Below are 144,179 nucleotides of genomic sequence, written 5' to 3'. Positions count from 1 at the left end.
CTCCTCCGTCACTTCTTCCTCATCACGCAAGAGCAAGGGATCGCAGGTAAACGCCGCGCTAGCTCGCTACTATACCGCTAAACGCAAACGCACCCCATGAGCACAATGCTAAAGATCAGCATTTAAGTTAACCCATTTTAGGCGGGAACCCCTTTTGGTGTTAGCATTATGTTATGCTTTAGCTATTGAAAAATAGCAGATCTACAAGCTCATAGCGCGCCACCGAGTGGCGCGCTACGAGCTTGTAGGTCTGCTATTTTTGTAAAATCGAAGAACGACATAGCTTTTTCAGAAAACTCAGGATGTAGAAGACATTTTTAGAATCTGATCTCAGGTCAAAATGGGTTAAAGTCATCTTCATTGAGATACTTGAGAGAGTGAATGTTTTTTTTTTATCCAACCACCCACAGTTTATCAATGTTATTCTGCAACTTGGTGTTGGCATGTATCTTTACTTGACCACTTGGATCCTAGTGTCTACTGACCCTAGTGAAAGACAATGTCGAGCAGAAAACAAGATTGTCCCTATTATACTGTATAGCACTGGGGAACTCCAGTCAACAAAGTATGGCATTTTAAGTGGTTAAAATTGTTAGCATATACACTACAGCCAGATTGGAGTGTTTGTGAACAGAAAATCATTCTACTTTAGTCTGAAAGCAAGGACTGTCAGTCTTTAACCCATTCTGGGCGGGAACCCCTTTTGGTGTTTTAAGCATTGTTATACTTATAGCTATTGAAAAATAGCAGCGTTATACAAGCTTGTAGGTCTGCTATTTTTGTTTTAAAAAACATACTGTGTAGTGTGTAGTGTAGTGAAGGCCACTCCTTTGCAGCCTTCTGAGGGCCTATACTACTGATAAAAATAGCAACACATCCACATACTCTTATGCAATGCTCAACAGGCTGGTGTTGTTAGGAAGCCATGCCATCTGCCACGGTGGGATAGTGAGACTCACTCTCTGTACATATATGTGTTCATGTGTGTGGGTGTCATTCACCGTCTTTGTGTGAACCAAAGGTTTCCACAAGGATGGTAAGACCAGAAATAAAGACAGCAGGGGGATATTTTCCTGGCATCCATTAGGAAAAGGGTCGATTTCGCGGTTACGGTTAAGGTTCAGATTCGTTTTAGGGTTAAGGATAGGACTTTTGAGGATCGTAACAGCTGGTTTAAAAGCAGTTTTTGGCGTCCCTATAAATATAGCGAAACAAATGTGTATATTTGTGTGCATGTAGTGTAGAATTCTTCTTAAAGATTAGTAACAGTAACAGTAATATAAATCACCCTGACTTCCCTGTTCTGGACACTGTAGTGAATTCTTTTTCCATGTGTCATTTTTTTTTTTGGTAATTCAATGTTTAAATTTGCTGGTTATTATCAACCTAAGTCACAAAAAATGACTGAAGTGGTCAACAAAACCATTAGCTGTAATTGTATCATCAAAATTATCATCATGATTCTTAAAGGGGAAAACCACCCATTTTCAACATTTTACTATGTCATTAATGTACCTTAGAGCTGTTGTGTGGAAATAATAAAAAAGTCCCCCCATTCTGTGTTTCCTAGAACTGTAATTATGAAAAAAATCATTAACATGGTGAAACACATCTTGATGATGTCATCAAGATGTGTTTCACCGTGTTAATGATTCTTTTCAGACCTCTAGTTCTAGGAAACACAGAATGGGGGAACTTTTTTATTATTTCCACACAACAGCTCTAAGGTACATTAATGACATAGTAAAATGTTGAAAATGGGTGGAATGCCCCTTTAAGGCCTATTCATACTCCAGTTTCGGTGGTTAGTAAAAACAGAGAGATGTGTTTGGGTGAGCGGTAAGTTGCTTTACTACGTCATGTTGTAGTTTTGGGTGAGCGGTAAGTTGCTTTACTACGTCATGTTGTAGTTTTCCCAACCACCACGTTGGTCACCTTATCCTACGATAAATGTGCCACGTCTCTGTGTGTGTGTGTGTCTGTCTGCGTGTGTGTGTGTACGGTTTTAATGCACGTAACTCGAGAACCGTTTGCCCCACCGACTTCAAAGGGACACAGACAGATAGTTAAAACGGGTGCTATGACAAGTTGACAACGGGTATTATTATAGGTTCACGAATTGCATCGTTCCCAAGTAGGCCGGTGGCCAATGGGCATGTACAGGTCTAGTCACCTAAACCTGCAGAATGTATGAATAGGCGTTTATACTGTGCTCACCTCCCACCCCCATGCAGTCCCAGAGAGGCAGCAGGTCCAAGCATGCCCAGCAGGAGGTGAGCAGCAGCTGGGCGGGGGCCGAGGACCTGAAGAAGGTGGACGAGGAGTTGGACATCAGCATGGACCCCGGTGGTGGCAGCCCCTCCTCCCGCTGGAAGTCCTCCTCCTCCACGTCCTCCGCCTCCTCTCAGACCCTCCAGGGCCAATACGAAGACCCCGGGGGCCAGAAGACGGGGTCGGCAGCGCTGCAGGCTCAGATGTCCCAGACGGGCTCCTGGAGGAGGGGCATGACGGCCCAGGTGGGCATCACGCCGCCCAGGACCAAGGGCAGCTCTGCCTCGCACAAAACACCTGGTAGGTCAAAACAAAACACCTGGTAGGTTGGCGTTGATGTTAAGACGAGCTGCGAAACGTAAGGTCTGCACGGTGAAATCCAGTCTACGCTGTTGTCCCTTAAGGTCGTGTTAAATTAACGCTGATGTGGGGGCGGCGGGTGGCGGTGGCTTAGGGGTAGAGTGGCCGGATGGTAACCACAAGGTTGCCAGCTCGAAACCGGGCTCCCCCAGAGTTATTGTCGAAGTGTCCTTGAGCAAGACTCTGAACCCCTAATTGCTCCTGATGTGCAGGTTGGTGCCTTGCATGGTTTCCGCCACCATCGGTGTATGAATGTGTGGGTGAATGTAATGCAATGTAAAGCGCCTTGGATAAAGGCGCTATATAAATGCACCATTTCCCATTTACAAGATAGAATCTGGGATTATTTATTGATGATTTAATTATATCCAATTGAATTGAATTGAGATTATTTTGGCCACTAATGGTATCTACAGTATGCCTCTGTCCTTGAATGCCGTGTGTGTTTCACGTTCCTGTTGATGTTGAGACTTTGCAGTTGCTCTTTACGTTTTTGCCCACTCTGCAAGTTTCATTATGTTTGTCGAGGATAAGTATCGTTTTCCAATTCAGCTGAGCTGTGAGAAAACATTCTCCTGGCTCTGGCCCAGAGTTGACTTTCATTTGGCACTTCCTAGTGTGAGACGCTGCAGTCGATGTGAGCGAGTGCATTGTGCAGGGCACGCAGTTTGTGTATGCCGCGTGCTAATGAGCCTTCACCCCCCCCCCCCCCCCCCCGACAGGTAAAACAGACGATGCCAAGGCTTCCGAGAAGGGCAATAAGGCTCCATCCAAGAGCTCAGCGAGCATCCAGCGCTCACCCTCTGACGCCGGGAAGAGCAGCGGCGACGAGGGCAAGAAGCCCCCCTCGGGCATTGCTCGCCCACCCGCCACCGCCACCAGCTCATTCGGTTACAAGAAGATCCCCGGCCCCTGCACGGGAACGCTCATCACCTCCAGTGGCGCGACCCTGGCCAGTGGCTCTGCCACCCTGGGCAAGGTGCCAAAGTCCTCAGCTGCCCTGGGGAAAGGCAGCGGCATCGCCGGGGTCCGCAAAACCAGCCTGGATGGCTCGCAGCCGCAGGACGACGTCGGCGTCCTGCTGGGCTGCGGGCCGTCCAAAGTGCCCCATCAGTACCGCTCCCTGCCCAGGCCGGCCAAGTCCTCCAGCGGGGTGGTGGTGGGTCGCAGCGGCGGGCACCGCTCCAGCTCCAGCAGCATCGACTCCAACGTTAGCGGCAAGTCAGCCGGAGGCGCGGCCACGGCTCTCCCCGCCGGGGCCAAGCGCTGCAGGGAGGCTGGGAAGGTGAGCTCGGACCGCTCCAGCCCCGTCACCATCAACCAGACGGACAAGGAGAAGGTGGCGGTGTCGGATCAGGACCCGGCCACCTCCCCCAAGTCCAGCCCCACGTCCAGTTCAACCAACCAGTCTGGCCTCAGGCAGCCCGGATCCAAATACCCGGACATCGCTTCACCCACCTTCCGCAGGTCAGACACACAGAACACACACATGCTCTCCATTCTCTCTTTGTTCCTCATACATTTGATGTGAATCAAAGCATTTCATTACATGTTTTTTCTTAACCCACTGAACAGTTGAGCCTGATTTGCACACGGGTGTACACAAATAGCAGATCCGCTATTTCCGGGGGCACAAGTATAACTTAGTATATGTAGTGCAGCGCCTACATTGGTAGAGAAGTTTGAGCTGAATTCTAAAGGCTTCAAATTAGGTGAGCTGACGCTTTTGAAACCCATATTTCAGGTTTTTATAGCTCAGTTTGAGGCCACTTGGAAATGTTGGGTGTCAATCTCCATTTTGTTTTACTGAGACAGATTCTTTTCCACAGAGATAGAGAAGCGTATTGAAGAAGTTCAGCCCCGGGGGTAAAGTTTCATCAATGATATTCCATCATCTCTATCATTTTTAGATATGCTTGGATACACAGGCTGAACGTTAGACACTTAATAAATCATAGTTGGGCTCCGGGCAGAAGAGGAACATTGATCCCAGTTCACTCTAGTCTGCTGCAGAGCCTTCGGCTGCCATTCCCAGAGAACAGAATGTGCCACTGAATATGAAACGGGATGTTTACCCTGAGGATGGAGGTCTTATGGAGCTTTGTCATCCAGGTCTGCTGCTTCCTACTTACGCAGAGTTGATTGGAACAGACAGAAGAGGCAGACTAGACACGACGTGTTATTTAGAGTCATAGAGATGACATGAGAGATGGTTTGAAACGCCGCTGTGCAAATGTGACCACATTATGCGGATTACTGACCCGTCTGCGGCTGAAAGTGGAGGCTTGCTGCTGGGGTTAGATATTTATTTTATTATGCTGTCAGTCAGCCGTGGGACGTTGCTGAAATATTTACTGCCAGTGCTGATTAATGAGGATGAGGTGGCTCAGCTCAGCAGCCATTGATGCCGCTTGCTTATGCAATAACAATTCAATGCAATATCACTGTAATATTGCAGCACGTTCTCTATATTTCATTGGGATAAATATAATATACCTTTGGCATACGTTCTCAGATTAAGTCGACCTCAAAGTAAATTGAAAATGTTTCATGAATCTCTATCCAGTCGTCTCCATGCAGTACGCATGAATCTTTCCAGATGCTCACCGAGTGTCCAAACCCACCTCTCTGCCCCCCCCTCCCCTCCCCTCCCCCCCACCCAGATTGTTTGGCACCAAAGCTAGCAGCAAGGCCAGCACTCCGGGCACGCCTGACTCGGGCAAGTGCCCCTCGCTGCTGGGCAGTCCCCACGGTACGTTAGCGAGGCAGGCCAGCCTGGACTCTCCCTCGTCTGGCACGGGCAGCCTGGGCAGCGCCGGCGGGCAGAGTGGCTGCAGCAGCCCGTTGTATGGTAAAACCCCAGACCTGTGCACTGACTCGTCGGCATCCAGCCCTGCCTCCGGGCTCTCCCTGCCCTCCAACGCGCGGCCCTGGCCGGCCTGTAGCTCCTCCTCGGCGGGCAGCAAGGATACGCTGAGCTGCCAGAGCATGACCAGTCTACACACGAGCTCTGAGTCCATGGACCTGCCGCTGGGCCACCATGGGCCCAAGGTCACGCGAACTGGCTCCGTCAAATCCACCCTGTCAGAAGGGTGAGTACATGAGGGACACACAGTCAAAATCCACCCTGTCAGAAGGGTGAGTACATGAGGGACACACAGTCAAAATCCACCCTGTCAGAAGGGTGTGTACATGAGGGACACACAGTCAAATCCACCCTGTCAGAAGGGTGTGTACATGAGGGACTCACAGTCAAATCCACCCTGTCAGAAGGGTGAGTACAGAGGGACACACAGTCAAATCCTTTTGGTGAAAATAGCTGATCTACACAAGCTTATAGCATGTTGTAATGCACCACGTTGTGAGTTGAAGATTAGCTGTTTGTTTGGAGAGATTTGGTTTAGAGGGGGAAACAGAGCGCACTAAGAATAGAGCCCTTGGGGACCCCATTCAGTGAAGTATAGGGTTTTAGTGGTTCATGTGCGCCTCCCCTCCGCCTCCCCTCCCCTTTCCTCCCCTCCCCTCCCCAGTAGAACGCAGCGGAGAACACTGCTGTCACCAAATTTGGAGCGACGCCCCTCTGCACTGTTATTGGTTAGCGAAAATTCAGGGTTCACTCCCACTCCCACGGCACTTTTCCTGCTGGGCTCGCCCAGGCTTTTTTTTTTTTTTTTCCTTTGAAAACAAAACGCCTGCAGTCCCGAGGCTAGTAGCTTACTGACCAGCTGGTAGTTGAGTGGGTGAGACCGGTCCGCAGCTCGACCACCATATTGCATGTGCCATCTCTTCTCCTGGGGTCAAACGATAAAAGTAATTTCCACTCCCCTTTCCGGTGAGAACTAGTATGGTGTTTCCTGTCAGAACTAGAATCGCAACACCATTTTAGTGCCAGAAACATCACAGCCAAGCCATCATTGCAGATCCACCATTGTCACGGTCATTGACGTGGTATCGCCTTTGTTTTGTCCAGACTCTGTGCATGCGGTTCATCGTGCTGTTATTTTTATTTATTACAGTATCTTTACATGGATTATGCAGCTGTTTCTTAATCTCCATTTTGCAGCCGTAATTATTGTCACTTATATGTGGATTAATTTACCTTAAATTCTACCAGATGTAGCCTGTATTGTGTGGTTTCTGTTGTAGCGTTTCTATCATAATGGTCAAGCTGCAAAATCAGAAGAAATGTGTGTGTGTGTGTGTATTGTGTTGTTTTTGTCTTATGCCGTTCATCTAATTCACTCATCCTCTGTTTTAACAGCATGCCTCTTGACCGAAACACGCTCCCCAAAAAGGGCCTGAGGTACTATACTCATCAGCAACCATCATCTCTACTTTATTCACATTCATACAATCACATTTGCATGCGACTGATCGACCCCATACTGTACTGCAGTGGTTCTCAACGTGGGGTCTGTGAACCCCGGGGGGTCCATAGGGTTGAGTTAGGAACCAAATGGACCCCAAAACTCTGCAAAAAAGATGCGTCAAATGGGGGTCCGTGGCCTAGTGTATATCAAACTGGGGGTCCTTGTAATTGAAGAGGTTGAGAATCACTGCCGTATTTATCTATAATCCATGAAATATACAGGTATACTTAATCTGTCCAGCATGCTATATCAGAAATGTCAGCTATAGGCGCAGCTCAGAAATGGGATAATATTTTTTGGGGGTGGGTAGATCTTGTTGAGCTGGTCATTTTAAAAGTAGATCTCAAGTCCAAAATGTGTGGGCACCCCTGGTGTAAAGTAATGTATTTATCGCAGATTATACAAATATGAATGTGCATTGCGTGCGTGCGTGCGTGCGTGTTTAGTCACACTTTCTCGTCTCATTATCATCGTGTACATCCATCATGTCATACCAATATTTCCTCCACTACCAAAAATGGCCAAAACCTTAGCCAATAGGAAGGCGGGATGGATATTCCCCCTGCCTGCATGGTGATAGATACATTGTTATTCAGTCATCACAGTGGCACAGCTACAACTAAATATTATTCTGACTCACTGTTTCACTGCTGGTGAGAAGGGAGGTATAGTTGCACAGGGCTTTCTGCTTTCAAGCAGCAGTGTAGAATTCAAAATTGGGGTAGTCGATGTAGGGCTGGGCAATATACAGGATAGATATTCTCTGGGATTTGGGATATGTAGTAATATTGTGATATGTCTTTTCCTGGTTTTAATCACGTAATCAGTTTATGCTGTGTTCACAGTTCACACGGGCAGATGCAAAGATGCACAGCATATTTGTCGCTTTGTATCTTTGTATCTGATGAAGTTGAAGCCAGTTCATCTTATTTGTAGATTTGTATCTTTTGCAACAGCTACAAAAACTGGGATGCATCTTTGCAGCTTCACGTCTGGCTGGCTGGCTTACATTGACAAAACTATGGAATGCACTTCCCATTGCAATCAGAACTGCAGACTCAACTCCCAATCTTCCGCCGCAGTCTGAAAACCTGCACCTCTTCAGACTCCATCTTATAGCCCGAAGCACTTGCTCCTGACCTTGACGAGCTTACAGGCGTATGCAAAGGCTCAACTTCTTAGATAGCATTTTATGACGTAGACATAGCACTCTATAGTGTATCGCTTCATTATATAGATATGGATTTCCACCACTGCATAGGGCATTAAGCAACTAGTCGACTAGTTTATTAGTCGACTAATTATTAGTCGACTAGTTTATTAGTCGACTAGTCGACCTTGTTGGTACTAGTTGACTAGTTGATAAGAAAAACATTTATTTTTTATTTTTTTCCCGATTTTGTAGGCCTCAAGATCAGGTAGATTATAGTTATAGTCACCATGTACACAGTTTTTCAATGTACAAATATTTATTTCCCAAAAAAAAAATCGTTTATTTTTTATTTTATTTTTATTTTTTACATAATAGGTAGTTAAACAACTAGTCGACTAGTAAACTAGGCAACTAGTCAACTAGTAAAAATGACTAGAAGTGAATGCCCTCACTGCACTGTAGTAATTCCAACATGGAGAGACTTGCTGCACCTTCGTCATGTGCCTTCAATACACCATTAGATGCCCAGAACCCCCTCGTGGGGAGAGTGACTACAGACTGGCAGAGAGAGAGAGAGAGAGAGGGGGGCACTCGAGCGAGGTCATGTGTGACAGGCTTAGTAATGTGGGTGTCGGAGGAAAGTCTCCGCTAAAACAGGATGAGCGTAAACTCAATTATCGTCCCCGGGGGATTAAATATGGCTGCCTCTCGGGGCGCGATAAGGATGCCCTCCCGCTGCTTGGGCACTTCAGTGTGGCGGTTGGAGGCGAGCCAGTGGTCGTTTGAGTCTTTGGAACGGAGCAGCTTTTTATTTTACATCTACATGTATTTAAGTGTGCATATTATGAACTGCATCGTATCCTGTGTGTGTGTGTGTGTGTGTGTGCGTGCAGTGCAGTGCAGTGCAGTGCATGCCCATTCACATACTCATTTAGATGCATGCGTCCGTGCACAGATTTCACCACACGATCACCTTTCTGTTGCTCAAACATTGCAAACCACAGTGGTGGAAATAAGTACTCAATTGTTTTACTTAAGTAAAAGTACCAATACTGCAATAATTTAGAACTACTTCGTTACAAGTAAAAGTACGGAATTGAAAATGTACTTGAGTAAAAGTACCAAAGTATCGGCATCAAAATGTACAAAAAGTACTCATTGTGCAGAATGTGCCATTTCACAAGTTCAAAATGTGTACAAAATCTATTGAAAATAGCAGATCTACAAGCTCACATTGTGAGCTTGTAGATCGGCTATTTTCAAATGGCCGGAATGTATAGGGGTGAAGTGGTTAATCTAATCAAAATTAAAATCTCCAAAGTAACTAGTAACTAAAGTGTTCAAATAATTGTAGTGGAGTAAAAGTAAAAAATTTGGCTCTGAGATAGAGTAGAAGTAAGTAGTAGTATTGGAAATTGGAAATACTCAAGTAAAGTACAAATACTTCAAAATTGTACTTAAGTACAGTACTTAAGTAAAAGTACTTAGTTACTTTCCACCACTGGCAAACCGTCACGCCTCCCCCTGAGTCTGACTGTGTGTGTGTGTGTGTTGCGCTCCTTTCAGATACCCGCCGTCCTCCAGGCAGACGTCACACGAGGAGGGGAAGGAGTGGCTGCGCTCCCACTCCACGGGGGGGCTGCAGGACACAGGCAGCCAGTCTCCGCTCTCCCCTCCAGGCGCCGCTTGTACAACCACTGGCAAATACCACTACTCCAATCTGTGTAAGGCCTCACTCAGACCTTTAAAACATTGATGCATGCTTGTTGTTTGAATGTTGTGAGTGTCATGGCCGCCCCAATGCATTTCCAATGGAAGTCACATGGTTTGTAGTCCACATTTTGGACTACAAGCTGTTGTATAGCTTTCGACTGCGCCCCTCCCCCTCATACAACACAAATGTTGTGTCAAACCATGTGACTCCCATTGGAAATGCATTGGGGCAAGCTGTGTCACACCCTTTGTATACAACAAGCATACAGCAATCTGTTGCGACAAACACAACCAAGTCGCCGCAAGCGAAAAGTCTTCACTAAATGTCTTCATCGTTATGCTAACATGCTGTCTTCATCAGTGTAGTATGTCAAACCCAACCCACAGATGTTATAGTTCATTTACAAAGTGATCAAATTATTTTGTGCAATTAAATGGTCAGCTAGATAATGATAAAAAAGGTGAGTACAGTATGTGAATACCAATGACAGTAAAATATTAGATATTTCAGGATATTGTTTACTAATTAATTACTGATTAATTAAATGGCCGATCTACAAGCTCACAACGGCAATTTTCAGCAAATGTAAAATCAGCCATTATGACGGCATCAAGGCCCGCCAAAATACATTTTAGTCGACTAAATCAACTGTAGATTTAGTCGACTAAAACTAGACTAACACTAATACATTCCAGGTGACTAAAATGTGACTGAAACTAAATGAAAACTATTCAAGAGACTATGACTAAAACTAAAATAGAAATTTGCTGCCAAAAACAACACTGCTTGACACTGTTCTTCTGATCTTCCCCCCCCCCCGCAGTGAGTCCCACTAACATGGGCCAGTACAACCTGCCCCCGGGAAGCACCAGCATGAGCCGATCCAACAGCATCGCCCAGGACTCCTTCGACCTGTACGGGGAGGGACACCCACTAGGGGGCAGCGCAACCTCGCTGGAGGAACGCCCCAGGGGCATGAGCCGTTCGGGTTCCTTTAGAGACAGTACCGATGAAGGTGCATCTGACACACACACACACACACACGCGCACATCACGCATTAAGGAAGTATTTAGACAGTTACATCACATGGGTGTCTTGGTGGTGTAGTGAATCTTGCAGACCAGGCCCATTGCAAGATGCTGTACTCAACCCTAAGCCATTCCAACCTATCAAATCGATAGCCTTTTGCTGAACATCGCTTGCTTTAGAGTGTCACTCATTCTTCTATATCGCTTGTTCTTTCATCTTCAGTCCATGGCTCCTCGTTGTCGCTGGTCTCCAGTACCTCTTCACTCTACTCTGCGGTAAGTTGCTTCTCTTTCAAGCCTCATAGAGAAATCCATATATAGTATGGTATAGCTCACGTCACAATGTGATGCGTTGTGAGCTTGTGGAGTGGCTATTTTCACTGCTTTTGAAATATTTTGAAATATTTTGCCTGTAAAGACACTATCCAAAATAGCGGTGCCAGGTTTAAATGTATTTCTAGTTGATGCCCTCTCCACTCTATCCTGCACAGGACAAAGACAAGTAACCTCTGCATCCTGTAATTTAGCACACTTGGAAGGAGTTGGTCATGTGCAGGGTTTGCTAAAGAACAGCTTGTGTTCCACTGGTCGCATTCACTGAAGCAATAGATTTGTTTTAGGGGCAATAATTGATTTATTGCGCATTGTTATTTTATTTTTTTAATTTTGTGTTGCAGTTGAAAGTTTTGGAAGAAAAGCTCTGATTAAACCATAGTTTGAACAGAGTGTCATTTGAGACTTTTTTCCCTGTGGGCAAAACTTTTTAATTTGTGTCGATTATTAATTTACTATGTTTGTGTTTTGTCTGTCTGCGATTGTATCCTTGATTTTGCTTTAATCTCATTTTAGTTATGACTTGTTTGTTTATGCACTTTTTCTGTTTGCCATTTCATCATTTCTTCTCATCTTTGGCTTTTAAACCTACTTTATCAAACGGTCACCAAATCCACAGTAATTGAAACATTTTGACAAAGAAGAGGCCATTGTCTTTATTCAGACCGGCAGCCATCTTGCCAGCAAGGTGCTACCTAGGTGCTACTTCCCATAGACAGCCCATTCATCCAAACAGAAAGGTCCTATCTAATTATATTAAACAACGTCAAACTCACCAACATTGCAGGTGTAGGGAAAGCTTGAATTATCGTCTTACTATCTGTAAAGTGTTTGTTTCATATGGAAGCGCTCGTTATCAGTAAAGCAACCTCCTGCTGCATGTGAAAATTCAAAACAGGTGGTACGCATGGGCGGTTGAGTGATATTCAACGAGCGCTTCCAAACTCCAATCACATGCAAGGAATTTCTTGACAGCGAAGTAGCTCATGACATGTCTACGGTGGATTTTTATGAAACAAACACTTTGCAGATAGAAAGAGAATAATTGAAGCTTTCCCTACAGCTGCAATGTTGGTGATTTTGATGTCGTTTCATATAATTAGAGGGGACTTTTCTGTCTGGCAAGATGGCTGCGTCTGAATCAAGACAATTAGATGATGACAAATGAGATTAATTGGCACAACGTAAAAGTTGTATCCCTGTGTTTAGGGGACAATGCAACTTGTTCCATTGTTTGAACCAACCATTCTTTCACTTCCAGGTTCTATACTATCTGGACAAGGTAAAGACTGTCACCACATCTCACCACACAGACAAGTATTCCTATTTGTACCCAGTGTTGTTTTTGGCAGCAAATTATTTTGATTTTAGTTTTAGTCATAGTCTCTTGAATATAGTTTTCATTTAGTTTCAGTCACATTTTAGTCACCTGGAATGCTTTAACGTCAGTCTAGTTTTAGTCGACTAAATATCATACGATTTTAGTTGACTAAAATGTATTTTGGTGGGCGTTGATGCCGTCGTAATGACGTCGTAATACACTTGCTGAAAATAGCCGATCTACAAGCTCACAATGTGTCGCTCTGCATCGCGTTGTGAGCTTGTAGATCGGCTATTTTCAGCATGCAACCAAATGTAAAATTACTTATACTGGACCACTAGTCCCTTCCTAACATTTTAGTCTAGTTTTTATTTGTTGATGACATTGTCAGTATATTTAGTCATCCTAGCTTAGTTTCATGTAGTTTCCGTTTAGTTTTCGACAGTGGAAAAAGGTAGTAGACGGACATTTCTCGTCTTAGTTTTAGTCGACTAAATCAACACCGTTTGTACCACATGTAAAAGAAACACAACACTGGGGCCAAGGAGTCATTCACATTTCCTTTCGTTTCCAAATGCATGTATTGTTTTTGTGTTGTTTTTTTGTTTGTTTTTCTCTTATTTTCACAACCCACAGGGAAATTGAACGTGCATTGTGGTTGCTCATAGGCTCCCTGATATTGACTGATATATATATTGATACTGATATTGGCATTACAAGTTCACCATCATATTAAAGTCCCCTTAAAAGTCAACACAGCTGACGTTATACTGTATCTAATCACTAATGTTCCTTTCTCTTAAAAAACAACTATGTTCCTCCCATACAGACAGAAGAGAAGGCCCATTCTGAGGTAAGCATCCGTTCCACGCCGAGGCCAAGTCACGGGTGTTTGCTTTGTTTGCCAGTGTACAGAAAGGATGTACAATTGTACACATTACAGGATGTGTCGGAAATGGTTTATATTAACCCATTTTGACCTCGGATCAGATTCTAAAAATGTCTTCTACATCCTGACAGTTTTCTGAAAAAGCTATGTTTCTATGTCAGTCGTTCTTTGATTTTTCAAAAATAGCAGACCTACAAGCTCGTAGCGCGCCACTCGGTGGCGCGCTACGAGCTTGTAGATCTGCTATTTCTCAATAGCTAAAGCATAACATAATGCTAACACCAAAAGGGGTTAAGTCCAACATAAACATAATACTACATAATGCATTATCATTCCCGAGTGGGACTGCACAGACACACTAAGCACTGCTCCCTCCATCAGCACCACCTGATCTAATCCATGTGCGCTTTTGTGCCATGGTCTCTCGAGACTGACGGCCACTACTGCTTATATAACACTGTATAATTATAGCTATAGGCACTCTTAATCCATTTAGAACTGAGGACGATTCTACAAATGTCTTGACAGTTTTCAGAAAAACCCATGTTTCTATATCATTTTCATGTCAAGGACCCCCAAAAATTATATGTAATTGGCCTCCGAACCCCCATCTCAAAATATGTTGTTCCATGCAGAATTTTTAATCGCCAAAGTAACTAGTAACTAAAGTTTTCAAATAATTGTAGTGGAGTAAAAGTAAAAAATTTGGCTCTGAGATGTAGTGGAGTAGAAGTACAAGTACTGGAAATTGGAAATACTCAAGTAAAGTACAAATAACTCAAAATTGTACTTAAGTACAGTACTTAAGTAAAAGTACTTAGTTACTTTCCACCACTGGATCCCATCAGATCCCAAGCAGTGATATTAATTTGGTTTAATGCAAAACCAATGGATGTTGCCGTTATTGGCCAACCGGTCAACGGTGCATACATTTAACCCTATGTTGCATTGCTTTTTAATTCATGACTACATTCTGCTTTCATTTATATTATGTCATGAATAACGACATACTGTAGGCTACTGGTTCATCTTCAGCACTTTCTAACTTGAATTCTTGAATCCCTGAACCCCACATACATGTCATATCAGTCTGGCAATTCTGTCAGGGAGATGGCTCTGTGCTGTTAATAGCAAGTTAAAACATTCCTGAAATAAATTCCTTAGATTTCATGACAGCTGAGAACCTGTGTTCTGTTCTGTCACCTGTTCAGGTTAACCCCAGGGCCCCCTAGTGGACATTTTAAGTAGTGTATTGTTTTAGTTTCACTTTCCTTAAGTTTAATTTCCCAGAATCCATTTCCAATTAGAGCAGCAGCTACTACAGAAAGCACTATGAGAAAGCATGATGCAAAAATGATCTCCAGTCTGTTAAAAATTGGAGATGATACTAGGCCCGTGTCTATGTTTGTAAGTTAAAATGCAAAATACTGTTGGAAAGAGAATTCTCATGCAGAGGTTGTTCTATGGAAGGAAAATGTAACATGAATGTTGTTTAAATTAATGTAATAATTTGCTACACCTGTGATGAGGTCCTGCCCTGTGCTAAGCTAATATGCTAACTGTGCAATTCCTATGACCCATGTACAGTACTACAATACCATGCTGGATATTTCTGTTAGTTTGAAATACTTACTGTTACATACCCTATATGTGATGAGAAGGGCTTACAATTCATAGGCATTGAAGAAATAGGCCAATTTAGTATTTTATTTTATGTTGCTAAAAAGTGTTTTGGTACATATGTTTTGGATGTCATGTACAGTAAATTGCTGCATGCTTTGTAATGTACTGTATTTTCAGTTTAACTCATTCTGGACGGGAACCCCTTTTGGTGTTTTAACTAAGCATTATGCCGCGCTATGAGCTTGTAGATCTGCTATTTTTGAAAAATCGTGAAAATGCGGCACACATATTTGAATATATATTTCAGAGCGAACATTTTTAACTAAAATATTGGCTTCTAGGGGGTCCCTGGAACTACATATTTTGAGATGGGGATCCGTGGCCCAATAGAGATAATTCTGGGGGTCCTTGACATGAAAAAGGTTGAGCACCACTGACATAGAAACATGGTTTTTCAGGATTATTCTTTTTTAAGGCTCAGTCCAAAATAGGTTAACGGAAATGGACATTAGTCCATTTTTTTTTTATTAGCCATTGTTTGGAAGGACAAGGACAGTTTGCAATGACATTCAGAGCATGTTGAAGAGTTTTACATAGGCAGAGTTGTCGTGGTGTTGCAAGACATGTGCTTTTGAGGAAATTATATTCAGAAGTTATGATTTCATGATTATCAAAATGTTCTCACAGTGAGTGAGAATGAAGGATTCAGGTATTCAGGTTGAAAGTCACACTTTAATTTGAGCCAAGATTTGCACCAAACCAGACCAGGGTTAACCCATTTTGACCTGACCTTTACATTCTAAAAATGTCTTCTACATCCTGACAGTTTTCTGAAAAAGCTATGTTTCTATGTCAGTCGTTCTTCGATTTTTCAAAAATAGCAGACCTACAAGCTCGTAGCGCGCCACTCGGTGGCGCGCTATGAGCTTGTAGATCTGCTATTTTTCAATAGCTAAAGCATAACCTAATGCTAACACCAAAAGGGGTTCCCGCCCAAAATGGGTTTGGATCAGATCAGATGGAACAGAATATTTATTTTAACCTGCTTTATGGTTGGGGTTTAGAACATCACACACTGTAGTGTGTAGATATTGTATCAGGCTGCTATAAGCTGAAAATGTCACAACAGTAAATTAAATTCACTCTTAAGTTCTCATTGCTCATTGTTGTAAAGTAGGCTATATTACTATTTAACCCAGGTCTGGGGTGTATAGGCTGTCATGGTAATATATTCAGGGCTTAAAGTTCTCAGTCCTGGGGACTGATTTCAGTCCTGAGGATCTCATAGGGGTCATTTAATGAGATCAGTGCAGATTAGCAAAACAACATTTTCAGTCTTGGGATTGTTTTTGGCTTTAAGCCCTGAATATATTGCTGTTTGTTTGTTTGCGTGTTAAGCTAGCATGTTATAACCAATTTTACTCCAGCCACACTCATGCTGTTTGATGGAAACATGCAACATAGAGTTAATCTTTACTTTTCTCTTTCCAATCAAGGGCCAAACAGTCCAAAATTCCACGGTAATTCCCCCATTTATGATTCTGTTCACATTTCATCACAGTGTTTTTTCCCCATATGTTACACAGTAAAATGTGCAGTGTTTATTTATCCATTTAAATTTGTTTCTAATTTTGTTCCGTGTATACAGACCTTTACAGGTCCATTTGGTTACATTTTCTACACTCTTTGAGTTACAAATGGATAGATTAACACTGAGGTTTTACGTGAAACAGAAAGGCTGTTCACATCAGTGTTTATAAAAACAATGACTCTAATCTTCATGCCCTTTGTAATGTAATGTTTACCGTCTCCCCTCCAGCAAATCAGAAAGCTGCGGCGGGAGCTGGACGCGTCTCAGGAGAAGGTGGCAACCCTGACGTCTCAGCTGTCTGCCAACGTGAGTGTGTTTCTCCTTCCAACAGTCAGAAACAAAACAGACGGCGCATTTACATGATAACCTGCAGGCAGAGAAGCTTTAATTGAAAGCCTAGTATAGCCTCTGGAAGCCCTTGAAATCCAAGTCTTTTAAGGAGACTGCTAATTCAATTTCTTTCAGACATGCGGTATTTGACGCTGCACTGTGTGTGTGTGCGTGCGTGCGTGCGTGCGTGCGTGCGTGCGTGCGTGCGTGCGTGCGTGCGTGCGTGCGTGCGTGCGTGGGTGCGTGCGTGTGTGTGTGCCTGTGTGTGCGTGTGCTTGTTTACCATACACCAAGGATTGTCTCTGTCTCTGGAACAGCGCATCTCACTGATTCAGCAGAGCAGAACAGAGAGAGAGAGAGAGAGAGAGAGAGAGAGAGAGAGAGCACGCACAGTAAGAGAGGAAGAGAATGCAAAACGGGAGCAAGAAAGGGCGGAAGAGAGAGATGGAAGGACAGAAAGGGAAATACAGAGAGGGACGAGAATAAGTGGTACCCAAGACACAAGGGCGTGGGTGGGTGAGAGAGAGAGAATTCTTAATCCCCACGGGATTCTGTCTGTCTTTGCGGTGAGATGTGAAGTGATACAGTAGTCTATGGTGTCCCACGTCGTATACACTATTTGGCCCTACTGTGTGAAGTGAAGTGTCTGATCAAGCATGAAGCAGATGGGCTTCTCTCTCTCTCTGTGGCTTTGATCGCTGAAGTTGTGCCGTGTGGGAGCCCGGCGGGTGGGAGGCTGAACTTCAGACAAAACTTTACAGATGGAAGAGGCAGTAATGTCATGATCTATATATCCCAGTCCCAACGTCAAACTTCATTCTCGTGGTTTTTGCTCATATTCGTATATATATGAGATGGCTTTTACTGCACAGAGCATTGTCTACCATGTACAGTAGAGTACACATATGCTCCATTCTATACGAGTATGGGGGCTTCTAAGCGTCAATATACGGTAGATGCATGCCAGGATTGAAAGCACATGCATGAACTTTTTTTTAATTTGTGAGAAGGGGGCATTTTAAACAATGTTTGCATCACTTTTGCTTTAACAACATCGATTGAATGATTGTGGTCATTTTCACCTTTGTGCTTCTAAATTGTTATCAGACAATTTGATCCCCTTTTTATTTGGTGCCGTATAAAATTATTATTTTCAGAGAATCCACTGGGTCAGGTCTATTGTGCTTTGAATACTCTTTATAATGATCTTTGGAAGTGTCTGAACCGTCAAATTTGTTTAGGTTAATTCAATTAATTTGAATGAATCCTTCAGTATACTCAGTCTCTGCTTTCTATACTGTAATGTATTGCTTTTGATCTTTTTTGATCAGAACTGCACAGAATTAGCTAACCATTTTTTCCAGGAAAAGGATTAAGAAGCACAAAGTCTTCTAAACTGCTGCAGTATAGTGCAGCTCTGTTGTCTCTGTCTGAGGGGGATTATATTCCATTCTATGCCTTTGTTCACGTTAAATCGGGTTTAGGAGTTAATTTGTACGAACACACAGCAAAACGGTGCTAATTTAATTTAACTTGTATACGTCAATTTAGTTATGTATACACTAAGGCTTTTTCCACCATCTCCACCGTCCTCTTCATCGATACTGCCCCTCGTCCGTGTGCTGGAAATAGCCGATCTACAAGCTCTCAACGCCTTGCATTGGGGGCTATTTTCGGTGTGCAGTATACTGTAGATCAGGCGTTATATTTTTGGTCTTCTAATTCACGTTCTTTCCGTTCCTTCTTCATGGAAGCGTGTTGGGGTCAAGGCGTCAGAGATTATAACAGCAGTGGCGTCTGTTAGTTTCTGAGTTTCTGAGGTGTCAATGTGCCCGCGTGGCCCCAAGTGAGAAGGAAGGATCTTTTCCCACGCCAGGTCTCTGGTGGTCTGGCCGGTGGTCAACCTCTACCCCGGACCACTCCTGCCTCTCTGCAGAGACCACCAGGAGGGGGATAAGAAGAAGGCCAGGGGTCAAACCCAGCCGCTGGGGGTTGGAGTCGGTGCGGCGGCACAGTACAGATGGTTCAGCAGATATACGGGACACAAGCTCGCGCCCAAATTGCACCACCCGCGGGGTGGACAGGTGGACAGTGGGACAGGGTGTAGCGTTGCGCGCTGTGCTGGCAGGTGGAGTTGGATGGAGGAGGATGTGTTGGAACGGTTGACATTTCCAAAGGTTAAGACCTCTGCTGAGTCATCCAGGGATGCAGGGAGGAGGCGGCGAGGCCAGGATAAGATCCTGGTATTTTCATGTGTGCATACAGTATGTAACGTATTGATGGCATTGGTGTGCATTCATTGCGGTTGTGGTCGTGCACATCTGAAACTGTGTGCAACTGTGCGTGCGTGCGTGCGTGCGTGTGTGCGTGCGTGCGTGTGTGCGTGCGTGCGTGCGTGCGTGCGTGCGTGCGTGCGTGCGTGTTCACTACTCTCTGTGCCAGCAGAGCTGATATTCTTTGATCTGCCCGGGCGGGCGCACTGCCCAACTCTGTGCAACGCAGCGGTCCTGACAGGCGTCTCCGCCTCTTTGGCTTAGGACGGGTGGATGCGTTGGCAGCGCAAGAAAGAACACACACAGCACACATGCAAATCCAACACACGTGCACACACACAGGGCGCACAACAGGCAGACAACATGCAGCATATAGCGCATGTTCGCATTGTTGGACATAACACCATAACCTGGTGTTATGTCCAACAATGCGAACATGCGTAGAGCTAGACTGTTCTGGTTCTCCAGACAACGCAGAGCAGATGGTGTGACGCTGTCCTTCTCCGTGTCACAGCCCGGCTTCTTCAGATGGAAAATGAAGCGCGCGGCTAATCTCTCATAAGCCCCATTTTTCAATATGTTCCCAGATTGTTCCGTTTCCTTTCAAAACAAATTTCCATAATGGTTGATCTTAGGTCATGCAGGGTCCATTGTGGTTTGCATTCATGTATTTCTCTGTGCGTTTACAGGCTCACCTGGTGGCTGCCTTTGAGAAGAGTCTGGGGAACATGACCGGTCGCCTCCAGAGCCTCACCATGACAGCGGAACAAAAGGTACAGCAGGAGGTACACTCTCAGGAGGTTTTTTAAAGAAGAATCATTTTAAAGAAGAATAGTTTTAAAGAATAAATCACTGTGGAATTCCAAATTAGCGTCTAGTTTCCGTGTTAAACTCCATTTATGAGTCAAGGATGTTTCATAAGCCTAGGGTTCAAAGCAACCATTAAAAGCCTTTGATTTATAAAGAAGAACAAACAAAGTGCTCTTGTGAACATTTCAGTTTTTCAATATGCTTTTCATCTGTTCAGTAAAACAGAAGAGCTTATATTACCCTGATCTGACCTGATACCAGCAATATGTGAAATATATCTATATCATCTCTCTCTCTCTCTGTCTCTCTCTCACACACACACACACACACACACACACACACACACACACACACACACACACACACACACACACACACACACACACACACACACACACACACACACACACACACCACTGAGGAGTCCTATAGTACAGCTTGTAATCCTCTACAAATTAAAACAGACGGGGATGTGGTGCGATGTCGTTGTCAATCAAGCCCCAACTGCACCCTTCCCATGCCAACCTTTTAATTAAAACAGAAACCCTATCTTCAGACCACAGTGGTTTGGGGGGGGGGGGGGGGGGGGGGGGACCACTATTCCCTCTATCTTGACGTTGATTCAGCAGAGTGGAGTTTTTAATTTTTTATTTCTCATGCTAAGCAGGTGGGGCAGTGCAGTGGAGTTAAGCTAATCCTCATCACAATAACTTCTTATCTGTGCTTTTCTTGTGGGAGGAATTATCTGGGGCCTTTACCTCCCTACTTTTGTCATTTAGTTTTGGATTGAACTGATGGCCTCTTGCCAGCCACACAGATGGAAGGGCAGACGGAATTCAACATTTTCTTTGTGAGATTATTGCTGTTCGTGGTGTTCAGCTCCTCCGTATTATTCTTTTAGTTTTTTATATATTTATATTTCTCATCCCCTAGGAGTCTGAGCTGGCTGAGTTGAGAGAGACCATCGAGTGTCTGAAAACCCAAAACACAGATGCCCAGACAGCCATCCAGGTGGCGCTCAACGGCCCTGATCACCTGCACAAAGGTAACACACACACACACACACACACACACACACACACACACACACACACACACACACACACACACACACACACACACACACACACACACACACACACACACACACACACACACACACACAAATGTATAACATTTTATTGTATTTTCTTATGAGAAGTGTGTGTGTGTAGTATATTAGTGTCTTTGTCGTAAAAAAAATCATTATTATACAGTATATTTATTTCATATAACATATGAAATAAAAAAGCCAGATAGGGAAAACTTCCACACTATTCTTCATAAGAAATATGGAAATTGTGTTTTTCAAGACAATACAAAAAAAAGGAAAAATAATAATCGCAGCCTGTCAGGAATCAGACGCGAATCCAAGGCTGGTCTAACCCAGTCACTTCTTAAACAAACGAACCAGAGACAGACAACACGCATAACAGAAAGGCGAGGCACGCAAGGGAAATACACAGTCCAGTTTATAGTCATAGTTCAAAAAGTCACAGTAAACTAATGAATAGAAGACGAGCCAAAACAACAGACACACAGCAACAACGTCTAGGATGTGGCAGAGGACTGTTAACAGTCAGATGTGTTGAATAGTAGGGCTGGCCCAGTGAATGTGTTTTATTAATTCTTTATTTTACACCCTGCGGGAATTGAATGACGAGAGAACGAGAGAGACAGACAGAGGTAGAAAGAGACGGACCATACACTGACACCACGGCGCGTAAACAGCGCCTCAAACTGTGACTCCGCCCACAAACGGGGGAAGTTGTGATTTTCGCTCGTTCACTGCAATGCAATTTGCGGCATTTTCAAAACAATATTGAGCAGAGTAGCGATTATCAAACGTATTTGCAATGCCATACGTTGAAAGATCTGTTGCCCGTGGACAAGGCACGCTACCTCCGCAAGTTAGATAGCATCGGCATAGATGTTTGTCCGTATGTGATTCAGGATTGGACCAAGTTGCATTGGCAGCCATAGAAAATTCCGGGGTAAATTCTTACCCCGGATGTGACGTTTTTGGGCGTTCCTGTCTAGCGTGGTGTCAGTGTATGACACACACACACAGTCAGTTTATCCATTTGTAACTCTGACGACCTCTGGTTTCCAGATCTGCGGATAAGACGACAGCACTCCTCGGAAAGCATGTCCAGCATCAACAGTGCGGCCAGCCATTCCAGCATGAGCAGCCTGGGAAAAGATGCCGAGGACAAGAAGAAGAAGAAGAAGAGCTGGGTAAGTCCATGCAGGGCAGCACTGAGGACGGACGTCCTCCGGTGACTCCGGTGACGTTCAGGACTAGGCCAGATCACAGCCCATATGGGGATGATCTTTACGTTCAGGTCTAGGCCAGATCACAGCCCATATGGGGATGATCTTTACGTTCAGGTCTAGGCCAGATCACAGCCCATATGGGGATGATCTTTACGTTCAGGACTAGGCCAGATCACAGCCCATATGGGGATGATCTTTACGTTCAGGACTAGGCCAGATCACAGCCCATATGGGGATGATCTTTACGTCTTCACCAGTTGAAATAATATAGCTTATTCTGGGCCAGATCTGACCAGTTATGATATGACGTTAAGTTGATCTGGCCTCGATCTGACGCTCTCTGATTAATCCAGGGACATCCGTCTTATTGGGCAGAATGTATGTTGGTTGAAATCAGGTGATATTCTCTTGGTTCGACTTGATCTGGCCCCAATCAAGACGTCACTAATTTGTCCAGGTCCTGACCGTGCTTGCTGGGACAGGTTGCATTGCCAGAGAACGCTTCAGATTATGCATTATTCTTTTCAGAAAACGACACCTTTCAAACGACAAAGTATATAAGCTGTACTTCTCTGACTGCTTTGTACTAAAACTCTAATAATTATAATGTCCAACAGCCTTTGGAAATAATGCACACGTACGATCCACTGCTGGGTGCAACTAAGGAATAATCCAAAGCCTTATCTCTCTCCCTCTTTCCCTCTCTTGCTAACCTTTGGTTCAACTGCACAAGTGGAATTTAAATATCCTGTCTTTTTTCCTTTGAGCCAAGCATAATAGCATATCAGCTGTTCCATTCCACACTCAAAGGGAACATAGGTTTCCAGGCTCTGGTAGACAGGGACGTGCACACATAGACATTAAAGGGGGCTTCAGCCCCTGCCCTTTTACCCATCTGTAAAACAACTGCCTTTGTATGGTGCCCTTTACTATGGTGGAAGAAATGCAAATGCCACTCCTCCTTTCCATGCCATGCCGGAAGGCAGCATTGAGGAGAATTGCTTTTTTTCCCGAAGTCTCCTGAACTTGAACACAGTATTTTGCGTTGAACAAATTTGTTTTGAAATCCATGTCGTTACACACCGCATCTCCACTAGCTAAACAGTGCTGGGTTGCGCCCACGAAAATAGCTGATCTACAAGCTCTCAACGCGTCGCAGTGCGACGCGTTGTGAGCTTGTAGATCTGCTATTTTTGTCCAAAAGTGCCCTCTTAGGGGATTTCAGCCCCTGCCCCTCTAACACTCTCTGCACGTCTCTGGCAGTAGGGCTGCAGTATGCCCCCCCCCTCAAAGTTTCATCTTTCGTGCTGCTGGTATGAAATGCTTGCCTTAGCTGCAGCTTTCATTACACAGTAGCTGGAGTTGGTTGGGCTTGGCGCGCCGGGACAGCTGTACACGACCCAAAACCTGTCTGGTCTCACGTGGTATGAGACTGTAATCCATTGCCTGGAGGACAATAGGTTAGGGGAAGGGGACTAACAAACCGACTCCAAACACCGGAAGCCAGAAATGGTGGAAGGTTGGGCTTTGGGCTAGCAACCCGAACCTGTAAAAAAAACCTCGCTACAGAAACATTGATGATAAACTTCAAACCCCAACGTCTTGGAAAGGAAGCATCTTCAGTGCCCTACACTGAAGATAAAATGACGACGTACATGGAAAACCGCAAGGAGACAGTGCGTTCGAAGCTTCTGACCCCTAGACGACCCACCAACATTGCTACATGGAACGTGAGAACTATGTATGCAGCCGGAAAGACGGCAATAATAGCGGAGGAGATGAGGAGGTACAGACTTTCTCTCCTTGGGCTGTGCGAAACCAGATGGCTCCAGTCAGGGCAGGTCAGGTTGGCAAGCGGAGAATCCATACTGTACTCTGGACACCCAGAAGACTCGGCAACACATACAGAGGGTGTTGCATTCATGCTTTCCACAGAAGCTCAGAGGGCCCTCATCAGCTGGGAACCCGTCAACTCACGGATTATAACAGCCAAATTCCAAACTACACATAAGAAAATAAACCTCCAGGTAGTACAATGCTACGCTCCCACAAACGATGCAGATGATGAAATCAAGGAACACTTTTACAACCAACTATATCACATACTTGAGACCAAAAAAGGAAAAGACATCATGATTCTGATGGGAGACATGAATGCAAAGATAGGAGGAAACAACATTGGCTATGAACAAAACATGGGAAGACAAGGACTAGGAACCATGAATGAAAACGGAGAACGATTTGCAGCAGCCTGTGCAGACAACAGCTTAGTCATTGGGGGGTCAATTTTCCAACACAAGGATGTTCATAAAGCAACCTGGGTGTCTGCTGACCATGTAACAGAAAACCAGATTGACCACATCTGCATTAGCCACAAGTTTAGGCGCTCTTTGTTGGATGTCAGAGTTAAAAGGGGAGCTGACGCTGGATCTGACCATCACCTAGTTACAGCAAAAATCCAGTTGAAATTAAAACGCACAACACATAGTGAAGGAAGAGCCAAATTCAACATACAGCAATTTCAGGATATAGGCACAACAGAACTCTACAAAGTCACACTACACAACCGGTTCCAAGCACTACAAGATCTGCAAAACCAGGAAACCCCTACATCAGTGGAGGATAAATGGACTAGTTTGAAAACCATATGGAAAGAGACATGTGAGGAAGTGGTAGGGAAAAGGAAGGCAAAGAACAAACCGTGGCTTTCTATGGACACATACAAAAAAGTGGGGGAGAGAAGGGAAAGGAAGGAGGTATTAAACAGGAGTAAAACCAGAGCAACAAAGGCCCAAGCACAGAAAGAATATGAAGCAGTAAACAAAGAAGTGAAGAAAAGTGTCAGAAGGGACAAAAAGAAGTATATTGAGGATCTGGCACAACAGGCAGAGGAGGCAGCAGGTAAAAACAACCTCAAAGAACTTTACATGACCACAAAAAAACTCATAGGCAAGTTTCAACAGTCACAAACACACATTAAAAACACACAAGGTACACTACTCACAACTAAAGAAGACCAACTGAAGAGGTGGACAGAACACTTTAGAACACTGCTCAACAGACCACCCCCCCAACAGACAGCAGATATCCCACCAGCCACAAACCTGTTGGAGATAAACTGCAACCCCCCCACCAAGACAGAAATTAAGAAGGCCATCAAGGCCCTGAAAGGAGGTAAGGCAGAGGGGCCAGACGAGATTCCCGCTGAAGCCCTCAAGACAGACATTGAAACTTCCACCAACATGCTTTACCATCTCATGCAAACCATCTGGGAGGAAGAAAATGTCCCATCAGATTGGAGAGATGGCATCATTGTTAAGATTCCCAAAAAAGGAGACCTCAGGGAGTGTAAAAACTACAGAGGCATAATGCTGCTTTCAACTCCAGGGAAGGTGCTCAACCGTATCCTACTGGAGAGACTTCAAAAGACAGTTGATGGTAAACTGAGGGAAAACCAGGCTGGCTTCAGGAATAACAGATCCTGTGCAGACCAAATAGCCACACTCAGGGTAATCATTGAACAGTCTATAGAATGGAACTCTCCTGTCTATGTAAATTTCATAGATTTTGAAAAAGCTTTTGACAGCGTGGATCGGGAGATGCTGTGGAGACTGATGGCACACTATGGCATTCCCCCAAAACTGATTAACATCATCAAGAACACCTACCGGGGGATGCAATGTCGTGTCCTCCATGAAGGGTGCCTATCAGAGGCCTTTGAGGTCCTGACTGGGGTTCGGCAGGGATGCATGCTCTCGCCCTTTCTGTTCATCCTCTGTATTGACTGGATCATGACGCAAACAACTAGCAATAGCAGAACCGGTATACAGTGGAGCCTGACCGAACAGCTGGAAGACCTGGATTTTGCTGATGATCTAGCACTCCTATCACACACGCACCAACATATGCAGGAAAAGTCATTCAAGCTTGAGAAAGCAGCTGCTTCGCTTGGGCTCAAAATCAACGCATCAAAAACAAAAGTAATGAGAATCAACAATAAAAACAACTCCCCAATAACGATGGACCAAAATCAACTAGAAGAGGTAGACAGCTTTACGTATCTAGGAAGCATAATTGCTGTGGACGGAGGAACGGAGGAGGATGTCCGTGCCAGAATCGGAAAAGCAAGGATCACATTCAACATCTTAAATAAAATCTGGAAAGCAAAAAACATATCACACAAGACCAAACTGCAAATCTTCAACTCAAACGTCAAATCCACCCTACTATACAGTTCTGAAACCTGGAAGATAACTACCAACATACTCAACAAAATACAGACATTCTTCAACCGCTGCCTCCGACGCCTCCTAGGAGTCTACTGGCCCAACACCATTTCCAATGCCAACCTGTGGGACCTCACTTCACAAGACACAATTGAAACACAAATCAGGAGGAGGAAATGGACATGGATAGGACACACACTGCGTAGACACAACAGATCAATCACAAAACATGCATTAACATGGAACCCGCAAGGCAAGAGGAAGAGAGGAAGGCCTAGAGCCACCTGGAGAAGAACCACAGAGCAGGAGATGAAGGCGCAACTAGGGCTGTCATGGCAACAACTGGAGCGGAGGGCACAAGACCGAAGGGGATGGAGGAAAATCATCAATGGCCTATGTTCCTCAGGGAATTTAAAGGCCTAAGTAAGTAAGTCAAAGTTTCATCGACGGTGCAAAGTGTTATTGGATTCAGCCAAATCCAGGCATGCCAAGTGAGTCAAAGAAGCTTATAAACCCAGGCTCATAAATACACATTAGGCCCATATATTTAAGTGGCTGTTTAATTATTCATCTGCATAAATAAATTCTGCTGTTGTTCCCACGTGGGATGAGACTCTGGGAAGAGTTGTTGCGACGACGCAGGGAACGGGACTGGCTGTGGTCAGTCGCGTCCACATCTGTCTTAACCCATTTTGGGCGGGAACCCCTTTTGGTGTTAGCATTATGTTATGCTTTAGCTATTGGAAAATAGCAGATCTACAAGCTCATAGCGCGCCACCGAGTGGCGCGCTATGAGCTTGTAGGTCTGCTATTTTTGAAAAATCAAAGAACGACTGACATAGAAACATAGCTTTTTCAGAAAACTGTCAGGATGTAGAAGACATTTTTAGAATCTGATCTCAGGTCAAAATGGGTTAAGGACAGACAGACAGACAGACAGACAGACAGACAGACAGACAGACAGACAGACAGACAGACAGACAGACAGACAGACAGACAGACAGACAGACAGACAGACAGACAGACAGACAGACAGACAGACAGACAGACAGACACCATGCATAACAGAGACGTGTAGCTGCAAATCGACATGAAAACTAATTAATTAATAAATAAGAATAGACTAAATCGATTACTCTGATTAAGCATTTTTAATTCCTGGCATGTGGTGCAAAAAGAAATGTGAACGAGGATTTAAAACTAGAAGTGCAGCCAGGGGTCGACTGACTTCCAGACTTGGACAAACCACAGATGGGTGCCATCATGCATCCACATGATGCCAATCAATCAATCAATGCATTGCTGCTGAAATAAAGCATACCGTAGCGTGGACAGATGGGGTAAAGCAGGGGTGCCCACACTTTTTTGACTTGAGAGCTACTTTCAAAATGATCAGCTCAACAAGATCTACCCACAGAAAAAACAAATATTACATCATTACATTAAATACAAAAGAATCCTACCTATTCCATTTCTCCAGCTCTATTTCCCATTCCAAGTGCATTTGTCTTATATGTAATGCCATCGCCGCTATTCCAAAGCCCCCTCGGGTACATATTTAAACTATTTTCAGTTTTTGTGCACATCTTGAAAACAAAACATTGCATTTTGGGTTTGAGCTGACAGGCCCTTTTGATGTCAATCAATCAAGTTACCTTAATTCAAGTGGCAGATGCCAAAAATAGTTTTTTTTAATATTTAAATAAAATATTCTTTAGGGACATGTCATGTGATCTACCTGCACAGCCTTTGTGATCTTGAGAAGGTGCCTGCATGCATTTGTGTGGTCTTCTGTTTGGGTGTGCTTCGTGGTGGGCATACGGTATGTGTGCTTCTGTTTGGGTGTGCTTCGTGGTGGTCGTACGGTACGTGTGCTTTAACACTGGGTGTGTTCTGTACCTTCAGGTGGCTGATTCCATACCGGCACAGGTCAGTGGGTTCCCAAACTACCATGTGTGGCTGTGGTTACTCATCCTCTCCTCTCCTCTCTCCCTTTCTCTTCTTCCCTTCAGCGCAACCCCTCCTCCTCCTCCCACCCCTTCCTGGAACTGTCGGCATGGAAACAACTACCCCCCCCCCCCCTCCTCTCTCTTCTCCTCCTCCTCCATCTTGACTGCCTGTTTTGTTCTTAGTTTCCTGCAGGCCCTTAATAAAAAAAAAATACAGTGGCGTATCTACAATAAGGCGAGGACAGGCGTCCGCCTGTCCAAATCCATTTCTGCCTGGCTAAAATCCATACAATGATTTCTCATTTCTCAAAAGAGAGGACAAAAACAAGACCTGAGAACTATTAATGGACAGCTGATTGGCCGTTGCGGTAGAGCGCGACCCTCAATCACCCATTGGAATGTAAATGCATGCCTTTCAGCCTTTGTATTCTACTCGTCTGGCAGGTATATCTCTTTGAGAACCTTTAGTGCTACGATTGTGCGCCTGGAGACGACAATTAACACATCTTGCCTGCCCAAAATGTAATTCCTGGAAACGCCACTGGGCTTCACCTTCACGTGCATTCTTCATTTTCTACGCTTATGGCCGCCGTCAGAATTGACCCTTCCTCCTTCCCCTTTTAATGTCTTGTTTCTACTGACCTTAGACATCCACCGTTACTTGGAAACAGCATGGAGTGAACCTCCTGCCTCACTGGCAGGATGTGTGGTGGTCATGGGGAAAATGATGACGTCTCGGGAAAGTGACCTCCCATCCTATAGTTGCGTTTAGCGGCGAGGCGGGGTGGGGACGGGGGTGGCGATATTAACATCAGCTCTTGTATATCTGTTCGTTGCAGCTCCGCAGCTCCTTTAAGCAGGCTTTCAGCAAAAAGAAGACCAAGTCCCAGTCGTCGCACGACGAGATGGAGGAGATGAGCGACTCGCTGCCGTCCTCGCCCAAGCTTCAGCACGCCAGCAGGCAGGGCAGCGTCCCCATGCTGAGGTCGTCCCCCTCCGCCACAGAGTGAGTTGGATCAAACACTTCATCTGCCCACAGATACACATACTGCAGTGATGTAAATAGGTTTTCAATGTAATGAGTCCCAGGATGCAGGGATGGTCTTTTAGAGATGAGTCCCAGGGACATTTTATGAGTCCCACTTCAACGACGTTAGGAGTCATATTTTGCCATCTTTTACAAATTGCAGCATTTAACTCCCATTTCATTTTATATGGTTATAATGTGGTTATATTCATGTAGAAAACAGAAGAAGAAATGATTATTATAACTAAAGCTAGCAAAATAAACTAAAATAAAAAACAGTACAGTAGTGCATCCCGTGGATGCAGAGGTTGTTGTTTTATTGTGTCCCTTAACTACATATAAACTGCGTTTTGGGATGCAAAATGCACCCTATTTTAATCTCTGATACTGTACATACTGTACATATGCAGGCAGTACTGTATGTAGCACTGGTTCTCAAAGTGGGGTCCAGGGACAGCCAGAGGTCCTTGTGGATGTTCCAAGGGGGTCCCCCAGCCAAATTACGAAACGGTTTAAACACTTAAGTCCTATGTTATTTATCGGCTTGTTGTTTATCTGCTATTTTCTAAACAAGTCTCCTTATGGCGCAAAATCTTTTCAAATTGTGGTCCACCAAATATATCGATTTGGGGGACATGAACATGTTTGAGAACCACTGGTACAGCACACAAGCATTCATCGGTAATGACTCTCTCAGAGTCACCACAGAAGCAGCAACCCCCAAGTCACACTCATACCTTTCATCACTTTTTTTTATTTTTAACTTTTTTTGATTGTAGCACAAATTGTCACCTCACCTTTTATTTATTTTATTTCTCTTCTCCCACTTGTGTTCGTCGACCCCATACACGTCTCCCCTCCTGCCCCCGCTGTAGAAAGTGCGTTTGCGATAGCAAGTCCTCCCCCATTTGGATGCCAAAGAAAAGGCAAAACGGTCATGTGGTCTACATACACAGATCTCGGTAACGGGCAGTGTGTGTGTGTGTGTGTGGTGGTAACTGGCATGCTTCAGGAAAGTGTGTGCGTCATGCAGTGTGGAGTGTTTGTGTGACTTTGATGTGATTTGGGCCGTGCAGTGTGGGCACGCGGGTGAAATCACCCCTCAACGGCTTCTGACAGACATACTAGGGGTTTGAACATGTATCCAGCAAGCCCAACCCAGTAGTCACTTTGAGTGGCACCACACAAAGCCACAAACAGACCCCTCACCAACCTTAATCCGGTCGTTTTAACGGACCCCTCATCAACCTTAATCCGGTCGTTTTAACGGACCCCTCACCTACCTTAATCCGGTCGTTTTAACGGACCCCTCACCAACCTTAATCCGGTCGTTTTAACGTACCCCTCACCTACCTTAATCCGGTCGTTTTAACGTACCCCTCACCAACCTTAATCCGGTTGTTTTAACGTACCCCTCACCAACCTTAATCCGGTCGTTTTAACGCACCCCTCACCAACCTTAATCCGGTCGTTTTAACGCACCCCTCACCTACCTTAATCCGGTCGTTTTAACGCACCCCTCACCTACCTTAATCCGGTCGTTTTAACGCACCCCTCACCTACCTTAATCCGGTCGTTTTAACGCACCCCTCACCTACCTTAATCCGGTCGTTTTAACGGACCCCTCACCAACCTTAATCCGGTCGTTTTAACGGACCCCTCACCAACCTTAATCCGGTCGTTTTAACGGACCCCTCACCAACCTTAATCCGGTCGTTTTAACGGACCCCTCACCAACCTTAATCCGGTCGTTTTAACGGACCCCTCACCAACCTTAATCCGGTCGTTTTAACGGACCCCTCACCAACCTTAATCCGGTCGTTTTAACGGACCCCTCACCAACCTTAATCCGGTCGTTTTAACGGACCCCTCACCAACCTTAATCCGGTCGTTTTAACGGACCCCTCACCAACCTTAATCCGGTCGTTTTCCCACTATTACTATCCCTATGAGCCATGCTACGAGCTGGCTGCTGGAGTCTATACTTCATTATAACACGCCCAAGTCATGTAAAAGAAAAGGAAAAACCCCACCCAGTAAGGAAAAACCCCACCCAGTATGTCTGTCAGAAGCCGTTGAGGGTTGGTTTCACCCAACACCGCAGTGCGGTGTGTTTCTGTGACTTTGATGTGATTTGGGCCAGTTTGGTGGCCAGTTTGGGATTTATTTTCACCGCCAGGTCAGAAGTATCAGATCTCTGGAGCACAAAGCATGATGGGGAATCTATGTTTACAGAAAGTAGTGGTCAGCTGAAACAGTTGCTCTTTCCTCACACAACGCTCATTTACTTGAGAACTGTACTTAATTCTATTTTACTATCTGTAAATATTAACTTAATTTAAAAAAAGAAAAAAAGCTTTCACTCCACTAATATTTCAATGACAGATATTGTATTATGTATTTTACATTGTACTAGGAAGGGGAACCCCAAATTGCAAAAAATACATTATGATCTTTGGGGGGTGATTTCTAAATTGCAACACAGAAATGCATAATTATAGTAACAGAAGAACATTGGCATTTGTACTTTTGAATTATTCAATATTTTTCAAAGCATGCACTTTTGAATACTTAAGTGTTTCTAAAAAGCAAGTATTCCAGTTCTTTAACTCAAGTACAAATGTGACCAGGTCTAGCAAAAATGGTCCTCATCTCGCCTATAATGAAAAGGCAGAAAATCTAAAATAAACTTTTTTTGTGATTTTCGTTTTTTTCATATTAACACAGTTTGAATGTTGAAGAAGGTTTTCATTCCAACAGATTATTGATTTGGGCAAATGAAATGTATACATTTATAAGTCAAAGTAGGCTAGCCAGCTCTAGGTGTTGAAATGTTGTGAACATTCAAAGGGGATTTTCTCAGCTTTGGGTAAAACGGCACAATCATTTTAAAATGGTCATATCTTCTTCAAATATTTTCCAATTTCATTGAATGATACATCATATGAAAGCTTACATTCTGTACTTTAATAATCTGTAAAAAACTGAAAAATTACTCTGGTCGAGATGAGGTCCTATTTGCCAGACCCGGTCACATATTCTTACACTCAAGCACTGAGGTCGGACAATTTTCTTTCCTTTTCTCTCCGCTGATGGAGACCCCATCTGCCATCTGGTTCTATTCTCATCTGCTGCTGTGTTGTGTGCCCGCTGGAGAGCTGATTTGGCCTCCTCTGTATCTTTGGAGGACGGATGACAGGACATTCTTTAATCCATTTAGACCTGACACAAGATTCTACAAATACCTTCTAAACCCTGACAGTTTTCTGGAAAAAACCCTATGTTTCTAATGTCAGTGGTTCTCAAACTATTTAATGTCAAAGAGCCCCAGAATTATCTGTATTTGGCCGCCGACCCCCATCTGAAAATATGTTGTTCCAGGGACACCCCCCAGAAGCAAAGATTTGAGTTAAGAATGCTCGCTCTGAAAGAATATATATTCAACGATGTGAGGCACATTTTCACGATTAAAAAAAATAGCAGATCTACAAGCTCATACCGCGGCACTCGGTGCCGCGCTATGAGCTTGTAGATCTGATATTTTTCAATAGCTAAAGTATAACATAATGCTTAAAACACTAACAGGGGTTCCCGCCCAGAATGGGTTAAGGGGCAGTGTGCGGGGATGTGCGAGGTCAGGTTCTCAGTTTCTGGTCAGAAATAGAACTGTGAATTGCCTGAGTTTGACAGCTGTCAGTTATGTTCTGAATAATCAAAGTAAGCACAGCATGTCTAATTTGGATCCAAGGAAAATGTTGCAGTGCGTTAGGTGTGGAATGGATGCTTTCAGATGGATTTTAAATTGATTACAGAACCATATAATAGTACTTTAATTAGCTCAAATACCTCAACATTATCCCCACGAAAAGATGCACTCTATCTAATCTTCCTGTGAAGACCTTTGTATGCCAGATGAACTCTAAATCTCTAAATATATATATATATATCGCCTTTTTCAATGTCCCTGCTCCAATATCCTCGTGTGACAAACTGTCCCACCTCCATGTTTTACAGTGGTAACAGTTTTCCACCAGTCAGTTTTATTTTGACTTCCCAAATTAACATTAGTGGTCTCCACCAGGCCGAAGGCATGGGGAGAGAGTATGTTTTGCACTCAGTGTGTGTGTGTGTGTCCGTCCGTCCGTGTGTGTGTCCGTCCGTCTGTGTACAGCTAATCTCCGGCACCGTTAACCCGGTCGATGCCACATTTTGCACACACACTCCCTGGATGCCAACGATGAACCTCTGCCAGAACGGCCTGTTATAGCGCCACCAGGAGGCCGACTTTTGAAAAACATTTTTTGATATTACTCCTACAGATTCTGTACAAAACTCCCGCAAATCGTTACACATATCTCTATGGTCATGTGTTCAAGCCGGATCTGTCCGATATTTCATATTCCATCCTAATTGGCTAACATTGGCTTTCAAAGTTTGCAGGATTGGCCTGTTTTGAACAAAAAGACTCAAATCATGAACGGAGCATGCAATTCACGTGAAATCTTTCACGGACTTTCCTACTAGGCTGAGGAATATATCCCACCCTTTTCACATTGGCCTGTTATAGCGCCACCAACAGGTGGATTTTTGCAAAACAAAATGCCTCTAATCATCCAATTTCCATCAAAAGCGTAAGAAGAAATGCCACCCTTTTCACATTGGCCTACTATAGCGCCACCAGGAGGCCACAACCTGACCTGCCCTGGTGGAGACCTGTGCCCCGAGGGGCACTGTTCCTAGTTTATCATGTAGTTAGAAGAACACATCTGACCATTTAACGGAGCAGCCGAACGGCTGACATGTTAACTGGTCAGCATTTTGCAGAGCATGTTTATTGTAACGATCAATCGATTGATTGTGTTCCGGCTTGGATCAATGGCACTAACATGGTGTACTTCAAGTTCCTATTTATTGGTATAATGAAAACCGCATTTTTCAAGGTTGTAAAGGAAAAATACCATGACATTAAAAAAAAAAAGTATTATCAATATAATCTTCGTGTTTTGCATTTATTATTTGGGTTGCCACTTGTAATATCCTCGCCACCCACAGGTTGGGAATTGCCGATTTACAATATGGCTCTCTCCAAATTGTATGTGTGTGTGTGTGTACTTGACGAGCCTGTGAAGTGACCCCCTCTCCCTGGTTGCAGTCTCTGCGAGTGCACGGAGGCCGAGGCGGAGACCATCCTACAGCTGAAGAACGAACTGCGGGAAAAGGAGCTCAAGTTGACGGACATTCGGCTGGAGGCGCTGAGCTCTGCACACCATCTGGACCAGATCCGAGAGGCCATGAACCGAATGCAGGTCAGGGGACACATCATACTACAGTGTTTGTTGTTAGACCACCTGGTTCCAACGATGACACCAGTATATAGTCTCTGCTGAGCCTTTTTCCTCACATGCAGTGAAATACATTTGGTAGAATCTAGTGTCGGGTCTAAATGGGTTAATGTGAAAACTGAAAATAAACCTTGTTTAATGTGAAAACTGAAAATAAACCTTGTTTTAAAAAAGAAAAAGGGGGAAAAAAAGGAATGCATTCCCTCCCGGCTAACTTGCTTCTTTTGAAACTCCTGACAGAACGAGATCGAGATGCTGAAGGCGGAGAACGACCAACTCAAGTCCAGCGGCAACGCCACGCCCATGACCACGCCCGTCAAGACGGCGCGGCCGCCGTCCGAGACCTCCAGCACGTCCTCGTCATCCTCGCGCCAGTCCCTGGGTCTGTCGCTCAACAACCTCAACATCACAGACACCATCATGTCAGGTCAGTCCCTGGGCAGTGTTGTTTTCGTCGACTAAAAAATGTTCGACGACTACCTTTTTTCACTGACGAAAACTAAATGGAAACTAAATAAAAACTAAGCTGTGATGACTACAACTAAGACTAAATATACTGACAATTTCGTCAACAAATAAAAACTAGACTAAAATGTTAGGAAGGGACTAGTGGACAAGAGATCCAGTATAAGTCATTTTACAATATTGTTTGTATGCTGAAAATAGCTGATCTACAAGCTCACAACGCGTGTAAAAAAAAGTGTAAAATCAGTCATTACGATGGCATCAAGGCCCGCCAAAATACATTTTAGTCGACTACTGTAAATCACCTGTAGATTTAGTCGACTAAGATCTTATGATATTTAGTCGACTAAAACTAGACTAAAACTAAGACATTCCAGGCGACTAAAATGTGACTAAAACTATACGAAAACTATTCAAAAGACTATGACTAAAACTAAAATCAAAATTTTGCTGCCAAAAACAACACTGGTCAGTAGTCCCTGGGTCTGTCGCTCAACATCACAGACACCATCACGTCAGGTGTAAAATCAGCCATTACGATACTTCATCAAAATGAACAATGGTTAATAAAACTTCTGTAATTATTACACTGCAGCATTTGTTTTGGATCTAGTTTGGATTTACAGACTAGAACCGTATAATTGTTCCCAGAGATATGGAGAATTAATTCCAGGGGAGCTGCTTAAAATGATGAAATAGCTTCTCATTCTGTTGCGAGTGCTTGCAGCACAGCACGAAACTATAGAACACAGGCACGCACGCACGCACGCACGCACGCACGCACGCACGCACGCACGCACGCACGCACGCACGCACGCACGCACGCACGCACACGCACACGCACACGCACACGCACACGCACACGCACACACACACACAGGCCTGCTCTGTTTGAGAAGACTAAGTTTGGACCTCATATTTACATACTGTAAGTGTAATTAACATAGAAAGTCCAAATCTCTCCAAGGACTTAATGCTGCCGTTAATTGATGCAAGGCGGTGTGGGAAGAGGAGAGGGCTGTGGAGCTGTTATCACTGTAGTGCAGAGCTCTGAACAAAGCCAAACCATCTGAGTCAAGTGTTGCTGCACGTCCAACATGCAAAGGAAAGGAGGGATACAGATTAAAATGGAGAGGGAGCGACATGCCCACCAAGTTCCTGCCCACCCTCGTGGAGACTAGGGTTCAAATCCTCCATGCTGCCTCCAGCTTGGCCGAGCACTCCCAACAAACAAACCCGTGTTCGTGGGTGGAAAGCCGGTTTGGGAGCTACTGTAGAGGCATCTTTGTCGCTACATTAGTGACTTTTACAAGTTGATTGGCGCCTGTTCACCAGGGAGCGGAACTTGTTAGCATAGTGTGTTTCTCCGCATCAGTATAGAGTATCATCATCATCACAATCATATTACAATTCAAGAAAACCAGTCTGTCTGTAAACACTTCCTTAGCATGGAGCAAGACTGCTGCTCGCTTAGGGGCCCATCTCACAACGCCACGGCGTACGGACCTGTGCTCCCACCTCAATGTGTGCTGCTTACAAGCACCAAACATTTGCTTGCACTACCTTCATTTACTACATTTTCGCCAAAATCAACTCCTAGCATCGAACGTCACTCAATATAACTTTTAACTAAACGCGGATGAAACAGCGAAGACATCCCTGGCTAAAAGCCAACGATCTGCCCCCAACACCACAACATTAGCCGCGCAATGTACATAATTTGGTGTTCATGATATATTCGAACGGGTAAGGACTAGTATAATCAGACCATGTTTTCCTGTTATATCAATGTCTCATGACAATGCCTGAATTATTGTTCATTCAGTCTTGCTCAATTAATGTTTATGTTAGCATAACAGCAAGGAGTCAGTTTTTAATAAGTCAATGCTCTTGTTAATGTTTTGTTTGCAGATATTCTCCTTGATGACGGCTATGAGGGCAATCTGCGCAAAGAGGGTAGAAGTGTACGATTAGTGGTCACCATCAACAGTGGCTTCAATAAGACCAAGGTAAGTGGTAGAGAGATCTGAGGGGTCCGGGGACCCCCAGGGGTCCTTGAGGGAGTTCCAGGGGGTCCCCAGCTAAATGATAGTTTGGAACCAAATGGACCCTTATGAGTCTGTAACTCAGAGAGTGTACAAATGTTGTACATTCTCAGAGTCAAATTAACATTGATTTTACAATATAAATTGCCATTAATTGGGGGGTCCGTAGACTAATGCAGGTCAAACTGGGGGTCCTTGAAATTAAACGGGTTGAGAAGTAATAATAATACAGCATCATACTTTAGCCTTGATGAAGTATTGTTTAATATTATTGTTTGCTTTATTTATCCACAATTTGACAATTAAATCGAATTTGCAGACAGAGTAACATTCACACAAAGACACACGCACGCACGCACACAAACACACGCGCACGCGCACACGCACGCACGCACGCACGCACGCACGTGCACGCAAACACGCACGCACGCACAGCCTCGGTACAATAACTTCACATCACTTGACCAAAGGCACTGATGGAAAACCTTTACAGCACAACACCCAACTGTCAACAGAAAACTCATTATAATGATGAACAATGTTTTTGTTCCCAGGGTTTGCAAAAACAACAGTACCTGATTGGTTCCATTGGTGTGAGTGGAAAAACCAAATGGGATGTCCTGGACGGGGTCATTCGTCGCCTCTTCAAGGTACATTTATACTTTGAATATGCCTCTCTGACACATGTTAGTAGTTCTAATCTATAAAACGTATACTAAGCACACAAACACTAAATTGTGTATAATTATCATTGACAATTGGACTCACACTGAATACTAGAGGAGTAACGATACATTGTAACAGCGATACGATACATATCACGATACATGGTTGACGATACGATACATGGACGATATTGGTTCATTATGGCGATACAATACGATATGATTCAATGATTTGAAATCGATACAGTAACTATTTAAAATACATTGACATTTTTTTTAATTAAGTAATTAAAACCCTCTTTTTCATTTTTCTTCTAAAAATGGCTAAATACCATGCACAAAAATGTAGTATTGATACAATCGATTAATTGCATAGCAAAAGGATTCGATACCGATTATTTCCATTGCAAAACGATAAGGTACGATACGATACGTTTTCATTTCGATATACTTCAATTCTTGAAATTAAAATCGATTTTTCGATGCAGTTACTATATCGTTACACCCCTGCTGATTGCGGTCATTTAGCTGTATAATTACAGCGTGTCCAGCAGACTGACGTTGTCGTTTCCATACTTAATGCCATGCTGACCCCAACAGTGAACTGACCACCTGTCACGGCCGGGCTCCACCGGGCGCGTCAGCGTCGCGTCTCCGTCACCGTCAGGGAATGTTCCCTTTTTAATCAATGAAGGGTGGCTCCACTGCCCGCGTTGACGGAGACGCGACGCGTGCATTAAAATTGAACCGGTGCGTTTTTTGACGCGACGCAGACGCAACGCAACGCGTCCGGTGGAGCCCTGGCGTCAGTCATCATTAAAGCTGTGATCTGGAACTTGCTTTAACCCGTTCAGGACGGGAACCCCTTTTGGTGTTTTAATCATTATGTTAAACTTTCTGCTGTTGAAAAATAGCAGATCTACAAGCTCATAGCGCGGCACTCGGGGCCGCGCTATGAGCTTGTAGATCAACTTTTTTAACTCAAATCTTTGCTTCTGGGGGGTCACTGGAACAACATATTTTCAGATGGGGGTCGGCGGGCCAATTACATATAATTCTTGGTGGTCCTTGACATGAAAAACTTTGAGAAACCATTGACATAGAATAAACATAGGGTTTTTCCTGAAAACTGTCATGATTTAGGAGACATTTTTGTAGAATCAGTTCTCGGGTCTAAATGGGTTTTGCTTTTTTTCCCCTGTCCAGGAGTATGTGTACCGCGTGGATCCGCTGACCAGTCTGGGCCTGGGCTCCGACAGCATCGTGTGTTACAGGATGGGGGATGTGGTGCGCACCCACGCCTCTGAGCTCCCCGAGCTGCTGCCCTGTGGCTACCTGGTGGGCGACAGCAACATCATCAACATCAACCTCAAAGGTACACAACAGAATAATGTGCACTTCTGTCTGTGCTCTCAATCTGATGTAACATCGGTGGTTTACTGGAGAGAAAGAATACACACTAAAAGTGTTAAATTATCCATTTGCCCCCCTGTATTTCCCTGAGTCACGTCTGAGTCAAATGTAAAAGTCCATTTTGTTTACATTTGTACATTCTTGGGTGTACAGCTTGTTAACACTTTGTCGGCCTTGAATTGTTTAATCCAACGATCAGCTCTGCTTAATACGCTAAACCCGCTATTTGTTTAATGCGGTTAATTCGGCGTTTTAAAATAATTAAAAAGAAAGAGCGGATTTGTCGCGGACCTGGTGACGAGGCCGTCGCGTTATGATGACGAAACCGGAAATCAAACTTCCGGGGCCAGTGGTGGTCGGGCCAAGGAAATGAGCTCAATGCAAGTGAACGGGGGGCTTGTTTGGACTACAACACGCTGTGGAGACTTCTTGTCTCGCATTGTCATGGCGCCTGGTTTTTCTCATCAACAACAAACTATCGGACTATATTTCAAAGCGGCAAATACTTCGGCGTATGCTCCAAAGGTAATAAGACAATCTAGGCAGCGTAGAATATTGGATTAAATAGCGGGGAACAAGATTATGCAGTAGACCCTTACAAGTGTTAACACTGAGACAGTATCTGTTTTCAAAGATACAATCTGGACATTTTGGGAGGCGCTGTGGGCAAATTGCAGACAGCAATGAATTCTCAAAACTCTGAAAGTTGTGAGACACTTGATGCTCAAGGCATACATTTGCCTTGTGTAGCGCGCAGGAGGAGATGAATGGAGCCCACCTCTCATCCATCATCACCCCTAAACAAAGGGAAAACAGCGCCCTCTGTCGAGAGACTACCCCTAATAAACCTCCCTTTCCTCCCTCCTTCCTTGCACCCTTCTCCCCTCCCTAGGGGTGAAGGAGAGCAGCATCGATGAGCTGGTGTTCGACACGCTCATCCCCAAGCCCATCCTCCAGCGACACCTCAACCTGCTAATGCTAATAAACCTCCCCTTTCCTCCCTCCCTCCCTCCCCTCCTTCCTTGCACCCTTCTCCCCTCCCCAGGGGTGAAGGAGAGCAGCATCGATGAGCTGGTGTTCGACACGCTCATCCCCAAGCCCATCCTCCAGCGACACCTCAACCTGCTGATGGAGCACCGGCGAATCATCCTGTCGGGACCCAGCGGCACTGGGAAGTCCTTCCTGGCCTCCAGGCTGGCCGAGCACATCATCCTCAAGTCGGGTCGCGAGGTCACCGAACACAACGTGGCCAGCTTCAACGTGGACCAGAAGTCCAGCAAGGTTGGGATGAATGGATTGTTTGTTTGTTTATTATTGTTTATTTGTCAAGGGAATTACAAATAGACATTATTTACAGTATAAAAGCATAAAACTCGTTAACTGCATACTATGTTTCTAACCAAATCTAAATGGCTTTTGAGTTTTAACACGCAGCTCGCCAGAACCGTAGAAAACGGTGTTAAATTAATCGTCTAGCCTGCCAGACACGTAGCTATGTTATCCAGGGGTTTATATTCTTTAATCCATGTTTTGATCCGATCGTATCGTTAGCCACCGTTCGTTAGCACAACAGTCCAAGTGGGACAGTGGCCGCGGCCATTTTGAAGATGCGCACATTCACTTGCATTCAATGGTCCGCATTCAAATGCCTGTATGTCCAAATCGGCGCAATGAATGTCGTTTCTGGTCAAAACAAGGTTTTTCAACTGGCCACAGCCGGCGCTGTGATACTCGCTCGGTCACCGAGCGAGAGAACAACAACCGGTCAAGACACCACACACACCATTATGTCATTGTAACATGCGGTTACGGATATTTGGCTCTTCAAAATAAGTGTTGCGTGCGATAAAACATTGGCAATGCACGATTTAATGCTGGCGACAAGATATGGTCATTAAAAAGCATAAAATAACATGTACGTAATGCCCGTTTTATACTTGGTTGCGCACTAGTGTTGTGCACCGAATACAGCTTATTATATCCACAAGCTCAGATCAGAGCACATACACACTGAAAGTAGATAAAGGTCAAGGTCAAGCTGTGACTGACTTGTAGATCCTCACTCAGATTAACAATGTACACAAAGTGCTGCTAGTGGTCTGTGAAGTTAACTATGTTTCAGCACCGGTAGCTGACTGCATGGATACCGCGTTGACCCCACAATTCTTTCATTTCCGCACAGGCTCTGACACACATGCACTACTCAACAAATACAGATACTCAACTGTGTGTGTGTGTGTGTGTGTGTGTGTGTGTGTGTGTGTGTGTGTGCGTGTGCGTGTGTGCGCGTGTGCGCGTGACCAGGACCTGCGCCAGTACCTGTGCCACCTGGCTGAACAGTGCAACTCTGAGGACAGTGAGACAGAGCTTCCCACTGTGGTGATCTTGGACAACCTTCATCACATCGGTTCCCTCAGTGACATATTCAACGGTTTCCTCAACTGCAAATACCACAAATGGTGGGTAGCTTTTAAGAGCATTACCAACACAGGCTTCTTTACTGCAACGTACACAACAATAGACGGTCTTAATTATCCACAGCGAAAATTGAAAGATGTACTACTGTATGTATATTTGAGACTTACCACACTGTATAATAATTATTCTGTCTGTTTATTGGCCAGGTATGGTCACTTAAAAGGAATTTGAGACTCACGGTGTAATAATTGAAAATTTCTATGTCATATTTGCAACTTGCTCTGTATTTCGTGAGAATTGCTGTATTATACTTGAGACTTGTTATGTAATTTAGTAGTTGCTTAATTTACAAAAAAAATAAAAATAAATGTAGACATACAGTACAGTACGTACAAGGTTTCTGGCCAGCAGCAAGCAACATTATGCTTTCAAACTGATGATCACTTGTTGACATCTCTGTCGGGCAGGAACCCCTTTTGGTGTTTTTAAGCATTCTTTTTACTTTAGCTGTTGAAAAATAGCAGATCTACAAGCTTGTATCGCGGCACTCGGTGCCGCGCTATGAGCTTGTAGATTTGAAAAGAACGACTGACATAGAAAAATAGGTTTTTCAGAAAACTTTAGAAGGCATTTGTAGAATCGTCCTCAGGTCTAAATGGGTTAATAAAACGGTTGCTTCTCTGACGTTAACCACACTCTTGTGTTGCTGTACTGTGTCTTCGTCCAGTCCGTACGTTATAGGAACCATGAACCAGGGAGTGTCTTCTTCTCCTAACCTGGAGCTCCATCACAACTTCAGGTTGGTAACACAAACACATACATTCCTTTAACAAACCAAAACATAAATGAAATATAATATATATGTTTTTTTTTTTTTACTTAATTATTTAAACGTTTTCATTCTGTAGTGAATCATTCTGAAGGGTTAGAAGTAGGGATATTTTTTGATCCAATTCCGATTATTTGAAAATGACGTGATCGGCCCCGATCACTAACCTAATAGGCCTATCTCACAGAATTTCCCCGCCCCCTTAATACGCCCCCTTTCGGGGCTAGTGGTGATAGCGTGACGTCACTCCATAGACGCTACATGTTAACAGAGGCAATTTAAGAAGTCTACAACTTTTGTTTTCTCAAGGTAAGGTTTGTTCTATCTGTTCGAGCTGATTTACCATCTTGTTTGCTTCATAATAATATTGGTCTGTCACATTTTTACATTAGGAAATGTACTTAGATTCTCCAGAGAAAAAAACATGTAAATGCTAATGTTAAATGACACCACTATCTACCGGAAGGGGGCGTGGAAAGGGGGCTGTGAGATAGGATTATTCTAACGATGCAACATTTTAACTGCAGTGCCTTTGAATCCATGGGCTCATAGATTAGAAGCTAAAGGGTTTTCCTCCCCAAGGATGGTTCTAATTTATTCACTTGGATAATTAGCTTTTGTACACACAACACACACTCAAGGTTTTTGCTTAGAATATTTGACAAGTTAATGGCATGACAAATCAGTTGACATTGGGGAAAACCTATCCCTGGCTAGATGAGTACCTGACATTTAAATTTAGCTGACTTTAATTTATGATGATTTCTATGGGGCTATTTAATTAGCCCCATTGTTTCTTGAAAGGCAGCATAAACTATTAGGGCTGGGTAAATATCACATAAGTGGTGCACTCGTAGCGTTTCCTTTTTTTTATCATTATTTTAAAAAGTGCCCATTATAAAAGTGCACTGAATACAGCTTATCTACAAGCTCAGATCAGAGCAAATACACTGGAAGTAGAAAGGTCTTCAAGTCAAGATGTGACTGACTTGTAGATCCTCACTCAGATTAACAATGCACACAAAGTGCTGCTCGTGATCTGTGATTGCTTACAGTTTTACCGCCCGACAAAGGCGACAGGCATATGTGCCCGTAACAACAGAGGGTGCTGTAGGTGCAGGGTGCTGATTGGTTGTGTTTCATTAGGTGGGTGCTGCAGGGTGCTGATTGGTTGTGTTTCATTAGGTGGGTGCTGCAGGGTGCTGATTGGTTGTGTTTAATTAGGTGGGTGCTGTAGTAGGGTGCTGATTGGTTGTGTTTCATTAGGTGGGTGCTGTAGGGTGCTGATTGGTTGTGTTTCATTAGGTGGGTGCTGTAGTAGGGTGCTGATTGGTTGTGTTTCATTAGGTGGGTGCTGTAGTAGGGTGCTGATTGGTTGTGTTTCATTAGGTGGGTGCTGTAGTAGGGTGCTGATTGGTTGTGTTTCATTAGGTGGGTGCTGTAGTAGGGTGCTGATTGGTTGTGTTTCATTAGGTGGGTGCTGTAGTAGGGTGCTGATTGGTTGTGTTTCATTAGGTGGGTGCTGTAGTAGGGTGCTGATTGGTTGTGTTTCATTAGGTGGGTGCTGCAGGGTGCTGATTGGTTGTGTTTCATTAGGTGGGTGCTGTAGTAGGGTGCTGATTGGTTGTGTTTCATTAGGTGGGTGCTGTGTGCCAACCACACGGAGCCGGTGAAAGGCTTTCTTGGCCGTTTCCTGAGGCGGAAGCTGATTGAAACGGAGATCGACAGGAACATGCGCAGCAACGATCTGATCAAGATCATCGACTGGATCCCCAAGACCTGGCAACACATCAACGGTTTCCTGGAGGCGCACAGTTCCTCTGATGTCACCATAGGTTGGTCCTCGCATACGGTGCACGCACGCACGCACGCACGCACGCACGCACGCACGCACGCACGCACGCACGCACGCACGCACGCACGCACGCACGCACGCACGCACGCACGCACGCACGCACGCACGCACATACAGAATACACTGTCATGTCCATTGTCCAGTTCATGTCTGGTGCCTCAAATTCATTAGCATCCAAACAAATGTATTTCCTTTTGTCATGGATCCATCCAGGTCCGCGTCTCTTCCTGTCGTGTCCCATGGACGCAGAAGGCTCCCGGGTGTGGTTTACTGACCTGTGGAACTACTCGCTGGTGCCATACCTGCTGGAGGCGGTCAGGGAAGGCCTTCAGGTCAGTGCGTGCTCACACTCACGCCTGGAACAACATATTTTCAGATTGGGGTCGGCGGCCAAATACATATAATTTTGGAGCTCCTTGACATGAAATAGTATGAGCACCATTGACATAAAAACAGGTTTTTTAGAATACTGATATAGGATTTAGAAGACATTTGTAGAATCGACCTCAGGTCTAAACGTGTTAAATTCACTGTATGTGCCATAGCAGAGTTCTTGTTTAGCGGCGGGTATCAGTACTAGGCAGAGCATCATTTCTCATTGCCTCGTCCTCCTTCGTCCGTTCCACAGCTCTACGGCAAGAGGGCGGCGTGGGAGGACCCCTCCAAATGGGTGACGGACACGTACCCCTGGAGCCCCGCCTCCCGGCAGCAGGACGGCCAGTCGCTGCTGGAGCTGCGGCCCGAGGACGTGGGCTACGAGGGCTACAGCTCGTCCAAAGAGGGGGCGTCGTCCAAGCAGGTCTCTCAGAGCGACACCGAGGGAGACCCGTTGGTAAGGACCTAACCTCGCGTCACCAGGCTTTCCACCTCGGAGGAAAGCCTGGTCTGTGTTACAAAGGTGCCGTGTGAGCCGGTCTGGAGCGGATGATATCGTTACGTCATGTTGTAGTATTGTTTTGTAGTCATCAGGATGATATCGTTACGTCATGTTGTAGTATTGTTTTGTAGTCATCAGGCAGGAACAATCATCTGGAACTTCCCTTTTACCTTAATCCGGAAGAATAACAATAAAATCGGTTTAGGGGAAAGGAAGTTCCGGGAAGATTGATGACTACAAATTACAAAACAATACTACAACATGACGTAGCGATATCATCCGCTCCCGACCGGATCATAAACAGGATGTTTATGTTTATTTATTTGATATGGAACATCACAATCACATTGCACGGTTGTACAATTTGTAGATGCATCGTTTACAGTGTGTTAGCGTGCTAGTTTTCACCAACTGTCCACAGGAGACTTTTCAAAAAAAAATACAGTAACAAAAAAATAATACAAAATTACAATACCCATGATTACATTAACCTACAAATCAAAGTAAACATAATCACTCAAGTAACCAGTCAGAAGCTATACATGTGAGCACAGTTTATTAGATTTCAACCATAGTTTGAGTCCTCTGTAGAACACGTTACCGCCCGTCTCTAGTTTTTGAGCCGTAGCCAAGGAGTTCCAAAGGTTTGCCTCCCTTTACTGAGAACACAGTTGTTACACCTGGGAACAATAGAGCGCCGAAGTCCTGACGTAACTCGCTCATCCCCTCGATTCCCCTGGTTCACGGACGTCATTTCTCTATGGAGAATAACATGGGGTGATCTTAATATCGTCTACTATAAGCATTGTGGTCCAAAAATAAACAAGCTGTCTCTGTATCGTCAAACAGCAGCAGTAGTAACATTAGCGTTTTCTCTCAGTCAGTTGATTATATATATATCCATATGAGTGAAGCGGCCGGCTGACATTTTTATTTTTCAAACACAGTACTTATATTATGAGGCGATCTAAAATCCCCCTATAAATAAAAAGCACATGAATCCGTGGATTTGCGCTCTCTACCGATATTGACGTCAGACTTCGGTGCTCTATACAGTTACCACTTGTTGAGGCTCGTGTAGTTGCTCTACCAGAGCTCGGAAGTCTATCAACCAGTCCATGGAGCATTGGGGTTTGGAGGCGCTCGTTGGAAATCACTCAGTGGTTCCACCTGTTTCTAAACTGCGCATAATGCAGGAGGCAGCAGGGCGTCGCGTTATTGCACAATGAGGAATTTCTTGACAGAAAGTAGTTCTGGTGGATTTTTAAACAAAGCAAATAGAAAGAGGATAATTCAAGCTTTCCGTACAGCTGCGATGTTGGTGAGTTTAATGTCGTTTAATACAATCACTTTGGACTTTTCTGTTTGGATGTACTGTATGGGCTGTCTGTCACGACCAGGATGTACTGTATGGGCTGTCTGTCACGACCAGAAAGTAGTTTTCGGGTCCCATGGGTCTTCAAAATAAAACACTAAATAAAACACTGAAAAACACTGGTAGTGACGGAATAATTATTTAATTAATTAATACCTGGCAGTTAATGTAATTGATGTAATCTAATGTGCCAACTATAGACTATTAGCTATCATGTATGATACACTGTTCTTTCATTACTGAGGTCGACATTATATTTTCACATTTAAATACTAAACTTTTTTTTATATATATATTTTTTACTTTGCAGTATTCCTTTTTGGTTTCGTAATACTTAATACAGAGGCCTGTTTATTAAAGTGTGTGTGTGTGTGTGTGCGCGCTTGTGTGCGTGTGTGTGTGTGTGTGTGCGCGTGTGTGCGTGCGTGTGTTTCCAGATGAACATGCTCATGCGGCTCCAGGAAGCAGCCAACTACTCCAGCACACAGAGCTGTGACAGCGACAGCACCGGCGGTCACCATGACGACCAGCTGGATTCCTCACTGGAGTCGGCACTCTGAAGCCCCCGTTTCGTTTGTCGCACGCCGGTACTCGCGAGCACCGAAAAGTTGCGAACCTACGAGCTAGATGCGACGCGACGCGTGGTGAGCTCGTCGTAAGGTCTGATACGTTCGCCGCGACACCACCGTGAGAGCATAAATTAGGCGGGAAACGCCTGCACGACTCCAGGCGGGAACGCCTTTGTAAACCCCGCCAACTCCCCACCACCGACACACCAGTATCTGCCACCACCAGGAGGCGCCACTCCCCACCACCGACACCCCAGTCTCTGCCACCAGGAGGCGCCGTTCCGTCTAGAGTGCGAGTGTCCCACTCTGAAGCAACGCCAGAGTGAATCGTCAGACAATAACGAGACTGGGTGTATTCTCTAATAATCACAGTTATATTATCGTAAGATGTTTACAGTGGGGTGCGAATTCAATTTTTGTTTAGGTTTTTTTTTGTTTTTGTTTACAGAGGTGCTGCGCACGCGCACACACACACACACACACACACACACACACACACACACACACACACACACACACACACACACACACACACACACACACACACACACACACACACACACAAATTACCCACACATACTGTATACGGTCGGTGTGCATACACACGCCAGGCATACATGCATCCTTCCTGCCCTCAACTCAGACCTCAGTTCAGCCATCATGTGATGCTGGTTCTGTGCCCTAAACCTCCTCAGTTGTTCAGGCACTGCCAAGACCCCTCCCCTCTCTGCCCCCACATGACCCCTCTCAGCCCCCCCCCCCTCCCCCCACATGCCAGCAACAAGCACAACAACAGCGCATTGCTTGTGTCATCCGGCCAAACCACTACTGTGAAGTAAAATGGACAAGTGCCAATGTTTTATCGTTTGATTTACTGCCAAACATACACACACAAAACTGTCACGCACGCACGCGTGTATTTTATTCTATTATTTAATTCTATTAACAACACAGCTGACCAAGATTGGGAACTTTGGTTTTTGGTTTTCACACTGCTCAGTGCTCAGCGTCACTTCTCTGTACGCAATGCACTAAGAGACCAACAGGAGGCGCCTGTGGATCATAAATGTCTGGGTCAAGTGTTCGTTGCAAAAAAAAGAAAAACAATCTTCAGTCCTAGTTTTAAATTGAACCTACCTTGAGTCCCAGATGGTCGGTGTATGTGTGTGCCCCATGAGGAGAATTCAGAACATGTCCAGTGAGCTGTAAATCAGAGAACAAACTATATTATATTGGCTAATATCTGATCCACTTTTTTGTTGGTGGACCCCATCCATCTGGCACCCAGCCAGTTAAAAGATGAAAAAAAGATGAAAAAAAAGATTATTTGCAAATACTCTCTTACCCAGATCTGATCATTGATTGCTAGTTAAGACCGAGGGCCATGTTAAGAAGGGAACAAAAATGAGCGTGCGCTCTCACTGCCTTAAATGTGCAAACGTTTGTGGAGACGTCCTTGCCTCCAGTTGGCTGTGGTTGGGAGGATGTGATGTCACTGGCAGGACATGTGCTTCCTGCTGTGTGCGTTGAATCAAAATGTAGGTTCATGTTTGTCTCTCAATGGGTGCTTATTCCTCTAGTGTTCTACAGTACACTATAGTTCCCTAGACTACACACCTGAGTGTGACTTTACTCGGAGAGTAGAAATGTAACTAAATGTGACCCTATAGGGTCTGTTTGGTTGTATTTGTACACATTTTTTTATTACAGTGTACAGTACGTGTACTCTGAAAAGCAGCCTAATTTATTTTATAAGTCCTTGTCGCTCCATACCACCCATTCTTGTTTCTGACCAGTAAGAGTCTAACAAGCAGATAGGGATAGTTCTGTATTTGAAATCCAAGCTGACCAATATTGTACAAACATTTAAAAGGGGGTGGGATATTTTTTAGTTCTTGTTTTCGCCCAGTTGAGCTGGGTTCACTTGAACTGACATGAGCACAACCCAAAACCAGTTTGGTTTTCTATCCCGAAGAGCATGTTTTGAGCTTTGTAAAAGGAGATATGCTGAACAGAAACTTTTACTTTTATGTATGCGTGTATTGGACGTAAGCCATTTTGAATTTTGATTGTCCTTGCTTTGTTTAAAAGGAGTGGGTTGGTTTTGCACAGTTGAGAAGGGGTGGGTTGTAAATATACAAGTCTTGCACAGTGAATCAAAGATGCATTCTGCCCTGTTTGATGTTACATTACGCTTAACCCGCTGACAAAAAAATATATAGTGTACTTTGAAAACAAGATACAAAAGTCATGCAAAAAACTCAACACACTGTCAGAAACAGGTGTATGTCTTGTGAGTGGTTGTTTGCCTAATGCAGGAGGCATATGATGTGTACAGTGTGAAACTTTTTTCTTTTCTTCTCAGCAACATTACTTAGCTGTGTTTCAACTTAATCACCGACCAAGACAACAGAAATAGGCACTTTTACAGTATTCTCTAATCATCCAGTAATATTTTCTATGCCGTTAGGAATGCTTACAATTCCTATAAGCTCTTCATCTGTCGTTTGAACACAAGGTTCCATTGCTGTCTGAGGTGAAGAGGCTAAGCTGCTGCCGTACTGTATTATTCCGTAACAACCAACAAGAGGTAAAGGGGCTAAGCTGCTGCCGTACTGTATTATTCTGTAACAACCAACAGGTGCTACTGTTCAAGTAAAACACCTACCAGAGACCAAGACGTCAGCTGATGACATTGTCACAACCTCAGGACAATCTTATACTGTACAATCCTACCTACGTTCAGCTTTACAGGTGTCTCTACACTACACAGCCAAGTCTCTCACATGTTGGCACACATTGCTGGTTAACATTGGCAGCCGCACCTTTGCAAGGAAGGATGTGTTGTTACATACCATGGGTGTGTTAACCCTTGATGACGGAATTAGAACTAGGTACCTAATAGGTACCTAGTTGGTACCTATTAGGTATGTTTGAAAAAAAAATGTAACGCGTTTGTCCCACCATACCTTCTGTTGCAGACAGTATACCATCGGCTCGGTTTTACACTGTAATGGTGTATGCCATTTTACGACCAGCTGGCACATTTTACACTTGCAATTACATCTCAAATGAAACCATAGCATTTACTCCGGTTTGAGAGATTTTTTTTTCTTTTGTTATTTTTTTGAGTGAAACATTTGTCCGTAAATGTTTTATATTTTGTACATTTGTATGTAACATATCATGTAAATAGACAGAGACAGTGATTTAAATCATCTGGAGGATTTTGTAGTCTTTGTAAAGCCTAATAAATGGTATTTGGTGTCACACATGCAAACAGCAACGCTTGAGTCTGTTCATTTTGATCATATGATTGTCTATAAAGCCTCTACTGGTTGTCAAGTGGTGAAGCTAAACATTCTATTTCACCCCTGAGTAAATAGGCTTTTGATTGATTGATTGAATACTTTAACAGTTTGCAGAAAAAAACACAGGAAAATACAGTGATCTAAAATAAAAGTGGTAACTACAATGTATATATTTTAATGTAGGATGTGAAAACTGGGAGACATTTACGTGCGACCCTTAGGATTGGCGCATTCCCACAGTTTGGGAATCAGTGCTGTAGACCAGCGGTGCCCAAAAGGTAGATTGTGATCTACTAGTAGATCACAAAGTTCAGGTATCACATGACATGGCCCTAAAGAAGATTTAATTTAAAATATAAAAACTATTTTTGGCATCTGCCACTTGAATTAAGTTGACTTGATTGATTGACATTAAAAAGGGGCCTGTCAGCTCAAACCCATAAATGCAATACTTTGTTTTCAAGAGTGTTTCTGCGCATAAATGTCGGTAGAATTACAAATTAAATACAAAATCTCTTACCTATTCCATTTCTCCACCTCTATTTCCCTTTCCAATTGTATTTGTCTTCTCTGTAATGCCAGCGCCGCTATTCCAAAGCCATTGTTTTCGGTGGGTAGATCTTGTTGAGCTGCATGCATGGGCATTTTGAAAGTAGCTCTCAAGTAAAAAAATCACACCCGTGTGAACTGAGTGGTGTAAGGTCTTATATAGACTGATCAGCTGTGGTCTGACGTAATGTCTGACGTAATGAAATCACACCCGTGTGAACTGAGTGGTGTAAGGTCTTATATAGACTGAGATCAGCTGTGGTCTGACGTAATGAAATCACACCCGTGTGAACTGAGTGGTGTAAGGTCTTATATAGACTGATCAGCTGTGGTCTGACGTAATGTCTGACGTAATGAAATCACACCCGTGTGAACTGAGTGGTGTAAGGTCTTATATAGACTGATCAGCTGTGGTCTGACGTAATGAAATCACACCCGTGTGAACTGAGTGGTGTAAGGTCTTATATAGACTGATCAGCTGTGGTCTGACGTAATGTCTGACGTAATGAAATCACACCCGTGTGAACTGAGTGGTGTAAGGTCTTATATAGACTGATCAGCTGTGGTCTGACGTAATGTCTGTGTGAACTGGGTGACCATAGCAACCATGCTCATTTCTTTGGTACGGACAGACACGTAAACTAACAAAGCCAGTTGTAGGAGTGGTTTACACCACTCAAAATGTGTGTGCACCCCTGCTGTAGACTATACAGGTTTGAACATTTTGATTAGATCTTATCAGTTTACCTGCATGTCCTTGATGCTGCTAATATATATATATATATATATATATATTATATATATATATGTCTTTTATTCACGTTTATATGGTTATTGTAATTACATTGGCACAGCTCTTTCTCAATAATTAAAAAAAACAAGAATTTGGGCTGGTGTTTAAAACTGTGTGACTGACTAGAAAACCGTACTTTGGACGCCATCTAGTGTTCATCAGCAGACACTACATCTGTCTGAGGACATTATGGATGCGAGTCTATGTTGTTGTGATTGATTGATTGATTGATTTATTAACAGTTTACAGAATTTCAGTACATTTCAAGTACAACTCAATACAAAAACTGGGAAAAGAAACATATTAGACTGGGTCCGTTTCCCAAAAATATGAACCCTGAAGGCAAATTGTGTTAATTTATTACATACATGTTTTCTAGGGGTATTAAGGTCTGCTGAATCCAAATCTGCTGTATGTATAACTAAAAAATGGCCGCTAAACCCTCAAAATGAACCATTTAAAGATGGCGGCCACCACTGTGCTGAAACATAATAAAACTATATATATTTTTGAGTGGTGTAAACCACTCCTACAACTGGCTTTTGTGTGCATAAAAAATGAGCATGGTTGCTATGTTCAAAATAATTTCTGACGTAATTAAATCACACCCGGGTGAACTGGATGACCGTAGCAACCGTGGTCATTTTTTCTGCACAAAAAAAGCCAGTTGTGAAATCACATCCGGGTGTGATTTCATTACGTCAGATCAGAGCTGATCAGGCTATATAATACCTTACCTTATATAATACCTCACATCGGACAAAAACTCCAGCTGAATCAACCTTACACCACTCAGTTCACACGGGTGTGATTTTTTACTAAATAAGGTCGAAAATAGACTGAAATGTCATTTTTCAGTTTTCATATATATCCTTTCCTGCAGTCGCAGCGTTGATTGAGACACCCCTTTGTGCAACTGCATTACGTGATCTCCCTGCATGCTTTTGGCATTGGTGGCAGGGAAAGCAGCCATGGCACCTGCAACTGACCATTCAGGACTCAGTTAAAGATCTATAAGGGTCCATTTGGTTACTCTCTATCATTTAGCTGGGGACCACCTGGAACCCCCTCAAGGACCACTGGCTGAAAACTATCGCTATAGTGTATCCTGAAGTACTAGAATAGGCTGAGACCAAGTCTCACACAGGAAGAGGTTGAGTTAATTGTTTTTTAATGCAGTATCAAAAAATGTGTCTGACAGAGTGGTAACAATTCGGTCCGTGTGTGTGTGTGTGTGTAATGCACAATCTCTGTAAAGGCGCTATATAAATGCACCATTTACCATTTCAACAACGAGTCAATTCAAAGTTCTTTACATTAACACATTAAGCATGAACACATTGAGAGGCAGAACACTAGCACATTATAAAAGGACATTTTAGTACTGTTTAAAACATAAGAAAAGAAAAAAACATTAAAAGACAAAATATGGGGGAATACAATTACAGTGCAGAAGAATACATTCCAATAAAACTCAATAAAGGTTAACGGCAGACAGAAAGGTCTTCAGCAGCATTGCTGTGTCTACCTGTTATTACTTCATAAAAGATAACAAACCCTTTAAGTTTCATGATGAGGTGTCCTGAGTCTCCTGATCTCCCACCTCTCTCTGTATCACTCTGAACTGATAGCAGGGTGAAACCTTATCTATATATTGTTTTATCATTTTAATCACATGAATGAAAAGCAGTTTTATTAGTTTCATTTTTACACAGTAAGTATAAGGTAAATAAGGTCAAAGTAGATCCCAATGTCCCTTTGTAAGTTATCTAGAGTGATAAGGTGTGTGTGTGTGTGTGTGTGTGTGTGTGTGTGTGTGTGTGTGTGTGTGTGTGTGTGTGTGTGTGTGTGTGTGTGTGTGTGTGTGTGTGTGTGTGTGTGTGTGTGTGTGTGTGTGTGAATGTAATGCACAATCTCTGTAAAGCGCCTTGGATAAAGGCGCTATATAAATGCACCATTTACCATTTCAACAACGAGTCAATTCAAAGTTCTTTACATTAAGCATGAACACATTGAGAGGCAGAACACTAGACACATTATAAAAGGACATTTTAGTACTGTTTAAAACATAAGAAAAGAAAAAAACATATATTAAAAGACAAAATAAGGGGGAATACAATTACAGTGCAGATTAAATTCCAATAAAACTCAATAAAGGTTAACGGCAGACAGAAAGGTCTTCAGCAGCATTGCTGAAATGAAATGAAATGAAATGAAATGAAATTAAATGATTACTATATTTACCCAGGGTATCTGGGCTAAGCTCAAGAACTTGTTTCCAGCCAGGCCCTGCTCATAGAACATTTCATCGTAGTGGTTCAATGCCTTGTTCAAGGGCACTTCAGCGGTGGTAATTTGAACGTGTCGGACCGCTGATTCGAACTGGCGACCTTCCGGTATCAAGACCCGTGTCTACCTGTTATTACTTCATAAAAGATAACAAACCCTTTCAGTTTCATGATGAGGTGTCCTGGGTCTCCTGACCTCCCACCTCTCTCTGTATCACTCTGAACTGATAGCAGGGTGAAACCTTATCTATATATTGTTTTATCATTTTAATCACATTAATGAAAAGCAGTTTTATTAGTTTCATTTTTACACAGTAAGCTGCGACCCAAGAAAAAGTGCCTAGAAAATGATTTTCGTTCCCGCGTCTTTGGCACTACGATTTCAATGCATATTTCCATAGACAATACCCTTCTGGACTTTGGGTTAAAAGTTCTCCGCATAATATCCTGCAGTATTTTGTCACAAGCCAGAAATGTATATACAAGTGTATAACCAAAAAACGAAAATCTTGTGCTGCTGTTTTTGCTTGTAAAATGTGTTATATTGATTGTGGCAACACAAACTATTTCTCAAATGTCATAATTACATATACCTAACATCTGAAACAAGTATTGGTGCCTTAGTTTAATCATGTGAATTTAGATCATGAAATGTAGCAAATTTGTTAAAGAAAACTCTTCAACTTAAGTGATGGCACCTAGCTCAATGAAACATACACAATAGTTAATTTAGCCAAAAGCTTATGTTTCATACATAAAGAATTTCACAATCTACTGTGTAATGAAAGGTAGAAAAGAAAAGCAGCCCACCTTGGCCCAAAATGGCTGAAAATCTATCAAAATGTTACCACGCCCCCTAAATTGGAATAATGCAAAAAATTGGACAAGACAAAAAATAAATGCACTAAAGGTCAGAATTATTACAACATATGGTATGAAACATTTATTCAAGTATCACAAAGTGTCACAGAATCTGGATTTAGCTAGGGCGCCCAAGCTGGCAACCTTTGGGGTCGCCATAGCGGCCAAATCCATGGCTGCTATACCTAAAATGGTTTTGGCTGTAATATTTGAACCAGATGAGCTACAAATGCAAACATTGTGTCTATGTCATGTTTTTTGACCATTACAAACACATTGGAATGCTTATAATTATGATTGAGTGTGTCTGGAACCTTAATTTGCATATTTACAAGATGGCACTAAGTGAAAACGAGTGAACTTTTGACATTTTTGACAAACTTAAAAAGCATTAGAACACATTGAAATGCTCCGATGTATGAGTACATCTATCCAGAAAATTCTATGTTTTTATATATAGTCACTATACCCAAAAAACTTATTCAACATTTTCACCCAGAACACCTTTAGGAACAGCCTAAAAAAGCAACCTTTGTATGTTACACATTTAATTTATTTAAAAAATACAAAATGAAAGTAATGGAGTTCAGTACATTCCTATTGATAGAGTATGAGTAGGAGTATGACCAACTAACTTCACACTCGGCATGCACGTTGCTGCTGACCCCAGCACAGGGACATTTATATGTCCGGTGTCGAGTTGATTGGATAGGCGGTTGTCCAGAACTACAGTATATATGCCCATGCATGGGTATGGGCGTATCAGTATAGTGTAGTGTAGTGTGTAGTGCAGTGTTAGTGTAGTCATATATGGAGATCCGGTTGTCCAGAACCGCTGATTCAAACTACCTACAGTATATACACCCATACATAGATATTGGCATATCAGTATAGTATAGTATAGTATAGTATAGTATAGTATAGTATAGTATAGTATAGTATAGTATAGTATAGTGTATATAGTATAGCATAGCCATAGGCTATAGCATAGTACCAGTAAGTCTGAGGGCGAGAAGCGACCTCACCCTAACGGGCTGCATTAATAACTTTGGGGCAGGCCCATCTAGAGTTTACACGGACAGATATCAGTCAAAAGGGAGACATCGAAGAGGAAGGATGGATGGGGTAGGATCAACATATGGAATGTCAGAACAGGTTCTGACATACAGTATATCCATATGGAGATCTAAGGGTTGGGGTCAGTTGTAGAGTTGCTGGCCAATATTGATGACATCAGGGATCTCCATCCCTGATGATTTCACGTTATGTCACTCACAAGACCTGGGCAATATGGGGGCTTTCCCCATGTATGGGGATTTTGAGTGATTCACTGACTGACTGACGGAAAATGCGCAATTTCATAGTAAATGCGACCTGTGGTCGCAATAATATAGTATAGGCATATATGGAGATCAGGTTGTCCAGAACTGCTGATCCAAACGATATGCCCCTCCCTGATGACAGGGAGGAACTGTGGAAATCTTGCTGCATTGTGACCGACTACGTCGGCCCCCTTCAGTTTTTACATACCAGGTGGACATTGGGTTTGATGATGTCATCATCTACATGCTAAACAGGGCATTCACACACCTTGGCACCATGGGCAACGCAGTTAGAATCATGCTTTTTGACTTCTCCAGAGTCTTCTATCCAGTCACAACTGCTTACAGAAGCTTGATGGGGGTGGACCATGGTTTGGTGGCATGGATCTCAGACTATCTCTCGGGCAGACCGCAGTATGTGAGACTGCAGGGTTGTCTGTTCGGAGGTGCTGGTGAACATCACAGGCGCTCCCCAGGGCACAGTGCTGTCACCTGTTCACCCTATAAACATCTGACTTCAACTACAAGACATGTCAGTTGTCACCTGCATCTCAGGTAACAACACTGTTGAGCACGCATGGTTACGGAAGTTGTGCACTGGAGCAAGGCAAATAGCCTCTGGCTCAATGCTAGCAAGACCAAGAAGATGGTGGTGGACTATGGCACGACCAAGAGTGTACCTCCGGTTCCCAGCAACATATTAAGGTAGTGGAGAATGTAGACAACTACAAGTTTCTAGGAGTGCACCTGAACAGGTCGTTGGACTGGTCTGACTACTCTGGTCTTCTGTTCTTCTCAAGAAGGCTCAGATCTTTTAGTGTGTGCAACAGGATGCTGCAAATGGCTGGTGAGGAAGGCGTTTTATGTGGCGGCCATATTGGATTTGGCCGCCATGGCGACCCCGAAGGTAACTGGCTCAGGTTCCCTAGCTAAATCATTAGAACAGGACTACATCTGGGCCAAATTTAGTCCTTTTAATATTGATTGGCGCAGAAAAATCCATAAGGCCCGTGACTATTGCTGAAATCTTGTCCATATACAGTAGGTGATTATGGTCATTAAAGCTAATTATAATTGTTCAACATATGCAAGTTAGCATCCGGCGGTTTCTACATGCTGGGGACCCATACATACTCAACATTTGTACTATAAAACTTTGGTGTACTCAACATGTCTGGGTTCACAATGGGACTCTATGGGCTGGCAAATAGACTGACTAACTGCACTTGAGCTGGGGGGGTGATGTGCAAATGTCAGATGCTGTGACACTTTGTGGTACTTGTATAAATGTTTCATACCATATGTTGTAATAATTCTGACCTTTAGTGCATTTATTTTTAGTCTTGTCCATTTTTTTCATTATTCCAATTTAGGGGGCGTGGTAACATTTTGATAGATTTTCAGCCATTTTGGGCCAAGGTGGGCTGCTTTTCTTTTCTACCTTTCATTACCCAGTAGGTTGTGACATTTTTTATGTATGAAACATAAGCTTTTGGCTACATTTTCTATGTGTATGTTTCATTGTGCTAGGTGCCAATCACTTAAGTTGAAGCGTTCTCTTTAACAAATTTGCTACATTTCATGATCTAGATTCACATATGAGTAAACTAAGGCACCAATACTTGTTTCAGATGTTAGGTATATGTATTTATGACATTTGAGAAAGATTTGGTGTTGCCAAAATCAATATAACACATTTTACAAGCAAAAACAGCAGCACAAGATTTTCGTTTTTTGGTTATACACTTGTATATACATTTCTGGCTTGTGACAAAATACTGCAGGATATTATGCGGAGAACTTTTAACCCAGAGTCCAGAAGGGTATTGTCTATGGAAATATGCATTGAAATCGTAGTGCCAAAGACGCGGGAACGAAACCGAACAAAAAGGGACCTCGCAGCACGGCCTATAAGGTAAATAATGTCAAAGTTGATCCAAATGTCAATGCCTTTGTAAGTTATCTAGAGTGATAAGCTGTGTGTGTGTGTGTGTGTGTGTGTGTGTGTGTGACTGTGTGTGTGTGTGTGTGTGTGTGTGTGTGTGTGTGTGTGTGTGTGTAATTGTATTGTTTCTCTTTTCTGCAGCTGAGCAGCCTTTCTGTGAGGTTCAGCTCCTTCTGAGAGAAGCAGCAAGGTGTTAAGGTCTCCACACACTGGGCACGAATTCTGATTTTTAAGCAGCGTTTCTCCATCGGTTTTCCGGAAAACGCGGCCGGTGTGCAACCACCTTTAGTGGCTGATATTTGAGTGTAACGCAGCGACTGACACCAACCTAGAGCTCCACCCAAGGGAGGTGGAAAGGGTGTTCAAGAGAACAAACCCTCATAATGCCCCGGGCCCTGACAACATTAGTGGGCGCATGCTGAAGGTCTGTCATGAACAACTGGCTGAGGTCTTCTGCAATCTCTTTAACCTCTCCTTGTCTGAACACTCCATACCAACCATATGGAAGTCCTCCATCATCTGCCCAGTCCCTAAGAAAAGTAACCCCACCTGCAATAATGACTATACCGACTATACTGTAGCTTTAACATCTATGGGGATGAAGAGCTTTGAGAGGCTCATTCTACCCCAACTACAGAGGGAGGTTAGTGGGTTCACAGACCCACTCCAGTTTGCATACAAGCAGCAGAGAGGTACGGATGATGCAGTGATAACCCTGCTGCATCACACCTACGCACAGCTGGAGAAGCCCAAGTCCTTTGTCAGGATGGTATTTGTGGACTTCTCAAGTGCATTTAACACGGTGCAGAAACTCCGGATGAATGTCAACCCCCAACTCATACTGCTCATTCTGTCTTTCCTCACAGACAGACACCAGACCGTTAGATTCAATGGCAACTACAGCTCTAACAGGACTGTGTCCACCGGGGCACCACAAGGATCTGTCATCTCACCAGTCCTGTTCACCCTGTATACCGATGACTGCAGCAGCCCAGACCCTGGGCTCACATTCAAGACCAACGCGGAGAACATTCACTCCAAGTGTCAACAAAGGCTGTTCTTCCTCAGGAAGATGAGGAAGCTTCAGGTCCGACCATCGATCCTGCAGGCCTTCTACAAGTCTTTTGTAGAATCAATAATGACCTTCAACATCACATCATGGTTTGGTGTGATGCGTGCCATCAACCGGAACCCTCTCGATAGGGTGGTTAGGATCAGTGGCAAGATCATTGGGAGGGACCAGGAGTCACTCAGCAGCATCCATAAAAACAGACAACAAGGAAGGCCTCACAAATAGTTGAGGACAACACACACAACCTCCATAACTACTACGAACTAATGCCCTCAGGCCAGCGATACAGAGCGTCAAAACTCACTAAAAGGGGCTCAGCTAGCTTTGTGCACCTCCATCAGACTCTTGAACCCACCTCGTTGGAATCTCTAACAAACAACCCCCCCCTTTCCACCTGATGGACTATAGTGAATGCATAGGTTTCATACAGTATTAGATTATTAACTATTAGTACTTATAGAACATATTTTTTTATATATTATGCTTTTAAGTTTTTTCTTAAAAACTCGTTTTTATGATCTTTTATATAGTAACTGTGTATGCGTGTACTGTGGTTTCTTGTTGTCTTTACCACTGCACAAAATAAGTTTCCGAAAGGAAGAATAAAATTTGTTGAAGTTGAAGTATGTGTAGACCAGACTCATTGCAAGTTGCTGTACTTTGTCCTCTACCCTGAGCCTTCCTCCAATCGCACACACCTGCACACACACAGAGGTGTGGTCACATTACATTATTAACAGAGTGACAGATTGTTCAGGCTCCATTTGCTCGACTTTGGAAACAGAAGAACTTCATGTCTGGTAAGAGTTTTATGCATTTATGTAACAAAGTTTAAAAAAAACTGTTTGTTATGGGGGGGGGGGGGGGATTTTTTTTTTTTATTATTTTTTTTACGAATTTGAAATGGTGAGCTCACATTGCGTCGATATTGTACGATATTGTACAAGACCCTGTGAAAGACCCGGCCGTAACTTGCTCCTCCAAGGGAGCTTGCTCGAGATTCTGGGTATATTGGAATTTGGCTTTGGTGTGGCTTGTTGCCTGCTCTGCTGAGTTGGAGCCTTGGAGGTGGTCTTGGTGTGGCTTGTTGCCTGCTCTGCTCTGTTCTAACTCAGCAGAGCAGGGCAGGGAGGACACTCTAACCACAAAGCCACAGAGCTGGTTTGAGCTCTGCTGCTTTGTGGTTAGAGTGTTCGTCCTGAAACTGGGAGGTCAGGGTTCGATCCCCGGATCGGGGGATTGGGGGGTCAGTCCCTGCTTGGCACTCAGCATCAAGGGTTGGATTGGGGCGGGGGTCAGTCCCTGCTTGGCACTCAGCATCAAGTGTTGGTTTTTTGGCAGACAGTATGTGACAAATAATAAATCTTTAACCCATAAAGAGTGTCAAGTACAGTCAGTAGAGAAGTGCTGATTGATGAGGTGACAGGGGTTTAAGTTCATAGATACTCAGATTACAGTTGGTGAAGAGAAAAGACTCTTTGAAACCAGACTACATGTTAATGATTGACAGATCTATGGTTTAAAATGATAACGTGTTTATTATGTGCGTGTGTGCGTGCGTGCGTGCCATAAACAAAGCCATAAGTCAGGATTCAGGAACAAAGTCCACATACGCACGTACGCGAACAGACTCCATTTTCAAACCAGACTATGTTAATGATTGACAGATCTTTGTAAGTTATCTAGAGTGATAAGCTGTGTGTGTGTGTGTGTGTGTGTGTGTGTGTGTGTGTGTGTGTGTGTGTGTGTGTGTGTGTGTGTGTGTGTGTTCCGTGCGTGCTGCACATTCAGTATTTCCTGTAATTGACTGTAACCGTTGCCTCGGAGACCACATGTATTTTCCCGACAGGTGTAATAAAGAAGTAAAGATTATTTCATTGACTGTAACCCTGACAGGTGTAATAAAGAGCTAAAGATGATGTGTTTCATTGACAGGTGAAATAGAGACTAAAGATGATGTGTTTCATTGACAGGTGAAATAGAGACTAAAGATGATGTGTTTCATTGACAGGTGAAATAGAGACTAAAAATGATGTGTTTCATTGACAGGTGAAATAGAGACTAAAGATGATGTGTTTCATTGACAGGTGAAATAGAGACTAAAGATGATGTGTTTCATTGACAGGTGAAATAGAGACTAAAGATGATGTGTTTCATTGACAGGTGAAATAGAGACTAAAAATTATGTGTTTCATTGACAGGTGAAATAGAGACTAAAGATGATGTGTTTCATTGACAGGTGAAATAGAGACTAAAGATGATGTGTTTCATTGACAGGTGTCATAGAGACTAAAGATGAGTGATTCTGGGGAGAGGGAGGAGGATGAAGCTGACAAACATCACATCCACAGAGCAGAGTCTCCAACTCCCAGCCTTCTGTCTGTGAAGAGTGACCGGTCTAAAGGAAGACCCCTTAATTTCACTAATGAACCTGGACCTCCTGATACACAGTATGTCAATCCTCCTGTACACTATAAACTATTATTACTGTAGGCCTATACTGTTTCATTTGTGACAAAGTCAATGTTTTCATGTTTTATTTGTGTTATAGGGTGCATTCAGTTATGCGCACCGGGAATGTTTTCTTAATGTATAATATCTTAGTTTTGTGGCTATATCTTTTTGGAGTGAATGCATAATGAGTCTACTTGCCAGCCCATAGAGCCCCATTGTGAACCCGACATGTTGAGTACACCAACATTTTATGTTAGAAATGTTGACTATCTGCTGACTGTTAAAAGTTCAGTGTTTTGGGTGCAATTGAGCTCAGAAAACGTAACAAAATTAAATATATATATTTTTTAAATGTCACAATGCCTTTAAATCAGACCGGTTGTTAATTGGCCTACGGCCCAGTTGCATCCAAGTTACAAGAATATAGAATACAATACAACAAACAATACAAACCCAATAGAGGTTTACAATAAACCAAGCCCTCAGGCGACAAGCAACCCAGAAGAGAGAACTCCTTGTGCCGTGTGGTTGCTCTCACACGGCGGTCGTAAATGGGAGTGTGTGGACTTAAGGCACGTCAGACATCTATCTATATATATATATATATATCTATATATACAAGTGAGAAGTTGTACCCAACCCAGGCAAAGGGACCCAAAGTCACACACTGCATACATCACTGACACGTCACTGACACACTGCAACACACTACACTCACACGGCAGGACGGCAGGACGTCACACACTTACCCTCCGCGTCGTTCGGCCGCTATCTCCTCATATCGCGCCGAACGCGCACCCTCAACACCACCCGCGGAACATTACTCATTGCACTGACACCAATGTTGCCTCCCTTCCACACCCACGCCGGCATTGTATCTCTTCACAACAAACAATATCTCCCCAAGCACCCACACCCCCGCACGCACACACTCACATGTTGCCAGGTCTATGAAAACAAGCCCACAAAAAATGCCATTCAACACGCTACTTACAACTCGCTTACAATTCGCGGACCTGGCAACACTGCATCCCGTGATTCCCCTCTTTTCATTGGCTGCGCTATATCTATGGGCTGCGCCGCCAACATTGTTGCCACGTCTATGTAAACAAGGCCGCAAACCCTGACTTCCTACAGCCTGCCCTACAGCCTATACTTACACACACTACCACTCGCTTACAATACGTGGACCTGGCAACACTACATCACCCCTTCCCAATGGCTCTAAACCCCACCACGTCACCCACGTGGTGGAAACACTACCGGAAGTTACACAGTACACACGCGCGCGCGCGCGCACACACACAGTGGCGGCCGGTCCATAGGGGGCGCTGGTGCGCCGCACCACCATGCACAACCCCTGAATAAAACGTGAATAAGAATGACTGAGAAAAGTGAGAAACGACATCTGCAGCCTGTAATTTATTTACAATTAGCAATCCAGAAACGTAAATATTATATAATAGAAGGAACCACTAACCAAAGGCAGTGATTAAAAGTTGTATTATGCTGCCACGTTGTATTATGCTGCCATGAAATGTCAAATGTTGTTTACGTTGTGTGACGTTTCTGATTGGGTACTGAGTGTCACATGTTGGTGCGCGTTCATCTGTAGCCCTTGACTCTCAGCACTGAAGAGTAATGCATTGCGCTCCACATGTCTTCAGGAAGCCACTGGGTCGCAAAATGTGTGCGATCAATGTTATTCACACCACAAACCACTTGGGGGCAGCATAAACATCACAACACAGTTTGACATATAGTTTAACACACAGTCACCATAGACACTAGAACAACATGAATGATGAGCCACATGGAGCCAGGTAAAGACAATAATTCATTTTCATAATGGAACAACAACACAAGAAAACTGTAGCCTCAATCTACATGCACTTAGCCATGTTTGGCAATGCCATGTTTATTTTTAATTTTTAAAAGCCTTCCATTGAATGTGATGATACCTATAGTGCATGTTTTATATCAACAGCACAGAGAACAGTACAGTACATCAGAATATTAATCCATGTAATAATAATAATAATAATAATAATAATAATCATAATAAATAAGAACACAACACTAATAACAGTACAGATAACAGTACAGTACAGTACACATGAGTACAGTACAGTACAGTACAAAGACTTACAGTACAGTATACTGTTCCTGCGCCTTGCCATGCTCTCTTTCAATAATAATAATAAAAAAAAACACTACACTAGTAACAACAATAATATCAACAGTACAGAGAACAGTACAGTACACATAAGTACAGTACAGTACAGAACGAAAGCTCACATCACAATATTAATCCATGTAATAATAATAATAATAATAAACAATAAGAACACAACACTAATAACAACTATAATATCAACAGTACAGACAACAGTACAGTACAGTACATCAGAATATTAATCCATGTAATAATAATAATAATAAAAAATAAGAACACAACACTAATAACAACAGTACAGAGAACAGTACAGTACAGTACACATGAGTACAGTACAGTACAAAGACTTACAGTACAGCACAGTACAGTACAGTATACTGTTCCTGCGCCTTGCCATGCTCGCTTTCATACGCAAATACACAAAACCAAACAGGGCCACTCAGCCAGCTTGCCAACTTTGCGCTTTCCAAGCAAATGCATAAATGAAAACATCATGGGTTGCCATTGCCTTCTTCCCATTTGCGACGCATCGCATGGCGCTGGGATGAGCGGGCCGAAGGCCCGCGAAATTCTAGTATAATACAGGAGATGTTCTATTCCAAGGGTAAACCCCAGCAAAGCAGCAGATGTGGTGCTGGCCCTGAAAGCACAAACGGCCATAGTAAAATACTACTTAACTACTACAATTGGCTGAGGCAAGAACAGAGAGAGACACAATGAAACGAATACCAAACGACTCGCCCCTTTACCAACTCGCCCCCGCAAAATGTTTTAATGTAGTTAACAGTTCATTTAGTATTTCCCTCCCTCTGAAATTATCTTGTACACAGATTTATTTGATTGCATAGTAGTCGATCTCTATACTCTGTCAAATTAAGAAAGAATAACATGAGACAGAGACGGTGACTGCTTAATTATGGTAATTTAGGACCTTCTAGCAGTTAATTTAGTTTTATTAAACACATTTCTTCCATGCAGCCCATGTTTTGTAATGGCATCATCATGCTATTATGCCCGTGGATATACAGAGTGAACTTAACAATGATAAATTAATATGATAATACCTTTTAAATAATCACCAACATGACTGCTTGTCTATACGACAGAAAACAGGTGTAGGACAAAGCCTTCGACAGCTCCCGACCTGACTTTATATTTGGCGTGGCGTACGCCAAAGTTCAAAGACATGCCGGAATGATACATGCCGAACATTTTGGTGATTTCGGTGTACTCCCATTTTTTGGTTGTAAATCGGATTGATAAATATGAGGTTGTTTTTTTGGGTCAAGTAGCCGAAACCCTAGATGTTGTGTTCTCTTCCACTTATATAATGATGAGTACTATAATATAATGAGTGACTACTTGTATAACGACACATGATAAATAATGTTTAACAAAGTGACTTTTTCATTCATAATTATGATAATTGTATAATCTTGTTATGATTCCAGAAGTGTTGACCACAGAGCAGAGTCTCCAACTCCCAGCCTTCTGTCTGTGAAGAGTGACCGGTCTAAAGGAAGACCACTTAACTTCAGTAATGAACCTGAACCTCCACACTCACAGTATGTCAATCCTTCTATAAATATGCACTATAACAGCTAATTGATCTCAGGCTAAGTTACATGTTTAAATGACTAAAAAAACAACAGTCCAGGGCTCGTCTCCATGCTGGCTTTGTGGTGGACATTTCTGTCAAAATTCCATTTTTTTCCACTGACATAGGCTACATTACCAGAAACACATAAAGAGCTAGCCCTGAATGACCATAACCGGTCTGTAACTAACTCTGAGAGTGTTCAACCCTCACAGGTCCATTTGGTTCCATTTGTACACTTTCAGCACATTTGTACACTTTCAACATTATAATGGTGTGTAAAAAAATAAAAACAGAAAATCGCCACAGAAACTAGATCTAAGTATAAGTATGGTATGTGCGTAACTGTCTGTGTGTTGCTGTTTATGTTGTTGCTGCAGTGTTCAGTAGCTGAAACCCAAGATGTTGTGTTCTCTCTACTTGTATAACGAGACATGATGATTAAGAACATTTAATGATGGAGTGCCACAATTTTTGTGTGCAATGGTGTATTAACTGTGTATTTAGGGTTTCTTCCTGGAGGCCTTGACAGTCAAACGGGCCAATGAAATAAACATATACAGTGACATCACACTATCAGCCCCTCCCCTAACCCATCCCCCTTTATCATACAACTACAGCTGTGGGTGCGGCTTCAGTTCAGGTGGATCACCACCCATCACCACCCACCAGGCAAACCAGGCATACTTAATGAACTGGTGGGCGTGTCCACATAAAAGCATGATTTTAACAAATACTGTTCACTTTTTGGAAAAAAGTTCTTCCTCCTTATATTATAATAATACCTGATGATCATGTTTTAGGGTGATACAAAATCGTGGCACTCCATCTTTAATAAAGTGACTTTTTCATTCATAATTATGATAATTGTATAATCTTGTTATGATTCCAGAAGTGTTGACCACAGAGCAGAGTCTCCAACTCCCAGCCTTCTGTCTGTGAAGAGTGACCGGTCTAAAGGAAGACCACTTAACTTCAGTAATGAACCTGGACCTCCACACACACAGTATGTCAATCCTTCTATAAATATACACACTATAACAGCTAATTGATCTCAGGCTAAGTTACATGTTTCATGTCCAGGGCTCGTCTCCATGCTGGCTTTGTGGTGGACATTTCTGTCAAAATTCCAATTTTTTTCCACTGACATACATTACCAGAAACACATAAAGAGCTAGCCCTGAATGACCATAACCGGTCTGTAACTAACTCTGAGAGTGTTCAACCCTCACGGGTCCATTTGGTTCCATTTGTACACAAGTAAGGGTGTCCCTGCAATTAACTTCAGTAATGAACCTGGACCTCCTGACTCACAGTATGTCAATCCTACTATGAGTATAATACAATAAATGTATATATAACAGGGCGGCGAATCCTAGTTACGGTGCCATGCAATGGGCAGAAGGAAATTGCGGGATTTGGCAGCCTCCACTTCATGTTTCAGCTGTGTTTTTAAACCCAGTATTGTGCACTTCACATATACTGGTAACGGATGGCTACACATCGTAGACACACACACACACACCCAGGGTAAATAGTGCGACCACGACCAGGCAACAATTGAATGTAGGTACCAAGACCTTGTATAGGCTAACCCACTTTATAATAAAGTCTGCTATAACATATCTTTTTCACCCAAGGTTCAGGGCTTAATGTGTAATTGTGTATTCATAATAAACGAAAAACAGCTTTGCCTATTTTCGTTTAAAATGTAGCCCTATTAGGTGCAGTGGCCAGTATTTTTTTTTTGTTGTTTTTTACATTGTGGACCAAAGAACCATACCTGCTGGAGTCAGGAGCCGAAGCTTTCATTGGCGAGGGTCTGGGAACACTCAGTTCTGGATCAAATAATTACCCGTTTGGAATAGTTGATCAGAAGGGGAGTCTGGCGAGCCATGATGTTGTAATGACATCACGCTGTTTGTAGGTTTAGGTATTAAATAATCATTTGTTTCCCCACAAGGCACATTTAAACAGAATTAACATTACACCTATAACACGTATTTAGTATAGTATTAACACATTTGTCTAGAAATATATACTGTATGTAGGGAGTTAAAAAGTATGAAACTAATTAGCTGATTATGCTATAATAGGTAGCCTATACTCGAGTCAAAATTTGTTAAAACGTACATTCACACATATACAAAAGTCAAAGTGGCCTAAATAAGACGAAAGACGCACACAAATAGGAGTGGAGCAGTGGACCTCAAAATGTATTTACAAAATATAAATAACCTGAATGAAAAAATAAAGACCGTACTGCCTAAGTATACTGCCTATGCACGTAGGCTACTTTTCTTCACATCACACAGACAATGGACCATTGTTATGTATCAATTATTAAGCCATGGCTTAATCATTGATAGTACATATCAATGGCCCATTGTTTGTGTGATGACCTACTGGTCACTCATATACATGTTAATGGTTAACCCACTGTTTACACAGGGCGTCGGTAGCTTTTGATAGCGAGGTGCGAAAACTGTAAATGGTCTGTGCAAAATATAAGGAACACAATATAGGAACACACGATGGCAATTCAGTATGACATAAATCATCATAAATCAATCAAAAATCATCCAGATGAATTCCTCTTGCTTGATGACAGCTCAGCACAGGATGAACTCCTTGGGTACCTTCAATAAAAGTAAAATAACGTTACTTAAAGTGATAGTTCAGATTTTTTTAACTTAAGCTGTATGAAATACTTTCCATTTAATATAGTGGTTGCAACTGTATTAATTGATTGCCAGAGTCCTGTGGTCGGAGATCTGCTCTGGTTTTGGTGAAATATTAAGTAGTTCTGGTCATTTTGTGGGGGGCACTGGGGCCACGCAGTAAACCACTATATTAATGGTGGTTGTATTTCATACAACTTAAGTAAAAAAATCTGAACTATCCCTTTAATATTTTCAGCCTCATGGTGGCGCTATAACTGTCCGATTTGTGTTTTTACCTATAACTCTAGTTTAAAGTAAATAAAGTTGTACGTTTAATAGTTTACGATATTGTTTAAGGCCTTGTGAAAGACCCGGCCGTAACTGGCTCTCTTGGTGTGGCTTGTTGCCTGATCTGCTCTGCTCTTTTTGTCTTTTCCTTTATTTACCCAGGGTAGTAGCTGCAGCACAAGTGCTCATTTTCAGCAACGCTCTGCACATAGAGACACACAGACACACACACACATTAAAACCTGGGAGCTGACCAGTAGGCCTACTACTACCATTATTTCACTGGCTGGAACGCTGACAGGTTAAATAAAGACTAAAGATGATGTGTTTGACAGGTGTCATAGAGAATAAAGATGATGTGTTTGAGTGACAGGTGTCAGAGACTAAAGATGATGTGTTTGATTGACAGGTGTCATAGAGACTAAAGATGATGTGTTTGATTGACAGGTGTCAGAGACTAAAGATGAGTGATTCTGGGGAGAGAGAGGAGGATGGAGCTGACAAACATCACATCCACAGAGCAGAGTCTCCAACTCCCAGCCTTCTGTCTGTGAAGAGTGACCGGTCTAAAGGAAGACCACTTAACTTCAGTAATGAACCTGAACCTCCACACTCACAGTATGTCAATCCTTCTATAAATATGCACTATAACAGCTAATTGATCTCAGGCTAAGTTACATGTTTAAATTACTAAAAAAACAACAGTCCAGGGCTCGTCTCCATGCTGGCTTTGTGGTGGACATTTCTGTCAAAATTCCATTTTTTTCCACTGACATACATTACCAGAAACACATAAAGAGCTAGCCCTGAATGACCATAACCGGTCTGTAACTAACTCTGAGAGTGTTCAACCCTCACGGGTCCATTTGGTTCCATTTGTACACTTTCAGCACATTTGTACACTTTCAACATTATAATGGTGTGTAAAAAAATAAAAACAGAAAATCGCCACAGACAAGACCAGCTTTGCCACGTACACATCTATGAAACTTTGCTGTCTGTCTGTCTGTCTGTCTGTCTGTCTGTCTGTCTGTCTGTCTGTCTGTCTGTCTGTCTGTCTGTCTGTCTGTCTGTCTGTCTGTCTGTCTGTCTGTCTGTCTGTCTGTCTGTCTGTCTGTCTGTCTGTCTGTCTGTCTGTCTGTCCGTCCGTCCGTCCGTCCGTCCGTCCGTCCGTCCGTCCGTCCGTCCGTCCGTCCGTCCGTCCGTCCGTCCGTCCGTCCGTCCGTCCGTCCGTCCGTCCGTCCGTCCGTCCGTCCGTCCGTCCGTCCGTCCGTCCGTCCGTCCGTCCGTCCGTCCGTGCGTGCGTGCAACAAACTAGATCTATGTATAAGTATGGTATGTGCGTAACTGTCTATGTGTTGCTGTTTCTGTTGTTGCTGCAGTGTTCAGTAGCTGAAACCCAAGATGTTGTGTTCTCTCTACTTGTATAACGAGACATGATGATTAAGAACGTTTAAAGATGGAGTGCCACAATTTTTGTGTGCAATGGTGTATTAACTGTGTATTTAGGGTTTCTTCCTGGAGGCCTTGACAGTCAAACAGGCCAATGAAATAAACATATACAGTGACATCACACTATCAGCCCCTCCCCTAACCCATCCCCCTTTATCATACAACTACAGCTGTGGGTGCGGCTTCAGTTCAGGTGGATCACCACCCATCACCACCCACCAGGCAAACCAGGCATACTTAATGAACTGGTGGGCGTGTCCACATAAAAGCATGATTTTAACAAATACTGTACACTTTTTGGAAAAAAGTTCTTCCTCCTTATGTTATAATAATACCTGATGATCATGTTTTAGGGTGATACAAAATCGTGGCACTCCATCTTTAATAATGTGACTTTTTCATTCATAATTATGATAATTGTATAATCTTGTTATGATTCCAGAAGTGTTGACCACAGAGCAGAGTCTCCAACTCCCAGCCTTCTGTCTGTGAAGAGTGACCGGTCTAAAGGAAGACCACTTAACTTCAGTAATGAACCTGGACCTCCACACACACAGTATGTCAATCCTTCTATAAATATACACACTATAACAGCTAATTGATCTCAGGCTAAGTTACATGTTTCATGTCCAGGGCTCGTCTCCATGCTGGCTTTGTGGTGGACATTTCTGTCAAAATTCCAATTTCGGTGTACTCCCATTTTTTGGTTGTAAATCGGATTGATAAATATGAGGTTGTTTTTTTGGGTCAAGTAGCCGAAACCCTAGATGTTGTGTTCTCTTCCACTTATATAATGATGAGTACTATAATATAATGAGTGACTACTTGTATAACGAGACATGATAAATAATGTTTAACAAAGTGACTTTTTCATTCATAATTATGATAATTGTATAATCTTGTTATGATTCCAGAAGTGTTGACCACAGAGCAGAGTCTCCAACTCCCAGCCTTCTGTCTGTGAAGAGTGACTGGTCTAAAGGAAGACCACTTAACTTCAGTAATGAACCTGGACCTCCTGACTCACAGTATGTCAATCCTTCTATAAATATACACACTATAACACTAAGTTACATGTTTAAATGAACAACACATATAGTCCAGGGCTCGAGGGCTCGTCCAGGGCTCGTCTCCATGCTGGCTTGTGGTGGACATTTCTATCAAAATTCCAATTTTTTCCACTGACATACATTACCAGAAACACAGAAAGAGCTAGCCCTGAATGACCATAACCGGTCTGTAACTAACTCTGAGAGTGTTCAACCCTCACGGTCCATTTGGTTCCATTTGTACACTTTCAGCACATTTGTACACTTTCAACATTCAACGTCTGTCTGTCTGTCTGTCTGTCCGTCCGTCCGTCCGTCCGTCCGTGCAACAAACTAGATCTATGTATAAGTATGGTATGTGCGTAACTGTCTGTGTTGCTGTTTCTGTTGTTGCTGCAGTGTTCAGTAGCTGAACCCAAGATGTTGGGGCGTGGCGTACGCCAAAGTTCAAAGTCACGCTGGAATGATACATGCCGAAAATTGTGGTGATTTCGGTGTACGCCCATTTTTTGGGTGTAAATCGGATTGATAAATATGAGGTTGTTTTTTTGGGTCAAGTAGCCGAAACCCTAGATGTTGTGTTCTCTTCCACTTATATAATGAGTACTATAATATAATGAGTGACTACTTGTATAACAAGACATAATGATAAATAATGTTTAACAAATTGACTTTTTCATTCATAATTATGATAATTGTATAATCTTGTTATGATTCCAGAAGTGTTGACCACAGAGCAGAGTCTCCAACTCCCAGCCTTCTGTCTGTGAAGAGTGACTGGTCTAAAGGAAGACCACTTAACTTCAGTAATGAACCTGGACCTCCACACACGTATGTCAATCCTTCTATAAATATACACACTATAACACTAAGTTACATGTTTAAATGAACAACACATATAGTCCAGGGCTCGAGGGCTCGTCCAGGGCTCGTCTCCATGCTGGCTTGTGGTGGACATTTCTATCAAAATTCAATTTATTTTCCACTGACATATATTACCAGAAACACATAAAGAGCTAGCCCTGAATGACCATAACAGGTCTGTAACTCTGAGAGTGTTCAACCCTCACGGGTCTTTGTTTTTTGTTTGTTTTTGTATTGTTCTGTTTTATGTATATGGGTATTTTTATTTTCTAAAGTACCCACTTATAGCCATATTACCCTGACGTGTTATCGCTACTGTCTGTCATGCATGTGTGTATGTATGTACGTACGTATGTGTAAAAAATAAAAAATGGGTATGTTTATGCAACAGCTGTACCATGAACCGCTCACTACCTTAAAACCCTTGGACTGCCCCTCCCAATAGCAGCTTTTCAGTGACATATATTCATATTTTTAATTCATAATTTTAATGCCAATAGAAACATCCGTGATATACACACTATATTCTGACACGGCAATCCTATAGTATTATACCCAGTCCTGATGGTGGCGGTAACGTCACCATTATGCTGATTTTGACCAAATAGAGCGAATCTGGTGATGTCACTTCCGGTTTAAGGAACAACAACATCCGGAACTAGCTTTGGACTGTGCAAAGTGTGCAGCACTATCAGATGTCCGGAATGCTAAGCGATCATTGTTTATTTTAATAACTAAGTCAAATTAAGCTCTAATCAAGCCCAAAGTATCGCATTTTACGCAGCGATGCATGCGCGATCACGCGCGTGCGTGATCGACCGTGCACGCGCGGATTTCGAAAAAACTAGCCAAAAGTTGCTACATTTTGCTACATTAAACCCCCGATTATAGGGAATTAAACCAGCCCGTCAATTCCGTCAATGGTAGGTTTGGATTAATTAATTCAATCCATCAATTCCGTCAACAGTAGGCTAAGGGTTAAAAAGATATATATATATATTTAATAATATATATATATTGTATAACAAGACATAATGATAAATAATGTTTAACAAAGTGACTTTTTCATTAATAATTATGATAATTGTATAATCTTGTTATGATTCCAGAAGTGTTGACCACAGAGCAGAGTCTCCAACTCCCAGCCTTCTGTCTGTGAAGAGTGACCGGTCTAAAGGAAGACCACTTAACTTCAGTAATGAACCTGGACCTCCACACACACAGTATGTCAATCCTTCTATAAATATACTCACTATAACAGCTAATTGATCTCAGGCTAAGTTAAAGAGCTAGCCCTGAATGACCATAACAGGTCTGTAACTTTGAGAGTGTTCAACCCTTACGGGTCCATTTGGTTCCATTTATACACTTTCAGAGTTAAGTAAGGGTGTCCCTGCAAATAATAAAACATAATAAACATTTGAGAACCACTAGTACTGGTTGGACTCCTAATATGCCATAATGATGCAGTAAATCAGTGTCATACATATCGTGAAGAAAACCTGGAGACTGACATTCAGTAATTGGGTCTTATGATCAAAATAAGAACATTATAATGGTGTGTAAAAAAAGAGAAAATCGACCAACTTTGCCACGTACACATCTAGGAAACTTTGCACTTTGTCTGTCTGTCTGTCTGTCTGTCTGTCTGTCTGTCTGTCTGTCTGTCTGTCTGTCTGTCTGTCTGTCTAGAAAACTATGCTATCATCTCAGATTATCTATCTATCTATCTATCTATATCTTCTCCTTCTTTGACCAACAGTAACCCAATTTCCATCCACACCCTGTTGGCAGTGGTGTGCACAGACATTTAGAGGGGCAGGTGCTCGAGTGAAGGGAAAAAAGGGCACCTTGTGCGGCGCGTGGAACCGGCCGGTTGCCTTAATAGTGTGTGAGATTTATAGATTTTGGGGCATAAATAATATATTAGAAGCTTTTAATCCAAAATTAAATCAAATCCAAAAAAAGAAGAAAAAGTTAAGAATACACTGTGTATGAATTGTATTGTGAGTCTGTCCAGTGCCTCAGTGCCTCAGTGAGGTGCATAAAGTTAATGCGAGGCCAAAAACAAATTTTAACGTTGAATATCAGCGGTCAAAGGGCTTTTATTGCAGATGATTAAAGTACAGTGTCCTTTGTCCTTTTGATAATTATGCTTTTTTATTGTTTATGCAGTATATATTAATCTGTCCGACAGCAACACAGTTCCCTAACAGATGATGGTCCGTGCCAACTTCATTCCATTCACTGCAATAAAAGTCTTGCCTCACTGCCGTCCTTTGACCATGCACTGATACTCACAGTTTGACGTAGGACAGTTAATACAATTAACAATTACTTCATTACAGTAGTTTGGCCATATATATATATATATATACACACACACACACACACACACTCCATAACCTTTGATTGGGTGGGCAGGACGCACGTTTGGGTGGGCCCTGGACATGATAACGTTTAAACCCAAGATGTTGTGTTCTCTCTACTTGTATAACGAGACATAATGATTAAGAACGTTTAATAAATGTGACTTTTTCATTCATAATTATGATAATTGTATAATCTTGTTATGATTCCAGAAGTGTTGACCACAGAGCAGAGTCTCCAACTCCCAGCCTTCTGTCTGTGAAGAGTGACTGGTCTAAAGGAAGACCACTTAACTTCAGTAATGAAGTGAACTTAACTCCTGACTCACAGTATGTCAATCCTTCTATATCTTATACAATTGATTGATTGATTGATTGAAGAATTTATTAACAGTTTGCAGAATTACAGTACATTTCAAGCACAAACTCAATACAAAGGCTGTTAACTGTGAGTGGACGACCCAATTAAGCATTACACTTGTTTCCAATAGGGTCCACCATGTTCAAATCATCAAAACATTTAGAGACGTACAAATAGACACTTCTATAGACAGAACAGGAATTCATCATAAAGGAGGTAAAAAGGGAAAAGAAATATATACAGTGAGGGGAAAAAAGGGGGGGGGCGGTGGGGGGGGATTCAGATTTTACGGGGGCCAGTTTCGAATTGCAGCCATCCGTAGGTGCCCTTTGAGAGCGGTTTTGAAGGAGTCAAGGGATTCGCATGTCTTAATGACAGTTGGTAGGGTGTTCCACATTTTGGTGGCATAGGAGCGAAAATAATTTAGTCCCTTGTTTGTGCCGAATCTGGGTTGTACATGGTTCGTTGCACTCCCTCTGGTGTTGTGGGTGTGGACTTCGTTAACATTAAGGAAGTATCTAGACAGGTACATGGGTATCTTGGTGGTGTATCGAATCTTGTGGACCAGACCCATTGCAAGATGCTGTACTCTGTCGTCGACCCTAAGCCATTCCAGCCTGTCGAAGTGGGCAGGGGTGAGGTGGGTTCGGGGGGCTAGATCAAGTAGGAGCCTGACCAGTTTGTTTTGGGAAGTCTGGAGCCTGGTTTTAAGGGCCTTTGAGGTGCTGTGGTACCAGGAGGTGCATGCATAGTCAAAGAAACCCTGTACAAGGGCTCCTGTTAAGGTCTTCAAGGTGTTTTTGTTGACCAGTGAGGAGATCCTGTAGAGGAATCTTGTTCTATGGTTGACTTTTTTGATTACATTGGTGGCCATTTTATCACCGGAAAGATTAGCCTCCAGGATGGAACCTAGGTAGGTAATTTCATCTTTACGTGTGATAACATTGTCACCCACTCTAACCAAGAAGCCATTTGCCTTGCTGAGATTACTAATAGAGCCAAAGAGAATGGATTCAGTTTTTCCCAGGTGTAAAGATAGTTTGTTATCAGCGAGCCAGGTGCAGATTCTACCGAGTTCAGAGCTGAGGGCATTTTCAACCTGCAGTTTGTCCCTGTCCGAGACCAGCAGTGCTGAGTCATCTGCGAACAGGAACAAGTTGCAGTCACAAGCTGAAGTCATGTCGTTTACATATATTAGGAACAGTAGAGGCCCTAGTATGCTTCCTTGTGGAACGCCACAGCTCACTGGGAGGGGGGGGGGACAGTGTTCCGTTCACTTCCACCATCTGTTCTCTCCCCTCCAGGTAGGATTGCATCCAGCTCACTGATGTGCTATCGAAACCAATTGCTTTTAGCTTGTTAACCAGTATGGAGTGGTTCACGGTGTCAAAAGCCTTTTGGAGGTCCAGCATGACCATGCCGCAGTATTTGCCAGCGTCCACCTCTTGTTTGATGTGGTCGCAATAAACTACAACACTGTACAATATACACACTATGACATATACTAGCTGTCTGTCTAACAAACTAGATCTACATGGTATCTATGTAACCTGTTACTGTATTATTTCCATTGTTAACATTCTGTGGGACTCATTTATCAATGTAAATTCTACCTTAAATTCGAGCGTGGGTTTTGGTGTAAAACAACACGGGATACAGTGTTGCCAGGTCCGTGTATTGTAAGCGAGTTGTAGTGTGTGTAAGTAGCGTGTAGAAAGTCTGTTTCTTTGGGCCAAAGAACCATACCTGCTGGAGTCAGGAGCCGAAGCTTTCATTGGCGAGGGTCTGGGAGCACTCCGTTCTGGATCAAATAATTACCCGTTTGGAATAAGGGGAGTCTGGCGAGGCATGATGTTGTAATGACATCACTCTGTTTGTAGGTTTAGGTATTAAATAATCATTTGTTTCCCCACAAGGCACATTTAAACAGAATAAACATTACACCTATAACACGTATTTAGTATAATAGTATTAACACATTTGTCTAGAATATATACTGTATGTAGGGAGTTAAAAAGTATAAAACGAATTAGCTGATTAGGCTATAATAGGTATACTCGAGTCTACACACATCAAAATTAGTTAAAACTTACATTCACACATATACAAAAGTCAAAGTGGCCTACATAAGACACAGTCGCACACAAATAGGAGTGGAGCAGTGGATCTCAAAATGTATTTCAAAATATAAATAACCTGAATGAAAAAATAAAGACCTAAGTATACTGCCTATGCACGTAGGCTACTTTTCTTCACATCACACAGACAATGGACCATTGTTATGTATCAATTATTAAGCCATGGCTTAATTATTGATACATATCAATGGTCCATTGTTTGTGTGATGACCTACAGGTCACTCATATGTATGTTAATGGTTAACCCACTGTTTACACAGGGCGTCGGTAGCTTTTGATAGCGAGGTGCGAAAACTGTAAATGGTCTGTGCAAAATATAAATAGGCCTAACCGGAATTATATTGACGGGTATTAAAAAAAAAGTAGAGGAACACACGATGGCAATTCAGTATGACATAAATCATCATAAATCAATCATAAATCATCCAGATGAATTCCTCTTGCTTGATGACAGCTCAGCACAGGATGAACTCCTTGGGTACCTTCAATAAAAGTAAAATAACGTTACTCAAAGTGATAGTTCAGATTTTTTTAATTTAAGCTGTATGAAATACTTTCCATTTAATATAGTGGTTGCAACTGTATTAATTGATTGCCAGAGTCCTGTGGTCGGAGATCTGCTCTGGTTTTGGTGAAATATTAAGTAGTTCTGGTCATTTTGTGGGGGGCACTGGGGCCACGCAGTAAACCACTATATTAATGGCAAGTATTTCATACAACTTAAGTTAAAAAATCTGAACTATCCCTTTAATATTTTCAAATCAGCCTCATGGTGGCGCTATAACTGTCCGATTTGTGTTTTTACCTATAACTCTAGTTTAAAGTAAATAAAGTTGTACGTTTAATAGTTTTTAGTTTCTATTATTAACATATTTCTATATGATCACAATTTGCGCCCTCACTTTTCCGTCTTCACCTTTCTGCTCTCACTTTTATCTTCAATATGTGGCCTACTTTGCTCAGCCAATCAAATCATCGCTATGGGGTGATCAGCCAATCACAGGCCAATGTTTGTGTTTACACGAACCCGGAAAGCTGTGCGCTAGCAGCAGCAACAACAACAACAACAACAACAACAACATTGTCCTTTAACTTTAAGATGTTGTCTCTTCTACTTTACTGTATGAGACATAATGATAAAGAATGTTTTATAATAAAGTAGGATTGTTAATAAACTATCCATTTTCTATATTCTATTGTCTTCACAGAGAGACATTCAGAAACACACCTGGACAGAAGACATTCAGTCAAACCACACCTGGACAGAAGACATTCAGTCAAACCACACCTGGACAGAAGACATTCAGTCAAACTACACCTGGACACAGTAAGACTGGAAACATTTTACACTCATTAAATGTCAAAAGACATTAAATGTCCATGTTGTATTCCTGTATCAATGTCCAAATACTGTAACACAGACTAAAACAAATGATCCAATGTAATTTATTTTAGCCCTTTTCTTTTCTTTTCTTTTCTTTTCTTTTCTTTTCTTTTATTTTCTTTTCTTTTACAAATTTAGATTTTCTAGAGGATATTTAATATGTTTTAATTACATGGTATGTTCAATGTAAAGTTATGAATGAAGGAGAATGTTTAACATGTATTAATCTTCTCATATCAGGTGTCAGTCTGCAGGAGGATTTAAAGGTCTATAAGGTCACTTTGGACGGTCTTGAGCATGTGGCATACGTCACTGAACTGCCCTCCTCCCTCTCCAACATCTACACAGACCTCCACCTATCAGCGGGAGGGAGTGAAGGGGTTAATCAGCAACATGAGGTGTGGCAGCTTGAGACCGCCTCCAACATGAAGACCCTCCATGACGTCCTAATCAAGTGCCGTGCCATCTTTAAGACCCTCCTCCCTGGCAGAGACACACCCAGCAGCAGAGTTCTGACCAATGGCATCGCTGGCATCGGAAAGACATTCTCTGTGCGTAAGTTCGCTCTGGACTGGGCAAGAGGTTTGGAGAACCAAGACATCATTCTCCTGGTTCCCTTCTCATTCCGGGAGCTGAACTTGGTCCGAGATGAGCAGCACAGTCTTCTCTCACTGATCCAGGTTTTCCATCCAACGTTAAAGAAGGTCACAGCAGAGCAGCTCGCTGCCTGGAAAGTTGGCTTCATCTTCGATGGTCTCGATGAAAGCAGGTTTCCGCTGAAATTCGAGAACATTGATGTCGATTCTGACGTCTTCGACAACAATGACGTCGTCTCTGATGTCACGGTGACATCATCGGTGGGCGTGCTGCTGACGAACCTCATCAAGGGGAATCTGCTCCCCTCGGCTCTCCTCTGGATAACCACCAGACCTGCAGCAGCCAATCAGATCCCTCCTGCATGCGTTGACATGGTGACAGAAATACGAGGGTTCACAGACCCCCAGAAGGAGGAGTTCTTCAGGAAGATGTTCAGTGATGACGAGGAGCTGGCCAGCACCATCATCTCACACGTGAAGACATCAAAGAGCATCCACATCATGTGTCACATCCCAGTCTTCTGTTGGATGACCGCTACCGTTGTGGAGGACCTGGTGAAGACAGACGAGACAGGACAGCTGCCCAAGAACCTGACCGGGATGTTCAGCCACTTCATCTCGCTCCAGATAAAAAGGATGAAGACAAAGTATGATGAGGTGACTGACGGGGATGTTCTCCTGAAGCTGTGCATGCTGGCGTTTGAACATCTGGAGAAAGGCAGCGTCATGTTCTACCAAGAAGACCTGGAAGAGTGCGGTCTCGATGTGAACGACGCCGCGCTGTACTCGGGAGTGTGCACAGAGATCTTCAAACAAGAGACCGTTCAATCTCAGAGAAAGGTCTACAGCTTTGTTCATCTGAGCATCCAGGAGTTCCTGGCTGCAGTCTACCTGATGCACTGTTTCACACAGAGGAGCATGAAGACGAAGAAGGTCCTGAAGACATTCCTGGGAGGAGGAGAAGAAGAAGAAGAAGAAGAAGAAGAAGAAGAAGAAGAAGAAGAAGAAGAAGAAGAAGTCCTGCAGAGAGCCATTAAAGAATCCCTGAAGAGTATGGAAGGAGGAGGAGAAGGAGAAGAAGAAGTCCTGCAGAGAGCCATTGAAGAATCCCTGAAGAGTATGGAAGGAAGAGGAGGAGGAGGAGGAGGAGAAGAAGAAGACGGTGATGATGATGATGATGAAGACAACAAAGGAGAAGAAAAGGAAATGACTCTGGAGGACTTCCTGCAGAGAGCCATCAAAAAAGCCCTGAAGAGTATTAACGGCCACCTGGACCTCTTTGTCCGCTTCCTTCACGGCCTCTCACTGGAGTCCAACCAGAGTCTGTTAGGAGGCCTGCTGGGTCACACAGAGAACAGTCCAGAGAGCATCCAGAGAGTCATCAACAACCTGAAGGAGATGGAAAATGAGGATGGGAGTCTCTCTCCTGACAGATTCATCAACATCTTCCACTGTCTGATGGAGATGAACGACCACTCAGTACATCAGGAGATCCAACAGTACCTGAAGTCAGCGGACAGATCAAAGACAAAGCTGTCCGAGAGCCAGTGTTCAGCTCTGGCCTTCATGCTGCTGACGTCAGAGGAGGTTCTGGAGGAGTTGGACCTGCACCAATACGACACACCACCATGGGGGAAAAACAGACTACTCCCAGCTGTGAGGAACTGCAGAAAGGCTCGGTTAGTACTAGTCATGTGAATAGAAAACCTATTGGAATAGAATCAATCTACCATCACACCTAATTACTATAATAATAATCAGGTCTCAAAGTGTGTGTGTGTGTGTGTGTGTGTGTGTGTGTGTGTGTGTGTGTGTGTGTGTGTGTGTGTGTGTGTGTGTGTGTGTGTGTGTGTGTGTGTGTGTGTGTGTGTGTGTGTGTGTGTGTGTGTGTGTGTGTGTGTGTGTGTGTGTGTGTGTGTGTGTGTGTGTGTGTGTGTGTGTGTAATATTTATACAGCATTTTTGCCTAAATGGAACTGACTGACACGCACAGAACAAAGTAAAAATAATAAATAAGATAACATTCATAGATCCATACAAGTTACACACTGTAGTATTAATACATATATTTATACATATTAATCCATTTTGGGCGGGAACGCCTTTTGGTGTTTTAACTAAGCATTATGATCTGCTATTGAAAAATAGCAGAGGTCTGCTATTTTTTTTAAATCGTAAAAATGCGGCACAGATCTTTGAATATATATTCTTTCAGAGCGAACGTTTTTTCAGGCCTAAATGGGTTAATATATTAATACATATTATTACTGTACTATTAATGCAGATTATCTGTCTTTCACTTTGATGTTTTCTGGTTCTCTGTTTTTATCTGACCTGTCAATATCTGACCAACTAGACTGTTCTTATCTGACCTGTCAATATCTGACCAACTAGACTGTTCTTATATGACCTGTCAATATCTGACCAACTAGACTGTTCTTATCTGACCTGTCAATATCTGACCAACTAGACTGTTCTTATATGACCTGCCAATATCTGACCAACTAGACTGTTCTTATATGACCTGTCAATATCTGACCAACTAGACTGTTCTTATATGACCTGTCAATATCTGACCAACTAGACTGTTCTTATATGACCTGCCAATATCTGACCAACTAGACTGTTCTTATATGACCTGCCAATATCTGACCAACTAGACTGTTCTTATATGACCTGTCAATATCTGACCAACTAGACTGTTCTTATATGACCTGCCAATATCTGACCAACTAGACTGTTCTTATATGACCTGTCAATATCTGACCAACTAAACTGTTCTTATATGACCTGTCAATATCTGACCAACTAGACTGTTCTTATATGACCTGTCAATATCTGACCAACTAGACTGTTCTTATATGACCTGTCAATATCTGACCAACTAGTCTGATCTTATCTGACCTGTCAATATCTGACCAACTAGACTGTTCTTATCTGACCTGTCAATATCTGACCAACTAGACTGTTCTTATATGACCTGTCAATATCTGACCAACTAGACTGTTCTTATATGACCTGTCAATATCTGACCAACTAGACTGTTCTTATCTGACCTGTCAATATCTGACCAACTAGACTGTTCTTATATGACCTGTCAATATCTGACCAACTAAGACTGTACATTTACATTACACTTTATAGTTAGTTTCCTTGAACATGAACTTGATCTAATCTGTGTTGATAATCACTGATTTTACATCATCTACATTTTCAGACTTGTTGGCTGTTACCTCCAAAAGCCAGAATATGAGATCGTGTGTTCAGCTCTCAGCTCTAATCCTTCACATCTGAGAGAATTGGACATCAGTTATAATGACATAACGGATCCATCCATGGACCTGCTCTCTGCTGCATTGAAGAGTCCAAACTGTCAACTGGAGATACTGAGGTCAGATTATTATTTAGATTAGTTCTGTTTTATTAGTTATAGTTTGATTCTAACAATAAGAGTGTGAATAAAGTTGACATCATGGTATCCCACACTGATTAGAATAATATTATGGTCAGAGTTTGTGTTGTCTAGTTCACTCTCTCACATCACAATGCTACAGTACAGTAACTACAATATGTGACCGAGCCTGGCAAAATGGTCCTCATCTCGCCAATAATGAAAAGGCGCTAAATAAACTAGATTTATTTTTGTGTGATTTTCGTTTTTTTCATATTAACATAGTTTGAATGTTGAAGAAGGTTTTCATTCCAACAGATTATTGATTTGGGTAATTTAATTGTATACATTTATAAGTCCAAAGTATGCTTGTTTTTTCGGTAACTTGAGCAGTTCCGAGATTTGCATGTAGCTTTCGATTGGCCTTTGGAATGTCTTTGTCCTCAGGTTTCAGGCTCTCAGCTCATTAGCGTGCTTGTGTGTTTGTAAACACAGAATTGTTTAACATGGCTATAGTGCGAGGGGTTATACTTTACAGAAAATACTTACTTAATACTAGTACGCATGCATGGCACATGATGCGCTGTGTGTGTGTGTGTGTGTGTGTTGCCCACTGCGCAGTGAACACAGGCTCGGCGCGCGGCTCAGCTCCAACACGAGCCATATCGGTCCCAGGCAATGGTTTCCCCCGCCGTCAGACTCCCCAGTCCCGACATATTATATTATATTTCATTATATAGTGCTGTGATCTGTATTACCAGCGGACAATGATCTGTAGGCTGCCGCTACTGTACCCGGGGAGGAGGCGCCGCGTCGGGGTGGACTGACTGGAGCGCTCTGGGTTAGATTTTGACGGAGTGGAAAAATTATATAAAAGACACCGTTGAAATGACACTTTAACACTGTAGTAGTAGGCTCGCTAAAAACCATAACTCTATATGGACATAATAATAACATGCAGCGGGATGTAATCAGCCCTCAACAGCTTCACAGTGTGGTGGTGGTGGTGGTATGTTCAAACGGGATACAAATCCAAAGAGTTTCAGTTGAATCAGTTGTAATTAAATCTGCGATTAATTTCAGCTGTGACCAATAGATAGAGATGCCTTGCAATGCGCGGTGTCGCACATTGCAAAGTGAAACAGTATGAAACTCATCAGCTCCGTAACGTTGTGCTAGAAAGGTGTGTGTGTGTGTGTGTGTGTGTGTGTGTGTGTGTGTGTGTGTGACAACTTAGTGTTAAAGTGCTAGTGTTTTCCTTCTTTCTTTTTAATCAATATCATTTTGTAGTCTACAGTGCCCTACAGCATGACTTTGGCGAATACAAGACAACTCACCCCGGTGCTTGCCCGTTTTTCCTCCCGGAATTTTCCCCAGTGAGGGGGATAACTTTGTAATATGCTATTGGCTGTTTGTATTCTTTTTGGACAAATATAAAAAGATACTCCTGTGGAAAGGCTATATTATTTTACTTATATTGACCCTATAAACAATTTAGTATTATTTAGTATATGTAAGATTTTCCCACTCAAATGGTACCTCGTCAGATAATCCCCACATAGCCTACAACAACTTCTGTGAACAGACTTCACTGTAGTAGCTTTTCATAAATTATATTTGTACTTAGGCTGTCTGCTGCCGTGAAAGTTTATAGTTAGATAAATTCAAAGTCCAGCCGTCTGCTGTCCAGCCTCTCCCACCCCTCACTGGGGAAAATTCCGGGAGGAAAACAGAAAAGGGGTGAGTTGTCTTGTTACCACTTTGGCTAGGGCCTATATTCTTTATATTTGTATATATTATTATGATTTGGAATGAATAAGCCTTTTGTGTGAACACGTGCCTTGCCTAGCCGAATAGGACTGTATTTTAACATGAATCATAATAAGGTTGGAACTTGAGAGCCAAATATTTAGGAGGTTCTGCTTGTTGTAAAAAGGTTGAGAACCACTGATTTAACCATATTTCTGTTGTCCTTTTCTTAATTGCATAGGCTCAAACATTCTTGTCTGGTTATCAATGGTAAAACATGTTTTATCTAATTAAATAGAGTTTTGCTTAAAAGTAATCCAAAAGTAACTGAAAGTAACCCCCTACTTTTTAAATTGTGGTACTCGGATTACGTTACTGACTACAACTTTTTTTTTTTGAGACTACAAGATTTGAGTTAAAATGTTCACTCTGTAAGTCTGTAATAATATATATTCAAAGATTTGAGGCACATTTTCACGATTTCTCAAAAATAGCAGACCTACAAGCTCATAGCGCGGCACTCTCTGCTGCGCTATGAGCTTGTAGATCTGCTATTTTTCAATAGTTAAAACACCAAAAGGGGTTCCCGCCCAAAATGGGATAGACCGTACGGTTTAAAGTTGCTTTCTTTTCCATAACATGAATTTATTATATATATTATATACATACCACCATGCAACCACCATTCAGAGAAAGAGAGAGTGTGCGTGCGTGCGTGCGTGCGTGCGTGCGTGCGTGCGTGCGTGCTGCATGCACATGGTGTGGAATGTTAATGTTATGTCCAGCTAAACATTGATGCGGTTTATCGTGTGACGGAAGCAGTGAGTTGAGTGACTGGACTTTATAGATGTTTGTAGGGATTATAAATTCAGTCACACTGTTCTCATGTGATGTAGCATGAGGAGGATTATACCATCGTTTAACACAGGGCAGGGCAACTTTGATGATGGAGAGGAGCCACTATAGTTCCACACTCACTCCAGAGGGCCACTATAGTTCCACACTCACTCCAGAGGGCCACTATAGTTCCACACTCACTCCAGAGGGCCACTATAGTTCCACACTCACTCCAGAGGGTCACTATAGTTCCACACTCACTCCAGAGGGCCACTATAGTTCCACACTCACTCCAGAGGACCACTATAGTTCCACACTCACTCCAGAGGAGCCACTATAGTTCCACACTCACTCCAGAGGAGCCACTATAGTTCCACACTCACTCCAGAGGAGCCACTATAGTTCCACACTCACTCCAGAGGGCCACTATAGTTCCACACTCACTCCAGAGGGCCACTATAGTTCCACACTCACTCCAGAGGGCCACTATAGTTCCACACTCACTCCAGAGGGCCACTATAGTTCCACACTCACTCCAGAGGACCACTATAGTTCCACACTCACTCCAGAGGAGCCACTATAGTTCCACACTCACTCCAGAGGAGCCACTATAGTTCCACACTCACTCCAGAGGGCCACTATAGTTCCACACTCACTCCAGAGGGCCACTATAGTTCCACACTCACTCCAGAGGGCCACTATAGTTCCACACTCACTCCAGAGGGCCATGCAGATTGCATATTACTGTCGTAGCAAAATAATAGCCGATCTACAAGCTCATTGCTCATTGCTATTTTTTCATTTAAATCCTGAATATGTTTCTGCTATATTTGAATTGGAATACTAATATAGACTAATTAAAGTAATTAAAATAATTAAAGCGTGTCATGTTTGCATGTTTGGAAATGCAAGAAATCAATAACATAGTTCAGTATTCAGAATTTCAGATATAACCTGTGGGCCGCATTAAGTGAAGGTGGGGGCCCGCATTTGGCCCCCGGGCCGCCAGTTGCCCATGTATGATTCTGCAAAATATGCAAAATAATGTCTTCTAAATCAATCATTTCAGTTTTCTGGAAAAACCCCATGTTTCTATGTCAGTGGTTTCTCAAACTATTTCATGTCAAGGACCCCCAGAATTATCTGTAATTGGCCGCCGACCCCCATCTGAAAATATGTTGTTCCAGGGACCCCCCCAGAAGCAAAGATATGAGTTAAAAACGTTCGCTCTGAAAGAAAAATAAAAATAGCAGATCTACAAGCTCGTAGCGCGGCACTCGGTGCCGCGCTACGAGCTTGTAGATCTGCTATTTTTATAGTATAACGTAATGCATAAAACACCAAAAGGCGTTCCCGCCCTGAACGGGGCACTCACATGATTTACTGAAGTACAAGTATTCATAAGTACCTATTGTAGTAGTACAGTAAAGTACAGGAACGGTGTTCAGAATTCACTTGAGTAAAAGTTTCAAAAGTATTGGCACTAAAATACGATTTATTATTATTTGAAGCAAATGTGCTAATTTGGGCAGAAAGATGCCATTCAAACGTCCTTTGAAAATAGCAGATCTACAAGCTCGGTCACAAGGCGTGTGTAGTAATAATCAAAATCTACAAAGTACGTTTTCAAATGAATTGTAGTGGAGTAATAAAAGTATTAGCCTATACAATATTTGCCTTTGAGATGCAAAGTAGAAGTAAAAATATTGGAACATTTCAAGTATCCTATGTATATAGTATAGGCAGGTCCTTTTCATGTCAAGGACCCCCAAATTGACACTAATTAGCCCTGCGGACCCCCGTTAGAAAAGATACGCCAGGGACCCCCCATGGGCTCTAGCAATGATTCTCAACCCGTTTCATTTCAAGGACCCCCAGGTTGACATGCATGCATTAGTCTACGGACCCCCCATTTAATGGCTTTTCTATCTCTGGGACCCCCCAATTTATATTGTAAAAATCAATGTTAATTTAACTCTCAGAGTGTACAAATGGAACCAAATTGGTTCCATTTGTACCTTCTCAGAGTTATAGACCCATGTACTGTGACATTACCCCTCCATGAGGTTCTATAGCAGGGTTCCCCAATAGGCGGCCCGCGGGCCATTTGCGGCCCTTGTGGCCCCTGGAAGAATTTAAAAAAAAATGTTTTTGTTTTGTTTTGGGGGGGTGTCCCAGATATAAATGGCATTAAATGGGGGTCAGTAGCCTATGCATGTCAAACTGGGCACCCCCTCAAGGACCACTGTTGGTCCCCGGACCACTGGTTGAGAACCATTTTAAATTAATTAATGAAAAAAAAAAACCCAATTTTTCGCGCATGCGGACTCGGTCCCCAGCCTGGTTCCCTAGTCAAAATATGGCCCTTGAGGAACATTAATTGGGGAACCCTGGTCTATAGATCCAATCTCATGTGACATTCATGCTTATCAGACCGTAATTAAAATGCTGCTATACAAATGTGTGTCTTTCTAAACCAAGGCTCTGTGATTGGTTGATTGGTTGATTGATTGATTGATTGATTGATTGATTAAGTATTTATTAACAGTTTGCAGAATTACAGTACATTTCAAGCACAACTCAAATATAAAAAGACTGTTAACTGTGAGTGGACGACACCACAAGCATTACACTTGTTTACAAGAGGGTCCACCTTGTTCAATTCATCGGAACATTTAGAGATGTACAACATATGCACTTGTATATAACCATAAACAGGAGATCATCATAAAAGGAGGTGTAAGTATAGTATACATGTCTTTAAACCAAGGCTGTGATATAGCAAATATGCTAGACTATGATTTATATGAATGGATGATCCAACCACATTATGCAGGTCAGTTATTCAATCACAATTATGTGATCCATCATGCCTGCTATAGGGGATTATCATTATCAATGCTACGGTACAGTAACTACAATATGTGATCCATCATGGCTGCTATAGGGGATTATCATTATCAATGCTACGGTACAGTAACTACAATATGTGATCCATCATGGCTGCTAGGGGATTATCATTATCAATGCTACGGTACAGTAACTACAATATGTGATCCATCATGGCTGCTAGGGGATTATCATTATCAATGCTACGGTACAGTAACTAATATATGTGATCCATCATGGCTGCTAGGGGATTATCATTATCAATGCTACGGTACAGTAACTACAATATGTGATCCATCATGGCTGCTAGGGGATTATCATTATCAATGCTACGGTACAGTAACTACAATATGTGAACTAATGAGGCACAGTGATTACAGTATGTAGAGCGATGTTGACACGCACACACACGCACAGATTTTATTTCCATCTCTTGGGGTCTTTACTCCAAAACTGTTATTCAGTCCAGATATTTCATGTGTAATTACAGACTTGCTGGCTGTACCTTCACACAGACAGGATTTGAAGTTCTGCTCTCAGCTCTCAGCTCTAATCTTCTCCATCTGAGAGAATTGGACCTCAGTTTCATCTGCCTGCAGGAATCACAACTGCTCCAGCTCTCTGCGTTACTGAAGAGTCCACAGTGTGGACTGCAGATCCTGGGGTAAATAATGTGTGTTCTCTCTGTGTGGATCTCTACTCGAACATCAACAGCACTTTGTTAAATGTGTATTTCTCTGCAGGTTGTCAGGCTGTGGAGTCACAGAGGAAGGCTGTTCTTCTCTGGCTTCAGCTGTGACCTCCAACCCCTCCTCCCAGCTGAAACAGCTGGACTTGAACTTCAGCCACTTAGGAGACTCTGCTCTGAAGGAGCTGTCTGCTGCCCTGGAGACTGTCAAGTGAGTCGACTATAGGACTGTGTCCATGTTGGTCAGTAGACTATAGGACTGTGTCCATGTTGGTCAGTAGACTATAGGACTGTGTCCATGTTGGTCAGTAGACTATAGGACTGTGTCCATGTTGGTCAGTAGACTATAGACTGTGTCCATGTTGGTCAGTAGACTATAGGACTGTGTCCATGTTGGTCAGTAGACTATAGGACTGTGTCCATGTTGGTCAGTAGACTATAGGACTGTGTCCATGTTGGTCAGTAGACTATAGGACTGTGTCCATGTTGGTCAGTAGACTATAGGACTGTGTCCATGTTGGTCAGTAGACTATAGGACTGTGTCCATGTTGGTCAGTAGACTATAGGACTGTGTCCATGTTGGTCAGTAGACTATAGGACTGTGTCCATGTTGGTCAGTAGACTATAGGACTGTGTCCATGTTGGTCAGTAGACTATAGGACTGTGTCCATGGTGGTCAGTAGACTATAGGACTGTGTCCATGTTGGTCAGTAGACTATAGGACTGTGTCCATGTTGGTCAGTAGACTATAGGACTGTGTCCATGTTGGTCAGTAGACTATAGGACTGTGTCCATGTTGGTCAGTAGACTATAGGACTGTGTCCATGTTGGTCAGTAGACTATAGGACTGTGTCCATGTTGGTCAGTAGACTATAGGACTGTGTCCATGTTGGTCAGTACAGTGTAGAATGTTTAACTGGCCAGGCGGACCCATAAAGTGCAGATAGAAGTATCAGTGTTCTTATAAATGACATCATAATCTATAATCTAACACACAGAGAAAGACAGGGGTGGCAGTGGATCAGCGGTAGAGTGGCCGGATGGGAACCGTGAGGTTCCCGGTTCGATCCGTGTGTGTGTGTGTGTGTGTGTGTGTGTGTGTGTGTGTGTGTGTGTGTGTGTGTGTGTGTGTGTGTGTGTGTGTGTGTGTGTGTGTGTGTGTGTGTGTGTGTGTGTGTGTGTGTGTGTGTGTGTGTGTGTGTGTGTGTGTGTGTGTGTGTGTGATCTATGTAAAGGTGTGTGAATGGGTGAATGTAATGCACAATCTATGTAAAGGTGTGTGAATGTGTGTGTATGGATATGTGTGTATGAATATGTGTGTGTATGAATATGTGTGTGAATGTAATGCACAATCTGTGTAAAGCTATATGTAATATGTATAAATAAATCATTTATACATACGCCAGGACGGGCAGCTTATTGTGGGCCAGCAATGTTTCACAGGCAATCGTTCATGATTTGAAACATTTTGTTGAAATCTAATCCAAATCTGAGAGATGTGTCTTAATCACATGACCATAGAGATATGGTACCAATGTGTGTGATGTTTGGACAGAGTCTTAATCACATGACCATAGAGATATGGTACCAATGTGTGTGATGTTTGGACAGAGTCTGTGGGAGAATGATGACAAAATGTGTTTAGTAAATATTTGGTGCGACTAAAATAGGCCGATGTGAGACATTAAGCAGCAGAGGTTTTGACTTGATTCATTGTTGTTCTACTTCCTACAGTGTGAATCATGGAGGAGAACACTGGACTAAACCTCAACGCTGTGAGTCTGTCTGTCTGTCTGTCTGTCTGTCTGTCTGTCTGTCTGTCTGTCTGTCTGTCTGTCTGTCTGTCTGTCTGTCTGTCTGTCTGTCTCACTGGGGTCCCTCAGGGATCTATCCTCGGACCCTCCTTTTCTCTCTACACCAAATCTGCTGAAAATATCAGATCTTCAAGCTCACAACGTGTTGCGTTGCAACATGTTTCCCTCTACACCGCACACACACACACACACACACACACACACACACAAACTTTCTATATCAGATGTACAGTGATGTGCTGTGAGCTTGTAGATCTGCTATTTTTAAATAGCCAACGTATATACTGTAGTCCATGGACTGTAGTGTGTGTGTGTGTGTGTGTGTGTGTGTGTGTGTGTGTGTGTGTGTGTGTGTGTGTGTGTGTGTGTGTGTGTGTGTGTGTGTGTGTGTGTGTGTGTGTGTGTGTGTGTGTGTGTGTGTGTGTGTGTGTGTGTGTGTGTGTGTGTGTATTTAATGTGTACTGTGTTGTTTTCTCATCAGATTTCCAGCGTCTCACTCTGGACACAAACACAGCAAACAGTGACCTCTCTCTGTCTGAGAACAACAGGAAGGTGACAAACGATGATCAGGATCATTCATATCCTGATCATCCTGACAGGTTTAAGTTCTATCCTCAGGTTCTGAGTTCAGATAGTCTAGATGAACGCTGCTACAGTGAGATGGAGTTCAGTGGAGAGGTTGGGATAGGAGTGACTGACAGAGACATCAGTAGGAAAGGAAAGGAAAGGGACTGTTGGCTTGGATGGTATAAACAGTCCTGGGGTCTGTCCTGTAGAGAGGGTCACCATGGTAACGATTACTCTGTCACACACAATAGTAAGGTGACTGTCCTTCCTATCCGTCCCTCTGGCTCCACCAGAGTAGCAGTGTATCTGGACCGTCCCGCTGGGACTCTGTCCTTCTACAGAGTGTTAGAGGACACTCTGACACACCTGTACACCTTCCAGGCCACGTTCACTGGACCTCTATACGCTGGGTTCTGTGTTAGTCCTGACTCCTCTGTGTCTCTGTGTGAGGACAGACAGTCTGTGAGGACAGACAGACAGGCTGTGAGGACAGACAGACAGACAGACATGCTGTGAGGACAGACAGGCTGTGAGGACAGACAGGCTGTGAGGACAGACAGACAGGCTGTGAGGACAGACAGACAGGCTGTGAGGACAGACAGACAGACAGTGTGTTATATTATAATGTAATAATCAGGAACAGGTGTGGTGGGGGGGGCGGGTGCTTACAGAGGGGGGTCATCTGGGGTCACCGTTAGGGTCATTTGGGGTCACTGTTAGGGTTATTTGGGGTCACTGTTAGGGTCATCTGGGGGTCGTTGACATGTAAAAGTAGCACAGTGGTAGCACAGTGGTTCCCAACCAGCTTTTAAAGACCTCAAAGAAAGAGGCAAATATTGTGAAAAATGCAGATCTACAAGCTCACAATGCCATAACCGCTCATCACTCCACTGGCTCCCTGCCTGAGAGCCCCACAGAGGGTTGAACTGTGGAACCCCCTCCCCGCCCAATGAGAGCCTCACAGAGGGTTGAACTGTGGAACCCCCTCCCCGCCCAATGAGAGCCTCACAGAGGGTTGAACTGTGGAACCCCCTCCCCGCCCAATGAGAGCCTCACAGAGGGTTGAACTGTGGAACCCCCTCCCCGCCCAATGAGAGCCCCACAGAGGGTTGAACTGTGGAACCCCCTCCCCGCCCAATGAGAGCCCCACAGAGGGTTGAACTGTGGAACCCCCTCCCCGCCCAATGAGAGCCTCACAGAGGGTTGAACTGTGGAACCCCCTCCCCGCCCAATGAGAGCCCCACAGAGGGTTGAACTGTGGAACCCCCTCCCCGCCCAATGAGAGCCTCACAGAGGGTTGAACTGTGGAACCCCCTCCCCGCCCAATGAGAGCCCCACAGAGGGTTGAACTGTGGGACCCCCTCCCCGCCCAATGAGAGCCCCACAGAGGGTTGAACTGTGGGACCCCCTCCCCGCCCAATGAGAGCCCCACAGAGGGTTGACTCATTTAAGAGAGGACTTAAGACTTTCCTTTTTAACAAAGCGTTTTTATATCTTGCCCTTTTTGTTTTAAATTGATGTGTTCCCTTTTCTTAGATGGTTTTAATGCTTCTTATGTTTTTATTTGTATTCTTTTGCATTTGCTCACTGTAGCACTTTGAGATTATAAATAAAATCCATTATTATTATTATTATTAAAACCGAGTCAAAGTAAATGTAACTCAATTCCAAGTTTCTGTCAGGATGTAGAGAACATTTAAACATGGATATTGTAGTTTTATTGATAATGGATGAGAGAACATTTAAACATGAAAATTGTAGTTTTATTCATAATGGATGAGATAACATTTAAACATGGATATAGTTTTATTGATAATGGACAAATTGAACATTTACTCAAATTTAGGGGTTTTGTAAATCATTGTATTTTAACTATAAAATGTAATTTCACTATACAATTTCACCACTTTTGTAATTTCGTTATGTTGAACCTTTCATGTTTATTATTTACTCATATCTTCAATAACATGTAACCAGTGCTTGTTGTGTTTACATTGTGCACAAAATGCTTTAATTAAAACCTTATCATGTAAATCCACTTTAAAACGGTGTAATCTGTGATAAAGTATTCCACAGCGGCGGTCTAACGACAACAGACCGGGCAGCGCGCGGCTTGTTCCTCCGGCAGATTCGCCACATTGTAAACAATAGGGACTCAATTTCCCATAAGCCTTTGCACGACGCCGGCGCGATGCAATGACGTCATCAAAACGCGCCTCGGATCCCATTCTGTCCGGTGGATTGCCCGTATGACTTAAAGGACCACTTCACCACTTTTCAACATCTCTTCATAAAATTGGTCCTCACTAATGTTCATGATAAAACACCACCATTTTCTCCTACTCAGTCCGTGTCTCATAGGAGGGCTTTGGGCAGTTCGGACACCCGTCCACCAGTGACATCATCATTAGGCAGATTTTTTTTTTAAACAAGATTTGTTTTAAAATATATTTAGATTATTATTATCGTGAGAACGATGGCTTCAACTTTTGCATTGCAACTTTTCACCATCGATGATGTCACTGGTGGACAGGTTTCTGAACTGCCCACAGCCTTCCTATGAGACACAGACTGAGTAGGAAAAAATTGTGGTATTTTATCATGAACATTAGTTAGGACCAATTATAGGAAGAGAAGTTGAAAAGTGGTGAAGTGGTCCTTTAACACTAGCATGACTGAAGTAAAATGAGACACAAATATAGCATGTGATATATATATATATATATATTAACTCGCAGGGAAGCTGTTCTACAATTAATTAACTCGGGGGAACTCGTAGCGTGGCACTCTGTGGTGCGCTATGAGCTTGTAGATCTGCTATTTTTCAATAGCTAAAGTATAACAATGCTTAGTTAAAACACCAAAAGGGGTTCCCGTCCAGAATGGGTTAATACAATACTGTCAAAAAACACTGTCTGAGATCTCAGTACAGAAAGTGAACTGCACACATTTACCTCCAAAATGTTTTTCTTTCACGCACTGTGACACGCACGCCGCACGCACTGACACGCACGCCGCACGCACTGTGACACGCACGCCGCACGCACTGTGACACGCACTGTGACACGCACGCCGCACGCACTGTGACACGCACGCCGCACGCACTGACACGCACGCCGCACGCACTGTGACACGCACTGTGACACGCACGCCGCACGCACTGTGACACGCACGCCGCACGCACTGTGACACGCACGCCGCACGCACTGTGACACGCACTGTGACACGCACTGTGACACGCACTGTGACACGCACTGTGACACGCACTGTGACACGCACTGACACGCACGCCGCACGCACTGTGACACGCACGCCGCACGCACTGTGACACGCACGCCGCACGCACTGTGACACGCACGCCGCACGCACTGTGACACGCACACCGCACGCACTGTGACACGCACGCCGCACGCACTGTGACACGCATGCTGCACGCACTGTGACACGCACGCCGCACGCACTGTGACACGCACTGACACGCACTGTGACACGCACTGTGACACGCACTGTGACACGCACTGTGACACGCACGCCGCACGCACTGTGACACGCACGCACTGTGACACGCACTGACACGCACTGTGACACGCACGCAAGCACACACGCACGCACTGTGACACGCACGCCGCACGCACTGTGACACGCACGCACGCACGCCGCACGCACTGTGGCACGCACTGTGACACGCACGCCACACGCACTGTGACACGCACGCCGCACGCACTGTGACACGCACGCCGCACGCACTGTGACACGCACGCACGCCGCACGCACTGTGGCACGCACGCACGCACGCACTGTGACACGCACGCCGCACGCACTGTGACACGCACGCACGCCGCACGCACTGTGGCACGCACTGTGACACTGTGACAATAACATGTAACCAGTGCTTGTTGTGTTTACATTGTGCACAAAATGCTTTAATTAAAACCTTATCATGTAAATCCACTTTAAAACGGTGTAATCTGTGATAAAGTATTCCACAGCGGCGGTCTAACGACAACAGACCGGGCAGCGCGCGGCTTGTTCCTCCGGCAGATTCGCCACATTGTAAACAATAGGGACTCAATTTCCCATAAGCCTTTGCACGACGCCGGCGCGATGCAATGACGTCATCAAAACGCGCCTCGGATCCCATTCTGTCCGGTGGATTGCCCGTATGACTTAAAGGACCACTTCACCACTTTTCAACATCTCTTCATAAAATTGGTCCTCACTAATGTTCATGATAAAACACCACCATTTTCTCCTACTCAGTCCGTGTCTCATAGGAGGGCTTTGGGCAGTTCGGACACCCGTCCACCAGTGACATCATCATTAGGCAGATTTTTTTTTAAACAAGATTTGTTTTAAAATATATTTAGATTATTATTATCATGAGAACGATGGCTTCAACTTTTGCATTGCAACTTTTCACCATCGATGATGTCACTGGTGGACAGGTTTCTGAACTGCCCACAGCCTTCCTATGAGACACAGACTGAGTAGGAAAAAATTGTGGTATTTTATCATGAACATTAGTTAGGACCAATTATAGGAAGAGAAGTTGAAAAGTGGTGAAGTGGTCCTTTAACACTAGCATGACTGAAGTAAAATGAGACACAAATATAGCATGTGATATATATATATATATATATATTAACTCGCAGGGAAGCTGTTCTACAATTAATTAACTCGGGGGAACTCGTAGCGTGGCACTCTGTGGCGCGCTATGAGCTTGTAGATCTGCTATTTTTCAATAGCTAAAGTATAACATAATGCTTAGTTAAAACACCAAAAGGGGTTCCCGTCCAGAATGGGTTAATACAATACTGTCAAAAAACACTGTCTGAGATCTCAGTACAGAAAGTGAACTGCACACATTTACCTCCAAAATGTTTTTCTTTCACGCACTGTGACACGCACTGTGACACGCACGCCGCACGCACTGACACGCACGCCGCACGCACTGTGACACGCACGCCGCACGCACTGTGACACGCACTGTGACACGCACGCCGCACGCACTGTGACACGCACGCCGCACGCACTGTGACACGCACGCCGCACGCACTGACACGCACGCCGCACGCACTGTGACACGCACTGTGACACGCACGCCGCACGCACTGTGACACGCACTGTGACACGCACTGTGACACGCACGCCGCACGCACTGACACGCACGCCGCACGCACTGTGACACGCACGCCGCACGCACTGTGACACGCACGCCGCACGCACTGTGACACGCACGCCGCACGCACTGACACGCACGCCGCACGCACTGTGACACGCACGCCGCACGCACTGTGACACGCATGCCGCACGCACTGTGACACGCACGCCGCACGCACTGTGACACGCACTGTGACACGCACTGTGACACGCACTGTGACACGCACGCACTGTGACACGCACTGACACGCACTGTGACACGCACTGTGACACGCACGCAAGCACACACGCACGCACTGTGACACGCACGCCGCACGCACTGTGACACGCACGCACGCACGCCGCACGCACTGTGGCACGCACTGTGACACGCACGCCACACGCACTGTGACACGCACGCCGCACGCACTGTGACACGCACGCCGCACGCACTGTGACACGCACGCACGCCGCACGCACTGTGGCACGCACGCACGCACGCACTGTGACACGCACGCCGCACGCACTGTGACACGCACGCACGCCGCACGCACTGTGGCACGCACTGTGACACTGTGACAATAACATGTAACCAGTGCTTGTTGTGTTTACATTGTGCACAAAATGCTTTAATTAAAACCTTATCATGTAAATCCACTTTAAAACGGTGTAATCTGTGATAAAGTATTCCACAGCGGCGGTCTAACGACAACAGACCGGGCAGCGCGCGGCTTGTTCCTCCGGCAGATTCGCCACATTGTAAACAATAGGGACTCAATTTCCCATAAGCCTTTGCACGACGCCGGTGCGATGCAATGACGTCATCAAAACGCGCCTCGGATCCCATTCTGTCCGGTGGATTGCCCGTATGACTTAAAGGACCACTTCACCACTTTTCAACATCTCTTCATAAAATTGGTCCTCACTAATGTTCATGATAAAACACCACCATTTTCTCCTACTCAGTCCGTGTCTCATAGGAGGGCTTTGGGCAGTTCGGACACCCGTCCACCAGTGACATCATCATTAGGCAGATTTTTTTTTTAAACAAGATTTGTTTTAAAATATATTTAGATTATTATTATCGTGAGAACGATGGCTTCAACTTTTGCATTGCAACTTTTCACCATCGATGATGTCACTGATGGACAGGTTTCTGAACTGCCCACAGCCTTCCTATGAGACACAGACTGAGTAGGAAAAAATGGTGGTATTTTATCATGAACATTAGTTAGGACCAATTATAGGAAGAGAAGTTGAAAAGTGGTGAAGTGGTCCTTTAACACTAGCATGACTGAAGTAAAATGAGACACAAATATAGCATGTGATATATATATATATATATATATATATATATATATATATTAACTCGCAGGGAAGCTGTTCTACAATTAATTAACTCGGGGGAACTCGTAGCGTGGCACTCTGTGGCGCGCTATGAGCTTGTAGATCTGCTATTTTTCAATAGCTAAAGTATAACATAATGCTTAGTTAAAACACCAAAAGGGGTTCCCGTCCAGAATGGGTTAATACAATACTGTCAAAAAACACTGTCTGAGATCTCAGTACAGAAAGTGAACTGCACACATTTACCTCCAAAATGTTTTTCTTTCACGCACTGTGACACGCACGCCGCACGCACTGACACGCACGCACGCCGCACGCACTGTGACACGCACGCACGCACGCCGCACGCACTGTGACACGCACGCACGCACGCACTGTGACACGCACGCCGCACGCACTGACATGCACGCCGCACGCACTGTGACACGCACGCCGCACGCACTGTGACACGCACGCCGCACGCACTGTGACACGCACGCCGCACGCACTGTGACACGCACTGTGACACGCACGCCGCACGCACTGTGACACGCACGCCGCACGCCGCACGCACTGTGACACGCACTGTGACACGCACGTCGCACGCACTGACACGCACGCCGCACGCACTGTGACACGCACTGTGACATGCACTGTGACATGCACGCCGCACGCACTGTGACACGCACGCCAATTAATTAACTCGGGGGAAGTCGTGTTAAGAAGTCAAAGTGTTTAACTGACGTCTGAAAAGCGTGGCACTCTGTGGCGCGATATGAGCTTGTAGATCTGCTATTTTTCAATAGCTAAAGTATAACATAATGCTTAGTTAAAACACCAAAAGGGGTTCCCGTCCAGAATGGGTTAATACAATACTGTCAAAAAACACTGTCTGAGATCTCAGTACAGAAAGTGAACTGCACACATTTACCTCCAAAATGTTTTTCTTTCACGCACTGTGACACGCACTGTGACACGCACTGTGACACGCACGCCGCACGCACTGTGACACGCACTGTGACACGCACGCCGCACACACTGTGACACGCACGCCACACGCACTGTGACACGCACTGTGACACGCATGCCGCACGCACTGTGACACGCACGCCGCACGCACTGTGACACGCACGCCGCACGCCCTGTGAAACGTCAAACCTTTTCTTCTGTAGAAAATAGCAGATCTACAAGTTCACCGCACGGCACTCGGTGCCGCGCTGTGAGCTGAAAATCAGGCCTTCCGGTCTGATCTTCGGATATGTTATAGAGCTTCTCTAGACGCACGCGTGGAACTGTAGTACGTCCCCGGGCGACCTTTCTAGTCGACGTAGGCGCGAACGTCAAACCTTTTCTTCTGTAGAAAATAGCAGATCTACAAGTTCACCGCACGGCACTCAGTGCCGCGCGGCACGGAGTGACTAAAATCACTCCGAGACCATGGGCTATAGTCCATTGTCTTGAGTGATTTTCGTCTTTTTTTCAAATCCTCAAAAATGATGAAAAACGGCATGCTATAGTATGCCGTCTGAGATGGGCTACAGCCCATGGTCAAAAATGATGAAAAACGAGGATTTGAAAAAAAGACTAAAATCACTCCGAGACCATGGGCTTATTGGCTGGAAATCAGATACATTAAGGGGGTAGAAAATTTCTCTTGTCCCATCTTCTGCTCCTCCTTTTTCTGTCTGCTCCTGCCTCCTGCTCCTCTCCTCTTAGATGCTCCAGGAATCCATGGTTAATCTTGGTTGCTGAGGGGGGAAGCGGTTGTGCTGGTTGTGGACAGGATTGGTTGGAACGAAAGTAGTTTGGAGGCAAGTTGGATTTAAATTCACTTTCAAATTTTCATTATATGTTTTTCTTGATTGATTTGATTCAATTTGTTGTTAAGTTAAGGTTTAGACCAACTCGGTCCCTTATGGTCCCTCATTTTGAAGGGGGAGGGTGTCACGGCCCCTTGGCCTGGCCTACAGGGCCTATGCTGTGTATATGGTACTGCCCTGTGTGTGTTTCTCCCACAGATCATGTGGGTGTCGGCCCACTTGCAGACTCCTCATTAGGTGCATTAGGAGCACCTGGCCAGTGCTCCTGGAACCTCTATAAAAGAGGGCTTGCCAGCCATTATCGGTTCCCTCTCCAGATGACAGCACCCTTCTGTTTCTTTCCCTTACCTGTTTGATTTGCACACCACAACACCCATTCACCATACTATCCACACTGACACCACTGATCTCACTGACTTCCACATCTCATACATTCTGTAAGCATTCTTTGATCTTTATATTATTAGTTACCCTTTTGTGAATAAATTATTGTTATTTGAACACTGTTACTGCGTCCTCCATTTGTCATGGCCCAACGGGCCGGGTTATGACAACATAATGCAGGAGGCAGCAGGAGGTTTCATTACTAAAAATGAGTGCTTCCAAACTCCAATACTTAGGGAAAAAATCACCTGCAATGAATGTCTTGACTTGCTTATAACAACTCTACAGTGGACTTTTATGAAACAAACACTTTGCATATAGAGGATAATTCAAGCTTTTCGTAGGCCCTACAGCTGCAATGTTTGACGTTGGTTAATACAATCAGATTTTTCTGTTTGGATGAATGGGCTGTCAATGGGAAGTTGCAGGTAGCACCTTGCTTGCTGGCAAGATGGCCGTGGACTGAAAGTCAATATTGTTCACCGTCCACCTGCATGTGTAGGCCACACATTCATCAAAGGCATAAGGCACTCACACAATGCTCTCACAACACCACCACCATTCTCCTGGCTGAACTGTAAGTTTGCCCTTTGACTCACAATAGAAGACATTTTTTGGACAATATGGTATCAGGCCTGCAACGGGGGGGTTTGAGTACCCATTTTATTTTTGTTTTATTTTGATATGCCGACTTAGATAGGATTCTAAGGTTCAAAGTGTCAATCATTTTGTATTTACATTGCATTGGGGAAGTGTAAAAGTGAACATAGTGCATTTACCTGTTAAACTGAACTGTATTGAGTTACAAGACACAATTGACAACTTTTGATAACTCTTATTTCATTTTATCTAATATGTCTAAGTAAAATTATAAAAGACTTGTGTGGGTTGTTTCTTCTATTTGCTTAGATAAGGATTTCATCATAAAAAAAGGTTTAAAATGGTTTAAGCTTAAAAGGTTAAAAACAAGTGATTTCATGGTAATTAGTTAAGGGAACTCAAGTTTATATTAAGTTTTAAAAAGCTAGGTACTTTTAAGTTAAAAGAACTTAGGGGCCCTGCCCGTAATTCATAAGGGGTAAAAGGGGCTACATACAGGCACATGAAGACACTGTATCCACCACACCTATTATACCTATTATCTATTTTACAGGCATATAAAGAAATTAAAGGTACGTATAGATTTTCCATCCAACCATGTTCATGTGGTATGGAGCTCAGACTTTTATGTAGACATTAGACAGTATAGAGCATGTTCACATGGTATGTACACATTTGTATATAGACATTGTTGGAATAGGTGAGAAGATACCAAATTGTTAAATAAATTATAATTAGCCTAATTAATAATGCTAATAAGAAAGGACTGTAAATTGAACTACTTCGATAGCAGAGCAAGAAACTCCGGAAATGTAAAAATACTTTTGAAAGCAATCAGAATAGAAAGTAATAAGGTACAACCGCACACTGTGTATCTGCTCGGCACAAGAGTATTGTCTTATTTAATGAAGCAACGTTTCGGTCACTAGGGACCTTCCTCAGGCATAACACATCATTTTGACAGAGTTACTTATACAAACATTTGAAAAAGAATCAACCAATCACAATAGACAGTCTAATTAGAGGAAGAGGTACAGCTTGTGATGATCCTCAATTTGCTGACATCATTTAAAGGCACAAGGACCCCAAATAACCTTTACATCATTTCAGTTACATTCTAAAAATCATTATACGAGAAAAGATGTAAAGACTAATGGTTGTACAAATACATTAGGAAATCAACATAGTCAACAATAAGAGACAAAAAGTCACTAGGTCCTGCTCTCATGACATACAGACAATGAGAGTGGAAAAATACATAGAATATATATATATATACATACACAAACCAAATTCACTTCTTGCCTCGTTGAGTGAATTTGGTTTGTGTAATGTGTATGTATATCTGTCAAAATGATGTGTTATGCCTGAGGAAGGTCCCTAGTGACCGAAACGTTGCTTCATTAAATAAGACAATACTCTTGTGCCGAGCAGATACACAGTGTGCGGGTGTACCTTATTGCTTTCTTTGATGTCCACTGGCCTACGCACCTGTGCATACGCCTGATTGCTAGGTGTGCGATAGTGTTCTCCTACAAAGTAAGAGTACAAATAAATACTCAGTACCAAAAATGGTTATAAACCTTTTATAAAGTTAAGAATTAGTTTTAACAAGAATACTTTTTAGGAGAATAATCAATATCCATATAATACCTTAAGTAGGAAATACTGTTAGAGAAATACCTTAAAATACCCAAAAGATGATTAATTGAATCCACAAGAAAGAAGGGAATGTCCAGCTTCTATGATTTAGCCAATTCATTTTAGTTCGGAGAGCACAAAGAATGAGTCCACATACAGCCAATTACAAAATGTGTTTCTCCGTGCCACAAAATGGACACGGCTTATATATCATTTTAATCAAGATTGAGAACACTAGGCCTACGTGTCAAACAGCCAACACCTCTCATGCTAGAGGTGCATGAGAGTTGCTGACCCTGAACTGAAATAATAAAAAGGATATCACAAAAAGAGAATAGTACAAAGTAGATTTTGTTTTTATTTTAAAAAGTATATCAATTTCATAACTGTGGAAAAAATGTTGTGTATAACAGACTGAAAGATAAAGGACAAGTACATTTACTAAATGTTCATGTTTTTGTATATTTTCTTTTGTGGATTTTCCATGTTCTTTAATTAGTACATGTGTCAAACTTTTATTTTTGTGAAATGACAAAGACACATGGATACTGTTCATTCAAGTGCTGTGGATGATATAAAACATTTGAAAAGGGAAGGGTGACTGCTGTTTAATTCTCAACTGTTCTGGATCTCATTATTTACATGAAAGTTATGAGCTTTCTATCTAGCACCTCTACTGGAACACTCCATCATCGCAGTTCCTGTTTACACTGAGCATGTGCAAACCTCCCGCAGGAGAGTGGGCCGCACCTCCGTGCACCATCCTCGGAAAAAAGGTGGATATAATCGGAAACTGCTTCCTGTTCTGTAAACTGCACTTCCTTCCAGGTGATTTGATGCCTGGTGGCTGTCAGAACAAGCTGTGAACAACTAAGTGGTATGAAAAAAAGGCACAGACTTGTCATTTATTGTTGATTATTTCCATAATACACAAGAGCTGATGATCTCTTATTGGAGTCCAGACTGTGATCCTGAAGCAAAGATAATTCAGTCAAGTTTAATGTTGTGAATCCACACTAGGCCCAAAGCCTGTAGCTAATGCTAACCATGTCATAACATACTTCATTTGCTTGTTTGAGTCCAGATACAAAAACCACGCCAGAGAATATTGTCTTGGTGTTTTAATCATACGTTCGTGCAACACTGTAACATTGTAGTGATGTTTATGAAGAAGTTTGATGCTAACCAAGATGCTAACTACTTAAGCATTTACATACTTTGTTTTTGTGATTCTGCCTCTATTTTACTATCTTACATGCCTATGTTTTGAGATTTTGCCTTGTTTATTGCTTTATTGTTGATTGCTTGTTCTGTGTTCTGTTCAGCACCTTGTGACTTTGCTTTACAAATAAAATGTACTTACTTACTTACTTACTTACTTAAGCTAGCTAGCCTTGGTTACTGAGGCAACAGCATGGCAAAACATTAAAGGGTCATTCTGCTTATTTTGTTGACATGAACAACACTTGTTTGAGTGTCTTAAAAGGATCCCTGGCTAATAAGACAAATATGCCTTAAAACATTATTCTTGCCCTGCTCTACAACTAAAATAAAAACACTTTCTTAAATAGAGAATCTTTCACTCAATAGGAACTGCTCCTATCGCAAGTTGATGATGTCATATGTCCATAATGGTCTAGTCCTATGGTAGCCGCAATTTGCAACTCTAGATTTTTTTACAATGGGATGAATCTAGAGTTGCAATACCCTCCATTGACTCCCCACTTATCATTTTGCGTTTGCGATCTGCTGGTCTTAAACGACGTTAAACTCACCAACATTGCAGCTGTAGTCCAAGCTTGAATTTTGCTCTTTCAATCTGCAAAGCTTGTTTTTCATAAAAATCCCCCGTAGACATGTTATGAGCTACTTTCTGTCCAAAATATTCCACAAGTGATATTCCGATCCGCCATTTTGGAATTCTGCGACGGGCCGTAAAACAAGACGTGAGGGGGAGAGCTTGTTTAATAGAATCTTACCTGCACAGGTAAGACACCCAAAGAAGAGGCCGACGCAGCGCGACGCCCCGTCACGCACGGCCTTCTATTAAACAAGCTCTCCCCCTCACGTCTTGTTTTACGGCCCGTCGCAGAATTCCAAAATGGCGGATCGGAATATCACTTGTGGAATATTTTGGACAGAAAGTAGCTCATAACATGTCTACGGGGGATTTTTATGAAAAACAAGCTTTGCAGATTGAAAGAGCAAAATTCAAGCTTGGACTACAGCTGCAATGTTGGTGAGTTTAACGTCGTTTAAGACCAGCAGATCGCAAACGCAAAATGATGAGTGGGGAGTCAATGGAGGGTATTGCAACTCTAGATTCATCCCATTGTAAAAAAATCTAGAGTTGCAAATTGCGGCTAGTCCTATGGAATGTATGGAATGCATATGCTAATAAAAACAATTTAATACTTCCTAAGGTTAATATGAGCAAAGCAATATTTTATATACTTTTTATTAGCATGTGCATTCCATACATTCCATAGGCATATGACATCATTCCATATATACATATATATACATCTTATATATGACATCAACTTCCGACAGGAGTAGTTCCTATTGAGTGAAACATTTTCTTTTTATGAAAGTGTTTTTATTTTGTAATTTTAGTTATACTGTAGAGGGGCAAGTATATTTGTTTTTAGCCAGGGATCCTTTTAAGACACTAATGGTGTGTTGTAGTCAGTGGTGTAAAGCAGGGGTATTTATTCAGTGGTCCTTCAGGGGGTTCCAGGTGGTCCCCGCCAAATGGACATTAAAGAAAATGAACCCTTGTGGGTCCATTTGGTTTCATTGCACACTCTCCTCTCCTGCATCAGTTAATTTATACTAAGTCTACACATTAGAGAATGTAGAAGAATTGTTATTTTGATCAACGTTTGCCTTACTCTCTGTATCTCTCCTGTGGTACCAACATTAATACATAATACTCTCTGTATCTCTCCTGTGGTACCAACATTAATACATAATACTCTCTGTATCTCTCCTGTGGTACCAACATTAATACATAATACAGCCTTACTCTCTGTATCTCTCCTGTGGTACCAACATTAATACATAATACAGCCTTACTCTCTATCTCTCCTGTGGTACCAACATTAATACATAATACAGCATGGAATTGTGGACAAAATCTTATCCAACAATGACACCAGAAATATTCTACATTTTGGGAGAGGCTACATTTCATCAGATCCATTTGGGCTCAAATGTAGAATAAATAATGGGCCTTGAAACCACTGGTGCAAAGTAACTAAGTACATTTACGTACTGTAGGCCTACTTAAGTACAATAATGTTGAGGTATTTGTACTTTACTTGAGTATTTCCCATTTCCAATACTTACTCCACTAGAAGAGGCAAATATTGTACTTTTACTCCACTACATTTATTTAAAAACTTCTGTTAACTTTACCTCACTTCTTTTAGCATTTAGTTAATTATCTTAACTAAGATACGAGTTTGGTTGTTAAAAATATGCCATAATGATGCAGTAAATCAGTGTCATACATATCGTGAAGAAAACCTGGAGACTGACATTCAGTAATTGGGTCTTATGATCAAAATAAGAACATTATAATGGTGTGTAAAAAAAGAGAAAATCGACCAACTTTGCCACGTACACATCTAGGAAACTTTGCACTTTGTCTGTCTGTCTGTCTGTCTGTCTGTCTGTCTGTCTGTCTGTCTGTCTGTCTGTCTGTCTGTCTGTCTAGAAAACTATGCTATCATCTCAGATTATCTATCTATCTATCTATCTATATCTTCTCCTTCTTTGACCAACAGTAACCCAATTTCCATCCACACCCTGTTGGCAGTGGTGTGCACAGACATTTAGAGGGGCAGGTGCTCGAGTGAAGGGAAAAAAGGGCACCTTGTGCGGCGCGTGGAACCGGCCGGTTGCCTTAATAGTGTGTGAGATTTATAGATTTTGGGGCATAAATAATATATTAGAAGCTTTTAATCCAAAATTAAATCAAATCCAAAAAAAGAAGAAAAAGTTAAGAATACACTGTGTATGAATTGTATTGTGAGTCTGTCCAGTGCCTCAGTGCCTCAGTGAGGTGCATAAAGTTAATGCGAGGCCAAAAACAAATTTTAACGTTGAATATCAGCGGTCAAAGGGCTTTTATTGCAGATGATTAAAGTACAGTGTCCTTTGTCCTTTTGATAATTATGCTTTTTTATTGTTTATGCAGTATATATTAATCTGTCCGACAGCAACACAGTTCCCTAACAGATGATGGTCCGTGCCAACTTCATTCCATTCACTGCAATAAAAGTCTTGCCTCACTGCCGTCCTTTGACCATGCACTGATACTCACAGTTTGACGTAGGACAGTTAATACAATTAACAATTACTTCATTACAGTAGTTTGGCCATATATATATATATATATACACACACACACACACACACACTCCATAACCTTTGATTGGGTGGGCAGGACGCACGTTTGGGTGGGCCCTGGACATGATAACGTTTAAACCCAAGATGTTGTGTTCTCTCTACTTGTATAACGAGACATAATGATTAAGAACGTTTAATAAATGTGACTTTTTCATTCATAATTATGATAATTGTATAATCTTGTTATGATTCCAGAAGTGTTGACCACAGAGCAGAGTCTCCAACTCCCAGCCTTCTGTCTGTGAAGAGTGACTGGTCTAAAGGAAGACCACTTAACTTCAGTAATGAAGTGAACTTAACTCCTGACTCACAGTATGTCAATCCTTCTATATCTTATACAATTGATTGATTGATTGATTGAAGAATTTATTAACAGTTTGCAGAATTACAGTACATTTCAAGCACAAACTCAATACAAAGGCTGTTAACTGTGAGTGGACGACCCAATTAAGCATTACACTTGTTTCCAATAGGGTCCACCATGTTCAAATCATCAAAACATTTAGAGACGTACAAATAGACACTTCTATAGACAGAACAGGAATTCATCATAAAGGAGGTAAAAAGGGAAAAGAAATATATACAGTGAGGGGAAAAAAGGGGGGGGGCGGTGGGGGGGGATTCAGATTTTACGGGGGCCAGTTTCGAATTGCAGCCATCCGTAGGTGCCCTTTGAGAGCGGTTTTGAAGGAGTCAAGGGATTCGCATGTCTTAATGACAGTTGGTAGGGTGTTCCACATTTTGGTGGCATAGGAGCGAAAATAATTTAGTCCCTTGTTTGTGCCGAATCTGGGTTGTACATGGTTCGTTGCACTCCCTCTGGTGTTGTGGGTGTGGACTTCGTTAACATTAAGGAAGTATCTAGACAGGTACATGGGTATCTTGGTGGTGTATCGAATCTTGTGGACCAGACCCATTGCAAGATGCTGTACTCTGTCGTCGACCCTAAGCCATTCCAGCCTGTCGAAGTGGGCAGGGGTGAGGTGGGTTCGGGGGGCTAGATCAAGTAGGAGCCTGACCAGTTTGTTTTGGGAAGTCTGGAGCCTGGTTTTAAGGGCCTTTGAGGTGCTGTGGTACCAGGAGGTGCATGCATAGTCAAAGAAACCCTGTACAAGGGCTCCTGTTAAGGTCTTCAAGGTGTTTTTGTTGACCAGTGAGGAGATCCTGTAGAGGAATCTTGTTCTATGGTTGACTTTTTTGATTACATTGGTGGCCATTTTATCACCGGAAAGATTAGCCTCCAGGATGGAACCTAGGTAGGTAATTTCATCTTTACGTGTGATAACATTGTCACCCACTCTAACCAAGAAGCCATTTGCCTTGCTGAGATTACTAATAGAGCCAAAGAGAATGGATTCAGTTTTTCCCAGGTGTAAAGATAGTTTGTTATCAGCGAGCCAGGTGCAGATTCTACCGAGTTCAGAGCTGAGGGCATTTTCAACCTGCAGTTTGTCCCTGTCCGAGACCAGCAGTGCTGAGTCATCTGCGAACAGGAACAAGTTGCAGTCACAAGCTGAAGTCATGTCGTTTACATATATTAGGAACAGTAGAGGCCCTAGTATGCTTCCTTGTGGAACGCCACAGCTCACTGGGAGGGGGGGGGGACAGTGTTCCGTTCACTTCCACCATCTGTTCTCTCCCCTCCAGGTAGGATTGCATCCAGCTCACTGATGTGCTATCGAAACCAATTGCTTTTAGCTTGTTAACCAGTATGGAGTGGTTCACGGTGTCAAAAGCCTTTTGGAGGTCCAGCATGACCATGCCGCAGTATTTGCCAGCGTCCACCTCTTGTTTGATGTGGTCGCAATAAACTACAACACTGTACAATATACACACTATGACATATACTAGCTGTCTGTCTAACAAACTAGATCTACATGGTATCTATGTAACCTGTTACTGTATTATTTCCATTGTTAACATTCTGTGGGACTCATTTATCAATGTAAATTCTACCTTAAATTCGAGCGTGGGTTTTGGTGTAAAACAACACGGGATACAGTGTTGCCAGGTCCGTGTATTGTAAGCGAGTTGTAGTGTGTGTAAGTAGCGTGTAGAAAGTCTGTTTCTTTGGGCCAAAGAACCATACCTGCTGGAGTCAGGAGCCGAAGCTTTCATTGGCGAGGGTCTGGGAGCACTCCGTTCTGGATCAAATAATTACCCGTTTGGAATAAGGGGAGTCTGGCGAGGCATGATGTTGTAATGACATCACTCTGTTTGTAGGTTTAGGTATTAAATAATCATTTGTTTCCCCACAAGGCACATTTAAACAGAATAAACATTACACCTATAACACGTATTTAGTATAATAGTATTAACACATTTGTCTAGAATATATACTGTATGTAGGGAGTTAAAAAGTATAAAACGAATTAGCTGATTAGGCTATAATAGGTATACTCGAGTCTACACACATCAAAATTAGTTAAAACTTACATTCACACATATACAAAAGTCAAAGTGGCCTACATAAGACACAGTCGCACACAAATAGGAGTGGAGCAGTGGATCTCAAAATGTATTTCAAAATATAAATAACCTGAATGAAAAAATAAAGACCTAAGTATACTGCCTATGCACGTAGGCTACTTTTCTTCACATCACACAGACAATGGACCATTGTTATGTATCAATTATTAAGCCATGGCTTAATTATTGATACATATCAATGGTCCATTGTTTGTGTGATGACCTACAGGTCACTCATATGTATGTTAATGGTTAACCCACTGTTTACACAGGGCGTCGGTAGCTTTTGATAGCGAGGTGCGAAAACTGTAAATGGTCTGTGCAAAATATAAATAGGCCTAACCGGAATTATATTGACGGGTATTAAAAAAAAAGTAGAGGAACACACGATGGCAATTCAGTATGACATAAATCATCATAAATCAATCATAAATCATCCAGATGAATTCCTCTTGCTTGATGACAGCTCAGCACAGGATGAACTCCTTGGGTACCTTCAATAAAAGTAAAATAACGTTACTCAAAGTGATAGTTCAGATTTTTTTAATTTAAGCTGTATGAAATACTTTCCATTTAATATAGTGGTTGCAACTGTATTAATTGATTGCCAGAGTCCTGTGGTCGGAGATCTGCTCTGGTTTTGGTGAAATATTAAGTAGTTCTGGTCATTTTGTGGGGGGCACTGGGGCCACGCAGTAAACCACTATATTAATGGCAAGTATTTCATACAACTTAAGTTAAAAAATCTGAACTATCCCTTTAATATTTTCAAATCAGCCTCATGGTGGCGCTATAACTGTCCGATTTGTGTTTTTACCTATAACTCTAGTTTAAAGTAAATAAAGTTGTACGTTTAATAGTTTTTAGTTTCTATTATTAACATATTTCTATATGATCACAATTTGCGCCCTCACTTTTCCGTCTTCACCTTTCTGCTCTCACTTTTATCTTCAATATGTGGCCTACTTTGCTCAGCCAATCAAATCATCGCTATGGGGTGATCAGCCAATCACAGGCCAATGTTTGTGTTTACACGAACCCGGAAAGCTGTGCGCTAGCAGCAGCAACAACAACAACAACAACAACAACAACATTGTCCTTTAACTTTAAGATGTTGTCTCTTCTACTTTACTGTATGAGACATAATGATAAAGAATGTTTTATAATAAAGTAGGATTGTTAATAAACTATCCATTTTCTATATTCTATTGTCTTCACAGAGAGACATTCAGAAACACACCTGGACAGAAGACATTCAGTCAAACCACACCTGGACAGAAGACATTCAGTCAAACCACACCTGGACAGAAGACATTCAGTCAAACTACACCTGGACACAGTAAGACTGGAAACATTTTACACTCATTAAATGTCAAAAGACATTAAATGTCCATGTTGTATTCCTGTATCAATGTCCAAATACTGTAACACAGACTAAAACAAATGATCCAATGTAATTTATTTTAGCCCTTTTCTTTTCTTTTCTTTTCTTTTCTTTTCTTTTCTTTTATTTTCTTTTCTTTTACAAATTTAGATTTTCTAGAGGATATTTAATATGTTTTAATTACATGGTATGTTCAATGTAAAGTTATGAATGAAGGAGAATGTTTAACATGTATTAATCTTCTCATATCAGGTGTCAGTCTGCAGGAGGATTTAAAGGTCTATAAGGTCACTTTGGACGGTCTTGAGCATGTGGCATACGTCACTGAACTGCCCTCCTCCCTCTCCAACATCTACACAGACCTCCACCTATCAGCGGGAGGGAGTGAAGGGGTTAATCAGCAACATGAGGTGTGGCAGCTTGAGACCGCCTCCAACATGAAGACCCTCCATGACGTCCTAATCAAGTGCCGTGCCATCTTTAAGACCCTCCTCCCTGGCAGAGACACACCCAGCAGCAGAGTTCTGACCAATGGCATCGCTGGCATCGGAAAGACATTCTCTGTGCGTAAGTTCGCTCTGGACTGGGCAAGAGGTTTGGAGAACCAAGACATCATTCTCCTGGTTCCCTTCTCATTCCGGGAGCTGAACTTGGTCCGAGATGAGCAGCACAGTCTTCTCTCACTGATCCAGGTTTTCCATCCAACGTTAAAGAAGGTCACAGCAGAGCAGCTCGCTGCCTGGAAAGTTGGCTTCATCTTCGATGGTCTCGATGAAAGCAGGTTTCCGCTGAAATTCGAGAACATTGATGTCGATTCTGACGTCTTCGACAACAATGACGTCGTCTCTGATGTCACGGTGACATCATCGGTGGGCGTGCTGCTGACGAACCTCATCAAGGGGAATCTGCTCCCCTCGGCTCTCCTCTGGATAACCACCAGACCTGCAGCAGCCAATCAGATCCCTCCTGCATGCGTTGACATGGTGACAGAAATACGAGGGTTCACAGACCCCCAGAAGGAGGAGTTCTTCAGGAAGATGTTCAGTGATGACGAGGAGCTGGCCAGCACCATCATCTCACACGTGAAGACATCAAAGAGCATCCACATCATGTGTCACATCCCAGTCTTCTGTTGGATGACCGCTACCGTTGTGGAGGACCTGGTGAAGACAGACGAGACAGGACAGCTGCCCAAGAACCTGACCGGGATGTTCAGCCACTTCATCTCGCTCCAGATAAAAAGGATGAAGACAAAGTATGATGAGGTGACTGACGGGGATGTTCTCCTGAAGCTGTGCATGCTGGCGTTTGAACATCTGGAGAAAGGCAGCGTCATGTTCTACCAAGAAGACCTGGAAGAGTGCGGTCTCGATGTGAACGACGCCGCGCTGTACTCGGGAGTGTGCACAGAGATCTTCAAACAAGAGACCGTTCAATCTCAGAGAAAGGTCTACAGCTTTGTTCATCTGAGCATCCAGGAGTTCCTGGCTGCAGTCTACCTGATGCACTGTTTCACACAGAGGAGCATGAAGACGAAGAAGGTCCTGAAGACATTCCTGGGAGGAGGAGAAGAAGAAGAAGAAGAAGAAGAAGAAGAAGAAGAAGAAGAAGAAGAAGAAGAAGAAGTCCTGCAGAGAGCCATTAAAGAATCCCTGAAGAGTATGGAAGGAGGAGGAGAAGGAGAAGAAGAAGTCCTGCAGAGAGCCATTGAAGAATCCCTGAAGAGTATGGAAGGAAGAGGAGGAGGAGGAGGAGGAGAAGAAGAAGACGGTGATGATGATGATGATGAAGACAACAAAGGAGAAGAAAAGGAAATGACTCTGGAGGACTTCCTGCAGAGAGCCATCAAAAAAGCCCTGAAGAGTATTAACGGCCACCTGGACCTCTTTGTCCGCTTCCTTCACGGCCTCTCACTGGAGTCCAACCAGAGTCTGTTAGGAGGCCTGCTGGGTCACACAGAGAACAGTCCAGAGAGCATCCAGAGAGTCATCAACAACCTGAAGGAGATGGAAAATGAGGATGGGAGTCTCTCTCCTGACAGATTCATCAACATCTTCCACTGTCTGATGGAGATGAACGACCACTCAGTACATCAGGAGATCCAACAGTACCTGAAGTCAGCGGACAGATCAAAGACAAAGCTGTCCGAGAGCCAGTGTTCAGCTCTGGCCTTCATGCTGCTGACGTCAGAGGAGGTTCTGGAGGAGTTGGACCTGCACCAATACGACACACCACCATGGGGGAAAAACAGACTACTCCCAGCTGTGAGGAACTGCAGAAAGGCTCGGTTAGTACTAGTCATGTGAATAGAAAACCTATTGGAATAGAATCAATCTACCATCACACCTAATTACTATAATAATAATCAGGTCTCAAAGTGTGTGTGTGTGTGTGTGTGTGTGTGTGTGTGTGTGTGTGTGTGTGTGTGTGTGTGTGTGTGTGTGTGTGTGTGTGTGTGTGTGTGTGTGTGTGTGTGTGTGTGTGTGTGTGTGTGTGTGTGTGTGTGTGTGTGTGTGTGTGTGTGTGTGTGTGTGTGTGTGTGTGTGTGTGTAATATTTATACAGCATTTTTGCCTAAATGGAACTGACTGACACGCACAGAACAAAGTAAAAATAATAAATAAGATAACATTCATAGATCCATACAAGTTACACACTGTAGTATTAATACATATATTTATACATATTAATCCATTTTGGGCGGGAACGCCTTTTGGTGTTTTAACTAAGCATTATGATCTGCTATTGAAAAATAGCAGAGGTCTGCTATTTTTTTTAAATCGTAAAAATGCGGCACAGATCTTTGAATATATATTCTTTCAGAGCGAACGTTTTTTCAGGCCTAAATGGGTTAATATATTAATACATATTATTACTGTACTATTAATGCAGATTATCTGTCTTTCACTTTGATGTTTTCTGGTTCTCTGTTTTTATCTGACCTGTCAATATCTGACCAACTAGACTGTTCTTATCTGACCTGTCAATATCTGACCAACTAGACTGTTCTTATATGACCTGTCAATATCTGACCAACTAGACTGTTCTTATCTGACCTGTCAATATCTGACCAACTAGACTGTTCTTATATGACCTGCCAATATCTGACCAACTAGACTGTTCTTATATGACCTGTCAATATCTGACCAACTAGACTGTTCTTATATGACCTGTCAATATCTGACCAACTAGACTGTTCTTATATGACCTGCCAATATCTGACCAACTAGACTGTTCTTATATGACCTGCCAATATCTGACCAACTAGACTGTTCTTATATGACCTGTCAATATCTGACCAACTAGACTGTTCTTATATGACCTGCCAATATCTGACCAACTAGACTGTTCTTATATGACCTGTCAATATCTGACCAACTAAACTGTTCTTATATGACCTGTCAATATCTGACCAACTAGACTGTTCTTATATGACCTGTCAATATCTGACCAACTAGACTGTTCTTATATGACCTGTCAATATCTGACCAACTAGTCTGATCTTATCTGACCTGTCAATATCTGACCAACTAGACTGTTCTTATCTGACCTGTCAATATCTGACCAACTAGACTGTTCTTATATGACCTGTCAATATCTGACCAACTAGACTGTTCTTATATGACCTGTCAATATCTGACCAACTAGACTGTTCTTATCTGACCTGTCAATATCTGACCAACTAGACTGTTCTTATATGACCTGTCAATATCTGACCAACTAAGACTGTACATTTACATTACACTTTATAGTTAGTTTCCTTGAACATGAACTTGATCTAATCTGTGTTGATAATCACTGATTTTACATCATCTACATTTTCAGACTTGTTGGCTGTTACCTCCAAAAGCCAGAATATGAGATCGTGTGTTCAGCTCTCAGCTCTAATCCTTCACATCTGAGAGAATTGGACATCAGTTATAATGACATAACGGATCCATCCATGGACCTGCTCTCTGCTGCATTGAAGAGTCCAAACTGTCAACTGGAGATACTGAGGTCAGATTATTATTTAGATTAGTTCTGTTTTATTAGTTATAGTTTGATTCTAACAATAAGAGTGTGAATAAAGTTGACATCATGGTATCCCACACTGATTAGAATAATATTATGGTCAGAGTTTGTGTTGTCTAGTTCACTCTCTCACATCACAATGCTACAGTACAGTAACTACAATATGTGACCGAGCCTGGCAAAATGGTCCTCATCTCGCCAATAATGAAAAGGCGCTAAATAAACTAGATTTATTTTTGTGTGATTTTCGTTTTTTTCATATTAACATAGTTTGAATGTTGAAGAAGGTTTTCATTCCAACAGATTATTGATTTGGGTAATTTAATTGTATACATTTATAAGTCCAAAGTATGCTTGTTTTTTCGGTAACTTGAGCAGTTCCGAGATTTGCATGTAGCTTTCGATTGGCCTTTGGAATGTCTTTGTCCTCAGGTTTCAGGCTCTCAGCTCATTAGCGTGCTTGTGTGTTTGTAAACACAGAATTGTTTAACATGGCTATAGTGCGAGGGGTTATACTTTACAGAAAATACTTACTTAATACTAGTACGCATGCATGGCACATGATGCGCTGTGTGTGTGTGTGTGTGTGTGTTGCCCACTGCGCAGTGAACACAGGCTCGGCGCGCGGCTCAGCTCCAACACGAGCCATATCGGTCCCAGGCAATGGTTTCCCCCGCCGTCAGACTCCCCAGTCCCGACATATTATATTATATTTCATTATATAGTGCTGTGATCTGTATTACCAGCGGACAATGATCTGTAGGCTGCCGCTACTGTACCCGGGGAGGAGGCGCCGCGTCGGGGTGGACTGACTGGAGCGCTCTGGGTTAGATTTTGACGGAGTGGAAAAATTATATAAAAGACACCGTTGAAATGACACTTTAACACTGTAGTAGTAGGCTCGCTAAAAACCATAACTCTATATGGACATAATAATAACATGCAGCGGGATGTAATCAGCCCTCAACAGCTTCACAGTGTGGTGGTGGTGGTGGTATGTTCAAACGGGATACAAATCCAAAGAGTTTCAGTTGAATCAGTTGTAATTAAATCTGCGATTAATTTCAGCTGTGACCAATAGATAGAGATGCCTTGCAATGCGCGGTGTCGCACATTGCAAAGTGAAACAGTATGAAACTCATCAGCTCCGTAACGTTGTGCTAGAAAGGTGTGTGTGTGTGTGTGTGTGTGTGTGTGTGTGTGTGTGTGTGTGACAACTTAGTGTTAAAGTGCTAGTGTTTTCCTTCTTTCTTTTTAATCAATATCATTTTGTAGTCTACAGTGCCCTACAGCATGACTTTGGCGAATACAAGACAACTCACCCCGGTGCTTGCCCGTTTTTCCTCCCGGAATTTTCCCCAGTGAGGGGGATAACTTTGTAATATGCTATTGGCTGTTTGTATTCTTTTTGGACAAATATAAAAAGATACTCCTGTGGAAAGGCTATATTATTTTACTTATATTGACCCTATAAACAATTTAGTATTATTTAGTATATGTAAGATTTTCCCACTCAAATGGTACCTCGTCAGATAATCCCCACATAGCCTACAACAACTTCTGTGAACAGACTTCACTGTAGTAGCTTTTCATAAATTATATTTGTACTTAGGCTGTCTGCTGCCGTGAAAGTTTATAGTTAGATAAATTCAAAGTCCAGCCGTCTGCTGTCCAGCCTCTCCCACCCCTCACTGGGGAAAATTCCGGGAGGAAAACAGAAAAGGGGTGAGTTGTCTTGTTACCACTTTGGCTAGGGCCTATATTCTTTATATTTGTATATATTATTATGATTTGGAATGAATAAGCCTTTTGTGTGAACACGTGCCTTGCCTAGCCGAATAGGACTGTATTTTAACATGAATCATAATAAGGTTGGAACTTGAGAGCCAAATATTTAGGAGGTTCTGCTTGTTGTAAAAAGGTTGAGAACCACTGATTTAACCATATTTCTGTTGTCCTTTTCTTAATTGCATAGGCTCAAACATTCTTGTCTGGTTATCAATGGTAAAACATGTTTTATCTAATTAAATAGAGTTTTGCTTAAAAGTAATCCAAAAGTAACTGAAAGTAACCCCCTACTTTTTAAATTGTGGTACTCGGATTACGTTACTGACTACAACTTTTTTTTTTTGAGACTACAAGATTTGAGTTAAAATGTTCACTCTGTAAGTCTGTAATAATATATATTCAAAGATTTGAGGCACATTTTCACGATTTCTCAAAAATAGCAGACCTACAAGCTCATAGCGCGGCACTCTCTGCTGCGCTATGAGCTTGTAGATCTGCTATTTTTCAATAGTTAAAACACCAAAAGGGGTTCCCGCCCAAAATGGGATAGACCGTACGGTTTAAAGTTGCTTTCTTTTCCATAACATGAATTTATTATATATATTATATACATACCACCATGCAACCACCATTCAGAGAAAGAGAGAGTGTGCGTGCGTGCGTGCGTGCGTGCGTGCGTGCGTGCGTGCGTGCTGCATGCACATGGTGTGGAATGTTAATGTTATGTCCAGCTAAACATTGATGCGGTTTATCGTGTGACGGAAGCAGTGAGTTGAGTGACTGGACTTTATAGATGTTTGTAGGGATTATAAATTCAGTCACACTGTTCTCATGTGATGTAGCATGAGGAGGATTATACCATCGTTTAACACAGGGCAGGGCAACTTTGATGATGGAGAGGAGCCACTATAGTTCCACACTCACTCCAGAGGGCCACTATAGTTCCACACTCACTCCAGAGGGCCACTATAGTTCCACACTCACTCCAGAGGGCCACTATAGTTCCACACTCACTCCAGAGGGTCACTATAGTTCCACACTCACTCCAGAGGGCCACTATAGTTCCACACTCACTCCAGAGGACCACTATAGTTCCACACTCACTCCAGAGGAGCCACTATAGTTCCACACTCACTCCAGAGGAGCCACTATAGTTCCACACTCACTCCAGAGGAGCCACTATAGTTCCACACTCACTCCAGAGGGCCACTATAGTTCCACACTCACTCCAGAGGGCCACTATAGTTCCACACTCACTCCAGAGGGCCACTATAGTTCCACACTCACTCCAGAGGGCCACTATAGTTCCACACTCACTCCAGAGGACCACTATAGTTCCACACTCACTCCAGAGGAGCCACTATAGTTCCACACTCACTCCAGAGGAGCCACTATAGTTCCACACTCACTCCAGAGGGCCACTATAGTTCCACACTCACTCCAGAGGGCCACTATAGTTCCACACTCACTCCAGAGGGCCACTATAGTTCCACACTCACTCCAGAGGGCCATGCAGATTGCATATTACTGTCGTAGCAAAATAATAGCCGATCTACAAGCTCATTGCTCATTGCTATTTTTTCATTTAAATCCTGAATATGTTTCTGCTATATTTGAATTGGAATACTAATATAGACTAATTAAAGTAATTAAAATAATTAAAGCGTGTCATGTTTGCATGTTTGGAAATGCAAGAAATCAATAACATAGTTCAGTATTCAGAATTTCAGATATAACCTGTGGGCCGCATTAAGTGAAGGTGGGGGCCCGCATTTGGCCCCCGGGCCGCCAGTTGCCCATGTATGATTCTGCAAAATATGCAAAATAATGTCTTCTAAATCAATCATTTCAGTTTTCTGGAAAAACCCCATGTTTCTATGTCAGTGGTTTCTCAAACTATTTCATGTCAAGGACCCCCAGAATTATCTGTAATTGGCCGCCGACCCCCATCTGAAAATATGTTGTTCCAGGGACCCCCCCAGAAGCAAAGATATGAGTTAAAAACGTTCGCTCTGAAAGAAAAATAAAAATAGCAGATCTACAAGCTCGTAGCGCGGCACTCGGTGCCGCGCTACGAGCTTGTAGATCTGCTATTTTTATAGTATAACGTAATGCATAAAACACCAAAAGGCGTTCCCGCCCTGAACGGGGCACTCACATGATTTACTGAAGTACAAGTATTCATAAGTACCTATTGTAGTAGTACAGTAAAGTACAGGAACGGTGTTCAGAATTCACTTGAGTAAAAGTTTCAAAAGTATTGGCACTAAAATACGATTTATTATTATTTGAAGCAAATGTGCTAATTTGGGCAGAAAGATGCCATTCAAACGTCCTTTGAAAATAGCAGATCTACAAGCTCGGTCACAAGGCGTGTGTAGTAATAATCAAAATCTACAAAGTACGTTTTCAAATGAATTGTAGTGGAGTAATAAAAGTATTAGCCTATACAATATTTGCCTTTGAGATGCAAAGTAGAAGTAAAAATATTGGAACATTTCAAGTATCCTATGTATATAGTATAGGCAGGTCCTTTTCATGTCAAGGACCCCCAAATTGACACTAATTAGCCCTGCGGACCCCCGTTAGAAAAGATACGCCAGGGACCCCCCATGAGAGAAGATCTTCACGGCTCTAGCAATGATTCTCAACCCGTTTCATTTCAAGGACCCCCAGGTTGACATGCATGCATTAGTCTACGGACCCCCCATTTAATGGCTTTTCTATCTCTGGGACCCCCCAATTTATATTGTAAAAATCAATGTTAATTTAACTCTCAGAGTGTACAAATGGAACCAAATTGGTTCCATTTGTACCTTCTCAGAGTTATAGACCCATGTACTGTGACATTACCCCTCCATGAGGTTCTATAGCAGGGTTCCCCAATAGGCGGCCCGCGGGCCATTTGCGGCCCTTGTGGCCCCTGGAAGAATTTAAAAAAAAATGTTTTTGTTTTGTTTTGGGGGGGTGTCCCAGATATAAATGGCATTAAATGGGGGTCAGTAGCCTATGCATGTCAAACTGGGCACCCCCTCAAGGACCACTGTTGGTCCCCGGACCACTGGTTGAGAACCATTTTAAATTAATTAATGAAAAAAAAAAACCCAATTTTTCGCGCATGCGGACTCGGTCCCCAGCCTGGTTCCCTAGTCAAAATATGGCCCTTGAGGAACATTAATTGGGGAACCCTGGTCTATAGATCCAATCTCATGTGACATTCATGCTTATCAGACCGTAATTAAAATGCTGCTATACAAATGTGTGTCTTTCTAAACCAAGGCTCTGTGATTGGTTGATTGGTTGATTGATTGATTGATTGATTGATTGATTAAGTATTTATTAACAGTTTGCAGAATTACAGTACATTTCAAGCACAACTCAAATATAAAAAGACTGTTAACTGTGAGTGGACGACACCACAAGCATTACACTTGTTTACAAGAGGGTCCACCTTGTTCAATTCATCGGAACATTTAGAGATGTACAACATATGCACTTGTATATAACCATAAACAGGAGATCATCATAAAAGGAGGTGTAAGTATAGTATACATGTCTTTAAACCAAGGCTGTGATATAGCAAATATGCTAGACTATGATTTATATGAATGGATGATCCAACCACATTATGCAGGTCAGTTATTCAATCACAATTATGTGATCCATCATGCCTGCTATAGGGGATTATCATTATCAATGCTACGGTACAGTAACTACAATATGTGATCCATCATGGCTGCTATAGGGGATTATCATTATCAATGCTACGGTACAGTAACTACAATATGTGATCCATCATGGCTGCTAGGGGATTATCATTATCAATGCTACGGTACAGTAACTACAATATGTGATCCATCATGGCTGCTAGGGGATTATCATTATCAATGCTACGGTACAGTAACTAATATATGTGATCCATCATGGCTGCTAGGGGATTATCATTATCAATGCTACGGTACAGTAACTACAATATGTGATCCATCATGGCTGCTAGGGGATTATCATTATCAATGCTACGGTACAGTAACTACAATATGTGAACTAATGAGGCACAGTGATTACAGTATGTAGAGCGATGTTGACACGCACACACACGCACAGATTTTATTTCCATCTCTTGGGGTCTTTACTCCAAAACTGTTATTCAGTCCAGATATTTCATGTGTAATTACAGACTTGCTGGCTGTACCTTCACACAGACAGGATTTGAAGTTCTGCTCTCAGCTCTCAGCTCTAATCTTCTCCATCTGAGAGAATTGGACCTCAGTTTCATCTGCCTGCAGGAATCACAACTGCTCCAGCTCTCTGCGTTACTGAAGAGTCCACAGTGTGGACTGCAGATCCTGGGGTAAATAATGTGTGTTCTCTCTGTGTGGATCTCTACTCGAACATCAACAGCACTTTGTTAAATGTGTATTTCTCTGCAGGTTGTCAGGCTGTGGAGTCACAGAGGAAGGCTGTTCTTCTCTGGCTTCAGCTGTGACCTCCAACCCCTCCTCCCAGCTGAAACAGCTGGACTTGAACTTCAGCCACTTAGGAGACTCTGCTCTGAAGGAGCTGTCTGCTGCCCTGGAGACTGTCAAGTGAGTCGACTATAGGACTGTGTCCATGTTGGTCAGTAGACTATAGGACTGTGTCCATGTTGGTCAGTAGACTATAGGACTGTGTCCATGTTGGTCAGTAGACTATAGGACTGTGTCCATGTTGGTCAGTAGACTATAGACTGTGTCCATGTTGGTCAGTAGACTATAGGACTGTGTCCATGTTGGTCAGTAGACTATAGGACTGTGTCCATGTTGGTCAGTAGACTATAGGACTGTGTCCATGTTGGTCAGTAGACTATAGGACTGTGTCCATGTTGGTCAGTAGACTATAGGACTGTGTCCATGTTGGTCAGTAGACTATAGGACTGTGTCCATGTTGGTCAGTAGACTATAGGACTGTGTCCATGTTGGTCAGTAGACTATAGGACTGTGTCCATGTTGGTCAGTAGACTATAGGACTGTGTCCATGTTGGTCAGTAGACTATAGGACTGTGTCCATGGTGGTCAGTAGACTATAGGACTGTGTCCATGTTGGTCAGTAGACTATAGGACTGTGTCCATGTTGGTCAGTAGACTATAGGACTGTGTCCATGTTGGTCAGTAGACTATAGGACTGTGTCCATGTTGGTCAGTAGACTATAGGACTGTGTCCATGTTGGTCAGTAGACTATAGGACTGTGTCCATGTTGGTCAGTAGACTATAGGACTGTGTCCATGTTGGTCAGTACAGTGTAGAATGTTTAACTGGCCAGGCGGACCCATAAAGTGCAGATAGAAGTATCAGTGTTCTTATAAATGACATCATAATCTATAATCTAACACACAGAGAAAGACAGGGGTGGCAGTGGATCAGCGGTAGAGTGGCCGGATGGGAACCGTGAGGTTCCCGGTTCGATCCGTGTGTGTGTGTGTGTGTGTGTGTGTGTGTGTGTGTGTGTGTGTGTGTGTGTGTGTGTGTGTGTGTGTGTGTGTGTGTGTGTGTGTGTGTGTGTGTGTGTGTGTGTGTGTGTGTGTGTGTGTGTGTGTGTGTGTGTGTGTGTGTGTGTGTGATCTATGTAAAGGTGTGTGAATGGGTGAATGTAATGCACAATCTATGTAAAGGTGTGTGAATGTGTGTGTATGGATATGTGTGTATGAATATGTGTGTGTATGAATATGTGTGTGAATGTAATGCACAATCTGTGTAAAGCTATATGTAATATGTATAAATAAATCATTTATACATACGCCAGGACGGGCAGCTTATTGTGGGCCAGCAATGTTTCACAGGCAATCGTTCATGATTTGAAACATTTTGTTGAAATCTAATCCAAATCTGAGAGATGTGTCTTAATCACATGACCATAGAGATATGGTACCAATGTGTGTGATGTTTGGACAGAGTCTTAATCACATGACCATAGAGATATGGTACCAATGTGTGTGATGTTTGGACAGAGTCTGTGGGAGAATGATGACAAAATGTGTTTAGTAAATATTTGGTGCGACTAAAATAGGCCGATGTGAGACATTAAGCAGCAGAGGTTTTGACTTGATTCATTGTTGTTCTACTTCCTACAGTGTGAATCATGGAGGAGAACACTGGACTAAACCTCAACGCTGTGAGTCTGTCTGTCTGTCTGTCTGTCTGTCTGTCTGTCTGTCTGTCTGTCTGTCTGTCTGTCTGTCTGTCTGTCTGTCTGTCTGTCTGTCTCACTGGGGTCCCTCAGGGATCTATCCTCGGACCCTCCTTTTCTCTCTACACCAAATCTGCTGAAAATATCAGATCTTCAAGCTCACAACGTGTTGCGTTGCAACATGTTTCCCTCTACACCGCACACACACACACACACACACACACACACACACAAACTTTCTATATCAGATGTACAGTGATGTGCTGTGAGCTTGTAGATCTGCTATTTTTAAATAGCCAACGTATATACTGTAGTCCATGGACTGTAGTGTGTGTGTGTGTGTGTGTGTGTGTGTGTGTGTGTGTGTGTGTGTGTGTGTGTGTGTGTGTGTGTGTGTGTGTGTGTGTGTGTGTGTGTGTGTGTGTGTGTGTGTGTGTGTGTGTGTGTGTGTGTGTGTGTGTGTGTGTGTGTGTATTTAATGTGTACTGTGTTGTTTTCTCATCAGATTTCCAGCGTCTCACTCTGGACACAAACACAGCAAACAGTGACCTCTCTCTGTCTGAGAACAACAGGAAGGTGACAAACGATGATCAGGATCATTCATATCCTGATCATCCTGACAGGTTTAAGTTCTATCCTCAGGTTCTGAGTTCAGATAGTCTAGATGAACGCTGCTACAGTGAGATGGAGTTCAGTGGAGAGGTTGGGATAGGAGTGACTGACAGAGACATCAGTAGGAAAGGAAAGGAAAGGGACTGTTGGCTTGGATGGTATAAACAGTCCTGGGGTCTGTCCTGTAGAGAGGGTCACCATGGTAACGATTACTCTGTCACACACAATAGTAAGGTGACTGTCCTTCCTATCCGTCCCTCTGGCTCCACCAGAGTAGCAGTGTATCTGGACCGTCCCGCTGGGACTCTGTCCTTCTACAGAGTGTTAGAGGACACTCTGACACACCTGTACACCTTCCAGGCCACGTTCACTGGACCTCTATACGCTGGGTTCTGTGTTAGTCCTGACTCCTCTGTGTCTCTGTGTGAGGACAGACAGTCTGTGAGGACAGACAGACAGGCTGTGAGGACAGACAGACAGACAGACATGCTGTGAGGACAGACAGGCTGTGAGGACAGACAGGCTGTGAGGACAGACAGACAGGCTGTGAGGACAGACAGACAGGCTGTGAGGACAGACAGACAGACAGTGTGTTATATTATAATGTAATAATCAGGAACAGGTGTGGTGGGGGGGGCGGGTGCTTACAGAGGGGGGTCATCTGGGGTCACCGTTAGGGTCATTTGGGGTCACTGTTAGGGTTATTTGGGGTCACTGTTAGGGTCATCTGGGGGTCGTTGACATGTAAAAGTAGCACAGTGGTTCCCAACCAGCTTTTAAAGACCTCAAAGAAAGAGGCAAATATTGTGAAAAATGCAGATCTACAAGCTCACAATGCCATAACCGCTCATCACTCCACTGGCTCCCTGCCTGAGAGCCCCACAGAGGGTTGAACTGTGGAACCCCCTCCCCGCCCAATGAGAGCCTCACAGAGGGTTGAACTGTGGAACCCCCTCCCCGCCCAATGAGAGCCTCACAGAGGGTTGAACTGTGGAACCCCCTCCCCGCCCAATGAGAGCCTCACAGAGGGTTGAACTGTGGAACCCCCTCCCCGCCCAATGAGAGCCCCACAGAGGGTTGAACTGTGGAACCCCCTCCCCGCCCAATGAGAGCCCCACAGAGGGTTGAACTGTGGAACCCCCTCCCCGCCCAATGAGAGCCTCACAGAGGGTTGAACTGTGGAACCCCCTCCCCGCCCAATGAGAGCCCCACAGAGGGTTGAACTGTGGAACCCCCTCCCCGCCCAATGAGAGCCTCACAGAGGGTTGAACTGTGGAACCCCCTCCCCGCCCAATGAGAGCCCCACAGAGGGTTGAACTGTGGGACCCCCTCCCCGCCCAATGAGAGCCCCACAGAGGGTTGAACTGTGGGACCCCCTCCCCGCCCAATGAGAGCCCCACAGAGGGTTGACTCATTTAAGAGAGGACTTAAGACTTTCCTTTTTAACAAAGCGTTTTTATATCTTGCCCTTTTTGTTTTAAATTGATGTGTTCCCTTTTCTTAGATGGTTTTAATGCTTCTTATGTTTTTATTTGTATTCTTTTGCATTTGCTCACTGTAGCACTTTGAGATTATAAATAAAATCCATTATTATTATTATTATTAAAACCGAGTCAAAGTAAATGTAACTCAATTCCAAGTTTCTGTCAGGATGTAGAGAACATTTAAACATGGATATTGTAGTTTTATTGATAATGGATGAGAGAACATTTAAACATGAAAATTGTAGTTTTATTCATAATGGATGAGATAACATTTAAACATGGATATAGTTTTATTGATAATGGACAAATTGAACATTTACTCAAATTTAGGGGTTTTGTAAATCATTGTATTTTAACTATAAAATGTAATTTCACTATACAATTTCACCACTTTTGTAATTTCGTTATGTTGAACCTTTCATGTTTATTATTTACTCATATCTTCAATAACATGTAACCAGTGCTTGTTGTGTTTACATTGTGCACAAAATGCTTTAATTAAAACCTTATCATGTAAATCCACTTTAAAACGGTGTAATCTGTGATAAAGTATTCCACAGCGGCGGTCTAACGACAACAGACCGGGCAGCGCGCGGCTTGTTCCTCCGGCAGATTCGCCACATTGTAAACAATAGGGACTCAATTTCCCATAAGCCTTTGCACGACGCCGGCGCGATGCAATGACGTCATCAAAACGCGCCTCGGATCCCATTCTGTCCGGTGGATTGCCCGTATGACTTAAAGGACCACTTCACCACTTTTCAACATCTCTTCATAAAATTGGTCCTCACTAATGTTCATGATAAAACACCACCATTTTCTCCTACTCAGTCCGTGTCTCATAGGAGGGCTTTGGGCAGTTCGGACACCCGTCCACCAGTGACATCATCATTAGGCAGATTTTTTTTTTAAACAAGATTTGTTTTAAAATATATTTAGATTATTATTATCGTGAGAACGATGGCTTCAACTTTTGCATTGCAACTTTTCACCATCGATGATGTCACTGGTGGACAGGTTTCTGAACTGCCCACAGCCTTCCTATGAGACACAGACTGAGTAGGAAAAAATTGTGGTATTTTATCATGAACATTAGTTAGGACCAATTATAGGAAGAGAAGTTGAAAAGTGGTGAAGTGGTCCTTTAACACTAGCATGACTGAAGTAAAATGAGACACAAATATAGCATGTGATATATATATATATATATATTAACTCGCAGGGAAGCTGTTCTACAATTAATTAACTCGGGGGAACTCGTAGCGTGGCACTCTGTGGTGCGCTATGAGCTTGTAGATCTGCTATTTTTCAATAGCTAAAGTATAACAATGCTTAGTTAAAACACCAAAAGGGGTTCCCGTCCAGAATGGGTTAATACAATACTGTCAAAAAACACTGTCTGAGATCTCAGTACAGAAAGTGAACTGCACACATTTACCTCCAAAATGTTTTTCTTTCACGCACTGTGACACGCACGCCGCACGCACTGACACGCACGCCGCACGCACTGTGACACGCACGCCGCACGCACTGTGACACGCACTGTGACACGCACGCCGCACGCACTGTGACACGCACGCCGCACGCACTGACACGCACGCCGCACGCACTGTGACACGCACTGTGACACGCACGCCGCACGCACTGTGACACGCACGCCGCACGCACTGTGACACGCACGCCGCACGCACTGTGACACGCACTGTGACACGCACTGTGACACGCACTGTGACACGCACTGTGACACGCACTGACACGCACGCCGCACGCACTGTGACACGCACGCCGCACGCACTGTGACACGCACGCCGCACGCACTGTGACACGCACGCCGCACGCACTGTGACACGCACACCGCACGCACTGTGACACGCACGCCGCACGCACTGTGACACGCATGCTGCACGCACTGTGACACGCACGCCGCACGCACTGTGACACGCACTGACACGCACTGTGACACGCACTGTGACACGCACTGTGACACGCACTGTGACACGCACGCCGCACGCACTGTGACACGCACGCACTGTGACACGCACTGACACGCACTGTGACACGCACGCAAGCACACACGCACGCACTGTGACACGCACGCCGCACGCACTGTGACACGCACGCACGCACGCCGCACGCACTGTGGCACGCACTGTGACACGCACGCCACACGCACTGTGACACGCACGCCGCACGCACTGTGACACGCACGCCGCACGCACTGTGACACGCACGCACGCCGCACGCACTGTGGCACGCACGCACGCACGCACTGTGACACGCACGCCGCACGCACTGTGACACGCACGCACGCCGCACGCACTGTGGCACGCACTGTGACACTGTGACAATAACATGTAACCAGTGCTTGTTGTGTTTACATTGTGCACAAAATGCTTTAATTAAAACCTTATCATGTAAATCCACTTTAAAACGGTGTAATCTGTGATAAAGTATTCCACAGCGGCGGTCTAACGACAACAGACCGGGCAGCGCGCGGCTTGTTCCTCCGGCAGATTCGCCACATTGTAAACAATAGGGACTCAATTTCCCATAAGCCTTTGCACGACGCCGGCGCGATGCAATGACGTCATCAAAACGCGCCTCGGATCCCATTCTGTCCGGTGGATTGCCCGTATGACTTAAAGGACCACTTCACCACTTTTCAACATCTCTTCATAAAATTGGTCCTCACTAATGTTCATGATAAAACACCACCATTTTCTCCTACTCAGTCCGTGTCTCATAGGAGGGCTTTGGGCAGTTCGGACACCCGTCCACCAGTGACATCATCATTAGGCAGATTTTTTTTTAAACAAGATTTGTTTTAAAATATATTTAGATTATTATTATCATGAGAACGATGGCTTCAACTTTTGCATTGCAACTTTTCACCATCGATGATGTCACTGGTGGACAGGTTTCTGAACTGCCCACAGCCTTCCTATGAGACACAGACTGAGTAGGAAAAAATTGTGGTATTTTATCATGAACATTAGTTAGGACCAATTATAGGAAGAGAAGTTGAAAAGTGGTGAAGTGGTCCTTTAACACTAGCATGACTGAAGTAAAATGAGACACAAATATAGCATGTGATATATATATATATATATATATTAACTCGCAGGGAAGCTGTTCTACAATTAATTAACTCGGGGGAACTCGTAGCGTGGCACTCTGTGGCGCGCTATGAGCTTGTAGATCTGCTATTTTTCAATAGCTAAAGTATAACATAATGCTTAGTTAAAACACCAAAAGGGGTTCCCGTCCAGAATGGGTTAATACAATACTGTCAAAAAACACTGTCTGAGATCTCAGTACAGAAAGTGAACTGCACACATTTACCTCCAAAATGTTTTTCTTTCACGCACTGTGACACGCACTGTGACACGCACGCCGCACGCACTGACACGCACGCCGCACGCACTGTGACACGCACGCCGCACGCACTGTGACACGCACTGTGACACGCACGCCGCACGCACTGTGACACGCACGCCGCACGCACTGTGACACGCACGCCGCACGCACTGACACGCACGCCGCACGCACTGTGACACGCACTGTGACACGCACGCCGCACGCACTGTGACACGCACTGTGACACGCACTGTGACACGCACGCCGCACGCACTGACACGCACGCCGCACGCACTGTGACACGCACGCCGCACGCACTGTGACACGCACGCCGCACGCACTGTGACACGCACGCCGCACGCACTGACACGCACGCCGCACGCACTGTGACACGCACGCCGCACGCACTGTGACACGCATGCCGCACGCACTGTGACACGCACGCCGCACGCACTGTGACACGCACTGTGACACGCACTGTGACACGCACTGTGACACGCACGCCGCACGCACTGTGACACGCACGCACTGTGACACGCACTGACACGCACTGTGACACGCACTGTGACACGCACGCAAGCACACACGCACGCACTGTGACACGCACGCCGCACGCACTGTGACACGCACGCACGCACGCCGCACGCACTGTGGCACGCACTGTGACACGCACGCCACACGCACTGTGACACGCACGCCGCACGCACTGTGACACGCACGCCGCACGCACTGTGACACGCACGCACGCCGCACGCACTGTGGCACGCACGCACGCACGCACTGTGACACGCACGCCGCACGCACTGTGACACGCACGCACGCCGCACGCACTGTGGCACGCACTGTGACACTGTGACAATAACATGTAACCAGTGCTTGTTGTGTTTACATTGTGCACAAAATGCTTTAATTAAAACCTTATCATGTAAATCCACTTTAAAACGGTGTAATCTGTGATAAAGTATTCCACAGCGGCGGTCTAACGACAACAGACCGGGCAGCGCGCGGCTTGTTCCTCCGGCAGATTCGCCACATTGTAAACAATAGGGACTCAATTTCCCATAAGCCTTTGCACGACGCCGGTGCGATGCAATGACGTCATCAAAACGCGCCTCGGATCCCATTCTGTCCGGTGGATTGCCCGTATGACTTAAAGGACCACTTCACCACTTTTCAACATCTCTTCATAAAATTGGTCCTCACTAATGTTCATGATAAAACACCACCATTTTCTCCTACTCAGTCCGTGTCTCATAGGAGGGCTTTGGGCAGTTCGGACACCCGTCCACCAGTGACATCATCATTAGGCAGATTTTTTTTTTAAACAAGATTTGTTTTAAAATATATTTAGATTATTATTATCGTGAGAACGATGGCTTCAACTTTTGCATTGCAACTTTTCACCATCGATGATGTCACTGATGGACAGGTTTCTGAACTGCCCACAGCCTTCCTATGAGACACAGACTGAGTAGGAAAAAATGGTGGTATTTTATCATGAACATTAGTTAGGACCAATTATAGGAAGAGAAGTTGAAAAGTGGTGAAGTGGTCCTTTAACACTAGCATGACTGAAGTAAAATGAGACACAAATATAGCATGTGATATATATATATATATATATATATATATATATATATTAACTCGCAGGGAAGCTGTTCTACAATTAATTAACTCGGGGGAACTCGTAGCGTGGCACTCTGTGGCGCGCTATGAGCTTGTAGATCTGCTATTTTTCAATAGCTAAAGTATAACATAATGCTTAGTTAAAACACCAAAAGGGGTTCCCGTCCAGAATGGGTTAATACAATACTGTCAAAAAACACTGTCTGAGATCTCAGTACAGAAAGTGAACTGCACACATTTACCTCCAAAATGTTTTTCTTTCACGCACTGTGACACGCACGCCGCACGCACTGACACGCACGCACGCCGCACGCACTGTGACACGCACGCACGCACGCCGCACGCACTGTGACACGCACGCACGCACGCACTGTGACACGCACGCCGCACGCACTGACATGCACGCCGCACGCACTGTGACACGCACGCCGCACGCACTGTGACACGCACGCCGCACGCACTGTGACACGCACGCCGCACGCACTGTGACACGCACTGTGACACGCACGCCGCACGCACTGTGACACGCACGCCGCACGCCGCACGCACTGTGACACGCACTGTGACACGCACGTCGCACGCACTGACACGCACGCCGCACGCACTGTGACACGCACTGTGACATGCACTGTGACATGCACGCCGCACGCACTGTGACACGCACGCCAATTAATTAACTCGGGGGAAGTCGTGTTAAGAAGTCAAAGTGTTTAACTGACGTCTGAAAAGCGTGGCACTCTGTGGCGCGATATGAGCTTGTAGATCTGCTATTTTTCAATAGCTAAAGTATAACATAATGCTTAGTTAAAACACCAAAAGGGGTTCCCGTCCAGAATGGGTTAATACAATACTGTCAAAAAACACTGTCTGAGATCTCAGTACAGAAAGTGAACTGCACACATTTACCTCCAAAATGTTTTTCTTTCACGCACTGTGACACGCACTGTGACACGCACTGTGACACGCACGCCGCACGCACTGTGACACGCACTGTGACACGCACGCCGCACACACTGTGACACGCACGCCACACGCACTGTGACACGCACTGTGACACGCATGCCGCACGCACTGTGACACGCACGCCGCACGCACTGTGACACGCACGCCGCACGCCCTGTGAAACGTCAAACCTTTTCTTCTGTAGAAAATAGCAGATCTACAAGTTCACCGCACGGCACTCGGTGCCGCGCTGTGAGCTGAAAATCAGGCCTTCCGGTCTGATCTTCGGATATGTTATAGAGCTTCTCTAGACGCACGCGTGGAACTGTAGTACGTCCCCGGGCGACCTTTCTAGTCGACGTAGGCGCGAACGTCAAACCTTTTCTTCTGTAGAAAATAGCAGATCTACAAGTTCACCGCACGGCACTCAGTGCCGCGCGGCACGGAGTGACTAAAATCACTCCGAGACCATGGGCTATAGTCCATTGTCTTGAGTGATTTTCGTCTTTTTTTCAAATCCTCAAAAATGATGAAAAACGGCATGCTATAGTATGCCGTCTGAGATGGGCTACAGCCCATGGTCAAAAATGATGAAAAACGAGGATTTGAAAAAAAGACTAAAATCACTCCGAGACCATGGGCTTATTGGCTGGAAATCAGATACATTAAGGGGGTAGAAAATTTCTCTTGTCCCATCTTCTGCTCCTCCTTTTTCTGTCTGCTCCTGCCTCCTGCTCCTCTCCTCTTAGATGCTCCAGGAATCCATGGTTAATCTTGGTTGCTGAGGGGGGAAGCGGTTGTGCTGGTTGTGGACAGGATTGGTTGGAACGAAAGTAGTTTGGAGGCAAGTTGGATTTAAATTCACTTTCAAATTTTCATTATATGTTTTTCTTGATTGATTTGATTCAATTTGTTGTTAAGTTAAGGTTTAGACCAACTCGGTCCCTTATGGTCCCTCATTTTGAAGGGGGAGGGTGTCACGGCCCCTTGGCCTGGCCTACAGGGCCTATGCTGTGTATATGGTACTGCCCTGTGTGTGTTTCTCCCACAGATCATGTGGGTGTCGGCCCACTTGCAGACTCCTCATTAGGTGCATTAGGAGCACCTGGCCAGTGCTCCTGGAACCTCTATAAAAGAGGGCTTGCCAGCCATTATCGGTTCCCTCTCCAGATGACAGCACCCTTCTGTTTCTTTCCCTTACCTGTTTGATTTGCACACCACAACACCCATTCACCATACTATCCACACTGACACCACTGATCTCACTGACTTCCACATCTCATACATTCTGTAAGCATTCTTTGATCTTTATATTATTAGTTACCCTTTTGTGAATAAATTATTGTTATTTGAACACTGTTACTGCGTCCTCCATTTGTCATGGCCCAACGGGCCGGGTTATGACAACATAATGCAGGAGGCAGCAGGAGGTTTCATTACTAAAAATGAGTGCTTCCAAACTCCAATACTTAGGGAAAAAATCACCTGCAATGAATGTCTTGACTTGCTTATAACAACTCTACAGTGGACTTTTATGAAACAAACACTTTGCATATAGAGGATAATTCAAGCTTTTCGTAGGCCCTACAGCTGCAATGTTTGACGTTGGTTAATACAATCAGATTTTTCTGTTTGGATGAATGGGCTGTCAATGGGAAGTTGCAGGTAGCACCTTGCTTGCTGGCAAGATGGCCGTGGACTGAAAGTCAATATTGTTCACCGTCCACCTGCATGTGTAGGCCACACATTCATCAAAGGCATAAGGCACTCACACAATGCTCTCACAACACCACCACCATTCTCCTGGCTGAACTGTAAGTTTGCCCTTTGACTCACAATAGAAGACATTTTTTGGACAATATGGTATCAGGCCTGCAACGGGGGGGTTTGAGTACCCATTTTATTTTTGTTTTATTTTGATATGCCGACTTAGATAGGATTCTAAGGTTCAAAGTGTCAATCATTTTGTATTTACATTGCATTGGGGAAGTGTAAAAGTGAACATAGTGCATTTACCTGTTAAACTGAACTGTATTGAGTTACAAGACACAATTGACAACTTTTGATAACTCTTATTTCATTTTATCTAATATGTCTAAGTAAAATTATAAAAGACTTGTGTGGGTTGTTTCTTCTATTTGCTTAGATAAGGATTTCATCATAAAAAAAGGTTTAAAATGGTTTAAGCTTAAAAGGTTAAAAACAAGTGATTTCATGGTAATTAGTTAAGGGAACTCAAGTTTATATTAAGTTTTAAAAAGCTAGGTACTTTTAAGTTAAAAGAACTTAGGGGCCCTGCCCGTAATTCATAAGGGGTAAAAGGGGCTACATACAGGCACATGAAGACACTGTATCCACCACACCTATTATACCTATTATCTATTTTACAGGCATATAAAGAAATTAAAGGTACGTATAGATTTTCCATCCAACCATGTTCATGTGGTATGGAGCTCAGACTTTTATGTAGACATTAGACAGTATAGAGCATGTTCACATGGTATGTACACATTTGTATATAGACATTGTTGGAATAGGTGAGAAGATACCAAATTGTTAAATAAATTATAATTAGCCTAATTAATAATGCTAATAAGAAAGGACTGTAAATTGAACTACTTCGATAGCAGAGCAAGAAACTCCGGAAATGTAAAAATACTTTTGAAAGCAATCAGAATAGAAAGTAATAAGGTACAACCGCACACTGTGTATCTGCTCGGCACAAGAGTATTGTCTTATTTAATGAAGCAACGTTTCGGTCACTAGGGACCTTCCTCAGGCATAACACATCATTTTGACAGAGTTACTTATACAAACATTTGAAAAAGAATCAACCAATCACAATAGACAGAGTCTAATTAGAGGAAGAGGTACAGCTTGTGATGATCCTCAATTTGCTGACATCATTTAAAGGCACAAGGACCCCAAATAACCTTTACATCATTTCAGTTACATTCTAAAAATCATTATACGAGAAAAGATGTAAAGACTAATGGTTGTACAAATACATTAGGAAATCAACATAGTCAACAATAAGAGACAAAAAGTCACTAGGTCCTGCTCTCATGACATACAGACAATGAGAGTGGAAAAATACATAGAATATATATATATATACATACACAAACCAAATTCACTTCTTGCCTCGTTGAGTGAATTTGGTTTGTGTAATGTGTATGTATATCTGTCAAAATGATGTGTTATGCCTGAGGAAGGTCCCTAGTGACCGAAACGTTGCTTCATTAAATAAGACAATACTCTTGTGCCGAGCAGATACACAGTGTGCGGGTGTACCTTATTGCTTTCTTTGATGTCCACTGGCCTACGCACCTGTGCATACGCCTGATTGCTAGGTGTGCGATAGTGTTCTCCTACAAAGTAAGAGTACAAATAAATACTCAGTACCAAAAATGGTTATAAACCTTTTATAAAGTTAAGAATTAGTTTTAACAAGAATACTTTTTAGGAGAATAATCAATATCCATATAATACCTTAAGTAGGAAATACTGTTAGAGAAATACCTTAAAATACCCAAAAGATGATTAATTGAATCCACAAGAAAGAAGGGAATGTCCAGCTTCTATGATTTAGCCAATTCATTTTAGTTCGGAGAGCACAAAGAATGAGTCCACATACAGCCAATTACAAAATGTGTTTCTCCGTGCCACAAAATGGACACGGCTTATATATCATTTTAATCAAGATTGAGAACACTAGGCCTACGTGTCAAACAGCCAACACCTCTCATGCTAGAGGTGCATGAGAGTTGCTGACCCTGAACTGAAATAATAAAAAGGATATCACAAAAAGAGAATAGTACAAAGTAGATTTTGTTTTTATTTTAAAAAGTATATCAATTTCATAACTGTGGAAAAAATGTTGTGTATAACAGACTGAAAGATAAAGGACAAGTACATTTACTAAATGTTCATGTTTTTGTATATTTTCTTTTGTGGATTTTCCATGTTCTTTAATTAGTACATGTGTCAAACTTTTATTTTTGTGAAATGACAAAGACACATGGATACTGTTCATTCAAGTGCTGTGGATGATATAAAACATTTGAAAAGGGAAGGGTGACTGCTGTTTAATTCTCAACTGTTCTGGATCTCATTATTTACATGAAAGTTATGAGCTTTCTATCTAGCACCTCTACTGGAACACTCCATCATCGCAGTTCCTGTTTACACTGAGCATGTGCAAACCTCCCGCAGGAGAGTGGGCCGCACCTCCGTGCACCATCCTCGGAAAAAAGGTGGATATAATCGGAAACTGCTTCCTGTTCTGTAAACTGCACTTCCTTCCAGGTGATTTGATGCCTGGTGGCTGTCAGAACAAGCTGTGAACAACTAAGTGGTATGAAAAAAAGGCACAGACTTGTCATTTATTGTTGATTATTTCCATAATACACAAGAGCTGATGATCTCTTATTGGAGTCCAGACTGTGATCCTGAAGCAAAGATAATTCAGTCAAGTTTAATGTTGTGAATCCACACTAGGCCCAAAGCCTGTAGCTAATGCTAACCATGTCATAACATACTTCATTTGCTTGTTTGAGTCCAGATACAAAAACCACGCCAGAGAATATTGTCTTGGTGTTTTAATCATACGTTCGTGCAACACTGTAACATTGTAGTGATGTTTATGAAGAAGTTTGATGCTAACCAAGATGCTAACTACTTAAGCATTTACATACTTTGTTTTTGTGATTCTGCCTCTATTTTACTATCTTACATGCCTATGTTTTGAGATTTTGCCTTGTTTATTGCTTTATTGTTGATTGCTTGTTCTGTGTTCTGTTCAGCACCTTGTGACTTTGCTTTACAAATAAAATGTACTTACTTACTTACTTACTTACTTAAGCTAGCTAGCCTTGGTTACTGAGGCAACAGCATGGCAAAACATTAAAGGGTCATTCTGCTTATTTTGTTGACATGAACAACACTTGTTTGAGTGTCTTAAAAGGATCCCTGGCTAATAAGACAAATATGCCTTAAAACATTATTCTTGCCCTGCTCTACAACTAAAATAAAAACACTTTCTTAAATAGAGAATCTTTCACTCAATAGAGACACACGGGGACTACAAATTCCACGCCCCCAAATGAGACAGCGTCCCCACTTCTGGTCCGTTAGACCAGTGTACTGCATGCCAGCCCATAGAAGTCAATTGAAATTCCACTGTAGTTAGCCTACTTTTAAAATAATACAACATGAACTGAAGACTATATTGATTTGAATAAAAATATGTTTCCAAATGTATGAAGTGTCTTTGTCAACATATTTTTTTGTTTTCTCAATAGATGACTTGTTTCACATTTAATTTACCACTTGAATGAGTTACCCATAATGTTAACGGAGCAGAGCTGAGTTGACAGACTGATTACCTGTCGCTTATAAGTGACGTTCCAAGCGCCGCCGAGTTTGAAGATACATTATCCGTATTTGTGGTGCATGGTGTGAACATGCAGGCGTATATGAATTCTTTATACAAAGAAAAGATAAAACTTGTTGGATTATCAATTTGTCCATATGATTTGCCTAAAAGTAGTTGGGAAAATGACCCAACTAAATGGCCAGGAGTGACATATCCATTGTCAACTATCTAGTGGATTCTCCAGGTTTATAGATATAATAAAATATCAATTAGAATCTATCTTATGTATTACAGTTTTAATACATATTACAATATATGGGGTATTTATTTATATAGCCCATATATTGCAATTTCACGAGAATTGGGAGCTTCATGCATGAAGAATAATATAATAAATTACTTTTCAGGCAGTCAATTTCAGTCTGTGTAATCCTATATAGCAGCATATGCTCATCAGATGATTTTGCCTGACTTCTTGATATTGTCAATCTATATCATATTCAGTAGGATAAGATTAATGGTTCACATGACGCTCGTCCTTCACGTGCGTCGTGGCGTGACTTGCCTTGTTTTGAGCGCCTGGCTAAGTTATGTGCATTTGTAAACGTTCAGATTTCAAATAGCCTATAAAGTGCTCACCCCCGGGGACACGGATGTTAGAATTTTGAACGGGCGGCTATTAACAGCCGTGCATCCCGTATTGTTCAAGAAAATGCATTTTAATCCGATCGGTGACCATTTTCTATAAAGGTTATAATAATGCATGAGTGCAATACACCTCCCAGCCGATAAGGGCACGTATTGAAAGCATAGCCTATAGCGAAAAAATTAGAAATTGGCCAGCCGTCGGATAAAAATGCTTTTTATTGAACAATATAAGGACTACACGGGTGCTAATAAACGTGCAAATGTATAACATCCGTAGCTCCGGGGATTTACTAGTGGATGGGTGCAGCCATTTCTGTCTCTTTTCATGATCAGCTGGAAGTTGATGAAACATCAAGTCTGGGTTTTTTTCTTTGTTGTTTTTACAAAGAGGAACGCAGCACACTTTAGGCATGATGAAGACCGGCCGTTTAACCGTTTACAACGCTGGACTCTGTCACGCTCGTCGTGGTCGCTCGATCCGTCGCTGGGGAATGCCGCATCTAGCGGTATTTATAAGGATTAATGCGTGACGTACAAATCATACGTCAGGGAAACTTCAATATATCCGATGCTAGCAGTCTTTACAATCTTATGGAGTATATTATAGTACATTGTGGGTTGTATATTGAGATGGCAGGTATATGACATTAAAAAGGACAAATAAAACATATGGGACACATTATTCGAACACAAAATAAATCGCTACAGCCTCAGTAATGAACCAGTGAAATAAGGGTATTTTATGATGCCTCTCATAGGGATTGCATTGGCAGCTGCAGTACACAGTTGAAACGGACCAGAAGTGGGGACGCTGTCTCATTTGGGGGCGTGGAATTTGTAGTCCCCGTGTGTCTCTATAGGAACTGCTCCTATCGCAAGTTGATGATGTCATATGTCCATAATGGTCTAGTCCTATGGTAGCCGCAATTTGCAACTCTAGATTTTTTTACAATGGGATGAATCTAGAGTTGCAATACCCTCCATTGACTCCCCACTTATCATTTTGCGTTTGCGATCTGCTGGTCTTAAACGACGTTAAACTCACCAACATTGCAGCTGTAGTCCAAGCTTGAATTTTGCTCTTTCAATCTGCAAAGCTTGTTTTTCATAAAAATCCCCCGTAGACATGTTATGAGCTACTTTCTGTCCAAAATATTCCACAAGTGATATTCCGATCCGCCATTTTGGAATTCTGCGACGGGCCGTAAAACAAGACGTGAGGGGGAGAGCTTGTTTAATAGAATCTTACCTGCACAGGTAAGACACCCAAAGAAGAGGCCGACGCAGCGCGACGCCCCGTCACGCACGGCCTTCTATTAAACAAGCTCTCCCCCTCACGTCTTGTTTTACGGCCCGTCGCAGAATTCCAAAATGGCGGATCGGAATATCACTTGTGGAATATTTTGGACAGAAAGTAGCTCATAACATGTCTACGGGGGATTTTTATGAAAAACAAGCTTTGCAGATTGAAAGAGCAAAATTCAAGCTTGGACTACAGCTGCAATGTTGGTGAGTTTAACGTCGTTTAAGACCAGCAGATCGCAAACGCAAAATGATGAGTGGGGAGTCAATGGAGGGTATTGCAACTCTAGATTCATCCCATTGTAAAAAAATCTAGAGTTGCAAATTGCGGCTAGTCCTATGGAATGTATGGAATGCATATGCTAATAAAAACAATTTAATACTTCCTAAGGTTAATATGAGCAAAGCAATATTTTATATACTTTTTATTAGCATGTGCATTCCATACATTCCATAGGCATATGACATCATTCCATATATACATATATATACATCTTATATATGACATCAACTTCCGACAGGAGTAGTTCCTATTGAGTGAAACATTTTCTTTTTATGAAAGTGTTTTTATTTTGTAATTTTAGTTATACTGTAGAGGGGCAAGTATATTTGTTTTTAGCCAGGGATCCTTTTAAGACACTAATGGTGTGTTGTAGTCAGTGGTGTAAAGCAGGGGTATTTATTCAGTGGTCCTTCAGGGGGTTCCAGGTGGTCCCCGCCAAATGGACATTAAAGAAAATGAACCCTTGTGGGTCCATTTGGTTTCATTGCACACTCTCCTCTCCTGCATCAGTTAATTTATACTAAGTCTACACATTAGAGAATGTAGAAGAATTGTTATTTTGATCAACGTTTGCCTTACTCTCTGTATCTCTCCTGTGGTACCAACATTAATACATAATACTCTCTGTATCTCTCCTGTGGTACCAACATTAATACATAATACTCTCTGTATCTCTCCTGTGGTACCAACATTAATACATAATACAGCCTTACTCTCTGTATCTCTCCTGTGGTACCAACATGAATACATAATACAGCCTTACTCTCTATCTCTCCTGTGGTACCAACATTAATACATAATACAGCATGGAATTGTGGACAAAATCTTATCCAACAATGACACCAGAAATATTCTACATTTTGGGAGAGGCTACATTTCATCAGATCCATTTGGGCTCAAATGTAGAATAAATAATGGGCCTTGAAACCACTGGTGCAAAGTAACTAAGTACATTTACGTACTGTAGGCCTACTTAAGTACAATAATGTTGAGGTATTTGTACTTTACTTGAGTATTTCCCATTTCCAATACTTACTCCACTAGAAGAGGCAAATATTGTACTTTTACTATACTACATTTATTTAAAAACTTCTGTTAACTTTACCTCACTTCTTTTAGCATTTAGTTAATTATCTTAACTAAGATACGAGTTTGGTTGTTAAAAAAGGTTGGCATTGTTTAATAATAACTGATCTAAATAAGGACCTATAAATATTTTTGGAGCTCTAACAGTGACAAAGCCATGAGAGCAATGATACAAAAAGGTTGTATTTATTTTACGACATATTATTTAAGTTATCCTATGTTCCCTCAGCCCTGTGTTCCCTCAATGTTCCCTACATATATATATGTTATCCAAAGCTCTATGTTCACTCAGTCCCTCAAGTGCAATAAGTGTAATAACGAATAAGTGTAATAGTGTATTAAGTGTAATAGTGTAATGGTGTAATAGTGTAAGTGCAATACATGTAATAGTGTTAATTGTGTAATAGTGTAATAAGTGTAATAAGTGCAATAGTGTAATAAGTGCAACAGTGTAATAGTGTAATAAGTGTAATAGTGTAATAAGTGTAATAGTGTAATAAGTGCAATAGTGTAATACGTGCAACAGTGTAATAGTGCAACAGTGTAATAGTGTAATAAGGTTAATAGTGTAATAAGTACAATAGTGTAATAGTGTAATAAGTGCAACAGTGTAATAGTGCAACAGTGTAATAGTGTAATAAGTGTAATTTTTTTGATTTTATTTGATTTATTTAGAAAAGCAATCATAATACAACATTATAATCAGCGATTCAAGGATTACACAGAAAAGTCCAAAGACTTATTTCCACTGAGGTCCTCTCACACTGAACGGAACAATACTTTAAAATACATCACAAATACATAACAGTACATATACATTACATACACAACACAACAAGTACGACCCTATCCATCCCTCTAAGATGACCCTTTATAGGGGAAACTTTTCCAGTAGCCATTGTTTAATCTTCTGTTTAAATGTCCTCAAATTGGAGGTCAGTTTAACACTGGTTTCCAGGCTGTTCCACTGTGTGGCTCCTATATAAATGAATGAGCCTTTGCCCACTTTACTTTTAAAAGCAGGGAGCACCACATCTGCAATACTGGCTCTGGTGAAATGGTTAATAGTGTAATAAGTGCAACAGTGTAATCGTGCAACAGTGTAATAGTGTAATAAGTGTAATAGTGTAATAAGTGCAATAGTGTAATAGTGTAATAAGTGTAATATAAGACATAAATATACGTTTTTCAGAAAGCTTAGGTCAGGATTTAGAGGGCTTTTTAGAATCGGCCTCAGTCCAAAATGGGTTAACATTGTTTTCATTTTTGTTTGTATTTGTATTCTTTTTTTGGCGTGGCGCTAGTTTATTTAATTATGTTTCTCACTTCAGTCAGGGAAAGTTGATGGAGTGACAGTCATGACTCATGGCATAAATAGTACAGTACACAGTACATGTATACTGTACAATAAATGCATGTATAATTTCATATATGACACAAGATGTACGCGGTTATAGATTTACTCTCTCGATGTTGAATTCCGTTTCGCCGCATTCAAAGGTGTGTGTGTGTGTGTGTGTGTGTGTCTGTGTGTGTGTGTCTTGTCTTGTTTGTGTCCAGACTTCAAGGAGGCGTTTGGTCTCTTTGACAGAGCTGGTGAGAACCTGGTGGCCGATATCTGTAGTGCTCTGGGCAGCTGGGCCAGAACCCCACCAACAAGGAGGTCACCACCATCCTGGGAAACCCAACCGCAGACGGTAAGAGGCCCCACACACACACACACACACACACACACACACACACACACACACACACACACACACACCCCTACGTACAAACTAAAACATGCTAATACATAAATACATCAAGTCTTCAAGAATCATACGTAAGCTAAGAACCTAACAGTGGAATATCTATATAATGAAACTATGCGTAAACAAAAGGAACAACTGTCAGTTAGAAACCTTGTATATTCTTTTTTTTATGTCATCTTTTGATGCTTATTTTATACTTTGTCGCAGTGGTTCCCAAAGTGGGGTCCGGGGACCCCCAGGGGGTACTTGTGGGAGTTCCAGCTAAATGATGATTTGGAACTAGGGTTAGGGTTAAGGGTTAGGGTTAGGGTTAAATTGTGACTGGGGGTGCTATGGAGGAGCTGGCTATAGAGTGTCGCAGTCCCGCCCCCTTTCATGACGACGCCAGGCCCAGGAAATGAATCACAATGCATTTTTCCCATAGACATTTCAAAAAGTATTTATTTAAAGACCTAACCCTAACCCTAACCCAAATCATAACCCAAATCATACACAATATTTTGGACCAAACAAATAATTACATAGAAGAAAAACAACAAAAAAAGTGTTGTAACCTGCCGTTTTTTCTACTTTCTAATTCTTTGTTTGGCCCAAATTGTGTTTGTTGTCATGATTTGTCACGACAAGAGTTGGCTTTGTCCGCGACTTAAACGTCTTCAAATAAATACTTTCTGAAATGTCTATGAGGAAAATGAACAGAGAATCATTTCCTGGGCCCTGGTAGGGGGCGGGACTGTGACACTCTATTTAGAGGGGGGGCTAATGAATCAATGAATCAATGAATTGAGTCAGTCAATTTGGCTTTTTGAGTGGTGTAAACCACTCCTACAACTGGCTTTGTTAGTTTGTCTGTCTGTCTGTCTGTTCGTACCAAAAAATGAGCATGGTTGCTATGGTCACCCAGTTCACACAGGTGTGATTTTATTACGTCAGACATTACGTCAGACCACAGCTGATCAGTCTATATAAGACCTTACACCACTCAGTTCACACAGGTGTGATTTTTTTAAATATAACACTACACTGTTTTTATGTGATCCTAGTTTACTGAGGCACTCAACTCGGTCTCACCCAAAGGGTAACCCAAAGGGTCTAACCCAAACACAGTGAAATAACACAGATTGGCAATTCTGTACATATACTAACACTACTAGCCGTTGAAAGCCACGCCTCCGTCGCGGTCAAAACAGTAGTAGTGTAATATGTACGGATTTTGGGGTTTACTAGTCGTGTGTGTTATTTGAACGTGTTTGGGTGAGATCGGGTTGGAGGCACTACACTGTCTCTATGTGATCCTATAGTTTACTGTCTATGTGGTCCTATAGTTTACTGTCTCTTTGATCCTATAGTTTACTGTCTATGTGATCCTATAGTTTACTGTCTCTATGTGATCCTATAGTTTACTGTCTATGTGGTCCTATAGTTTACTGTCTCTATGTGATCCTATAGTTTACTGTCTCTATGTGATCCTATAGTTTACTGTCTCTATGTGGTCCTATAGTTTACTGTCTCTATGTGATCCTATAGTTTACTGTCTCTATGTGATCCTATAGTTTACTGTCTCTATGGTCCTATAGTTTACTGAGGCACTACACTGTCCCTATGTGGTCCTCCATTGCTCTGGTTTGTTAGTTTAAGTGGTGTTTAATATACTGCTCAATATACCACAGTAACTTTGGGTCCTGGACCCCCCTGTTGACCTCTGGGGGGTCCAGACCAACAGGAACGCACCTGCCGCCCCGCGTCCGAAACGGTACTGTACTGGCACACCCGAAATCACCATATATACAGTTAATATGTGCGTGTGTTTGTGTGTGTGTTAGGTTGCGCACAGGTGGTGAAAAACAACCATGCTGTTTCCGTGCTCAGACGCACCCAGCCACCCACCCAGCCAGCCAGCCACCCACCCAGCCACCCACACACATTATCATAGTCACTTAAGGAAGTGGTTACACCACTTAAAAACTCAACAGTTTTTCTCTCTCCACTACTCTGCCACTCAGGTTGTCTTCTCACCACCTCAAGCTATACCCAGACTGAGCTTCTCTTCTTTCCTGGTAAGTCGTGGATCTCTTGGCAAACGATGTATTGTACGTTTGGAAACATTAAAGTTCATAGACTTGGCTGGCAAATGATTTACGTATTAGTGCTCTAAACAAACATTAAAAGGTCCATAGACTTGGCTGCCACATGTGATATGACTAATCTTCAAAAGACATGCATTGGGGATGAATGACATGATGAATGGATTATGTTAAAAATCTAATTTAGATATCTTGCTACTTGAACATTCATTGTTCATTGGTTATCTGGCATTTCAATGTACTGATACAATTGTGTCGCAGATCAAACTGCATAGATTTCATAGATTCCACAGACTTGTTTGAAAGTTGTGTTGGATTTAATTTAATGTGTATTTTCTAAATGTTTAAGAGGTCATTAATATGTCCGTACACGGACAAATGTGTCCATGGCAAGACTTGGTCTTGTCCGTGGTGAATTTTCTGTTTTACACACCATTATAATGTTAGGCCGATGTTGTTATTGGTTTACCTGTGATCCTAGTTAACTGAGACAATACTACTACTACTATTTTTTTCAACCGGGCCACACAGCCACACAGCTCATTATTCTACTGTTGAAAGGAATGGATTATAAATATAACTGTGTGCTTCGCTTTGTGTTTGACCTCAGTGGAAAACACCAGACCCTGCCTGAGGGTAATAATTTAACCATATATATATACTGTAAATTCTTAAAGTCCTGAAGGTGCCATACAGCTGAGTTCTAACCACATAGCAGTGGACAGAGTCTACAGCTGGCATAATGTAATTGTGAACCACATAGCAGTGGACAGAGTCTATAGCTGGCATAATGTAGTTGTGAACCACATAGCAGTGGACAGAGTCTACAGCTGGCATAATGTAGTTGTGAACCACATAGCAGTGGACAGAGTCTACAGCTGGCATAATGTAGTTGTGTCGAGGCCGGGCACAGGACTCCTTGTCTACTAATCCAATAGTTATGGAATAATCACTAAGAAAATGAGCTATTGCAGACCTAGTTTTGCTCCAATGTTCTGTCCGTGTCACTGACAGAGTCACTGTGCCGTGTAGTACCAAGGTACCGCACCAAGTTGTCATACAGTGGAAGTTTTACTCATAGTGCTGGCGGCACCACGGTCATCGACTTATCGTGTCATACAGTGGAAGTTCTACTCATAGTGCTGGCGGCAGCTGGAAGAAGGTGTCATACAGCTGAGTTCTACTCAAAGTTCTGGAGGTCCTGAAGGACTTCACGACATAGTGACTCTGTCAGTGACACGGGAGAGAACATTAAGCCAAACTATGGCTGCAATAGCTCATTTTCTTAGTGATTATTTCATAACTATTGGATTAGTCGACAGGGAGACCTAGACACAACTGCATTATGCCTATTACAGTATTCCAGCTAGGGATGTTAATTGTTATGTCTATGTACTAAATCTATTTTTTCTGGGTTGCCTGATGCATCATGAGGACACCTCTACACCAGCAGTGGATCGAGAAGAGTACCTGAAGGGCTTTACCCAAATTATGTTTATTTACCCAAATTATGTACAGTGTCTCGCTGTTGCAAACATAGTGGATTTATACCAAAAAGCATGTTTTTGCAATAGGCG

At 43.0% G+C, this 144,179-nt stretch overlaps 2 protein-coding genes and 1 long non-coding RNA gene across 3 annotated transcripts in view; all 3 read left to right on the top strand.

Moving 5' to 3' along the window:
- The window catches only part of nav3 (neuron navigator 3), a 503,241-nt gene extending 452,517 nt beyond the window's left edge, over positions 1–50,724 (top strand). Inside the window, exons 15-44 of the mRNA XM_079494499.1 lie at positions 1–46; positions 2,235–2,571; positions 3,354–4,098; positions 5,295–5,723; positions 6,893–6,934; positions 9,721–9,878; positions 10,692–10,883; positions 11,121–11,173; positions 12,492–12,512; positions 13,381–13,404; positions 16,560–16,583; positions 16,883–16,960; positions 19,947–20,030; positions 21,001–21,112; positions 22,220–22,344; positions 28,515–28,538; positions 29,398–29,564; positions 30,461–30,547; positions 34,738–34,891; positions 35,168–35,354; positions 37,304–37,401; positions 37,992–38,087; positions 39,309–39,477; positions 40,561–40,796; positions 41,820–41,974; positions 42,661–42,732; positions 44,401–44,597; positions 44,831–44,949; positions 45,246–45,449; positions 47,307–50,724. The exon at positions 1–46 is cut by the window's left edge and continues 87 nt beyond it. Coding sequence (XP_079350625.1) covers positions 1–46; positions 2,235–2,571; positions 3,354–4,098; positions 5,295–5,723; positions 6,893–6,934; positions 9,721–9,878; positions 10,692–10,883; positions 11,121–11,173; positions 12,492–12,512; positions 13,381–13,404; positions 16,560–16,583; positions 16,883–16,960; positions 19,947–20,030; positions 21,001–21,112; positions 22,220–22,344; positions 28,515–28,538; positions 29,398–29,564; positions 30,461–30,547; positions 34,738–34,891; positions 35,168–35,354; positions 37,304–37,401; positions 37,992–38,087; positions 39,309–39,477; positions 40,561–40,796; positions 41,820–41,974; positions 42,661–42,732; positions 44,401–44,597; positions 44,831–44,949; positions 45,246–45,449; positions 47,307–47,429 — 4,558 coding nt within the window. The 3' untranslated portion in view covers positions 47,430–50,724. The remainder of the gene's footprint in view (positions 47–2,234; positions 2,572–3,353; positions 4,099–5,294; positions 5,724–6,892; positions 6,935–9,720; positions 9,879–10,691; positions 10,884–11,120; positions 11,174–12,491; positions 12,513–13,380; positions 13,405–16,559; positions 16,584–16,882; positions 16,961–19,946; positions 20,031–21,000; positions 21,113–22,219; positions 22,345–28,514; positions 28,539–29,397; positions 29,565–30,460; positions 30,548–34,737; positions 34,892–35,167; positions 35,355–37,303; positions 37,402–37,991; positions 38,088–39,308; positions 39,478–40,560; positions 40,797–41,819; positions 41,975–42,660; positions 42,733–44,400; positions 44,598–44,830; positions 44,950–45,245; positions 45,450–47,306) is intronic.
- Positions 50,725–60,355: 9,631 nt separating this feature from the next.
- Positions 60,356–124,472, top strand: LOC306916740 (uncharacterized protein). Its single transcript, XM_079494757.1, has 23 exons — positions 60,356–60,379; positions 61,857–62,029; positions 65,661–65,774; positions 66,699–66,812; positions 70,652–70,765; positions 71,124–71,237; positions 71,979–72,089; positions 73,232–73,345; positions 78,199–78,317; positions 78,615–80,649; positions 82,187–82,360; positions 88,326–88,499; positions 88,579–88,734; positions 90,258–90,298; positions 90,819–91,399; positions 99,388–99,392; positions 109,920–110,038; positions 110,336–112,370; positions 113,908–114,081; positions 120,062–120,235; positions 120,315–120,470; positions 121,992–122,032; positions 122,553–124,472. Exons 2-23 carry the CDS (start codon positions 61,875–61,877, stop codon positions 123,152–123,154), a joined length of 7,422 nt encoding a protein of 2,473 aa, XP_079350883.1. The 5' UTR covers positions 60,356–60,379; positions 61,857–61,874; the 3' UTR covers positions 123,155–124,472.
- Positions 124,473–134,287: 9,815 nt separating this feature from the next.
- LOC306916185 overlaps positions 134,288–144,179 on the top strand; it is a 10,204-nt gene continuing 312 nt past the window's right edge. Inside the window, exons 1-4 of the long non-coding RNA XR_013788955.1 lie at positions 134,288–134,425; positions 140,325–140,461; positions 142,522–142,575; positions 144,037–144,179. The exon at positions 144,037–144,179 is cut by the window's right edge and continues 312 nt beyond it. This is a non-coding gene — a long non-coding RNA (uncharacterized lncRNA). The remainder of the gene's footprint in view (positions 134,426–140,324; positions 140,462–142,521; positions 142,576–144,036) is intronic.

Source organism: Electrona antarctica (assembly GCF_951216825.1).
Source record: "Electrona antarctica genome assembly, chromosome: 23".
Classification (NCBI taxonomy): Eukaryota; Metazoa; Chordata; class Actinopteri; order Myctophiformes; family Myctophidae; genus Electrona; species Electrona antarctica.
The sequence above is the reverse complement of the archived record's forward strand: the minus strand, read 5'-3'. Positions and strand labels throughout refer to the sequence as shown.

Bases quoted from the DNA above. Each gene is read 5' to 3' on its own strand.
- LOC306916740 (XM_079494757.1), top strand. From the start codon at position 61,875: ATGAGTGATTCTGGGGAGAGGGAGGAGGATGAAGCTGACAAACATCAC. The intron at 62,030-65,660 runs GTATGTCAATCC...TTATGATTCCAG, and splicing joins CCTGGACCTCCTGATACACA to AAGTGTTGACCACAGAGCAG. The intron at 82,361-88,325 runs GTCAGATTATTA...GTGTAATTACAG, and splicing joins TGTCAACTGGAGATACTGAG to ACTTGCTGGCTGTACCTTCA.